Genomic DNA, 111635 nt, shown 5'->3' on the forward strand with positions numbered 1-111635 from the left:
TGCCCCACCTGCAGTGCACATGGTTTTGCCCATTTTGCAAACAAATTTATACTGCAATCAGATCTGAATAAAGGCCTTTCTGTACAAGCAATTATCTTTATGTATCGTGGATCTTTCTATTGCTGCTTGATGCATTTAATGCACCATGAAGAGCCCTTTCTCATCCTCTGTTCTCAAAGTTTCAGAGTGCTCTGGCTTGTAAAACTGGAAAAATACAACATACTATCATACCTCCCAACTTTTTAAAAGATAGAATAGGGACACTCGCCCAAAAGGGGGTGTGGTGTATGCAAATGAGGGTACATCATATGCAAATTAGGGCCGCCTCCCCGTTTTCGGCCACTGCACTGCTGAATAGTCGCATGCGCACAGTGTCTATTCTGTCAGATTGGGGGGGACTTCCAACTGCCCCCCCCCCCCCCCCGCAGCGGGACACTGCCGGCCACGAGGAGGGACACGGGATTGTCCCCAAAAAACGGGACGTTCCCGCGTTTAGCGGGACAGTTGGGAGGTATGTGCTATTTAGAAAGCCAGCAACATCTTAATTCTAAAAGTATCAAAGATTTAATTTATTGGGTCACCAACAGCATCTCATGAAGGCCCCTGGCATTTTTCAAAAATTTTGCTCCACCAGATTCATTGTGTGAGCAAAACATGTGACTGTCTAGAATTTGCCCAGATGTAATGCTTGCGCAATATTGGTACCATTGTGCGAAGAGGTTCTCAGCGGTGTGCCTCTTATTGAAACCACTGATACACAGTGTAGGAATGAGTTGGTTTTTGTGAGATGATGATGCTGTTGTTGCTGCGGAAGGCAATACATCTTCCCAGTGGGCTGGCACAGTTATGTATCTCTAAAGGCCCATACACACTTGACGATTTTCACCTAAAAATCGGTCAAAACAGGCGTTTTGACCGTTTTTCAGCTGAAAATCGATTAGTGTGTATGGGACAGCGACCCTCGACTAGCGATGATGCGCGCTCCCGCATCACCGCTAGGAAGGTCTTTCATCTGCTGGTTTTACCAGCAGATCCAGCGATGATGGATGGTTTTCCATCAATCATCGCAGTGTGTGTACGCTGCAGGGCTGAAAGTGATTAACCACTTTCAGCCCGGCGGTACGCCCCGCCGCCCTCCCCCCGCCCCCTCGCCTGTCATATACTCACCCTCCTGGACTTGCCCTCGCTGCCCCACTCACTCGTCCGTCCGGCTGGCTGCTGCGGCGGCGGCTGGCTGGCTGGTGAAAAGCCCTGCTCCCCCGCCTGTCTCACCCTGCCTGCTGCTGCGCTGGTCCGCCCCGCTCCACTCCACTGTCCACACAGTCTGCCTATGCTCGGCCGCCCGGTACCGGCATGCAGCTGATGCACCCCCCACCTCCCTGCATCCTGCTCCACACGGAGCAGCACTGGCCACCAATGTTTTCTCTTTTAAGCCAATAATATATACATTGCTGGCATGTGCCAGCAATGTATATGTTAGGCACCACTGGGCACCAATGACATTTATAAGCCATTTATAAGCCAGTAATATATAGATTGCTGGCACATGCCAGCAATCTATATATTACTGTCACCGCTGGGCACCAATGACAATTGTAAGCCAGTAATATATAGATTGCTGGCACATGCCAGCAATCTATATATTACTGGCACAGCTGGGCACCAATGACAATTGTAAGCCAGTAATATATAGATTGCTGGCACATGCCAGCAATCTATATATTACTGGCACCGCTGGACACCAATGACAATTGTAAGCCAGTAATATATAGATTGCTGGCACATGCCAGCAATCTATATTACTGGCACCGCTGGGCACCAATGACAATTGTAAGCCAGTAATATAGATTGCTGGCACATGCCAGCAATGTATATATTACTGGCATTACTGCCCACTATGAGTTAAATTGAGCCAGAACGGGGCAGAACTGCGTTCCATCAGTCCATTTTGGAGGCGGAATGTCCGCTCACTTTGCCCCACTGTCTGTCCCTGCCTGCATCGTTAAAGGAGACAGCCGGCAGAGTGGTGGTAAACCCGGCTATCTCAGAGCAGGTCCAACCACCCGCTGTGAGGCTATTTAGAATGACACGCCTGCTTGCAACTCGCGAGCCACCGTCGCCTGATTGGCTGCGAGTCGCGGACAGATGGACCTGCTCTGAGACAGTCGGATTTCCCCACCGCTCTGCCCAGCGGTCTCCTTTACTAATGCAGGCAGGGACAGACAGCGAGGCAAGGTGAGCGTAAGGATTCAGTGCACATAGCATGTTACCCCTGGCACCGTGCATGTTACCCCTGGCACCGTGCATGAAAACCCTAGCAATGAGCATGTAGGTAAATGACACTTATGTAGCATTATATGTAATGGGCATTATGGTGTGTGGCATATGTGTAATGGGCTTTACGGTGTGTGGCATAATGTGTAATGGGCATTATGGTATGTGGTATATGTGTAATGGGCATTATGGAGTGCATAGTTCCCTGTCCCACAAAGCCATGCCTTACATTTTTTGCAGGCCAGCAATGTATATTTTACCGCCGCCACTGCCCCCCAATGTATATTTTGAATGGATTTCTCCCTACGTGCACAGCTGCAAATGAAATTTTGCCTTGCACATGGGTGGCATTTTGCCCGGTCAGGGCGGAGCAGGTGTAGTTTACCTGATCGCTGGGCTCCGAATATATGCAGCCCAGCAATCAGTTCTGAATCATGCACCAAGAACAGGAATGCACTGAATAAAATGGCAGCTGCTCCCATCCTTGAATTTCAAACCCCGCCCATTATGTAAATCGCCTTTTATATGAAAGATGTTCAGCAAAGACTTTCGCCTCCTGAAAATCTCTTGCTCTTTGGGGAAAATAGCTCAGTGTGTACGCACTATTTTGGTAAAATATATATCTTTCAGAGATTTTGGCAAAGTCTTTTGAAATGAAATTCTTCTAGTGTGTATGGGCCTTAAGTTAGTACGATAGCATGTTTGAAGACCCAAAGGACACTTTTTTAAAATGTGTTTGTATAGTCTGGGAATTGCTTGCCTAGTAAAGTGTCATCTAGACTGGATTTGGTACTGGGGAAACAGCATGTCCATCAACTGTCTAATAACTGGAATAACATCCATAACTGCACCAATGGTGGATACTGGATGCACGTCTAACTGCAGCATATTTGTTATGGCCTCAGTAATCCACTTTGCAACAGGGTGACTTCTGTCATACTTCATCTTCCTCCTCACCGACAGCTACACCAATCTCCTCCTCATCCTGGTGTACTTCTGCAGTGGGGATGCAGTCAAAATCCCAACGGTCAAAATACCGACATCCATTGACCTAGGTCAAAATCCCGACAAGGTCAAAATCCTGACATTTAAAATCCTGACATGGTCAAAATCCCGACAAGGTCAAAATACTGACATTTAAAATCCCGACAAGGTCAAAATACCGACATATAGAATGTAGACAGGTGAAAAAGTCAACATGACTTTCGGTTGACAGGTCGTGAGGTCGACATGGGTTTTTCACTGTTTTTTGACCCGATATGTGCTGACAGGCGGTATTTCATGCCCTGGAGGGAAGAATAAAATAGGGCGTGGTGGGAGAATAAAATAGTGTGCCGAGCGCAGCGAGTCACCGTGCCCTAAGCATTGCGAGTGATGCGGAGCGAAGCTGCGGTTGACTCCCAACTGTGTCCATGTCGACATTCGGGTCAAAACAAAAACCAGTGAAAAAACCCATATCGACCTCGCGACCTGTCGACCGAAAGTCATGTTGACTTTTTCACCTGTCTACATTCTATATTTCAATATTTTGACCTTGTTGGGATTTTAAATGTCGGTATTTTGACCAGGTCGGGATTTTGACCATGTCGGGATTTTGACAGTCGGTCAATAGCTGTCGGTATTTTGACCGGTGGTATTTCATACTGAATCCCTGCAGTGACTTCCTCAATCCCAAAGTCAGCAACTGGAGTGGTAGTGCTCCTACCATCACGTGTAGAGGATGCACAAATGGTGGAAGGAGTATCCTCTTCCTGTATAGTGTTGGAAAGGTGAGGCCTAGACATTGCAATCCTTGGGGATTTATGATATCTATCTCTGAACGCACACTTGTTTCCTGTGCTTTAACAAGCTTTATTTTTTTTTTTTTTTCAAGGATGAGGGCTTCCATCTTCATGAGAAGCTGAACCACCAGTGTCACAAACCGCTGTGCGCAACCCTGTTTGCGGCCATGCCCCTTACCAGTGGGGTTAATCCCACAATTCAAAACATACTGGTAGTTTAATTGACTCCCGACAAAAATTATGCGCGCTGCATCGCAGGCCCATTGCTGTGTCATCCCAGGCGCAGCTCATGGTGTGATGTCCCCTGTGCTCCCTGCGTCCCCTTGGTCCTTGCATGGAGTCCCTTGCCGGTTCCACGCTGGGTCCATGCTGCATGGGTGCCGCCATGATACCTGGGATCAGCTGACAGTATGGGCCAATCGTACTGTCTGCTAGTCTGAACTCTGACCTGGATACCTGTGTCAGAACCAAGGTAATTCCAAGCACTTCCTGGTTCTGATTGATGCTGCAGCTTGCAGCCAATCAGAGACAGGCAGGGGGGTAAAAGTCAAGGTTCTGGCCCAGCCTCCTTGACTTGAACAATTGCTCAATCTGTCCCTTGAGTTCCTGCTCCTGAGTCAGAGAGTTCCTAGGCTCCTAGCTACCCAGTGCTTCTAGTGATACCATCTCCAGTGTCCTGCTGCTGCTATCTGGCTATCTCTCCACCTGCTAGTCACTCTTGAGGACGCTGCTGGTTCTGGCTAGCTATCCCTACTAGCTCCCAGGCCAATCTTTTGTTATTGTGACAGTGTTCTGACTGTCGACACCCCAGGTCGACCATCAACTGCAGTATTGCTCCAGAGACTATTACCATTAGTGTCCTGACTGTCGACACCCCGGGTCCTTCCAGCTGCTGTACTTCTCCAGAGATCATTATCACCTGTCTCCTGACTGTCAACACCCTGAATCGACCACCAGCTGTTGTGTTCGCCAGAGACTGTTACCATCCCTGTCCTGGCTGTCGACTTCTCCAGGCCACTGACAACTCTCCAGGTCCCAGGCCATCAACAGTTATCTCTGGCTGACAACTCCTACCGGCTCCCAGGCCATCCATAGTTATCGGCTTCAAGGCACCAACTGTCATCCCCGGCTACCTGAGTATCTCTACTTACTTTCGGCTCCCAGGCTGACAGTTCAAGTCATCTCAAGATTCCAATACATCCACTTCTGCTTTCCATCATGTATCCTCTGTACCAGCCAGCTTGTACCAGAGGAACAGGGCATGGGGCAGCGACCTGCTCGCCGGGCGCAGCTAAACCCAAACCCTCTTGCAGGGTTCCCTGGTGAAAACCACCGGCGAGTTAGACTCTGTGCCCCTGTTCCTGGTCTCTGCAAACACTCTGGTACAGCTGTCCCCTGGTATCCCAGTTTATGACCTCACCATCCATCAAACCTCCATCCTTCCGGTTCCCAGAGCCCTCCACTGGTCCACCACAGTCACAGCCGGCAACACAGCAAACTCTGGTGCTGACAACCAGTCACGAACATAGCCCATGTCCTTACCCTTTTCTTTCCACTTTGTGTTGTGAATGGCAATTTTAAATAATATAAAATCATTATTTCTTGTTTATTATAGTAAAATGTAGCTTTTTTTTTTTTTCATTTAAGTGCCATTTATGACATTGAGCATCGGCCTTAGAAGACAACGTTGATCGACTTGCATCATCATGACTGGTGGCAGCAGCTTCAGCATTAGTAGTAGGAAGTGGTTCTTGATCTTTAAATTGTGTGTCCTCCATTTCTATCAACACGCAGCACTGCTGGACTTATGCAGCACACCGGTCAGCCTGCCTGGATTCATAGAGCACACAGGTCACGCTGCCAGGACTGATAGAGCACACAGGTCACCCTGTCCGGACTGATAGAGCACACAGGTCATCCTGCCTGGGCAGCTAGAGCAGCACCCACCCCATGCCACCCCAGACACACTACCCATTCCAATGTCTGAGTGAAGATGTTCCAGATCAGTGGAAACTTATATAGAATCTAAAACCTGTGAGAATGCGACAGTGGGATGATGACATTTTGCCTCGATCTGGGATCCGAGTCTGGCAGAAAACCCTGATCTCAGGGATTTGAACCCACTTATACTTATTTAAATCCCCATGAATATTGCATTGGTCCTGGGTTTGGATGTGGAAGAGAAGGTGCTCATACGTAACAGGATGGTGCACTACGATGTGATTCACTACAAATCGCGTTATACCCCACCACTCCCCGGCTGTGGCAGCATTATGTGCAGCTGTCCAGGCTGACCGAGATTCTTGCCCATTTTTCAGGGGGACCGGGAGCGCCACACGATTTTCAGGAGCTTCCCAGCCATTCAAGAGCAGTAGGCAAGTATGTATAGGAGTTCATTGACATCAAATATATCACTGTCCTTTACAATGTTTAAAGCAGCCTGTCAGTTTCATTACCAAATACCATTAAATAAATTCCAACAAAAAGCTGTCATATAAATGCAGTTATATAAGTTTTATTTAAGGTTACAGATGACTATCTTCCGTATTTTGATGTATTTTCTTTCCAACTCTTCTTAAAGAATTCAGAGAGCTTATCTTGCTGTTTGCACTCTTGTCGTTTCTTGCTGACTTCAGCATAAGCCTTGTACAGAGGAGGAGTTAGTTAAGAACATTTATGTGATAACATACGTGATTAAATAGATTTCTGAGAAATCCATTTTCATTAATTTCACTCAAACAGGACAAGCATCTGGCTTATTGCTGAACTTTTACTTATAATACCAGGCAGTAAGGCACTGGTACTGTTTTAGTAAACACTGATGGATTAATGTATCAAATATTAAAAATAAAAATCATTTATACGAGACCCTCCGTAAAAGTAAAGATGTCAACATAACCTTTGAAGGATAGTTGCATTTAATTAACATTGTGTTCTAAAAGCATTACTGCTGAATTAATACTGTGTTAATTTGGATTACCATCTCATTACATTTGTTTACCTAAAATACTATTTGTTGGTGCAAAAGAGGACCTGTGACGAGAAGGATTTATTAGTATAAAGGAATAATTCAAAACGAATAATCGGGCGCTCAGACAGGGGCTGGAGTTCTAGGTAAGCAGCTGCTCAAAGGGGAGTAGTCAATCCCCACCAAAAAACGAAAATACACACAGTCACGCACAAGGCATGTAAGCAGCGCTAATGCAAAAATAATATATAATCTCACAAGTGTTTAAAAAGTAATACATTTTACTTATGTATATAACCACATAAAATAAAACAGAATAAAGGGCAATATAACATCACATAGAAAACATGTTAAAAAAAATATTTAAATATCACTTTCACGTCTCAGGAGGGAGCGTGGGTATTAGCCCAAGTGGATAATCGGGAGTGTGGGTAATGGCCCAAGTGGAATTGAGTCACAGGGGTAATGCTGTGTACACACTTGTACAATCTGCATGAGATCCAGATGAGATTTTGACTATATAGTCAAAATCTCATCTGGATCTCATGCAGATTGTATGGGTTTTATCCCAAGCGATCCAGATGCGTTCAAGATGCGCGCTCCAATATCTCAGCCAGAAAGTCTTGGCTGCCCTGTCTATATAGTGCAGATCTGCACTATATAGTCTAAATTGTATGCAGATAGTCTAAATTGTATGCAGATAGTCTAAATTGTAATCGCATTTGGATCTCATGCAGATTGTACAAGTGTGTACACACCTCAAGTGCACTTTACCAGTTCTTGTGTATCAAGTTGCAATTTCAATATATTCCAATCCTCATGTGATGGTAATCCTCATTATTGTCAAGGAGCTGCAAGCTACCGTTGAAGATAGATATTTAGGCTTCCGCACACAGGACAATATTTATTAGTATATAGCTTTTTTTTTTTTTATAATTGGAGCTTTGCTAACTGGACTGATCTTTACCTTGCCATTGCTTCCCTCATGCACATCACAACTCTGAAAAGAATGGAACGTGATTACACAATTCACAACAAAATGGGTCATTTTAGCCCCTCTCATCTCACTTGCTGTAAAAAGGACACATTTTGGGGCTTCATGTATTGGTGCAAAGGACTAAAATGACCCATTTGACTGTTAATTATGTCATCTGGCACTCATTCAGACAATTCAATAGAGAAGTCGACAGGACCTTGTAAGGCAGGCCACTGCCTCAGGAATTTTGGAAAAGTCAATGACAGTAAGTTTCCTGGGCACTCCAATTCCAATGTAAACACATAAAAGGAAGAAAACCGGAGAAGAAAAGGATACAGGTAGTAAGCCGATATGAAATCAAAACATCAAGAATATTTGTTTGATGAAAACAGGGCAGAAGCCCATCTATAAGTATAATGGAAAGGATATGGTATTGGTTCCTGCTTTTGAATCTCAGTTCTCTGCACTAGGATGTTCAGTCCAGTTTGTGGCTCAAGGTTTCGTTTCTGCAGGTAATACTGAATCAGAGGGCTGTGTCCCTGCAGGTTGAAAAGCCTGCGTGTGGCAGGTGGTCCGCAGTGTGCTGGATATAGCTGCAAGCAATGGTAAGAAGAAACATGAATTTAAACCAAGTCATGGCCTTCTCAACATTTTAACATAGTGTCAGTATTGGTATCTTTGAAGTCCTGTCAATATCAATCTACTGTTGTGCAAAATAAATAACCCACTTTCTTGGTTTTATTTTAACAGAATTTCGCAGCTGAAAAGCACCAATTCTAATTGCTACAGATGTGGCCTCTCATGGTCTCGGTTAGTAAATTTACAGGTTGAATTTAATAAATATTTTATATTTTGAGTATACATGAAATTAAAGATTAGTGTTTATTATAGCCCAAGCAGGGGTGCCGAGAGAGGGGGGGAGCAGGTACAATTTACCCGGGCCTGTCAGGGGGGCCCTGTTCTGGACACACAGGGTTTTTTTTATTTGGTGGCAAGTACCCCCAACATGACCCATTCCATTAGGTACAAAATGCTCTGTTCCTGGACTTCCCTGCCAGTGGTAGTTACAGAGGTTGGACTCCAGCACAGTTCAAAATTCAAAGAGGGGCAGTCACATCAACTGCCAGTGAGTCCAGGACAGTGATGCTTGGGGTGGCAGTATATATGACCCCCCTGTGATATCACATTACATGGTCCAATTTGCCTTTGTGCTAAGCAGCGCTACCTTGCAGTAATCTACCATTCCCTCTATTGTATAACCAACAGTGGTACACAATTCCTCTGGTAGGAGGCGGCAGCTTACCCAAAGGATCTAGATTAATTAAAGTAAATGTAAACCCGTTTTACAAAAATATATTTGATTATTTTCTATATAGACCAGCGCTTGTGGGTGACCTTAGGGTCCAATTTTTTTTCAATATTATTTTAAATCCAGATAATTGATTGACCCGTTAGCTGTTTCTAAATCCTGTCAGAGATGCAGCCACACTAAACATTTTACTAGATAGATAGATAGATAAATTTTTCTTGTATAATGAATAATGTGTTTGACAGTCTCTCAGTATCTTATATCGTAATGCTTTAAAAATAAGTGTTAATTGTTTATTTTTATCAAAATGCAAAGTGAATGAACAGAATTGACCAATAATACCAAGCTGGTCATAATGATGATTATTTTCATCTGTAGGTTGAAACACAGTCATTAATTGAAACAGAAACAGCTGTATAGGAGGCTTAAACTGGATACATCCAGGCACTCCCAACCTTTTTGTTATATAAAGAAAACCAACCATAACTTCAGAATAGCCTGCGTTGAGACCAAGTTTGAAAAGTAAAGATTGGGGGGGGGGGGGGCGGCTAATTTTTTGGATGCTTGGGAAAGTTATATCACAATGTTGTCTCTTCCAATACATAGGGGTAATTTACGTATAACTTTATAACTTGCAATTGAACTTATGGGACTTATGCGTATTGGAAGGTGATTCCCCCCACTGTTTTATAAATTATTTTATAATATCTTTATTTTTAGCTGGGCAGTGGGTGTTACATAATCTATTTTAAGCACTTGACTGTTCTGTATGTGAGATAGCAGTAAAGCACTGGGAACTGGAGCTCCTGTGGCTGTTAGTATATATTTAGATGGATACAGCAGCAGATGAAATAGCTTCAGTCCAAGAGTGTTGATAAAAGTGAGAGATAAAGTTCACCCAATGGCATATATAACGGGATGCAGTTAAGATCCCGGCGGTCGGGATCCCGGCGTTCAGAATCCCGACGCCGGAATCCCGACCGCCGAAATGCCGACACTTTCTCCCTCCTGGGGTGTCCACGACACCCCTGGAGGGAGAATAAAATAGCGTGCCGAGCGTAGCGAGGCACCGGGCCCGCTGCGTGGCGAGCGCAGCGAGCCCGCAAGGGGGGGCGATCCACGTCCCCCCCTTGTCGGCATTTCGGCTGTCGGGATTCCGGCGTCGGGATTCTGAACGCCGGGATCCCGACCGCCGGGATTCAATACTGAATCCTATATAACAGTTATAGCAGTTGTAAATAGCAGAGTATTCCAATTCAAAAGTCTAAAGATACCCAGCAGTGCCAACAACCATAGTGGAACATGATGGAGGTACCATGCAAGTTTGGAGCTGCATTTCTGTAAATGGAGTTGTGGAATTGGTCAGGATTAATGGTGTCCTTAGTGCTGAGAAATACAAGCAGGTACTTATCCATCATTCAATACCATCAGGGAGGTTGCGGCCGAGTAGGTCCTGGGTTATGGAAAAATCATTCAATGGAGTTGCGAATGGATTTGCCGCTATTTGCCGATTTTCGATTATTTTGCCTTTCACAGCCTTGCACATGGTGGGATTTCATTTTGCCAGGGTGGCAGCTATCTGATCACAGGGCTCTTCAAATTAGCAGAGAAGTGATCAGGTCTGAATAACCCCCATGGTGTGAAAGAACTTGACTGGCCCACGCATATATTTTCAAATTTTCATTTGTTTTGGATATGCAATAGCTTCAACATCCACACAATCATTGCTAAATCTTTAGTGGCACTCGTGCGCTTGCCCCGTAACCTCAGTTAACATATGAAATGATTTGTTGGGCATTTGGTTCTAAGCAACTAAAACTTTCAAGCTAACACATTGCCCTGCATTAGAACTAAGCATTTTACAATGCACAGTAAAAACACAACTTCGAAGATGGTGTGACAGCAAACTATCTGTGCAAGGGGGGTAAAACTTGCAAAACCATTTAGGGATGGTCGACGGTAATGTCCCCCCACTTCCTTTTAACTCACACAATATGTTGTATTTTTTTTTTTACAAGCAGTCTTGTTATTTAATAGACACACATCGTACATCCCATCACTACATCTCTTTAACATGGAACATTTTAAGTAGCACCATAGAAGAATATGTTCTTCATTTAAACCTTCCCAGAACTAGTTTAAGAAGTCATAGAAACATAGAATTTGATGGCAGATAAGAACCATTTGGCCCATCTAGTCTGCCCCTTTTTTATCCTTCAGGTAATCTCAACCCTTTTTGATCCTTATTTCTTTGTAAGGATATTCATATGCCTATCCCAAGCATGTTTAAATTGTTCTGCTGTCTTAGTCTCTACCACCTCTGATGGGAGGCTATTCCACTTATCCACTACCCTTTCTGTGAAGTAATTTTTTCTAACATTTCCCCTGAACCTACCTCCCTCCAGTTTCAGTGCATTTCCTTGTGTTCTTTTACTTTTCCTTTGAAGACCCCCCTCCCCCCCCCTGTACTATGTTAAAGCCATTGATATATTTGAAGATTTCTATCATGTCCCCCTTTTCCCTTCTCTGCTCCAAACTATACATGTTAAGATCTTTTAGTCTTTCCAGGTAAGTTTTGTGATGTAGGCCATGCACCATTTTGGTTGCCCTTCTTTGTACTGTCTCTGTATGTATTTATATCCTTCTGAAGATATGTTCTGCAGAACTGGACACAGTATTCCAGATAAGACCATACCAATGACCTATAAAGTGACATTTTTACTTATTTTTTTCTGCTACTGATTCCTCTCCCTATGCAACCAAGCATCTGACTAGCCTTACTCATTGCTTTGCTACATTGCTTTCCTGCCTTTAAGTCACTTGAAATAGTGACTGCTCGATCCCTTTCTCCTCAGTAGTTTCCATTATAGTACTCTTGATACTATATTGAGCTTTTGGGTTTTTGAGTCCCAAGTGCATAATTTTGCATTTTTTAGCATTAAACTGTAGTTGACCAATTCTCAAGTTTATCTAGGTCATTTGATTTACTGCTCTAGGTGTGTCTACTCTGTTGCATATCTTTGTGTCATCTGCAAAAAGGCATACTTTCCCTTCATTACCATTTGCAATGTCACTAACAAAGATATTAAAGAGCACTGGTCTAAGTACAGATACCTGGGGTACTCCACTGGTAACAAGTCCCTCCATAGAATGCACTCCATTTACAACTGTCCTTTTCCTATCCTGCAACCAGGTTCTTATCCATTTAATTGTTTTATAATCCAACCCCACACTTTCAAGTTTATTTAGCAGTCTGCGATGTTTGACAGTGTCAAATGCCTTACTAAAGTCTAGATATGCCACATCTACGGCCCCCCTTCATCTATTATTTTGGTTATGGACTCAAAAAAGTCAATAAGATTTGTTTGGCATGATCTCCCTGCAGTAAAACCATACTGCTTTGGATCCTGTAAGTTGTTTAATTTAAGATAGTCCACTATTCTTTCTTTTAATAGTGTTTTCATTAATTTCCCTACTACTGATGTAAGTCTCGCTGGTCTGTAGTTACTTGCTTTTTCTTTGCTTCCGCTTTTGTGCAGTGGAACTGCATTTGCTATTTTCCAGTCCTCTGGAACTGCACCTGTATCTAGTGACTGGTTGAATAAATCTGTTAATGACACTACCAGCACATCTTTTAGTTCTTTTAGTATCATTGGAAGCATTCTGTCTGGCCCCATTGATTAATCCACTTTCAGTCTTGAGAGTTCTGTTAGGACTTTCAACTTAGTAAATGTACTTCCATCTACCTTATTTTTATGAATGTCCTTGCAACTTAACTGTGGTACCTTCTGAAGGGTTAATCAGCCATCTTGTCTTAATGTACTTCTAAGTTTCGTTTCTCCTGTACATTCTTAATGTGTTTCTGAGTTTCGTTTCTCCTGCACATTCTGTAAGTTTCTTTTCCTGCATGTCACGTGTTGCTACTTCCCCATTCTGTTTCAGTTTACTCTGTGTGGTGCACTTTCCAGATAACTGTATGTTTTGTGATTTGTTCGAAACTGCTGTATGCTACACAATGTCCCTATATGGTAACTTGTACTCCCCCCCTAGACACTGTACTTTCCCCACCTACCTAAATGCCAGCCTATTAGCTTGTCGAGCCTACATTCTATGTATTGTTATAAATATGTTGCACGCCCCCATTAAAGCCAGAGCTGTACCCTGCATTACTTGGTCTCCGATTATTGATCATCTCTATACAGGGTCCCTCTCTCACGGAATTCTAAGGAGTCATCACATTGAGGTCTATCAGGTAAAGGAGAGATAATAAATCATCTCCCAACAGCTGGGGGCTCGTCCGGGATTCAGAGTCTGTCCCCAGACTGACAGACGAGTAATCTCTCTGTCTTTGTGGGATTGCAGACAGTCTGAATCTGAACCCGTGTATCTCTGTTCCGGGAACAGAAGAACACTTTTACGAAGTCTGGGACTTCTGAAGTCAGGGACTTCACTTCAATGTGCGCACACAGATCTGGGATCTGAACATTGACATTTGTGTCTGGGACACATAGACAGGACCTGGGGTCCGATTTAGTGACCTCAATTTGATCACTCGTCTCTATATGGCCATTCTTCTCTGTCTCTCATCTGTTACATGTTTAAAATTGTTTGTCTAAGTGAATATCCTTTGTGTGGTTGGTAAGTGAACACACAATTGATATCTGTATAACCATTGTAAGTGCGGTTGGTAAGTTCACGCACAATAACATCAGGAAAATATTGTTTACTGTATGCCAACAGACTAGCGGTCTTATGTTTCCTTATTCTTAAGGATAACGCTACGTGAGGCTTCATATACAGTATTCACATAACAACAAGACTCTGTCCACTGTCACATAGACAGTCTGTTGTTTTACTAATATTCTGTATTTAAGTATAATAAATGGGATGTACTTAGAAGGAACACAGTTCATATAATATTCAGATAAAGACCAACCCTCACAGTCTGCTGCCACAGGTTCCGACCTGCCTGACTGAGACGGCGCCCCTGATCTGAGTATTAAGAACTTTCCACGCTCCCATTCATAATTGTAAATACTGAAACACATTTGTACCAAAACATGGGTTCCAACAATAGTAAAAAGGTTACAACATATCCACCTCCATTACCTAATGAGACATGTAAGGAATATGTAGCCCGTAACTCACCCACAAATTACTTCTTAATAAACCCATGGGTAGATAATTTAGCGGGATGGACTGAGGCTGTTGGTAGTCCAAACCCCTTTCCCAGAGATGGTGCCAATTATCCATTTTACATGGACATAGTCAAAGGTCTTTGTCTGGGAGACAAGGAAGCCTGGCCATGGTACACAGGCGATCCATCATGGGACATGAAATATATGTCTGCCGGAGGAGAGCAATGGCTCACTATTGCTCCTTTCTGGCACGACACAAATTTATCAAAGAAACAAAGAAAGATAAAAAGTGTCACCACTAGGTTACACTCAATAGAGGAAATAAGAAGTAATAAGTCAGTCAAACAATTGTCACCCCCACCCTATAGCCCAGTCTATCCCTCACTAACTGACACCGATCTCCTTGCCATCGCAAGCCATGTTGTCAGCCCAACTGCACCAAAACCACCCAAAAAGGAAAAAACACCAGTCCACAGTAGGGACAGTTCACCCAGTCGTAGGAAAAAAGATGAAGAGGAGGATATACCCCTTTTAGAAGGCTCCGACTTAACGGCAGAAGAAATAGAAGAACAAAATATACTTGCCCGAGCAAGAGAAAAGTCTAAAAGAATCCATGCAGACAAATCATTAGTTACCACAGAAGTCGGCCCGTTAACAATGAGATCAGGTGCAACATATGAGGGAGTCCAAACCAGCCTCCCCTTTATGACAATAGGAGATCAATTGCTCACAAAACCAATTGAAATAGAAGATTTAAATAGAATCATTAAACACTGCCCGAAACCCACTGTCACCCCGACAGGATGCATTGCCTATCTTAAAAAAGCATGCAAAGGCAGGAATTATACCCAAGAGGATATGAGACTAATCATTGATAACGTTATTGACCATTACCATGGTTGGAACTGGACCCTAATTCCCAGTATAGACAAACAGCCCAAAGAGATAGGAACTATCCAATACCCCCTAAACACAGAAAAAGGAATAACGCAAATGTGGACTGAAATAGAAAACCACATGATTACTGTTTTCAAAAGTCGATCCTCCCTACCCGTAGCAGTGGCCTGCAAACAGAAACCCACTGAATCAGTCACAGAATTCTGGAAAAGATTTAAAAAATGTTGGACTGAGGAAGCAGGACTTCACCCACAGTTGGAGACCCTACTCATATCCACATTTATTAACAACTTACTCAGTTCAATTGCCACACCGGTAAAACAAAGTGTCTCTAGTTGGACGTCGGACAAATTAGACGACTTTAAAACTCACCTTTATGAAAAAGAAGCTGCAGGTTGTTTTGATGTTAAAAAGGTCCTGCCCAGTACCCATAACTATCAAAATGTTAACCCAAAGAATCAAGGTAGACCCCAGAGGTTTAATCGCAATACCCAGGGCCACCCACATCGCCCACCACAACAACCACAGCCTTATAGGGCCCCTCCCTATAACAACAATCAAGTCCCAGTTAAGCGAGAAACCTCTTGTTATAATTGTGGCCAAAACACACATTGGGCCAGGGAATGCCCATTCCCACCACAAAGACCCCAACAACCATCTTTCACACAAGGGCCACCCAGAGCAGCCCGTGGCCCCACACCCGTCCAGGACCATGTGCGTTTTAGGGTTGACTGGTCCGACCCCACCCTGTGACGGGGCCCGGAGGAGGGTATCCCATCTTTTGTCCAATTCACCACCCACTGGGAAGATGCACCCCTTGTCACATTATATGTGAATGGGAAGAAACTACCCTTTTTGGTAGACAGCGGTGCCACAACCAGTGTCCTGTGTTCCTTACACTATGATGGTGAATTACAAAAGACTACTCCTTCAATGGGAATCAACGGGATACCCACTGACACTTACCTGACTGACGAACTGACCATACAATCTGAAAACGGACGTTATTTAGGTGAACATCAATTCAGGGTCATCGCAGAATGCCCTGTCAACTTATTGGGAAGGGACCTTTTCAATAAATTCCGCATCTCCATCACACCTTCACCCAAGGGAAGTGGACTTCACGTCACTTCACCACACTTCTTAATGTCCCAAGACTCACTTAACACTTCAATTGACAAAATCAACGCAGGAATCTGGGCCAACGGTCCCTATGACACAGGCTTCATACCCTGTACGCCATACAAAGCGAAACTCAAACCAAATTCAAGTCACGTGTACAGTAAACAGTACCCATTATCACCAGAGAAGATTGAAGGTCTTAGACCAATGATACAGGAGTTTTTAGAACAAGGCATACTGAGATATGTGATCTCACCATACTGCACACCCATCAACCTGGTCGCTAAGGCTGATGGAAGCATTAGATTCGTACAGGACTTGAGGAAAGTAAATGACCTCATAGTACCAATTGCACCAATAGTGCCAGACATTAACACACTCATTTCAGCCATCCCTGCAGATGCAGCCTTTTTCTCCGTTGTGGATTTGAAAAACGCATTTTTTAGCATTCCGATCGATGCAGAGACCCAATTACTTTTTGCTTTTTCTTTTGAAGGTAAACAACTCACCTGGTGTCGTTTACCACAAGGCTATATTGACTCACCTGTAGTCTATAGCATAGTCCTCCAAGCCACATTGGCTCCATGGCACCCCCCCCCATAGTTCTGTCCTGCTACAGTATGCAGACGATCTGCTACTCTGTAGTCCAACGGAGGAGGCCAGCCGGGAGGATGGTATATCACTGTTAAACTGGTTATGTGAATGTGGACACAAGGTGTCCAAAACAAAAATGCAATGGTGTCAAAAGCATGTCAATTACTTGGGTTTTGTGCTCTCTGAGGGAGAAAGGAAAATCAGCCCACAACGCATACAGTCTGTACTGGGCCTGGTCACCCCAGCTACCCAGAAAGATATGCTGTCTTTCTTGGGTATGGTAAATTACTGCAGACAGTGGATTTCTGATTGTTCCTATTACGATAATATCTTGAGACAATGCACACTCAAAGACAAACCCAAAGTCATACAATGGTCAAATGAAATGTTTTCTGCATATGAAAAGCTCAAAGCAATGTTAGTTAAAAGCCCCGCGCTTGGTCTCCCCAACTATGTTTTGCCATTTCACCTGTTTGCAAGGGACACCTGTAAAACTATGGCGGGTGTACTCACCCAAGTTCATGGAGGCAAAATGCGACCCGTCGCATTCTTTTCAAAGGTAATGCCGGTCACTGTACAAGGAATGCCTGCTTGTCTTCGAGCACTGGCTGCCTGTGCAATGGTTGTTGAAATGGCTGCCGCACTCACTTTAGGACACAGTACCGTTCTTCATACTACACATAACGTACTGTCCATCCTCAAAGGCTTACATACACAACACATGTCAGCCCAAAGACTCAGTGGTTACGAGGTACTCCTACTAGGTAACCCATCACTCATTATCAAGTACGCAACAAATTCAGAGGGACCGGTGCCCATACTCAATGCCCTTTTAGGCTTAAAAGGACCTGACGACGAGGCACCTCCTCCACATGACTGTTCTCTGACAATTGACTCAGAAACTTCACCCAGAAGTGACATGTCGACTGTGCCCATACCTGACGCCGACATAATTTTTGTTGATGGATCTTGCAGTCGACCAAATGACAACACGTACCAGGCAGGCTACGCAGTAGTTAAACTTCCTCAAACTGTTCTTGAAGCAAAAGCAGTTCCTCTACAATCAGCACAAGCTGCTGAACTAATTGCTCTCACAAGAGCATGCCACCTATACACTGCAAAGCCTGTCACTATTTACACAGACTCCAAATATGCCTATGGCGTTGTCCACGACCATGGTATGATTTGGCAGCGCCGAGGCTTCACAGGCGCTGATGGAAAAGGCATATCACATGCCCAATTAATCACTGATCTCCTACATGCAATCACACTGCCTTCACACATTGCCATCCTCCACTGCAAAGCACACACCGGAGGAAAGGACGATATCTCGCGGGGCAATGCCCTTGCTGACACTGCTGCAAAACAGGCTGCTACCACATCCACATACAATCTCACACTGGCCGTAATCTCGCCACCGTCATTAGATGACACATACTTACTTACGGAATTACAGGCGGCTGCCTCTAACTCTGATTTATCAGATTGGACATATCCAATTCTGCAGAAGAATCCACGGACTGGATTAATCTGCAAAGAGGGGAAACCGTGTATCCCCCAAACAAGTGCTTCACTGTTCATAGCACACTACCACGGAGTAGGTCACCACAGTAAAGTCACGACAACACTGCTCCTCACCAATGATTTTTACATCACAAATGCAAAAGAACTTGTAAACCAATATGTTAGCAGATGTATTGTGTGTCTTAGAAACAACCCAAACAACCCCAACAAAGCAAGACACCAGCATCTTGAATACCCAACCACCCCGTTTACTCACCTGCAAATAGATTTTACCCATATACCAGGTACAGGAAAACAAGAATACGCTTTGGTCATAGTTGATATGTTCTCGCGATGGCCAGAAGCATTTCCAACAAAGTCCGAGGATGCAAAAACAGTTGCCCGCATTCTCACGCAGGAGATCATTCCGCGATGGGGATGCCCACTACAAATCAATAGTGATAAAGGATCAGCCTTTACTGCAAAAGTCACCGAAGCTCTAGTTAAAGCCTTGCAAATCCAATGGAAATTCCACATTCCCTATCATCCCCAGAGCTCAGGTATCGTGGAACGAATGAATAGGACTTTAAAGGATAAATTGAGAAAAGCAACAGGCGGCACCTTCAGCAAATGGAAGACAGTCCTTCCTATCATACTGGCTGAAATTAGAATGACGCCACAAAAGACTCTAGGTTATTCCCCCTTCGAAGTGCTAATGGGCAGACCCTTCCCCACGCCCTGGGCGAAGAAACCATTAGTCATAGCGGAAGGGGACTTAGAAGTAATAAGAGAAGAATACATAAGATCCCTAATACAGAAACTAGATGAGATTGAACAAAATGTTATCTTTAAAAATCCTTCTCATCCACAGATACCCACTCACCCATTCAGGGTTGGAGACAAGGTCGTTGTGAAGATCCTGCCAAGGAACAAGAACCCCGGAGACTTCGCATACGGACCAGAGACAGAAGTGGTCGCTGTCACAAGAACGGCTGTTCTCACAGACGAGGGACCAACGTGGATCCACGCATCCAGAGTAAAGAAAATCCCAACTTCAGCTGCTATCGACACAGAGGTCGACACCGATCCAGAGATTGACACAGGCCGGACCAGCGAGGTACTAACGAGGGTAGACAACCCTGACCTCCACCCTGGAGAAGAACTGCCGGTTGGAGACACCGAGGACGAGGATTTACAAACTCCTGAAGCCGAGGGGGACTTTGAAAGAAATGATTCCCCCCACTTTAGCCCTAGTGACTTTGCTAGGTCTTGCAGTATATATACCCCTTAAAGCTGAAGTAGATATAACTCGAGATGACGAACTGTTAACCCTATGGTATAATTCATCTAATACCCATGTTGCCACATTTGTGCTTGACTATTTCCAATTCCCAAAACTAGCTAAAAAGAGAGAAAAAATCGATCTAGCCATGCGATTCGATCAAGTACCAAAGTCCAACTTAAGGCCCGAAGTTATTTATATCTGTGTAACAAGTGATTACTGGGGACACAACTGCGATTATTGGGGGGCGGCAGCTTGGAATTCAGGGAACAAGTGGAATTACCGCCCCACCGAGGCCCTGAACAGGAAAGACAAACATAACAGGGCCCTCATAGACAGAATGACTATCTCTAGGCCCACCACCAGCTGCACCTCCTCTAACGCAGACCGACCCCGCGGGTACTGGAAACCTAAGACCCTCAAGCCCTGCCAGTTTACGATAAATATAGAAAACCCCAGCCCCCAAGACAGCGGCCTGTACGTATTTGGACTTCACTTCCCCCGAGGCCTAGTCCCTAGCCCCCGGCAAACCTTCTACCTAAAGGATATGTATAATGATAAAAACTATGTCCCCAGTGCACAGAGGGGAAGGGATGACACAGGTAAGCCTCTTATGCCACACATAGTTAAGTTCAAAGACATGTTAGCTATCAACAACCCCACTTATGAAGATACTATAGCTATGGAAACTGGATTCTCAGATGTTAATTTTTGGTTAGAATGGATGAAATATAATGCCCATAAAAGTAATAATACTGATTGTTATGTATGTGCTAAATCCAGACCTCATCTAGGTACTGTCCCCCTGAATATACCAGAATCAGAGGATAAATGCTTTTTTACCTTGTACACTGATAATAAGACATTAGATAATGAATGTGAGTCATGGAAAAGGAATTATCCCATTTTGTCTAAACACACCAACCCAGGTAACGCTATCACCATCTACCCAGGTAATTACACTTGTTATTACTCAAATATCACCAATGGAGCTGATTTGAAAGTATTTCCTGAAGGATTCTGTGCCACTCGCAGATTCTTTGCCCTACCCATTATGAAAAAGTCCCTTGGTGATATTTATTTTATCTGTGGTGATATGAAAATTAGAACCAGACTCGAAAACACATGGAAAGGAGAATGTGCCCTGGCTAAAGTCATTATGCCTATCCACATTCTACCCTCCAGCATTGAAATACCCACACCTGCACCCACAACAAAACCACTAGACATTATTAGAAGTAAAAGAGAAACACCTAAGGAAAGTTTTGATCCTCATGTATACATAGATACTATTGGTGTCCCAAGAGGGGTCCCAGATGAGTTCAAAGCACGAAACGAAGTTGCTGCCGGCTTTGAATCACTGATACCCATTGTGACAATCAATAAAAATGTAGCATGGATAAATTATATGTATTATAATCAGCAGAGATTTGTTAATGATACCCGAGATGCTTTGAAAGGTATAGCTGAACAATTAGAGGCCACCTCCCAGATGACAATCCAAAATCGAATGGCCTTAGATATGATTCTTGCTGAGAAAGGAGGAACTTGTGTGTATATTAATAAAGTAACAGGATGCTGTACGTACATACCTGACAACACAGGTCCCAACGGTAAAATCACTTTAGCTATTAAAAAGTTAGAAGATCTATCCATCGAACTCAAGAAGAACTCAGGTGTCACCGACCCCTGGAGTGCTTGGTTTGGATGGATGAACAATTGGAAACATGCCTTAGCTCAGCTAGGCATTTTCCTACTTGTAGTACTGATATTATTTATGATTATTGCTTATTGTGTTTTCCCCCTGTGCAAGAAGATTGGGGCAAAGTACCTAGACAATGCTACACCTGTTATGTATGCTGATTTGTCTGCCAAGACCCCTTCCCCAGAAGATTACGCTGCTTATGTCACACAGCAACGCCAGAAGAGGGAAGCCGTTTATAAGAATCAGATAGTCTGAGAGACTATGATTCTAAGAGGGGATTGAAGGGTTAATCAGCCATCTTGTCTTAATGTACTTCTAAGTTTCGTTTCTCCTGTACATTCTTAATGTGTTTCTGAGTTTCGTTTCTCCTGCACATTCTGTAAGTTTCTTTTCCTGCATGTCACGTGTTGCTACTTCCCCATTCTGTTTCAGTTTACTCTGTGTGGTGCACTTTCCAGATAACTGTATGTTTTGTGATTTGTTCGAAACTGCTGTATGCTACACAATGTCCCTATATGGTAACTTGTACTCCCCCCCTAGACACTGTACTTTCCCCACCTACCTAAATGCCAGCCTATTAGCTTGTCGAGCCTACATTCTATGTATTGTTATAAATATGTTGCACGCCCCCATTAAAGCCAGAGCTGTACCCTGCATTACTTGGTCTCCGATTATTGATCATCTCTATACAGGGTCCCTCTCTCACGGAATTCTAAGGAGTCATCACATTGAGGTCTATCAGGTAAAGGAGAGATAATAAATCATCTCCCAACACCTTCCCTGCTCCTTCTATAGTGAATATGGTGCAAAAATAAATATTTAGATGATCTGCAATTGCCTTGTCTCCCTCCACCAAATTCTCAGTGTCTGTCCATTTGATTTTCTCCTTTCACTTATATACTTTAAAAAAAGTTGTGCTTCCTTTATCTACTGACTGAGCCATTCTCTCCTCAGCTTGTGCCTTGGCATGCCTGATCATTTTCTTAGCCTCCTTGCATCTGGCAAGATACACTTCTTTGTCGTTAATTTTTTTGAGTCTGCTTTTATGTCCTAAAGGCCACTGTGATAGCACAAAGAGTTGTACAAGAAAGATGTTACGCTGTTTGAGTGCACACAAATTTTTATTATTTTATTGTGATATTAATTGTATTTGCTGTATTGTAATGATGAATTCAATAAAATTTAGCTTTTAATAAACTTGCTTTTAAAAAGATTTCCCCTTTGTTTTTATTATTTTATTTTCTTTGGAACAAAAGAGGATTAGTTTTTTCTAGGTGAAATAAAGAATTAAAATCATATACATTTAGACATGGTGCTCATACAAAGAAATGTATTAAAACAAAATATGTATTATAACAAAAAAAGAAATGTATTAAAACAAAAGAATGTCAGAGCCCGTTGTCTGCTGCACTGTATTTGATTTTTTAGGGAGTATTTCTTGGGTCTATTGTGTCTATGCACTATTGCCTTTAATTGGCCTTAGCCCAGTTTCCTCCTTTAGTGTATTTTATGCAGGGGTGTATGCTGGTTATTGCTGTTGCCAATTTATTGGCATCTAATTCAGCGTATTCCCCTTTCAGAGAGAGGTGTGTGTTGGGTTTAGTTTGATTTTTAGCTCCCTCAGAGCTTGGGGTTATATTACCCCGGTTAGTGGTAGTTGTGTCACGGTTTTTGCACAGCAATTCTGGCGTTTTTTATTTCTGTGTATGTGCAAGTAAAAACTATACACAGAAATAAAAAACGCCAGAATTGCTGTGCAAAAACCCTGACACAACTACCACTAACCGGGGTAATATAACCCCAAGCTCTGAGGGAGCGCAGTGAGCCCGCGAAGGGCGGCAGTACGCGTCCTCCGACCTTTTCATACCCCCACTATCCACATCGGCGTGGAGTTGATCTTATATAGTGTGGCGAGCACAGCGAGCCACCGAGCCCGAAGTGTGGCAAGCGGACGAGGAATACCAGCCCGAAGCGTGGCGAGCGCAGTGAGCCCCGCGAGGGGAAGTGAAATACATGTTAAGTAATCCGCATCCCCTCGCGGGGCTCGCTGCACTCGCCACGCTTCAGGCTTGTATTCCGCCTCCCCTCGCCACGCTTCGGGCTCGGTGGCTCGCTGCGCCAGCCACACTATATAAAATCGACTCCACGCCGAGGTGGATAGTGGGGGTATGAAAAGGTCGGAGGACGCGTACCGCCGCCCCTCGCGGGCTCGCTACGCTTCGGGTTGGCGTTGATGGTGGGGTGGCGTTAATAATGAGGGGGCATACACCTAATGGGGGGGCCTGGGGGGCATTTAACATTGCCCCTAATGTGAAATGGGGTGTCAGGAAACATTTGGAACCATTTAACATTGATTCCTATGGAAAAATTGCGTAGATCGCATCACATGCGCGATTTGGTCGCATGCGATGCGATCAACGCGATTTTTCCGACCCGATGGAAAAATCGGGCGCCGTGAAATTACATAAGTACTTGCCATCTTTTTTGCTTTTACACTAGATGATACCTCTTTTGTAAACCACACTGGCTTCCTTTTCCTTGTGCTTTTCTTAACCCTTTTGATACAAAGGTCCGTTGCCTTTAGTATTGCACTTTTTAATTTTTCCACCTCTCCTGCACTCCTTTCAAGTTCCTTCAATCCGCGAATGAATCGCTTAAACATCTTTTTTTTAAATTTTTGCAAAGTCAGCCTTCCTAAAATCCAACACCTTAGTTTTTGTGTGATTGGAGTTGGATCCTGCCTTGATACTAAACCATACAGCTTGATGATCACTGGATCCTAGGTTCTCATGTGGTACCCCGGAAAGGTCGGCCAGTAACCCCTTTACCTTGCACTCTGACTCTCTTCTTCGTCTCTTCTTGCCGGACACGGGACAAGAACCAGACCACAGAAACGGTGCAACGGAATTTATTTTAAGATTAAATCAGATACTTGAGGTCGGGTAGCAGGCAGGGCTACCTACGGCATAGATGGCACTAAAAGGGGTGCACCGTAATATAACACAGCAGATTTACAATAACAAAATAAGGCACATCTGGATGTCTGAGTACCGACTTACTCTACAGCAGAATATAATCACATTTTAGCCTAAACAATTCTAATATCAATTCAATCAAGCACGGTTATCACTTTGCAACAATGTAAGATAATTAACCATCACATTAACTTATACGTTACTGTGAACTATACTACACTACTGGGTACCCAGTTCCTATGATCACCTACTGTCTCTAAGACAGACCTGTGCACCAGAGTTCAGAGTTCGTTGGAGGCCTCTCCTTGGTCACTGGGCAGCAAATATGACCCGAGGGATAACAGTCCTCCTCAGTTGGCCGAAAGGGGAAGAGTCCCAAATATTACTGAAAGGGGCTGCAATGTCCTTTATAGAACAGATAGGGCGAGAGCACTTCCTACTCTTCGTCACCAGATGGCGCTGTTGGCTTGCTGGTCTCTAAGGCTGACAACTTAATCACATCCTTATATTCCACACGCAGGGGCAGTGACATCAGGGATTATGAGGCAAGTAGCTGTGGTGTCAGTCTGTGACTATTGGGGATACAGTCCGGGACCCAGTTGCTGGCCGTCAGTGCCTAGACTGGTACACTCTAATGGGCCCTGTGAATGGGGCAGCATGACGCCAAGGGTCTGCTAATGCGGGATCAGGACTGCTGTGCAGCACTTACTCTGTCTGGTGCGGCACCTGCCGTCAGGGGCCCACCGCTGGGCTCACTTGGCTGCTGGGCACTTGTCTGTTGGCTTTGGCCTCCTTCAGCCATGCGCTGTCCCTCTCTGGTACTGTGCGGCGCTGGGGTTGCAGGCTGCCGTCGGAGAGTGTGCGCCTTAGACTTGCGCTGCTCGCCTCTGCTCCCTCTCCGCAGCGCTTAGACACTGCCGCACTGCTGGGCCGAAACGCTGCTACTGAGGCCCAGTCCTCTCTTCTCCTGTTTCCCGGCGTCCGGTCAGCTGCAGGGAGTCGCGGCCGCCGTCACTCTCTGCGCGCCGGGTTGAGCTGTCAATCCCGCTGTACCGGAGCTCTGGTGTCGGGCGCTGGACACTGCTGCCGCTCGCGCTGACTCTGCCCGGGACTTGCCTCTGCTGCTGCTGCTGCACACGCTGCCTTCTCCTGTGCGTGCGGGCTCCAGTCTTTAGGCTGAGCTCCCGCCGGCTTCGCCTGGTCCCGCTGACGTCGCGCAGCTGGCGTGCTGTCGGGGCTGGGCACCGCAGTTCCCCGGCGCCTCTCTCCCTCTTCCGTCTCTGAATGTTCAATCACGCGGCTGGATACGGCTGCCTGTCACTTGCGCCGGGCTCTTCCTCCAACCTCTCCCTGGACTTACACCAGCCCAGGCTTCCTCGCTCACCTAGCCAGGTCAGTCCCGCCTCTCCTTCTTCGCGCTCTCCCCCTCTTCTCCCAATCCCAAGGGAGTTCTCATAATGAAGGTGTTGCTGCAGGTCACGCAGGGGGCACCTGCTCAGCGCCACCAATCACAGGCCCTCTTTCTCTGCTGTGCCTCGGGATGCCCGGCAAGGTGGTTGCCTGGCAACCCTTGTGTCCGAGTCACTGGGGCAATATAGGGAGTTGTCCAAAGGGGTACCCCCAGGCTGTAAAAAAGGGGCGTCCTCAATTCTGGGGTGTCACATGTCCCCCTGCTCGAATGATGCCAGTCCTCGGGCATCAAGTTAAGGGTTGGCAAAAGTCCTGAATAAGAGTCCCGAACCTGAAGGTAAGGCCCTAATTGTCCTTACAGAAATGGGCCATATACAGCATCACATATTTACAAGTCTTAACACGGTACACAAATTTACATACATACAAATGGTGGAGAATTTGCATTCAAATATTATTTACATTCTATACCAGACTGGTAACACCTCTTTTGTGCATCGCTCAGACCTCCTAACTTTTGAAGCGGCCCTTCGACTGCACCTTAGATCACAGCATGCGGTCGGCAATGGGTACGTGGTGCCCCCTTTCCACTCTTTCTGGACCTGTTGATGGCCTGTTGTATCATGCACACGAATTCTTCTCCTGTAATTGTTGTGTACTCCTGGTCTGTACCAGTTTTCTCTTCCATGGGATGGGTTTCGGCCTTTTCAGCTGTGTTGGTGATTTCCGTAGTGACCTTTGCTTTGGGCGGTGGCACAGTTGCCTTTGGGCTTCCAGGTTCCAATGGCTCCATTTTCTTTGCCATGGTCATGTGGGCCACAACTTCGAGGCATCTCTTCCGTTCGGCAGTACTGGTACCTGTCTGCTGTAGAGCTGCTGTCCGATCACCCGTATCTACCATTCTTGCGGTGTACTTGTGTTCGCTTCCTGACCTCACTTCTTTCGGCTGGGCTTTGGCCTTTTCCGCTTCTTTTGGGGTCTCCACAGGAAAGTAAGGTTGAGGCGGTGGCCTAATGGGTTCTGGTGATTGTGGCATCTGGTCAGGCCGGGGATGATTACTGATGGGCCGGTCAATCTCGCCACAAACATCCTGCGACCTTCTCCTCTTCAGGTGGTGCTGACCATATGGCTGGTGCATGAAGTGTCGATGTTGACTGTGGATAGTTGCATATCTGTTGCCTCTTACTGCAGCACCACCGGGGCCTGTTACGTTAGTTGCCTTGATACCTCTCCTTCCATTGGTCACTTCGAATTCGACCCATTCTCCTTTTTCCAGGGTTCGGAAGTATTTGTTCCTAGGGGTCTTCTGGATACCAGTGTAGTGCACGTATACGGTCTTCCTGTTATCTCCCCTTATGAAGCCATAGCCACGTGCTACACTGAACCACGATACCTGGCCGGTCACTCTTCTTGTTCTGACTCGTCGATCCTCCGTGTCACGTGGTCTTTTCGCCGTGGTCTGACTTTGCACGAGCTCTGGCGGACTGATCAATGGATCTTGTATGGAGCGGGGCCACCAGTTTTGTTTCTGCGGACCTAATAGTGGGTCTCTTCCCGAGGGTCGGTCCTCCTCCTCGGGGCCTCCTCGTTTAAAGTATTCTGATGACAATTTCTTTTGATATGTCCACTCTGCTGACATCTTCGGCATATCGGCCTACCCTCTTCATCGAACCAATCGATTGGGCCTCTTCCCGATTCTCTGGGTGTGCTCCACCGCGGTCCACTTCCTCTCTCTCTTTGCGGGCGCCACTCATTTTGTCTGGCTTCGTTCTGCTCCAGCCTTTGTCCCATTCTGGCGACGTTTAGAGCCAGTTCCGTGAGCTTGCTATTGATGGCGGACAATGGATCTGGGCCTGCCGGCGACTGCGCCTCTTGAAGTACTGTTCTCTTCTTCGCGCCACCAGGTCCCTGGCGTCTGGCTTCCCAGTGATCCTCCGTCTCTTCTTCCTCCGCCGTAGCTCCTTCTTCCGGATCTTCATTCTGGACTTTTTCCAACACCTGTAGTGCTGATTCCTTAAGTTCCTCAAATGTGCCGCCTTGTTCTTGCCGCTTTATCATTCGGAGCTGGGCGCGGGTGGTTTCTTCTCTTGCCCCTTCTACGAAGAGATCTATCAACATTTCATCCGCTAGTTGTACTTCTCTTGGGTCTGCGGCTTGTACTGCCTTCATGGCCTCATGTAATGCCAGTGCGAAATCACGCAGTGATTCTCCCTGCTTCTGCTTCCTGGCGTATAACCTGCTCTTCAGCATTGGCACGGTTTTGGCATCGAAGATCTTCGCCAGTTTTTTTAGTATCTTGTCCGCTGTCTCCTTGTCGCCTTCTGACCATGATTTTACTTCTCTCAGGGCGGACCCTCTCAGTTGTGCCAACAGTATTTCTTTGCTTTGCTCTTCGTTCAGTTGGTATAGGGTGAACGTCGAATTCATGCGGTCCTTGAATGCCTTAAAAGTGCTTGTGCCTTTCGTCCGCGTGTCTCCCGAGAATGTGAGTAGCCACGTGGCCCCGAAGTAGTAGGGCATCGTGATCTGTGCCGCCGCTGCCTTCGGTGGTTCTTTGTCCTCTGGTAGTAGTGGAAGACGTCTGCGGGGTGATGGTGGTGGAGTACCGGCTTCCGACATTTTCCGGTCCTGTTCGTGGACGCCAAACTTAGATGTGGTACCCCGGAAAGGTCGGCCAGTAACCCCTTTACCTTGCACTCTGACTCTCTTCTTCGTCTCTTCTTGCCGGACACGGGACAAGAACCAGACCACAGAAACGGTGCAACGGAATTTATTTTAAGATTAAATCAGATACTTGAGGTCGGGTAGCAGGCAGGGCTACCTACGGCATAGATGGCACTAAAAGGGGTGCACCGTAATATAACACAGCAGATTTACAATAATAAAATAAGGCACATCTGGATGTCTGAGTACCGACTTACTCTACAGCAGAATATAATCACATTTTAGCCTAAACAATTCTAATATCAATTCAATCAAGCACGGTTATCACTTTGCAACAATGTAAGATAATTAACCATCACATTAACTTATACGTTACTGTGAACTATACTACACTACTGGGTACCCAGTTCCTATGATCACCTACTGTCTCTAAGACAGACCTGTGCACCAGAGTTCAGAGTTCGTTGGAGGCCTCTCCTTGGTCACTGGGCAGCAAATATGACCCGAGGGATAACAGTCCTCCTCAGTTGGCCGAAAGGGGAAGAGTCCCAAATATTACTGAAAGGGGCTGCAATGTCCTTTATAGAACAGATAGGGCGAGAGCACTTCCTACTCTTCGTCACCAGATGGCGCTGTTGGCTTGCTGGTCTCTAAGGCTGACAACTTAATCACATCCTTATATTCCACACGCAGGGGCAGTGACATCAGGGATTATGAGGCAAGTAGCTGTGGTGTCAGTCTGTGACTATTGGGGATACAGTCCGGGACCCAGTTGCTGGCCGTCAGTGCCTAGACTGGTACACTCTAATGGGCCCTGTGAATGGGGCAGCATGACGCCAAGGGTCTGCTAATGCGGGATCAGGACTGCTGTGCAGCACTTACTCTGTCTGGTGCGGCACCTGCCGTCAGGGGCCCACCGCTGGGCTCACTTGGCTGCTGGGCACTTGTCTGTTGGCTTTGGCCTCCTTCAGCCATGCGCTGTCCCTCTCTGGTACTGTGCGGCGCTGGGGTTGCAGGCTGCCGTCGGAGAGTGTGCGCCTTAGACTTGCGCTGCTCGCCTCTGCTCCCTCTCCGCAGCGCTTAGACACTGCCGCACTGCTGGGCCGAAACGCTGCTACTGAGGCCCAGTCCTCTCTTCTCCTGTTTCCCGGCGTCCGGTCAGCTGCAGGGAGTCGCGGCCGCCGTCACTCTCTGCGCGCCGGGTTGAGCTGTCAATCCCGCTGTACCGGAGCTCTGGTGTCGGGCGCTGGACACTGCTGCCGCTCGCGCTGACTCTGCCCGGGACTTGCCTCTGCTGCTGCTGCTGCACACGCTGCCTTCTCCTGTGCGTGCGGGCTCCAGTCTTTAGGCTGAGCTCCCGCCGGCTTCGCCTGGTCCCGCTGACGTCGCGCAGCTGGCGTGCTGTCGGGGCTGGGCACCGCAGTTCCCCGGCGCCTCTCTCCCTCTTCCGTCTCTGAATGTTCAATCACGCGGCTGGATACGGCTGCCTGTCACTTGCGCCGGGCTCTTCCTCCAACCTCTCCCTGGACTTACACCAGCCCAGGCTTCCTCGCTCACCTAGCCAGGTCAGTCCCGCCTCTCCTTCTTCGCGCTCTCCCCCTCTTCTCCCAATCCCAAGGGAGTTCTCATAATGAAGGTGTTGCTGCAGGTCACGCAGGGGGCACCTGCTCAGCGCCACCAATCACAGGCCCTCTTTCTCTGCTGTGCCTCGGGATGCCCGGCAAGGTGGTTGCCTGGCAACCCTTGTGTCCGAGTCACTGGGGCAATATAGGGAGTTGTCCAAAGGGGTACCCAAGGCTGTAAAAAAGGGGCGTCCTCAATTCTGGGGTGTCACACTCACCCACATATATGTCTGATATCCTGTCACCATTTGTGAGTATTAAATCTAATATTGAGTCTTTGTGAGTAGGCTTCCTCACCAATTGCTTGAGAGATGCTCCCTGTAGGGAATTTAGATATTTGCCACTTGTAGTTGATCTTGCAAAAGACTTCTCCCAATTCACATCAGGTAGATTAAAGTCTCCCATGATTATGACCTCTCCCTTTAAAGCCATTTTAGTGACATCAAGCAATAGGCTCCTGTCCAAATTCTGCCCCTGGCCTGGATTATCCCAGTGCGAATAGTGTCCTTTTCCTCCATTTCTATGGTCACCCAAAGGGCCTCAGTTTTTTCTTCAATGTTTTGTATTAAAGTAGCATTTATGCTTTTCTTTACATACATTGCTACCCCTCCTCCGATTCTTCCCACGCCAGAGTTAAATTAACTTTAACTGAGAATCCTATTCCTCTCAGATCAATTTTTTATGCTGTTTATTAAAAAAAAAATACAGGAAAGCTACACAGCAGAGCCACTGATCTGCCTCTGTCACCCTTAGGGCCGGATTCAGTTACAAATGGTAATCTATTGTGCTAGGAAAAGGGTGGTAGCCTCAGCCTTTAATTTTGGTGGCTATTCAATTACAGCCCCCTTTCCTTACACTACTTTGTGTTAATTCACATAATCCGTCTCGTATCACAGCCATGTGATAAATTGAAGAATGGTAAAAAGTAGCAATGTCAAAGATAATATTATGATATCAAATAGTAATAGGCATTTAGAAGTAATATAGTAAGTTTGTCTTCTTTACCTTTTTGACTGTTGATCCAGTACAGGATGAGAATTGTCTTACAACATCTCCCTTTAGGTTCTTTCCACCTTTTTTTGTTGAACCTAAATTATTTGTAAAAGAAAAAAAATATGATTCTCATTATGATCACTGGTTACAAAATTAGGGAAAACTTAAACTATGGAGTGTATTAAAAGTCTTGTTGTGAAGGTGCAACCACATATGGACAGACCACAGTTCCACCTCAAACTGAAAAAAAAACAAAAACAGAATTCGTTATATTTCCACCAACAAATTGTAGGTATAAACCTGATATCTGTCACTGTTGAGAACACAACTATCAATCCTACCCACCAAGCTCGCTGCCTAGGTGTCATCCCTGTTGCCCTGTTCCCCACATTCAATCTGTCTCAAAATCATGCTACATGCTTCGGTACTTATGTATTATCTGGGCTCCCATGTTAAATGCACCCCATTTTTTCATATCCCTACTATCCAACTACGCATGGAGTTGATTTTATATAGTGTGGCGAGCGCAGCGAGCCACCGTGCCCGAAGCGTGGCGAGGGGATGCAGTCTCATAAGAAAAACGGGAGCCCAGATATTACATAAGTACCCATGCTTCTAAAAACATATCTGAAATACAACTAAAGCTATGTAAACATGCTTTGATTTGCTTTAAGATATGTACACACGCTTTGAATTGCTTTTGATTCAATGTTATATTTGATTTTCTATTAGATCTGGCATTAGATCTTCCCATTCAATTTGGCATTAGATCTGTACTTTTGCATTAGATATTGAATTCGATTTACATTCATGGTACATTGTACACATTTGATTTACTGGATTGAATTCGATATTTCCTTGGCTGCACAGTAGAATTTTCTGTTCGATTTTGAGAAAACGGGAGCGCGCATCGAATCGAATGCAGATCAAGTGTCCTAAAACCATTCGATGTGGATTTGATTTTACTTCTATAAGCAAAATCAAATCAAAAATAGCCAAAAATCGATGCATGTGTACACAGCTACAGATTCGATGTTAGATTCAGTTTTATATTAGATCTGGCATTAGGTCTTTCCAGTAGATCTGGCATTAGATCTGTACTTTTACATTTGATTCGATATCAATTTCACAGTATACACATTCAATTTAAGGGATTGTATATGATGTTTCCTTGGCTGCACAGTCTATTTTTCTTTTCGATATAGAGAAAACGGGAGCGCACATTAAATTGAATGCCAGTCGAAAGTGTCCTAAAAACCATTCGATGTGGATTTGATTTTACTTCTATAAGCAAAATCAAATCAAAAATAGCCCAAAATCGATGCATGTGTACACAGCTACAGATTCGATGTTAGATTCAGTTTTATATTAGATCTGGCATTAGGTCTTTCCAGTAGATCTGGCATTAGATCTGTACTTTTACATTTGATTCGAAATCAATTTTACAGTGTACACATTCAGTTTAAGGGATTGTATATGATATTTCCTTGGCTGCACAGTCTATTTTTCTTTTCGATATAGAGAAATCGGGAGCGCACATTAAATTGAATACCAGTCGAAAGTGTCCTAAAAACCATTCAATTTCGATAAGATTTTGCTTCTATAGGCAAAATCGAATAGAAAACAGGGACACTGCAAAAACTCTAATTGATGCTCTCATCATCTCCCGCATTGATTATTGCAATAGTCTCCTTACTGGTCATCCTCATTAAAGACGGTCACCACTACAATCCATCATGAATGGCTACAAGGCTTACCTTCCTCAATAGGCAAAACCGCTCTGTTAGTCCTTCTATTGGTTACCTGTATTCTATCGTAGTCAATATAAAATACTTTTACTTACACACAAGATCATAAACCAAACTACACCAACATACATCTCTTCTCATATCTTAAAATATCTCCCAACCTGACCTCTTCCTTCTTCACAAGATCTTCATTATTCGCTGCCATTCACGAATGAAGGACGTTCTTCGGGCAGCACCCACTCTGTGGAATGCCCTACCACACACAATAAGACTCTCCTCTAGTCTCCAAATCTAAAAACATTCCCGAAAACTCACTTCTTCAGGTAAGCCTATCAAATTCCAGAACTGCCCACATAACCTTCATTAACGTTTCCTATACAATTACATCCCCAATGTACCCCAAGTCCACACATATCCTCACTTATTTTCTTTTTCTCACTTTTCTATCCTTCTGACCCCAGGCCAACATTGCTGGGTCACCTTGCCATACAGCCCACCAAGAACCTTTGCAATTTGGTGGACCATTATGATACCTATCCTTGTGTATCAATGCCTATTTCCCTTTAGATTGTAAGCTTGCGAGCAGGGCTTTCCTATTTTTTTTTTATATGACTGCGCAGTTTGTTTTAATCACTGTTTCTAATTGTAAATTGCAATGGAAGAAACTGTTAATACATAAATAAATAAATGTGGGGGCACAAACACAGAGCACTGAGATTCTTGAACTTAAAGCCATGTACACACGGCTGCGATAAGGGCTGAAATCGCTGGGAATATTGTCGCTGGCGACCATATTGCCAGTGATGGGAGTGTGCCCCGGCGTTAAATCGCTGGATGCGCGCTCCCGTTTTCAGCCCCGTTCTAATCGCTCCTGCTCTGTGGCACCGCCGGAAGAGGTTCCATTTCCATCTCTGGTCGCTGATGAAAAGGAGACAGCGAGCAATATATTGCTCAGCAATATATTGCTAGCAATATATTGCTGAGCAATATATCTCCCCTGTGTGTACGCATCTTTAGGGGGGTATTCAATGTCAGGGGCACGGCTGTCGAGCTAGCGCGACAGCCGTGCCCCTGTCCCGTTCTCGGTGAGCTCGCCTGGAGCTCGGCAGTCGGGATTCAATGTCCCGGCCGCCGAGCGGCGAGAAGGGGGCGTGGCCGCGAGTTGCGGCCGGGAAGTGACGAGCTGCATCCGGCAGCTCGTCACTTCCCGGCTGTTCTCGGCAGAACGAGCCCGACAGCTAGAGATGTCGGGCTCGTTCTGACAGGAAACCCTGTTCAATGCTGTCGGGGAAGACAGCATTGAATAGGGCCCGTCGAGCATCTCCCCCACGGGAGATGCTCGACGGCGATTGAATCTCCCCCTTAGTCTGAAAATGGGCATTTCTCAGCAAATTTGTGCAAGTAATCAATTTATAAAGGAACAGTATAACAAATAGCAAGAATTATGCAACATGGATCATCACCACCATACAGTATATATACATGTTATATTCTTATTTTATATAATGACCCTTATTTTATAAAACTGCTAAACTGTAGGCAGTTTGTTTTATTCTGCCTGGTTATGCATGTAAGCACATAATAACTTATCTATATATCAGTGATTGAAAGTGTGCAAGAGTATGAAGCTGTTTCTGCAGGAAACAGGAGGGGCTTTTTACCCGCAAACAACTTACTTTTTAAATATCTTTGGAAATGGCAGAGATGAGGTACCAGTCTCAGTCATTTCAATGGGTTGCTTTTTGTTTTTGCCCTTAGTACTTGATCTTAGAAGATATGTAATTAGACATTTTGGTGGCATGCGCCAGAAAGAGCAAATATATATATATATATATATATATATATATATATATATATATATATATATATATGGTAATGTAAGATCTCAGATTGTGCTAAGAGGTGGGGGTGATAGTAAGGTGTATGCAGTACCTCTAATAAATCCTTCTAGTTAGTGAGCGATAGAAATATAAGAATTATCGGAGGACGCATTAGAAAAGTGGGATACCACCCGAGTGCTTCAGTAGTGTTTAGATATGTGCTTTACAATCAATTTAATGATAACAATAAAGTACAATTAAATATTTTTATTTTTATTTTTTTGGGAGAAAATTTGTTTATTTGCATTTCGAAACGTCAATATAGATACAGTTCAGAAAAATAGATACAATACTAGATAAAAAGATAAGACATGTATAGTATAGCATTCACAAATGCGCAAAAGAAACAGGATCACAGCTATACAAAGAAAGTCAATAAAACTGTAAAGACAGTAAAATAGTTGACATGTAAACATAGAATCGTTAAGGGGCTCACGGAGCGATGTGCTCATTGCTAAGAAATCTGACTAGATTGCTTAGAAAGTAAGCACAGATCTCTCCGTGTGTATGCCCCCAAGCGATGGTGCGCCTGCTAGTTAAGTCAGTGCATACAGTCAAAATCTATTCAAATTGCTTAGCAAGTTACTGCAAATCTCTCCGTGTGTATAAAATGAGCTATAGTGATCGAGATCTCTCATTCTGAACCACTACCCGGCCTTTTTTTTTTTTTTTGCTTAAGCAAAATTGCTTAGCACAAATCTGTGCATGTGTATGTGCTCCCCATGGGCGATCTGGACACAGGGAAATCCCCTACCCTAAATAGCTTAGCAAAATTGCTTAGCACACATCTCTACATGTGTATGCCCCTTAATAAGAGGAGAAAAAGAGAGAAATAAAATAAAAACAGTAACAAAGGCCAAATTATTAGAAGCATGGGTGAAATAATAGGGAAATAAGAGTGAGAGAAAGGGGGGAAGGAGAAGTTAGGTTAGAGTAAAAAAGGCAAGAGAGGATACGTAGTGGAGTGGTCGACGGCTGTCAGAGTAATAAAAAGGAGACATAGATATTATGAGATAGTCAACGGAGCCCCAGCTTGGAAATGGTCAGTCCATGGCGACCAAATCTTAATAAATTTGGAGGGAGTGTCATGAAGAATAGAGGTGATTTTTTAGTAGCACAGATACCATTGATCGTTTCGGTTATATTTGATTTTGCAGGGGTGTCTTGGGGCGGAAGGCTTGGGGCAGAACCCTTAATTGGGGGGGGGGGGTCCCACTATCCAGGGGCCCTGATCAGGGCTGACCAGTCACTGGGTAATGTGACTGCGAGGGGAGCATGCTATTGCAGGTTAGTGCAATCACAAATGTAGCCAGGAGGTTCTATGCACCTCCTCCTGCATTTGCATTGCATTGCTAAAGATCACAGACAATGAGCTGCTGCAAGCAGCTTATCATCTGCGATCCTTAATGAATCAGGCCCATAGTCATGTACAGCTTATATACAATAGAGTCTCTACTGATCATAACATCTTTAAGTAGCTCACCTTTCTTTTGCATTTCTTTACCATGTATCATGTCATCAGTTGGCTCCAGAGCTACATAGTTCCAAGTATTATAGATGCCAGGAGTAGGACAAATACCTAAAAACGGTAATAAAGAGAAACATAATGAACAACACTTTTCATGGTTTGGGTTTTGGGATAACATGGAATAGCTCATTTGCTTCTGTATTCTGACAAGAGCAGCTGAGTATGACATTTCTCTTTGCATGGTTTTACTTTGGACTTTTCCCAGTGTTCTATGTCCAGGTTATTCTCAAGCACATTGGAATTAGTACATTTTGTGTGGCTTGTGCCTGAGGCTAACATTGCAGGTTACCTCTTTTCTGTGATGTAATATCCCCTATTCTTCCACATAGCCCAGCCCTACAGATAACACAGCCTTTTCCGCGAAGGAGAGAATTGACCGCATGCTTCTACCTGGACAACTCTATCCAAATCACTAACCATTACATTCAAAATGTGTTTCCCATTTTCTGTGCACATCTCCCAGTGAATAATGGTAAACTTGCATGAGTTTAAAAAGTACAATTTGGACAAGCAAGATGTCATCTTTAGGAGAGTGTCACAAAAACCCCCACAAAAATGGGTTAAATGAAGTGGGACATTTTTTCTACTATAATAAAATCATTTGATGATTTTTAGGAACCTCCAGTACTTTGCTTATGGAAAAGGAAAGCCTGCTATATTGTCCTGCTATCTTAGTTAATACATTTTTTGAGGCAAGATGATTTCCACAATATTTATTGCAACGATTCCTGTCACTCTCATAAAATGAATGCACAAGATTGTCAGGATGCCAGCAAACTGGCCTTTTAAAATTGAATTTCAAATTTCTCAGGAAGGTGTATTGTAAAAATAAGACACAATGTGCATGATTGCTAAGCTCCTAATTTAATTGTCCTCTAGAGTGGCAATTCAATTCTAGCTGATCTTAAATTACCATGCTTTCACATCACCCAGACTTCACCTCACATCCTCTTATGCAGGGCTGGGCAATTGCGGCCCTCCAGATGTTGATGAACTACACATCCCAGGATGCTTTGCATTAGTTTTGCTATGTGGCCATGCTGAAACTGATGCAAGGCATGCTGGGATGTGTAGTTCATCAACATCTGTAGGGCCGCAATTGCCCAGCCCTGCTCTTATGGGTAGAGATGAGCGGGTTCGGATCCTAGAGATCCGAACCCCCACAAACTTACCTGATCCGAGGCCGGATCCAGGGAGTTCGATGGTCGCCGCCATTTTTCAAATGCAAGTTCAAAACGCGCTCGGACGTCATCTTCTTGCTGTCGGATTCTCGCGAGACCTGGGGATATATAGTTCCCGGCGGTCAGCGCTATTTTCAAACAGGCTGGTGATTTCAGACAGCACGGATGTGTCCGTGGTGTCTGCTGAGCTGAGCTGCTGGGGAAACATGCTGGGGGGATGAAATGTTGGGGGGGGATGATTTATGCGTAGGGGGCTGCTGCTAGTGCTACAGAGGGGGCTACATTATTTTAATTAAGCAAAACAAAAACAATTTTTTTTTAAATGACTGCTGCCAGTGCACAGTATAAGTCCAGGGTGCCCGCATGTGTGCTGCATCAGTCCAGGGTGCCCACTTTTGTACTGTATCCCTCCAGGGGTGCCCACATGTGTGCTGTATTTGTCCAGGGGTGCCCACATTTGTGCTGTATCAGTCGGGGGTGCCCGCATATGTACTGTATTCATCCAGGGGTGCCCACATGTGTGCTGTATTTGTCCAGGGGTGCCCACATGTGTGCTGTATCAGTCCAGGGGTGCCCGCATGTGTACTGTATCCATACAGGGGTGCCCACATGTGTGCTGTATTTGTCCAGGGGTGCCCCCTTGTGTCCTGTATCAGTCCAGGGGTGCCCGCATGTGTGCCATATAATTTCATGGGTGCCCCCATGTGTCCTGTATCAGTCCTGGGGTGCCCGCATGTGTGCCGTATAATTCCAGGGGTGCCCCATGTGTCCCATATCAGACCAGGGGAGCTGCCCTTTTTTTTAATGAAAATAAAAATAAGGTGTTTTTTTTTTTTACTGCAAGGGCTGTTAAATAGTCCAGGGGTGAGCCAAGAGTGCTGTATAATTCATGGGGTGTTTCTAAGTAAGGTGTGCTGCTCTTTTTTATAATTAAAAGAATACACATTTTTATTTTTACTGCAGGAATTTGTCTGCCGTATAATTCCATGCCTGCCGCCATGTGTGCCGTATCAGTCCAGGGGTGCCGCCATCTGTGCCCTTTAATTCCATGTGTGCTGTATCAGGTCAGGGGTGCCACCATCTGTGCCGTATAATTCCTGGGGTAAGCCAAGTCTGCCGTATAATTCATGGGGTGCTGCCAAGTGTGCTGTATTAGTCCAGGGGTGATGTTAAGTGTGCCGTATCAGTCCAGGGGTGATGCTAAGTGTGCCATATCAGTCCAGGGGTGAGCCAAGTCTGCCAAATAATTCCTGGGGTGAGCCAAGTCTGCCATATAATTCATGGGGTGCTGCCAAGTGTGCTGTATTAGTCCAGGGGTGATGCTAAGCGTGCCATATCAGTCCAGGGGTGATGCTAGGTGTGCCGTATCAGACTAGGGGGGATGCTAAGTGTGCAATATCAGTCCAGGGGTGATGCTAAATGTGCCGTATCAGTCCAGGTGTGATGCTACCTGTGCCATATCAGTCCAGGGGTAATTCTAGGTGTGCAGTATCAGCCTAGAGGGGATGCTAAGTGTGCCATACCAGTCTAGTGTTTGTGCCGCACACTTGTGTGGCTTATAATAGTTATCCAGCTACCTTGGTGCAACCTTTTGCCCTAAAAACAATATTGTAAGGTGTGAGCTGTTCAGAATAGACTGGAAATGAGTGGAAATGAATGTTATTGAGGTTTAATATAGCGTAGGAGCAAAAAATAAAAAACAAAATTCTGCGATTTTAGCAGTTTTTATGCTTTTTTAACAAAAGATCAGAACCCAAAACCCAAAAAAATCCAAACACAAAACACTTAGGAGGTGTTTTGCCAAAACCCATTAGAACCCAAAACCTCAAGGTAATCAGAACCCAAAACCCGAAAAGTGGCCGGTGCACATCCCTACTTATGGGGCCTACACACGGGGCGATTTCAGGACATTTCCTAAGTGATCTCACTAGAAATCTTAAGATAAATCTTAATAACAGATAAAGCAAAGATAGAATGAATTGTCTAATAATACCTAATTAAAGTGTTGTTCTGTCACTGACATGCATGGAGTCGAAACAGAGCTAGCTCCGGAGAAGAGGGAGGACCCACCAATCTGTTGAGAACGTGGTAAGTATAGGGGCAGGACATAGCAAGTGGGGTACTGGGAGAAGAGGCAGCACAGCGCAGCAGGTCATTATCAGGCTACCAGAAGCTACCTCTGGCGTTACCCTCCACAGCGGAGGATTACAAAGTGCAGAGTTTTTACTAAAACCTCCTTTAAAATTTTTGCTATGGGGCCCACAAAGTTCTGTTATGCCCCTGTGTCCGATGGACCAACAGCTTAGTCATCTTTGATTTAAAAAAAGTGATTAGGAGAAATGTTCTGGGCATACAAGTTGATAAATATTTGCGGACTCCTATAACCACCACATCCACAAGCAAAAAGAGTCCCTTGGTGTCTGCTAACATGTCATGTATCAAATATCATAGATCCCTCTGAAATAATATAGCCAAAGCCCCCCACCACCCCTGCCACCACCAGACATAAGTTTAATAGAAATATAGGATTTAAGGCAAAGCATACAATCGGAAAAAGAGGGCAAACAGAAAACAGGAATGTATAAGGAGCAAGAAAGTTACTAAATATATGTTTCTTTTTTTCATTGGGCGCAATTTAGTATTCGTATCATTCATATAATTGTTAGACTCAGACATTTATAATAATGTTGCATATTTTCCTTCTCTACAGGAAATTGCGGGCTTAATGATGTCACAGCCTGGCTCCACCCCCACCAAGATTTTTTACACAAGACAATTTATTCTGGTTAGCTGACAATGATTGTAACCCAAGATAGAAATATCTATCCCAGGGGTCTTCAACCCATGGCCCGCGGGCCACGAGTGGCCCACGGAGCTGATCTCAGTGGCCCTCTGCCCACCGGCCAGCCATGCACAGGATTTTTTTTTTTTTTTAAGTAAAAGAAAACGCTGCCGAGGGAGGCAGGGTAATGGAGTCCCCCCGGGTGCCGCCTACCTGATTTTTCATTGGCTGCAGGCAGGGCAGAGGAGTGGATCCAGCGCGGCTGAGGGAGGAGGAGGCACGTCTGGTGGGAGCTGGGGAGTTGGGACCCGGCGAAGCTGCGGGAGGAGGCGACGCAGCTGGCGGGAGCAGGGGACCTGGTGCAGGAACTGCAGGAGGAGGAGGCACAGCTGGCGGAGGGGACCCGGCGAAACTGCAGGAGGAGGCATGGATGGTGACTCGGAAAAGCTGCAGGATGAGGAGGTACAGCTGGCTGGAGCAGGGGACCTGGCAAAGCTGCAGGCATTACTGGGGGCATTGTGTGTGGGGCATTACTAGGGGCATTGTGTGTGAGGGGCACTGCTGGGGCATTGTGTGTGAGGGGCACTGCTGGGGCACTGTGTGGGGGCACTGCTGGGGCATTGGGTGAGGGGCACTTCTGGGGCATCATATGTAAAAGCAGGTGTACTGCTGGCATTATGGTCTGTGGCATAATGGGCATCAGTGTGGGGCATAATGTGCAATGGGCATAATTTTGTGTGGATTAATGTGTAATGGGCATCACGGTGTGCGGCATAATGTGTAATGGGCATTACGGTGTATGACATAATGTACAACAGGTATTACGGTGTGTGGCATAATGTCTAATGGGCACTATGGTGTGATGCACAATGTGTAACAGTTTATATTGATTTAAGTAGCCTTTCATTGTTTGGGCTTGATCTGTGAGGCATACTAGTTCACTGTGTTGGGCCTTCATGCTTATACGTCACTGTGCAGCCTTCAGTCAACTTAAGCGTGTGAGGACAAAGACCATTCCTGCGGTAACCAATGTCTGGTCATGCAGGTTGCAAAAGAGGTGTCAGGTAATTGTTTTCCTGCTAGTTCACACTCTTTAAAATTAGACCACGCCCTTATAATTAGGCCACACCCCTTTTTGGAGTGCGCCTACGGCGCGTGCAATTTATTCAATATCAAATTATATATGGGGGCCACATATTTCACTGTTTGCACTGGATCCCAAATTGGCTGCTGATGACTATTGGGTTGTGTGTGTGTGTGTGTGGGGGGGGGGTTTGTGCTGAGTATAGGCGGCTGTGCCAACTATCTATGAAGGACTGTGCTGATGTTATAGGGGAGCTGTGATTCTATGGGGCTGTCCGAAATACCGCAGTAGAGTTTAGTGGCCCTCGGGCTTCACTGGATTTTTTTAGGTGGCCCACGTTGTCTTAAAGGTTGAAGACCCCTGATCTATCCTATCCTATGAAAGGCTTGATTCCCCTGAAGATGCATTAGTTAATCATATGCATCCTTCAAATTCTTATTCAAAAATAGATGAAAATTCCATAACACCAGAGCCCATAAACCTCACCACCAATCCACTGCCACAGCAGATTACACAGCTGAGCCTTGAAGTCATCTGATTGGAACTGGTTCAAGGACTGCGGAAAGGAGAAGCAGAAACTGCTGTATACTGCCTGACTCAGTACAGAAGGGAACACCTGTTAAGAAAAAGTTTAAAAAAAAGTTTCTTTAATAGCGTGTGTGACCAATAAAATACATATAGCGCATGTGACCAATAAAATTTAATATTGTAATAGTGCATGTGACCGCAATATTTTAATAACGCAAAAAGGCTATCTTAATAGCACATATAATAGCGCATGTGACCAATAAAATACATGGTTTCATACAGTGTTACTTGTAAACCATTAGGTATGCCTCCAAACCGTAGGAAAACAAGTAAAATCTCTTTAGGCGCTTATTGGGTATATATTATCTTTTTTGCTAAGATTTCCACATATGTATAGAATTAAGCTGCAGAAAAATTATGATTGAGTTTGCATACAAAGGTGTCATCATAAAAAATAAAAACCAACCAATCTAACACCATTTGAACATATACTTTGATCTCCATTTTTATTTTGTACTTTTTCATTCTTTAAAATTATTTGTAGATCCACCTCTATAAACTAACTAAATGGTGTGTGTGTGTGTGTGTATATGTATGTATATATATATATTAGGTGATTCATCGCGCCCTATGGGCGCTCTTCACACCGGCGTAAAGGAAAGGGGCTGCGCCCCCTTAATTTGTGAACGTTTGTATTGTGAGAAATATGGTTAGAATTGTATGAAAGATGCCCTGTATTGCAACTTGAGTTATAGGTGAAATGTGTTAAATAGAGAGCATATGATTTGGAAGGGGGTGTGTATTGTTTTGTTTAATTAAAAAGCAGTTACAGAGTAAGATGTACATTGATAGTGTAGAGGGTACAGTAACATTTGTGGGTGTGGGGGGTGTGCGTGCGTGTTGTTTAGGTGTGTGTGCAATAGTATAGTAGGGTGTTTTTGAGTCAGCGGCTCCCCACTGGTGGAGGTCACGACACAGGAAAACAGGAGGCTGGGTGGGCATAAGGGGGACTAAAGAGGAGGGTGGGGGACACTGTGTAGCTTCTGCCAGTGGGTGAGGGTCCAGTGTGGCAGCACAGGAGTACAGGACAGTGGCCCTGAGTCAGTGTCTCCTCCTACTGGGTGGGAGTTAGGGTGCATGAGAGCAGGAGGCTGGGCTATGAGGCGTGACAGGGGTATGTGGGCAACACAGCGTCAGCGACTCCCCAGTGGTGGAAGTTAGAGTTCAGGAGAGCAGGAAGCTGGGTAGTGATAGGGGTGTGTGGGCATACGGGGGACTAAAGAGGAGAGTGGGGGACACTGTGCAGCTTCTGCCAGTGGGTGAGGGTCCAGTGTGGCAGCACAGGAGTACAGGATGGTGGCCCTGAGTCAGTGTCTCCTCCTACTGGGTGGGAGTTAGGGTGCATGAGAGCAGGAGGCTGGGCGGTAAAGCATGATAGGGGAATGTGGGCAACACGGGGTGAGCGGGTCCTCACTGGCGGAAGTTACAGGGCAGGAGAACAGGAGGCAGGGCAGTGATAGGGTGGTGTGGGCATGAGGGGTAGTAAAGGTTTTTGGCTGTTGCAGAGTAGGGATGGCCATTGGTGCAGACGCCATCGATGGTTGGCATTGATGGCGATTTTGCACCCTGGCATCGATAGTAGTAAAATATTACTTGGATAACCATCGATTGTTGTAGCTATTGATGGTCATCCATTATATCTGACTGAATAGGCCGTAGGTCAATCAGAACTCGGTGGCGGGACTTCCGGGTGTGTGTGGGGGGGGCGGAGCTATGCTCCGTGTCCCGGCACCTTAAAAAAAATTGAAACTTGATCGGTTCTCCTTTGCCTTCGATGTAGGGAAACCATCTGGTCCTCCCACATTGATGGCAAAAGTATTCAACGTCGGCCATTTAAAATCATTGATGGTCGATGGGCTTCCCTAGAACTGGAGGATGGGGGACAGTATGAAGCTCGCGGCAGTGGGTGGGCATCTCCTCCCACTGGGAGGGAGTGAGGGTGCATGAGATCAGGAGGCTGTATAATAGTGGTATGTGGGCAAGACATTGATAAAAGTTGTGGCACTGGTGCAGAGGACCGTGGGGACACTTCTGGGTTCTGGCAGTGGGGGAAACTGCAGCGCGGCAGCCAGGGCCAGTGGGGGGGCGTGAATCGTGGGAGGGGGGGTCAGCAGATTGCGGGAGTGGGGGTTGTGGGGGTCCGTGAATCGTGAGACGGGGGGGGGGGTCGCAGGGCCCGTGAATAGCGGGAGGGGGTGCCGTGAATCACGGGAAGAGGGGGGGCGCGTGATTCAAGGAAGGGGGGCTCGGAGGGGCGTGAATTGCGGGAGGGGGGTTGTGGGGGTCCGTGAATCGCGAGAGGGCGCAAAGCGTGGGGGGTGCTGGGAATCGCGGGGGGTGTGTGTGTGGTGGTGTTATGGGTGAATCGCGCGGGGGGCATGAATCGCAGGAAGGGGGGGTCACGGGGGGCCGAGAATTGCGGGAGGGGGTGGTTGTGGGGGTCCGTGAATTGCGGGAGCGGGGCCGTGAATCACGGGAGGGTTGGGGGGTGCCGTGAATCGCGGGAGCGGCCATGAATCGCAGGAGGGGGGGTGGCGGGGGTTCGCGTAACACGGGAGGGGGGCTGCCCTGAATCGCGGCAGGGGGGGTGCCACTCACCTACACCATGGTGGGCGTGTCATGTAGCCCTGGCTGGGCAGGGGGAGGTGATGTAAAGGGGGTGGTGGTGTGTATAACACTGGTCTTGTGCCTAGGGGGGGCGGGTTTGTGTATAACGCTGGGCGCGAACGTTATACACACAGGGGATGAGTGACAGATCTGGCTAAATATATAAGATATATATATATATGTATATATTTGTTTATGTGTATTTTTAGAGTATTATATATCATTAAATGTAAATTTTTAATACATTCATATATTATCTATTATGTGAACTATAAGTATAATGTATTTTGGTTAACAGCTTTTTCATCATTTCTATCTGCACATATTGGTTCTGCTTCACGTTAATTAGGGCAGAAACATCCTATAATCATACTTCCATACTGTCCTGATTTTTATGAGACAGTCCTGTGTTTTTGGTGATGTCTGATACCAACATTGTATGTGGCATGCATTGTCATATCTGATTTCTTGTAATGACTGTATAATTTCTGTATGACAGAATGGCAAATAACAGCCAAACATAACAATGGTGGCCTGATCCTGGGTCACATGAACCTAACAACTCTGTGAAGTCCGGCTTGTGCCTAGGGGTGGCATACCTGGATGCTTGTGTTGGTACTGTCTGGTCGGAAATGTCCCAGTCACTGCAAGATATTTCCACTGTACTGTACCACATGCCATCTTGAACGGAGTGTAATTGGGTAGGACATGCTCGTACTGCCCCTGTAAAATGTCCTATTTAGTAAATATGTATACATATTTACAAATTAGAACAAATGACAAAGTGGCTTTTTTATTATTCTATTAAATTAGCTATCATCAAATGAGGGACCAATCAATGAACATACTAAATTAGACATGGGCGCAGCCTCGACCCTAAATCCGCCCCTGCCTCTGTCACCTTGTATATGGCTCTCATCTTGTATATGATATACTGTATCATATACACGGTATATGATAACCCTGTGTACATGTGCTGCTGTCATCTTGTTAATGCCCCATGTATATGCATGACTGTCACCCTAAACAACAAAAAAGAGGGTTTGGCTCATGGGGACGGAATATCCTGCAAGGCCACGCCCTTGCAGTGAGACCATTCCCCTTTTCTGAGAGCATGATGCACACCTTCGCCATAGGCAAAAATACCTACAGTAGTGCCACTAACCCCCCCCCCCCCATGCCCTTTCATTGTGCCTCCCAATCATTTGCTTCTGGATCCATTCCTGGACCCTGGACATATACTGTATTAGTGAGTCAGATCATATGGCATATGTGGGTGTAGTAAAGGGCAGTATTCCACGGTCACTCATCAGAGGCAATAAATAACAGTAAGAAGCAGTACTCACATTGAGGAATGCATCCCCGTGGTATGAGCCTTGACACAATCTAAGAAGCTTTACGTAATTCTCTGCAATACGGCCGAAAATCTTCCTCTGGCACTCTCCATCTGGCTACAAGACAAAGTCTAATAATAATAACATAATCATTTTTATTTTTATAGTGCTCTTTCCCCAACAGGACTTAAGTTGCTTATATGCATTATAAAAAATGCACATAGTACAGAAGATTTAAGTAAAACCGCAATAGAAAAGCCACACAGAATGCATAAAAATTAAACCTAGTGTGCACAGAGAAAGCATAATGCTGGAATAGTGCAGGCCTTTTGGGTAATGGTACACTAATGTCCAATGGAAATGTCCCTGCGGAGTCTGATCCTGGTGCTCTCCCCTAATACTGTAGCTACCTTCTCACCTCGAGGGCAGGGGCGTAGCTAAGGGTTCATGGGCCCTGGTGCGAAAGATCAGCTTGGGGCCCCCCTACATACAACAAAATTAAAATCTCGGTCTGTTTATATTTTAATACATCAAGTATATTATGTCTACAGCGCGCCAAATACATATGCCCCCCAGTGCCAGATACATATGCCCCACAGTGCCAGATACATATATGCCCCAGTGCCAGATATATCCCACAGTGCCAGATATATATGTCCCATAGTGCCAGATACATACAGTATGCCCCACAGTGCCAGTTACATATGCTCCACAGTGCCAGCTACATATGCCCCACAGTGCCAGATACATATTATTCCCAACAGTGCCAGATACATATGCCCCACAGTGCCAGATACATATATACCCCAGTGCCAGATATATATATGTCCCACAGTGCCAGATATATCCCACAGTGCCAGATACATATATACCCCAGTGCCAGATATATATATGTCCCACAGTGCCAGATATATCCCACAGTGCCAGATATATATATGTCCCACAGTGCCAGATACATACAGTATGCCCCACAGTGCCAGGTACATATGCCCCACAGTGCCAGGTACATATGCCCTCCAGCGCCAGATACATATACATGAGGGTATGGGGCAGGAGGCAGGACAAGGCAGGAAGCAGGCCACTCACTTGCACAGTAGGCAGGCTAGGACGGATCCCACCAGGTGATGATCTGCCAGGCTCTCCCGTCACCTCAGCTCCCCCCACTATTAGCGCTACTCACACTGACTGGAAGGATGTGGGCGCCGGAGGCTCAAGCACTGTCGCGTCATGACGTCAATAAACAATAGACGTGCTGCGCCGCATAGCGGCGCTCACTATGTTCAAATCATGCTGCACAAAATCGGCCCACTAGGCCATCGGCCCTTCTGGCATTTGCCAGAAGTGCCAGATGGCCAGTCCGGCCCTGGTGGCGGGGGTTGGGCCCCCCTGGCTCAGGGGCCCGGTCGCACCTGCGACCGCTGCGACCCCTGTAGCTACGCCACTGCTCGAGGGGTAGGCCTTATGTAATCAAATAGAAGTCACTGCAATTATATTGTAAAGAGCAAAACAATACCTATAAGATAAATTATGAAATATCAATGATTTCTGTGAACAAAATAGTAAATTCTACATTTGATAGTAGTAAATGTATTTTAAAGGATGAAAATGAGCTCTGTGGGACAGGTAGTTTGACTACAGTCCAGGAAAGGATAGGATTTTTCAGATACATCCTTAATTAATATCCATTATTCGTCTAAAATGCTCATTGGAACCCCATTTGTTTATACATGAGGGTGGTTTAATAAGTCAGGTAACAAGACCCCTCACATGTGTAATGTTCCCTAGTTCATTCTAATTTCCTGCCAGGCCAGAGCAAGTAGACTGCTGCTTCCCCTCATGCGCATCATATCACTCATACTATCCCAATAACAGTTGTAAGATGAGGGGACTGACAGAGACCTGGTCCAACATTAAGGTGCGTACTGTAATCAGAAGGGCGTATCAGCAGCTGAAATTCTTGGCCAACTTGTTGAAGTGTACGGTGATGACATCAGACTACAGAAACAGGTTTGGTGCACGGCCTTTAATAACGGCAGGACAGACATTGAAGATGAGCAGCAATTCATTGGGAGGCATCATAGAAATATGTCACTCATGAAAGTGATCCTTTGGCTATTCATTTATAGACTAGCTGATGTGCCTGTCTTAAACCAGTTAAAGGTCTCCTGGGCAGAATATTTTACCCCTATTCTATGAGTCGAATTTCCGAAAGTCCCTGCTTAATAGGTGGCTGCAAATAACTGTCACAGTTTCCAGATCACCCAGAGGTCGCATGTTCCAGGTCACCCAGCAAGTGAACAGTGAGACAGTCACAAATTTCCAGAGCACAGTGTTGATGCATTGTAAATGACAGGCAGATATTTTGCCACATAACTACGAAACAAAGCAACCAATTTCAATGCCAATATTTTTCTGAAGATCTATAGGCCAAGATCTTTAATTTGGTATATTATGTATATGATACCTGGTCAGACCATAGCATAATAGAAATATGTCACTCATAATTATGAATATATATAGATTCCAATCCAAACTTACTTTATATCTGTTAAGAAAGATCCACCAAAAGCAGTCAAGTAGAATCTCCTGGGTCACGGAGTTGCTAAGAATTCGGCGTAATTCCCTTGAGGGGCAAATCTGATGAGATGCAGACAAATTCATTTTTTTTGTAAAGTTTTAAATAGTTATATGAAATCAACAATTAGCCTCTCCACTAGCCTCCAAACTTTCAAGTGTTCCATGAAAACTCACCTCTTCAGGCAAGCCTATCATATTTAAGTTCCATATGCATAACCCTCTGAGGCACTTATGTATTATATAGCTTCCCTTCTGGACCTACAAGCTTCCCTCCTATGTCCCTATAGATTGAAAGCTTGCTGCAGGGCCCTCTTACCTCCAAGTCTGTCTGTTACCCAGTTTGTTTTATCTCTGTTTACAATTGTGAAGCGCAACGGAATCTGGTGCGCTATATAAGAAACTGTAAATAAATAATAAATAAACAATATCTGTTCTGTGCTGTGTTCTCAGTTCAGTCTTAAGGTGCCCATACACGCTCCGATCCCGGCGGTGCGATGTGTGCTTTGAGGTGCGCGCTCCCGCGGCACCTCATCGCACAGTACAAAAAGTATGTGCTGCACATACTTTTTGTACTTGCTTTTCATCGCATCGCATTGCATGCACAAGGCATCGGAGCGTGTATGGGCACCTTTACTCTTTGCTCACACTCCAATTGATCTCTATATAACAGATTATTTAAAATGTACTGATATAGTAGAGAACTATTTGTTATATAACAATACTTATGCTTAATTTATGTCAAAGTTTTCATAACATTTTATGGGGAGTAGTCAATGTTTCCCTTCCATGGGAAAACAGCAAAATAGTGGCAGTTTTCCACAAAGATCAGATGAAATTTGGGTACTTGTTTCCTAACACGGCCACAACGATCATGATCGCGGTCATCGGGGGTAAAATCGGGGCCATCGCGGGCATTGCATGCACTAAAAAATCGGATGGGCCAGACGCGATGGCCGCGATTTCCCCATAGAGAACAATGTTAAATGCCTCAATTTACCCGCGATGACCACGATTTACCATAGGAAACAATGTGAAATGGATCAATTTACCCAAATTATCATAGGGAACAATGGTAAATGTCCCAAAAACACCCCTGAACATTAAAATGTCCCCCCACAAGTACTATACGCCACCCCGCGATCAACGTGAACCCGAAGCGCGGCGAGCGCAGCGAGCCCGCGAGGGGCGGCGGTACGCGTCCTCCAACCTTTTCATACCCCCACTATCCACGTCGGCGTGGAGTTGAGAATAGAATAGTGTGGCGAGCGCAGCCCCGTCGCGGGCTTCCCAGGTGTCCATGGCGACGCGGACACCTGTGAAGGCCGCGAAGGGACGCGTTTACCTGTGAATCCATCCGCGTCCGCTCGCAACGCTTCGGGCTCGGTGGCTCGCTGCGCTCGCCACACTATTCTATTCTCAACTCCACGCCGACGTGGATAGTGGGGGTATGAAAAGGTCGGAGGACGCGTACCGCCGCCCCTCGCGGGCTCGCTGCGCTCGCCACGCTTCGGGTTCACGTTGATCGCGGGGTGGCGTAAACTACTTTTGGGGGGACATTTCACTGGTCAGGGTTTTTTTTGGGGGTTTCTGGCCCATTTACCATTCTTCCCTATGATGATTTGGGTAAATTGACCCATTTAACATTGTTTCCTATGGGAAATCGCGGTCATCGCGGGTAAAGTTACCCATTTAACATTGTTCCCTATGGGGAAATCGCGGCCATCGCGTGTGGACCATTTAAGCATTTTTAGCCGCACACGACGCGACCGACCCGATTTTCACTGTTTTCAATGCATTTCAATGGAAAAATCGGGGGCATCGCGTCGGTCACGTCGCAGGCCCCTAAAAATTACCCCCGATGGCCGCGATTGTGGCCGTGCTAGGAAACAAGTACTGAAATTTGCATTCAATCTATTCAATGTTTTTCCTTTTTCTGACCATCGGAAAACACGTAACACCCGCTAATTCAAAAATGTATAGGCCATTTCCACAAATGCCGATTCTGCCTTTCTGCAGGCGCTAATCCTGTTCATTTCCTAGCAAAAACAGCCAGGATTGAATAGTCAAATACTATTAAATAAAAAAAACACCGGTACTTGTTTCCTAGCACGGACACAATCTTATGGATCGTGTACCTTTAAGTTAAGGTACACGATCCATAAGATGGACCCGATTTCCTTTTAAATCAGGTCCATTTTGCCGGCTAGGACACAATATCGGGGGCATCGCGTCGGTCGGGACCATTAACATTGGTCCCGACGCGACCGACGCGATGCCCCCGATATTTCCATAGGCTTCAATGTTAAAAAATATTTTAACATTGAAATCGTGTCGGGAAAGGTAAAATATCAGGGGCATCGCGTCGGTCGGGACCATTAACATTGGTCCCGACGCGATGCCCCCGATTTTTCCATAGGCTTCAATGTTAAAATATTTTTTAACATTGAAATCGTGAAAAAATGTGAAAAATGTGAAATGGGCCAATATGACCCATTTCACATTATAGATGTCCCCGTCGTCACCCCACGATAGACGCCAACCCGAAGCGTGGCGAGGGCAGCGAGCCCGCAAGGGGCGGCGGTGCGCGTCCTCCGACCTTTTCATTCCCCTACTATCCACGTCGGCGTGGAGTTGAGAATAGAATAGTGTGGCGAGCGCAGCGAGCCACCGAGCCCGAAGCGAGGCGAGCGGACGCGTATAACTTCACAGGTATACGCGTCCCCTCGCGGGGCTCGCTGCGCTCGACACGCTTCGGGCTCGGTGGCTCGCTGCGCTCGCCACACTATTCTATTCTCAACTCCACGCCGACGTGGATAGTAGGGGAATGAAAAGGTCGGAGGACGCGCACCGCCGCCCCTCGCGGGCTCGCTGCTCTCGCCACGCTTCGGGTTGGCGTCTATCGTGGGGTGGGGTGTACGACGTTAAATTTGGGGGGGTTGGGAATATTTTACATTGAATCCAATGTAAAATCGGGTCCCAGGGACCCAATTTACATTTCATTCAATGAAAAAATCGGGTCGAAAATCGGTCGGTCGCGTCGGTCGCATCGCATGCGACCAAATCGCATGCGATGCGATCGACCCGATTTTTCCGACACGACCACCCCGATGTAAATCGGTGTGGCCGTGCTAGGAAACAAGTACCAAAACACCAAAATCCCTCCTATGTGTCATTAAGGGGTATCATCACCATCATCCTGACCAAATCAAATGACAGTGACAATGGCTAGCTGCCATGATCTAATCAAATAGCTGCTACGATATAATTTACTAATATTTGTAATATTATGCAAAAGTAGAATATAATACAATAATAGAAAGATATACTAACTAAATTGGCAGGACATATGTAATAGGATCGGCCGGCACCCTCCCCTGCGGCAAAATCGGACCCTATTACATATGTCCTGTTGTGTTAGTGATCTCTTGATTTACAGCAGTAATCAATATACATTTCAAAGCAATTCCGATTCATGAAATGAGAGTGCTGTGCTGTATAGAAGAGACTGAACCCTTGTATACATTTATAATGTGCATTATTTTATGGGATATTACAAACAAATCAGTGCCTAATGTTTATCATTGAGGAGTGTCCCGTTGTCTTACCTTGCCACCTGTGCTCTTATGTGCTGATACTACATTTCCAGTGATGGTGCTCATAGCTGTTGCATATGGAAGTGGTGTTGGACAATGATCTGAAAATCCAGGGAACTGATATAATTCCACTAGTTTTGGTTTTGTCTTCATTTGCTGGTGAGTAGTACACAGATTATTATAAAACTTACATTTTGGCATAGTAGTTTAACGAATGAGATGCTTTGTGTTTTCAGTTATTGTTTTTAAAATGTTATATTCACAAGAGAACAAAAGTATTCAGGCAATTCTACTGTATCGGTATGCTTTAGATTCAATGACATAACCAGCACCTTGGTCTATGAAATGCTGGATCACTCTGCAGTAGATACAATGGTATGTTGCTACAAGCTTTCTGTGTTATTCTTTATTCCCAATGAAGTTTCCCATTTATAAAATACATTTGATTGTCGTAAACACACGACTACTGCTTTAACTTAATGCCAAAAAGACATACAACCGATTACACTCGGGCAGCTCCTGTGCAACAGCTGCTCTCCAATAAATGTGGTTTTCAGGGTATGATTGTGGCTCTCTATGTAGGCCCTTCAGTGAGAATTTTTAGTAATAGATTTCTCTTATCCCCTTTCGCCATTTCAAATGGTACTGGGCAGGGGTGTTCCCTGTTCCCTTTCATTTTTGTGTTGGCTATTGAACCTCTTGCCCAAATAATTAGTTTATCCTCTGCATTTCAAGGGTTATCAATCCAGGATAACCAGGGCTTAAAGTGGTCATGCAGATATGGGGTAACTCATTTCTCTATGCCACCTAATTACCCCCTCTCTCCTACCCCCATTAGGCGTAGACAGGGCCAGTGGTAGGATTTTTGGCACCCCCCTGCAAACTAGAATGCTTTTCTGTGAGAATTACTGTGCAGGGCCAATGTGGAGGTTAAAATGTTCCACCTCACCATTAGAGGTGGTGGAATCCAGTTCCACCCGTTCCCCCTCACTTTCACCCCTGACGATGACTCTCAAAAGCTTTGTCATTTCTGCGAATGATTAGCAAACATTCAACAATGACTTTTGTTCCAAGTTAGTTGATAACAAACTGGTTTGCCAATACAAAGATTTACTGATTTACACAGATAATCAGATTGTGGCAAGAGTCCCTTGTAACCACTGTCATTCACCTTAACTGGCACATACATGAACACACACGGAAACAACTCTTCTCTGATCATACAAATGCATGGCTTATAAGAGAAGCAATGTATAAAGGAAATGTTGCAAAAGAGCAGAGGATGCCAATAAATGAATGCTACCTTTTCTTCCACCCGCCTATAGCATAACATACAATATGAGGCTAGAAGCACTAGTCCCTATCATATTACCAAACATCAGAGTCAGGGCAGAAAACACCTACTGTAAACTTTACATCTCAAAGCACATGTGTAAATTATTCTAGGTGTTTATATTAACCCTTTGAGTAATAATTACAGTTTTCTAAATAGGTGTGAAAATTGGCAAGCACGTATTTTTATTCATCACGGTGACCTGTAATGTTTACCTTATATAGGAAATACAATCTTTTTCACACAATATTTTTTATTTGAATTTATATAACAAATATGAGTGACGCTTGCATCTATAGCAGATATTTTGCACATCTCTCAGATGTTGGCACTTAAAGGGTTAAATTAGTTATTCATTAATAATATATGTATTTACTGTATCTCGCAGTATTTAGACTTTATTCTTACTTTAGTGGCATTTCTCTGAATTTCATAGTCTGTACTGGTCACAGAAAGCTGGTAGCTGGGAGTAAATCTCTGTAGCTCTGTCTTGTCATTCTCTGGTTACCAAAAGATAAAAACATGGCACAAAGTGGTCATTTTAGTGTTTCATTCCTTGCCATTAGCGTTCTTCACCAAATCCTTCACAATTGCACCAAATCATGTTGTGTTGCCCCCAAAGCGCCCTTTTTCTGTTACATAATAGACACCTATATGGAGGTTTTTTGGTTTGTTTGTTTGATTTGAGTTTTTCTTAGATTCTGTTTGGCAGGTGTAAAACAAAAGAAAGATCCTTGAAATTCAGCTGAAATGTCACACAGAACAACCATATTGTTTTGCTAATAATGAAAAGCGAGCACATTCTCACAGTTAACCTGACAATGGGCCTGATTCAGATTTGGTAGCAATGCTGATGCAACAGAGAGTGATCCTTTTCACTGACATACTACAAGGCATCCCAAGTGTAGCAGCCGTCCACAAGTTAACAAAGATGTACACCAAAGCCATAACAACAAGCTCAGCAATTGCACACTCTGTCATAACAGCAACACAGATACAAGGAACATTGGGCCACATTAAGTCTTATCGCAGGACAAATTTGTTCTCAAAATGGGCCAAACCATGTGTACTGCAGGTGAAACAAATGTAACATGTCAAGAAAGAGATAGATTCGGGTGGGGTGTGTTCCAATTGAAATCTAAATTACAGTAAAAAAAACAAAACGGTACTTGTTTTCTAGCACGGCCACCACGATGTACCTGATTTCTCCATAGGCTTCAATGTTAAAATAATTTAACATTGAAGCCTATGGAGAAATCGGGTCTCCATAGGCTTCAATGTTAAATTATTTTAACATTGAAACTGAGTACATTTAACATAGAAAAAAAAGGTAAATGGCCCAATATGGGCCATTTCTCATTGGCTATGGCCCCGGCATGTGTGTAAATAATAATGGCCCCCCATTGTGGCCGCCACCCCCACGATTGACGCGAACCCGAAGCGTGGCGAGCGCAGCGAGCCCGTGAGGGGCGGCGATGCGCGTCCTCCGACCTTTTCATTCCCCTACTATCCACGTCGGCGTGGAGTTGAGAATATATAGTGTGGCGAGCGTAGCGAGCCACCGAGCCCGAAGCGTGACGAGCACACGTGGATACCTGTCAAGCCCGCGAGGGACGCCCCTCGTGGGCTTGACAGGTATCCGCGTCCCCTCGCGGGGCACACTACGCTCGCCACACTATACATTCTCAACTCCACGCCGACGTGGATAGTAGGGGAATGAAAAGGTCGGAGGACGCGCACCGCCGCCGCTAGCCACGCTTCGGGTTCGCGTCAATCGTGGGGGTGGCAGTCACAATGGGGAGCCATTATTTTTTACACACATATGCCGGGGCCATACCCAATGGGCCATTTCACATTTTTTAATATGTTAAATGCACTAATTTTCAATGCTAAAATATTTTAACATTGAAGCCTATGGAGAAATCGAGGGCATCGCGTCGGACGCGCATAGGCTTCAATGTTAAAATATTTTAACATTGAAGCCTATGGGGAAATCGCGGGCATCGCGAGCATCGTGTGCCTTAAAGTTAAGGCACACAATGCCCGTGATTGTGGCCGTGCTAGGAAACAAGTACCAAAAAAAACAGCCAGTATTTACTTTGCAAAGAAACAAAATGACCCTCCCAAATCTAACTCTCTCTACATGTGTGACATCTACCCCACCTGCATTGCATATGGTTTTGCCCAACTGAGAACAAAGTTGTCCTGCGATCAGGTCTGAATTAGGCCCATTGACTCCACCATGGCTGCACAAAATGGCCAAAGGATATGTGATGCCTGTACCATGTTGTATGCATTCTCAATCACTGTTGCACACCGCGACACACCCCGAAACCGGTCACGACTCTTCTGTGTTTTTGCAGACACTCCCCGATACCTCATTTAAACAAAATATTCCTGTCAATCACCGTGCAACTGATTCCTCACTGTGAATGGCATTGTAAAGTTGCCTTGGTGTGTATGCGCACTGTGGCCACACACATCTGCAATCTACTGATAATTGCTAATTTGCTACACCATCAAAGTTGTGATTGCATCTGAATCAGACCCAATCTACCCAATCAAAGTCACCCCAATAACAGAAGAATCTGGGACTCTGCAGAAATGTAAATCTATTACGTAAGCTGTTATATAAGACCTAAACTAAAATCACACCATGCCAAAAAGCAATACCTATCGCAGCAGCACTTAATTATTTATTAAGCATATTAAATTGGTACCCGGGGCAGATTGGGATAGAAAACCAGCCAAGGAAATTTCTGGAAGCAGCCTATATGGAGGCTCAGGTCTCTTAAGGGCAGTGGCGTAACTATAGCACCGCAGCCCCCGCGACCGCGCGGGGGGCGCTGTGCATGTGCGGGCGCCGGGGGCTGCAGTGCTATAGTTACACCCTGCCGGCATCCCCCGCAGTCTTTACCTGTCTTCAGTACGCGTCGCTGGTCCCGGCTCCCTTCTTCTGCTATGAGGACCACCAAAAAATGTCCACCCCCATTTAGCAGACAGTTCTCTGAAACTGTCTGCTGTACGGGGGCGGACATTTTGTGGTAGTCCTCATAGCAGAAGAAGGGAGCCGGGACTAGCGCTGCGTACTGAATGTAGGTAAGACTACGGGGGATGGTGGGGTTGATGCGGCGGGGTGAGCGGGCGGGCGCCCTCCCTTTAATGGCGGGGGTCCGCCCAAAATGTAGTTACGCCCCTGCTTAAGGGGGTGGGGTCTGTTGAAAGGGCGGGACCTATAGGGCCTTATTCTGAATTGGGCACAGTTGCAGTCATCCTTGTGTCTTTTCCTGCAGTCGTGTCTGGCACTTAATGCTAATTCCACTACAGAGCCGGCCCTAGCCTAAATGATGCCCTAGGCAAGATTTTGACTGTTGCCCCCTAGCACCGCCACTAGTTCCATCTCTGACCCTGCTCCCCTTTCCCAGCACCATCAACCCTCATCATAGCAGTCATCATTTTGGTGTCCCTACCCGCAATATTTTAAATAGAACCAGCGCACCCATTCGGTGCCTTTTTAGCTGAAAATTCATCTTATTTGCAATGTTATGACCAGCACACACAAGGAGCTTCTGATGAGTAAAATGATATGCAGCATGCCTATATTCTGTGTGCGACTGTGGCTGTACCTGCATACGGAATGCTATGTTACAGTAATTTCCATGAATACACTATTTCATATGCAGATACAGCCTCACTCACACACAGAATATAGGCATGCTGCATATCATTTTAATCAGCAGAAGCTGCTGATGCCCCTAGGCATTCCAAATGCCCTAGGCAATTGCCTAGTTGGCCTATGCCTAAGGCCGGCTCTGTTCCACTACAAAGCCTTTCTTTGATGTCATGTATAATAACTTCCATGTGTTGTGCAGATGAGGCAGCCATTTTAAATGACCTACGTAGCAGTATCCTGGGTGCAATATGTAATGCCTAGATGAGATGGATGGTTGCAGCATCCTAACGCTAGGTGTAGGGTCCTAACATAACCATTGTTATACATGTATCTCTGAATGTGAATCCATCCAGGCTGGCAGGCAGGTAAATAATGCATGGTGCATGACTGCTCTGATTGTAACCAAGTCCCAGCATGGTTATAATATTTGCAATTAGGGTGTGCATTCCAAGCCCTTCTCCTCCCCATATGCTCAGAGCGACTGGCAGCCTCCCAGAACAAGACACCCAAGTCCTGAGGAACTTTTACTATACTAATTAAGACTGTAGGGGTCATTCTGGTTGATCCGCAAACCAGATCATCTAAACACCACCCGCCCACTACACGCACGCAGATTGTACCCATACGCATGCAAATGGATGTTTTGCATAAATATCCATTTGCAGCTTGCGGGGGTGAAATCATTTGATGGTTGCCGACCATCGAATGATTTCTACAGGGCTTTCAGATCTAAGACACCTCTCTGGTGTCTTAGATCTGCAGGCTCTGTGTATGGGAAGAGGGCGGTCAGCTGACATCTGCTGACGTCAGCTGCCCGGCCCCCCGCCACCTGCTTCATTGGCGAATTTCCATGGGAACGCCCATGAAATGCTGAGTGTTCCCATGGGCCCAACCACGGTCCATTGAGCGGCCAGTAAATAATGAATTTGCCGTGGCAGCTCGCACATGCGCATAAATGTTTATGCGCATGCGCAATTGCCAAACATTGCTCCCCTGTGCGCATGAGGCCCTTTTTGTATACATTTGAGCAGAAATTAACAGCACACAATTTGACTCAATTTGCTGTTACAAACCGTTACTTCAGAAGGGATTTGAAGAAGCACAACTTGAAAGCTATGAGACCTGGTCCACATCTTCTTTATATTCATATGCACTCTGATTTGTTCCATGCATACATACATGTATTACTCAAGTTGTGTGTATAACTCATATGCATGTGACCTGAGCATTGAGCCTTAATAAAGGACACTACAAATGCACCATTGTACACTCCAGAAAATGTAAGACGCATTCACCTAATCATCAGGTGAGCGCAAGTACCACCACCATTGAAACCACATAATACTAACCCAAGTCTGGACAACTCGTTGGATACTGGCTGCTCCTAAATCAGGAGACAAGTACTCATAGCGGCGCTGATAACTCCACCCCCCTCTCAATAACTCAATAACACAATGGATACCTTTAGTCTGTGCACTTTTTTCCTGTGTCTTTGCATACTTTGCTTCATATTCTGGTTGAAAATGGCCAACGGTGGATAATAATGTGCATAATTCTTGAGATTCAATCACCTGAATCAAGAAAAACAATATAATTTAATTCTAGCAATATCGAGCAATTGAATCTTCTTTTTTATGTTAAATTTCTCATTTGCCTAAAATGGATCAAAGAGAAATAAGGGCTGAGGAGACAGATATAGTGAAACAGAGATAATGAGACAGGCAAGGCTGGTGGGGGATGATGGGACCGCCGGCTGGAGATATTCACTAAGGATTATAGGTTAACAATGCCTTTGGTCTTCCAATTCTGTAAGGCAGGCATTCCCAACCACGGTCCTCAATCCACACCAATAGTGCAGGTTTTAGTGATATCCAGGCTTGAGCACAAGTGACTTAATTAGTACCTTAGTGATTCTGATTAAACCATCTGTGCTGAAGCCTGGATATCACTAAAACCTGCACTGTTGGTGTGCCTTGAGGACCGTGGTTGGGAATGCCTGCTGTAAGGGATAAAAAGCCATTCTAATAAGGATTCAGGGACTTGTAACAGAGGCAGAAACAAAGACTGTTGGCTTCTATGGCCCAGTTTCTTGTGAATGGCTTTCCACATAATCCAGAAGGGCACAAGAAAAGGGTTATCTAGTAAAGTGGTTCCCAACCCTGATCCTCAAGTACCCCCAACAGTGCAAATTTTCCAAGTCTCCACACAGAATCACAGGCAAAATAATTAGCTCCACCTTTGGATCTTTTAAAATGTGGCTGAATAATGAGTGCACCTGCTGGGTGACCTGGAAAACGTGCACTGTTGGGGGTACTTGATGACCAGGGTTGGGAACCACTGATCTAGTATGTCATGGGGCATATCCTCTTTTTGTAAATATGTAGGAAGGAAATGTGGTTTAAATCATGGATGATTGATTAGTTCTTAGATGGTTGATGTGTAGACAAGTGGAGCCAAATTCTAATCACTCGAAGAACAGTAGCAATTATGTAAAAGTTTAAATTAAACAATCAGTATGAGGTAGTTAGAGAATAAGAAGGATGATTTAGGGATGACCAGAGTCCCAAATGAAGGGGTGAAATTAGCTATTAAGCAGTTGTGCATCTTTTTTAGAGATAACTAGAACTTAGGAATACTGGTCACTTTGAGGAAAGAGTGCAGCCAAGGTATTAGAGAGGGAGGTTTTGCCAATTCCGAAGTTCATAAGTACTGATTGGATGAGTTTCTTCATATTCATAGATTAGAGACACTCATGCACTTGGGAAGTTGGGTGCCTAGATACGAAAGAAACTTTGATGAGATTGTAGGGATATTTCAGGGAGGTTTTGTGGTTAGGCCTAGAAATAGATCCATCGATTTTGACCGTGACTGTAATGCCCGAAAGCTGGCTAATATTCCTAACGTTATCTAATCATGTGGAGAAGGGAGTTTTCAGGGTTCAAGATGTGTATCAAAAGTTCACCAGCAGAGGCAGTGACCTTAGTGACAATTTCCCCTGAGAAGATCCCTTTAAGTCTAGGCATAGACTGGAAAACATAGAGCAGAGGATCATGGACCAGGTTAAAGAGGAGAGGGCATCTTTGGTGGGTCCCCATACATATTGTAACCTGGCCATTCAGGGATGCACTGTTATTAAATGTAGTAATGGGAGTTGTGTAGAAAAATCACAAGTCTGGAAAAATTCTCTCACCAAGAAAATACTGTTAAAAAAAAAACAGTGTTGAAAGCTTTTGCAGCACCTACTATACCCTCAAAGTATTGCTGAGGGTGAAATTGCTAGAGGGGGTTGAGAAGCAGCTAAAACTGGGGAAGATGTACAAAGCCCCAGACAGTGATAAAAGAGGAGAGTAATAAAGTACAAACCAATCAGCTTCTGTCAATTTTCAAACCTAGCTTGTAACATGGCAGTTAGGAGCGGAGTGTCTGGTGCATTATATCTCACCACTTTGTCACGCTTCAGGGTTTAGCACATCTCCAAATGCAAAGTGGCCATGTGTGAAGCCCAATTGGTGAGCTCAAGACTGGAGTCACAGACATTTCCTGTGAATTTATAATCTAGGATGAGAAGGTTGATGGGTCAATGAGGTGATGAATTAGGCACATTTGTGTGGCTTCAGGAAAAAAGATTGCGTGGGTCTCATTAAATGTGTAATTGCTGGAAAAGGGAAGTGATGAAAAGAGTAATATGAGGATGCAAGGATTTATAAACCTGCACTGAATCCATTAGTGTCTACCTGGTGACTTGAAGGGAACAAATGACTACACCAACCTCCCTTTCGGTAATCTCAGCATTGAAAAGCTCTGCCTGTGCAGAAGGGGTAAGGAATCACGATGGTCACAATCCCGACTGGCGGTGCTCCGACAGGGGGGTGAGCATAAAGAAGCCCCTTGCTGGCTCGGTGGCTTGCTTCGCTCACTACAGGTTCTATTCTCCCTCTGTGGGGGTCGTGGACCCCACAAGGGAGAATAGCCCTGGTCAGTTGGGATCCCCCTGTCAGGCAGTCGGGATTCCAACGTTGGGATACTGACCGCCAGGATCCCCCCTGTCAGGCAGTCATCCGGCACCCGTGCAGAAGAGTGTTTGACCTTGTTGGGCAGGGCACTATTGGAAAACCAGGTAGATCAGCATATAGCTTCTCATAGAAAGTCTGACCCTCTGGTGCAACATTGGCAGTGGGTGTGCCAGTGGTACCTGAGGAATGGCATTTGAGTGTCAAAATTAGCCTTTATTTGGAACAGGAATTTTTTAGTAATCATTTTTTTCTGCGCAGGAGGTGGAATCTCTCAAGGAGCTGCCCAACAGATGTATATGTTTGGAGATTTGTATTGGAGGGGGTGGCAACATAGGTGGCAAATGCAGAGGACAAATATATTTTTTATGCACTTGGTCTGGTAGGAGATACCAGCATCTTGCATGACTGTTGTCTCCAAGAACAATATGAGGTCATGCCAATTGGCCAGGTTATTTATGAATTCAAGCTAGTAGGACTACGAAAAAAAATGACAAAAGTTGTTCAATTTCTAGATATGAGGGGAACTTGTAGGATGAGGGATCCATACAGGGTATACATAGATTGAATATGACAGAAATAGAAACATGGTGAGAAGCAAGAGGCATTTCCCAAGGCATAGGGAATAAGCCATTGTCCAAGAACATTTTGTAAATTCTGAAGAATTAGCAGTGTACAGATGATAAAAATGTATAAGAGCATTCTGAGGTAATAGAGATTATCAGGGTCAATAAGTTGTGCCTTTTTAGGAGGTGAATGCTTTACTATTTAGAGAAAGCCTGAGACAAAAAGGGGAGGTACCACTCAGTACTCATCTGAAAGCTAAAAATTGTCCCGCAGGGTCCAACCACTGGTTGTGAAGAGTGTATTGTAATCTCTTCAGAAAGAGAATGGCAACACTTTTTTTTTTAAAGGGTACAGAAATGCACTTATATCCAGGAGCCACATGTTCTGGGAGAGATACCACAGCTTCCTGAAGAAATACAATATCAGGACCGAAATATTTCAGATCAACAGCAGCTCTTCTGCTTAAAAAGTAGTTGAGACAAATGTTCCATGAAACCATGTGGAAGTCAGGGAATGATGTGGTCACCAATGAAAGGTGCAACTGATCTGAAAGGCACTCAGCCTATACCCACTTGAGGAAGGAGCAGGGAGGAGGAAAACTTCCCTGTCCCAGCAAATAGTGGGAAAGTACAAAAGAAACAGGTGAAGTCACACACCCTCCCTTAAACCGCCTGGGCACACCTGCAATTTTTATGACATTGCAAGAAAACGGCAGGATACCAACGCCCAAACGCACAAACCCCCACATTAGTTGAATGGTTTCTTTGTTTGGCTAAAAGTATTCAATCTGGCTTCTGCAGCTGCCTGCAACTACAGGAATTTTGCATGTTACTCAGAATCAGTCTCATTATGGGTCAGATTTAGAAGTGGACGCAATGGCAATAATGCGAGCGAGAGGCCAACGTTTTTCTGAAGTATGTGTATGTTTTGCACTATGCATTCAACCTAATGGTTACTGCTCAAAGATGTAGAAGAGTATTGCACACATTGAGAGTAAATGTCAGCAGACATTCCTGGGAGGTATCAGGGGGGTTGCCAGCCACATACAGACATGTGTCTGATGGCGGCTAAAGACAGAACTGCTCACACAGGATGCCGTGTTCACATGTTGAAACTGCAACTCCCACAGTTGTTGCAAGTTTCAGTTGGAGCAGTGACATTGGCACCATGTTTTCTGCATGCGTGATCGCAGCTTTTTCAAGAAACATGACCCGAATACTTCCATGACCTCCCATCACTCCTCAATGCCTCCCCTTAATTGTCCCTTCCGGTCAAGTACTGTGTTATTAAATCCTCACTGCGTGCGGTAACTTGGTGTGTACACAGTGCGATTGCTGCCCATGTGCAGTCCGATAATAATTGCATCAACATCAGCTCTGTGTACAAATCTGAATCAGCCGTACAAAATACGTACAAAAGGCAGTAATATGTTTAACATAAACTCAAATATTTTGTAATGGGGATAACACAGCATAACATACTGTTAATGTAGCATTTGGATATGCCTGTAAAATATGACTCAAAGGGTGAAAACTATTTATTAAGATGGTATAAGCTAAACGACAGTATACATTATATATGTATACTACATACTCTGGGTTGTGTAAGGGTGAAGTATACCAACTGAAAACATGGCACATATGCTACTATTGCAGTAAGGATACAACTTGTTGGACATCAATACACGATTTTTGCACTGGCGCTTACATTACACTCATTTTGCCACCAAATCTGCATCAGTGACATTGACGTATCTATATATGGACGCATTGCACATGGGCCCCTGGATCCAGGGGGGCCCACATACAACACACCTTGAACCCATATAATTAAACTTAACACTCTGCAGCTGCCGAATTCAATGGGAAAATAATAGTAGCGGGTATTTTCTCTGTGATTCTCTTGGGCAGTAGAGATGTTCTGTACCTTCTTTCTGGAGACTTGTACACGAGCATTAGACTCTGGCTCAGTGCCTGAGTCTCCAGGGAAGAGGAGACCCGATTTGAAGTCTGCACACCGGCCCTCACCTGTCTTAAACCGTCTCTGGTCAGCGAAACTGTGTCTTGCCAGAATGTCTACATAAAGCCTAACAAACTATTACTGATGACAAGAAACCGCCTCTTAAAGATACCCAGAAATTAAAAATTTGAGCAAAACAATACAAACACTATGATACACTACAGTAAAAAAACAAAAACAAATAACACTACAACTCTCAAAACAACTACTGAGTTAAGCTGGTTAGCAAAAGAAAAAAGTAGTGAGAGGAGGACTCTGCTCAAAAGAGCTTACAATCAATCACCGAAGTGGGAGACAAAGAGATAAAACTATAAGTGGAGGGCAGGATACAAGAGTGGAAGAGATGTTGGAGGTAGCAGTGTGAGGTTATCTAGTAGGTGACATAGGTAAGACGTGGACTGGTATGCTTTTATGGACATTTGGGTTTTCAGTGCCCATTTTAAGCTATGCAGGCTGGGGGATAGTGTTATAGAAAGAGGGAGAACATTCCATGGGCGGTGGGATTTGGGAGTGAGATGTGGCAGCCAGGTTGGAGGAATCGCCAAGTCCTCCAACCTCATCCTAACCATAACTCCTAGCCCTAATACCATACTAGCTAAACAAACCCTAATATTCTACCTAATACCTTAACCCTAATGGGCAGGCTAGACTGCCCGTGTGATTCTTATCTGACATTAAATTCTATGTAGACCAATCTTGAACAGTGGGGCATTTTTCCCCCATATCTTGTGGAGTTGTCCCAAAATAGACAACTATAGAAATATATACACCAGCTCATTGTAGCACTTACATAAATATATGGGATGCCCTCTTAGATGGAATAGAACATATTTTACCTTCTGCTTTACATCATTTGAGTAAATACCTCCTCTGTGAAGTTGTGAAATAACTCTTAAAACCCAGGTAGGTCAATACAAGAGAGAAAAGAAGGAAGAATGAAGAATTTAGCAGTGGTGCAACTAAAGTTATTTGAGTAATAATCCCATTAAAACAACTTACTCGATGCTTACCAAATCATCTGCACCAAAACACTTGAAGTCCTGCTCCAGATTTGCAATATTCTGGCTTACGGTTTCCATCGACCCAATAAGAAATGCTAACAGTTAGGTTAAGGTATATATTAAGATGTAAAGATTAATTCAAAAAATATCTAGAACTCAGTGGAAAGATGGATTACAGTAATCTAGAACTGTTTACATTTTACTGAAGGTCTAATAAATCAGGACTATTGGGTTTTTGAAATTGGAAAGCTATATAAAAAAAAAAAATTGGAGCTTTGCTTATAGCACTTTCCATCAAAATCCCAGGTCCGACCAGGTTTCAGGGCCCGGTTTCAGCCCAAGTCAGACCTAGGTTAAACCTAATTTATAATGCATCTTGAACCAAGGTTATTCCCGGGTCATCCCTGTTTACAATGAACTCGTGCCTGCCCTGCATAGCATTTGCAGACACTCTCTCGAGGCAGATGTCTACATACACAGCCAATCAGTAGCTCTTAAACATAACTCGTCCATAGAAACGCTGGGCTGGCCCCTCAGAACGCATATATGCCCCTGCCTGCTTGGGGCGGGCAGCTGACGTTATATGACCAATTCGGTGGAAAGCGGCCATCTAAAAAGTTAGTATAGACTTACATTTCATACCGAAGGGTGGAAAAAATCATTCGATGGTGAGTGACCATCAAATGATTTTTCCCTCGTGCGCCCGTCCGTAAGTGTACACATTTGCTTGAATGGTAGCGATGGGATTTGCTCGGCATGGGTGGGCGTGCATTCGGCAGTGCGGCATTTACCTGGCATCAGGTCGGAATCGGGTCCAAAATATCCTTTGACAGATGACTCTTATTGTTTCAGAGGATGTATAATAAAGTATGCTGTTGCAGTTGACTATTTTCTTTCTTGTCTTTATTATGATCAACCCTTTAAGTGCTCTGTGAGAGATGTTCAGAACATCTGCTAAAAATGATAGCGTCACTCACATTTGTTATATAAATTCAAATGTTTTGTAAAAAAAGATCATATTTTCTTTAAAAGATACATAATACAGGTCATTATGAGGAATAAAAATGCTTACTTGGCAATGTTTTACACCTATTTTGTCAAATTCATGTGGCACTCAAAGGGTTAACAAAGATATACTCTGCCACAGGCTCCCCTCGCTACCAGCAATGCTTGTATTACCAGCAGACAAGATACAGTAATTCAGCTTCTTTGCTGAGTTTTCAGAGACACAAACAATTTTGCTGCAGCCACTGCTATTGTGGTCAATCTGTCTGGTGCTGTATGTAATAAGTCATTGGTACTAGGATCTCCTGATGACAGGCAATATCTGTTATCAGCAGACTGAATTTATAATCACAGTATCAGATAACTGCAACAGGATACTGTGTCTTTTACTGCGCTTGACAGGTATATCATCCGCAGTGGGCTTCCTCAACTGCAGATAATGGGCCAGATATACTAAGCTTGAAAAGTGATAAAATGGAGAGTGATCAATTGCCAACCAATCAGCTCCTAACTCATACTTGCCTACCCTCCCAGAAAGGTTGTGAGGCTCCCGAAAATCGGGCCCCCGATGGACTTCCTCGCCCAGCATCACACCAGCCTGACGATTAAATTCTGGAATTCACAGGTGTACGCGGAGGGGGTGGGGCAAAATATGCAAATCATGTCATTTTAGTCCCATCCCCTCCATGTACTGTACACCCACAAATTGCGCCATTTCTGAGGATAAGGTCAGGGCTTGATGATTGCAGGCTCTTGCTCCGCCCCCAAAAGCACTTCTGCAGAGAGGAGAAAACAAAAGTTGGTAAGTACAGTATGTCCTAACCATGTCACAGGTTGTGTTTTAAAAATGACAGGTTGGAGCTGATTGGCTGGTGGCTTTTCACTCTCTATTTTATCACATCTCATGCTTAGTACATCTGGTCTATGATCTGTATTTTATGGGCCCTACACATGCAGCGACCTGCTGAGCATTACATGCATAACATTTTCACAACTTTGCAGCATATCCTATTACAGCCAACTGCTGGCTAAATTAGTCTTTTTGTAATGGACAAAAGTGCTAGTACATCAATCAGCTGTAGATCAGATTAGGAATATTTACATAAGGTAATGTCTCAAACTAAAATATATATTGTGGCAGACTTATTCAACAACATACACATATTTATTTTATACAGAAAACAAAGAGAACGGATACGCAGCCAGCACAGACAGTTTCACAGCCTTAGCAGCTTTTTCAAGGCTAATGTGAGAAACATGCAGGGCAGACCAGGGTTCAGTTTAAACATGGCTGACCCAGGAATAACCAATCTGAGACCTCCCTTACACTGAACCTGGGTCAGTCGTGGAGTTTTGCGTCTATTTAAATGGGACACTTTCATGTATATTAATAAGCATTTGATATTTGTTAATGGCAAATCTGTGATTTTATTTCCTATTTAAATAGAATTTGCATTAAATCTGTACTACTATGTTTCTTTTTATTACTAATGTGCTCCCACTCATATTCCGTCTCCCACACCCAACTATTAGCCAGTATTACCATTCCTCAGTTTCAGATCTGCCTTCTCATGTGTGAACTTCATGTCCTGCAAGTGTACAGTAATTGCAAAGTCTGCCTGTAATAGTATTATATTATAGACATTACCCCAGGGGTTCCCAATCTTTTTTGAATCACGGCACCCCTAGAGTATCAGAATTTTTTTCACGGCACCCCTAGGCCAAAGAAAACAAAGCAGAATAAATATAGCATTAAGTAGATTGGGTTTATATTCCATCCTTCTGGTCTGTTATGTGGTAAAGGGCAGGATTTGCTTCTGTTTGTACACATTTTATGATTGGCAGCCACCAGCACTGGTTTTTCCCATCAAAAATTAACCATAAATAATTTGAATTGGTCCTGGACCACCAACCTGGGGCACCCCTGCAAGTGTCCCGAGGCACCCCAGGGAGCCACGGCACACAGTTTGGGAACCACTGCATTACCCCATACTTGCCTACTTTTGAAAACTAGTTTCAGGGAGATTATAGTTGGCAGTAGAATTTTGCACAGTGCCCCATTGAGGGGGTGTGTCATGTTCCACCCAAAGGAAGTGTTTAATTCCATATATGGAGAGATAGTGAAAAGAGATAGTGGAACGTGGCACCTAGAAGCATGGGTGTGCACTGCTACATGTTAGAGGAATCTTGTAAAATCCATATGTAGATGAGCCCCAAAGCAGTTAGTAAGAGCTACTATACTTGGTAAAGTGCTGGGAAATGGTGCAGATGATTCAGTGTAAATGTATCATCTCTTATTTAGGGATGGCCATCGACTATCGATGTTCCCAAAACATCGATGGTCGGGACCTAGTGCTCGATGTTTTGGGCATCGTTAGGCAAAGGGTCGAATAGTTTTATGCCATCGAAGGATGCCATCCGATGGCGAATTTGTTTGTTTTTTTCCCCCTGCTGGCTGCTGGCCAGCTGCCCGGCTATACTACCCTGTCCGAGTCCTAGACTGTGACTCTTTCTGAATTGATGAATGATGTCATCAATGCATCATGTTATGCGGCGTAGCGGCACTGGGAGTCGGAGCAGGAGCTAGGAGCCAGCCGGTCGATGGTTTTCACCATCATCTACTTGCGCATGCGCAGGGGAAGAACTCATCAGGAGGTGTGCGCATGCGCGCTACAACTTCTTCTGCGCATGCGCGCGCAGAAGAAACCTTATTATCCAGCGCCTCAGGTATAGTTCTATCGTGCATGCGCGCAACCGCCCCGTTCTTCCTCTGCGCATGCGCAAGTAGACAATGGTGGGAACCATCGATGGCTGCCAATAGAATGGATTACAGCCATCAACGGTTCCGGGATAAACTGCCATCGATGGAAGATGCGTTGATGGCCATCCCTACTCTTATTCCTTTTTTTCCACAAAAATGGAACAGTGGAGTCTCATGCAATGCAGGACTGTAGGTAAGTATGCATTAGCAGAACAGCCAATCAGACATCTTTCTTCCAACACAGGTCTAAAACTCCAAGTTGGATGCGTTTACACTAGAGACAACCCAAGTTGCATCTGTGAAAAACCCTGATTCAGAGCAGGGTCATGGACCTGGGACTTCTTTCTGTTCACACATAGCAAAAACTCAGGTCGATGCTCTTCACGGGTGAAAACACAGGTTTTGTTGTATGTCCAAAAAGGGTAAAAGATACAAGCTGAAGATTCTCGCACAGATTTTTGTGTGGTATCCTTTCTTCTTTGCTGCTCTAAATTATCCTCTATTAAGTCTTCCAGACATAGGACCATTTGGGAACTGAAACGATTAATTGAATCCATTCTTTACCTAATATCAAAAATATCATGTAAAAAAGAAAAAATATGTTATACTCTTTTGAAAGTACAAAATGCAAACAAGAGTTCAGAGCAACACTTTACTTGACTATAGTGTTTAGATGGGATGTAGTCTGGATTCTAACGGTGACCATCCGGACTGTCACAATACCGGCTCTGAAATCCCAACGGTTAAAATAATGATGGCTCCCAACAATATTAAGGTTAGGTTTTGGGTTAGGCACTAGGGAGGAGTGCTAGGTTAGGCTGCTGGGTTGGGATGGTTACGGTGTCCACACACTAGTGCAATTTGGGCACTTTTCATCCGATTCAAACAGATCGGTTCGATAAATCACATCAAAAGTGTAAAAATGCATGTGCTGCATTTCAGATCCAGTGCATGGCCCTGTGCGCATTAGATAGGAGGAGGAGATCCCTAGGGCTGCACTAAGTATTTGTTAGATCTCGCAACCTCAGCTGGGATTGCATGCTATAGAACATATGCAAAAAGACCACATAAGATATATTACATGCGAGACTGCCCCCCAGGTAGCTGCCAGGTGGTATAAGGGGGATCTTATGCAGGCTTGCCTACCCTCCCGGAATTAACGGGAGACTCCCGAAAATCGGATCCCCCTTCCGCCCCCCCCCCCCCCCCGGGAAGGTCGGCAATCCTCCCGCAATTGGCAGGCAGCTCCCGCACCCCCTTCCGTGCTGCACTAATTACCTGGGTTTTTGCGGGTCCGTGGCAAGGGGCGGGACTAAAATTACGCAAATCGCATCATTTTGCGTCATTTTAGCCCTGTCCCCTACTCGGGGACCCACGTATCGCGGCGTTTGCATGGATTCGAGGCGGGGCTTACAGTCATCAGCCCCGTCCCCGGGGTCCTGACCTGGAGTTCCGGCTGTCCTCTCCGGGCTTCTCCCAGCTATTCATAATACCCCAAATTACTAGTAATATGGACAAATATATGGGATCAGCCCCACTATTATACAGTTATATTCTTGTTGCCAAAACACCTCTATGGGGCAACTCTTCCTTGGGTGTGTTTTTTAGGTGGCTTTGTAAATCTGGTGGTTTGTCCTTTTCTGTGTCTGCCCTGAATTTTACTTTCACTGTATTTTTGCCACAGGTTCAGGAAAGATGCTGCAATCATACTAAACTTTCAAACTGATGCTTAATTCATTTACTCCAAGATGCAAAACTAAGGGTCTGATTCAAAGGTGGGCACTATATTATGTCTTCATATGCAGAAGCTCTGCAAAACTATGCCTAAACTGCAGGAGGCATCCAAAGTATAATAATGTTCATTGACAACTTCTCAGATCCACTGCGTTTTATGTGGAACTACAAGCATCAGCATGGTAGCACCTTGCATTATGTCTAGAATTAGGGTAAACAGTCTCAGGCTCCCCCTTCCCCTCTACCACCACCATGTACCCCTCAGGTAACTCAGAGGGTCCAGACAAATCAAGCTTCCAGGGACAATAAATCTGCATCCAAGGACAGTCACTGGCTTCCACACGGGACAGAAAATGGGGCCAACATGTCACCATTACTGGAACACTTCCTTGTCACATCCCCAAATGCCTGCAGTATGTCGGTCAAGCTGTGACTTTTGGGGCACTGCCAATTACACAGTGTATCCGCAACTATCAATCAATTGCAAAAATAATCAAAATACCAACTCTGAAGCAGTCCCTTAATTATTATTATTATCATCATTGATTATTTATATGGCACCACAAGGGTTCCGCAGCGCCTAACAATACATAAATGAGCAAAAAACAAATAACGAATTACAGTACAAGACAATTTAGGATAAGTACATGGTAAATAGCTACGGGGAGAGATTAAGCAATTTGGGACTATTTACATTAGAAAAGAGACGTTTAAGGGGGGACATGCTCAACATGTACAAGTATATCAAGGGCCAATATAAGGAACTGTCACACACCCTCTTTTCTACTAGAAAGGAATCTAGGACGCGAGGGCATGAGTATAGATTAGAAGAAAAAAGATTTCATTCAGCTAGTAGAAAGAATTTCTTTACGGTCAGAACAGTCAAACTCTTGAACTCTCTTCCCAGAGAGGTGGTAACGGCTGGCTCATTAAATGCGTTCAAGGCAAAGTTGGACAAACATTACTGGAGAAAAACATCCATGGGTACAAATAAGAAATATAATTTGTCTGTAAAATACCAGAACCTACCAAATCAGCAATGTATATCTATATCAGGTTGAACTAGATGGACGCAAGTCTTTTTTCAGCCTTACCTACTATGTAACTATGTAATAAGAATAGTTACATCAGGAGACAGGACACTGAAGCAATTATCAGGGTGGCAGAGATGTATATATTCTAAGAAAAGTACATAAGGAGAAAGGGCCCTGCTCGTGAGAGCTTACATTGTAAAGGTTCAATTAAGTCAGAGCCGGAATATGGAAGGTGGGGTGTAGCAGACACTGTACTCTGGGACCCCCTCTTTCAAGGGGGACCAAGGCTGGAGCACACTGACATCACCCACTCTCCCTCTTGTGGTGCAGCAGAAGGAATAACAGCAGAGAGCTTCCCAACTAGAGGAGACATAAGAGGGGGAGATGGCTGTAAGTAACCCAGGGAACCCAGTTCTTCTCCCCCATACACAGTAAATGAGAGAGACAGAGTCCTACTGAGTCCGGTATGAAACCAGTACAGAGTAGGGATGCCAATCCAAGGGCATTTATTCAATTCGGGATTGAAAAATCAAAATCAAAAACCTGCCCCGCATATTTACTTACATGTGCGGTACAGCCGGGAAGAGGGCCAAATACAGGGATCCTGCAGAACCCGATCCCAGGATTGGCCACCCCAGTACATAGTCTTCTGCATCTCAATCCCCCCCCCCCCTCCCCCAGCATACTGTTGTACTCACATACCTCCCAACATGACCCTCTTCTGGAGGGACACAATGCTCTGTTCCTGGACTTCTCTCTTAATTTATGATTGCCATCACCTGTGGTGAAAAAAACGTACTTATCAATGAACCTGTTTAAAACAGGTGATGGCAAACATAAATTAAGAGGGAAATCCAGAAGCATGATGACAAGTGCGGGTGATGATGACCGGATGTGGAGGGCCGGAGGAGTAAGTGGTCCCCCTCTCTTAAGTTCCATCTATATTTCCAATGCAACACAAATGTACTCCAAAAAGTAACTTAATATCAATAAAAACTAAAGTACAATCTTGAAAAACAGTTGGGCTGGCTGAGCGCCACAAGTCCCTGGCAATAAAAGAGCTATACCTGAGTGCTAAATAGCTGCATGTTCTAATAACTAATGGCTGTTACTAGGGATTTATTGGAGTGCATCCATACAGCATGCACAATTCAAGCGTGTCCAATTACACCTGTACACAAGGTGAGGCACTTCAATGTGACGTCTTTTTAATATTACCAACCTGATATTATGTATTCTTGTGGCACCTAGAGTCACTGTGTGGGGTTCTGTGTGTGTTATCCATTTTCTATCATTACAGCTTTAAATGTATGTTAATAATTTGTGATCCTGTAACGTCTGTCTGATTCCAGATGAAAGTTTATGCCAGCTCAAAAACAAGCTTTTATCCTTATAAAAGGTGTCATTATTAACAGGTTACCCTTTGATCTTTATATTTGATTCCTCTTGGAAATGTGGACTTTTATCCATTGTATCCAATTGACAGCATTCAGAGAGCACACAGGATATTGTTCGCCTTTGATAGGTCATGTACATTGTGCAGGAGTTTCTCTTTATTTCTTTCCTTTGATTTTTAGATAAAAGATTTTAAGATGTTTGGAAGCATATATTTCTAAACAAATTTCCCCAGCGAGTTAGCATTTATGTCTAAAGCCCAAATGAATACTGGATAATATGCCATGTGTGAGGGTTTATTTCCTATTCATTTACGAGATTAGTTTAACCAGGGCTGAAGCTAGGATTTCCGGGGCAAGGCACTAATTTGTCTCGACTGTCTCTCCTCCTACTCCTGCATGCACATATGGGTATCACATCCAACAACTGGGGGATGCGTCCAGGGGCTGGCTGGCTGGCTGGCAACTTATAGCCTAGGGGGCAAGTCCAGAGCACTGGCCCATATGTAACAGCGTATCATTGATTCCTGGAGATCCACACACACACACACACCCCTCCGGGGAAAATAAAATATTGCCGCAAATGGGCGGAGAATAATTCAGTAAGAGGGCGGAGCGGTGATTGCGACCTGCAATTAGACAAAAAAAGCTTAAAACATGTGCTCCATCAGAGGTGAGGTGAGGCGGCGTGGGGGGGCCTGAGGGTTGGGAAAACTCCTGCTCCCCCTTTATAATAACAGCAGGACACCACAGGCTGCTCCTCCTGTATAATCAAAACAGGGCACCACACGCAGCTTCCCCTGTATAATAATATCAGGACACCACAGGCTGCTCCCCCTGTATAATAATATCAGGACACCACAGGCAGCTCCCCCTGAATAATAACCAGGACACCACAGGAAGATCCCCCTGCATAATAACCAGGACACCACAGGCTGTTCCCCCTGCATAATAACAAGGACACCACAGGCAGCTCCCCCTACATAATAACCAGGACACCACAGGCTGCTCCCCCTGCATAATAACCAGGACACCACAGGCTGTCCCCCTGCATAATAACCAGGACACCACAGGCTGCTCCCCCTGCATAATACTAGGACACCACAGGCTGCTCCCCCTGCGCACCACAGGCTGCTCCCCCTGCACAATAACAGGAATAGGCTGCAAACAGCAGAAATCATTTGTGATTTAGATGCTCACCGACACCTGTTTGTGCCTTTGAAGTTTCTCTGGGTCCGTGCTGCAGCTGCCCCTGCTTCCTTGCGCCAGGGCCACAGGCTCCGTCCTCAAATCCTCGTCCTCCACCCGTCAGATCCACTACATTAGAAGCATGGGTGGGCGGTGTCATCCCCATGAAGTGTTCTGCGTCCATCAATGCCAGGATTCAGGAGGAACAGGCGGTTATCCCTGGAGGCTGGACATGTCCTCATGCAGGAGGCCGGCGGCCATGTTACTGTAGCCGCAGTAATGTTTCCAACGCCGATGCTGCGGGCTACAGGAACTTGGATGCCCGCGGTGGAGGAGGAGGTAAGGCGGCCCACAACAGTATGAATAGAGGGGACTGGGGGGCACATGGTGCCCTGCCCCCTGGCCCAGCCCGCCCCTGCATGCGTCCACCCCCCCTTCAGTTGCATTCCTGGATAAACCAAGATACACCTTCTGTTAAAGACTGGTGTTGCCAAACCTTATTGCTGATTCTCATGTAGCGAGCAAAAAAAAAAAGGGGGGGGGGTTTCCAATCACACAGGACACAAAAATATTAATAATTAATTGCAGAAATGGACTTGACCTTCTATTATAGTGTGACAAAAAATGTTTGTCTATATTTCATGAAGGTGTGCGACCTCTGGACAAAAGTTTTTTTACAAGAGAAGAGATATGGTGCACCTAAATTTTTTATTAAAATTTAACTTTTATTAAGTATTTATAAAATAAGCTGCGAAATATAAAAAGAAAACACAAAATCAGCATCAAGTTATATAAAGACAAAGACCATAAAGTGTTTAAAATAAGGTGGCGAGCAGGTGGCACACTGTGACAAACACTTTTAATTCACAATGTATTTTGGCCTTTAAAAAAGCTACTCTGCGAAGCGTACGTCGGCTAGCGGTGTGCTTGCAGGGTGGTGCACTGTAACATATATGCCTGAATTGATGTGATAAATTGCATTATCTGTGACTAAGAATAATAGAGGAGATAGGCACATGATTTGGGTAGCGAACGATGCACTCAGTGTGAGCGTTTCACCACTGTGCCTGCAAACAGAGAGATAGACAGAGTGCGGGCAGTGTGTAAGAGCTGTGCTCCAGAAGCACAGCGTTTTGTACATACAGCTACTGACCAGGAAACCGTGTGGATTACCGCAGCTTACACTGACAGTCATTCGCCTTCAGCGAACTGAAGCCGACTGAACTGATTATATTGTACTGATTAGTCAGACACATTGTAACATATGACACACACACACAGGCAGATCTGCACAGATTAAAGTGCCATTTGCTGTGTGTCTGATAACTGTTTGGTTGCATAATTTAAAAATATTTATTTCTGAGCGGCTAACTACCATAATAGGGACTCATTACCAATAGGGATGCCCTCAAGTACTTTGATTTAAACCCGCGATACTCGGCAGCTCTGGTTGTAACAACACGGTTGGCTTGAGGACCCAATAATATCCACAGCACACACCAAGCGCCGCTATAATAGCTGTATTACACACAGTAGCAAATCAGTGGGTGAAGGTTAACCCTATGTGATCAAGTTAGCCCACTTCTCCCAAATTTAAGCAATAGTTAGAGATATAAATCTCTAAACTAACACTCCTGCAATCCAGCACCTCAAAAAGATTGTTACAAATCTCCTCTGTGATTGAATATGAAATAAAATGTCTCAAAATGTTGCAAACAAGTCCCAGGCTATGTAGCCTTTATTAAAGGGAACACGTTTGAACACGGTTAAATATACATCACAGTTAAGCAAATTCACAACCAACAAAATACTTTGTGAATTAAAAGTGTTTATCACAGTGTGCCACCTGCTCACCACCTTATTTTAAACACTTTATCGTCTTTGTATTTATATCACTTACTGTTGAATGTGTTTTCTTTTTATATTTCACAGCTTATTTTATAAATACTTAATAAAAGTTAAATTTTAATAAAAAATGTAGGTGCACCATATTAAGGACATACTTTTTCTCTCTTCTCTTGATTCTCATGTAGGTCTGTTTTGTTAACACTGTTCATTATCTATTGAAGAGAAGGTATAACTGTCCTGTCTATACCCTGGTTGGAGATCTGCAGGGTTTCTGCTTCCTTGTCTCCCTTGGGGAAGCCAAAGAGCTTTTGGCCAACTGGAGTGGAGCTGATGGAATGATGGTGGGAGGACTCACATGCTGTGGGTCTCCCCTCCATGGTTCTACAATCCTTGGCTGGTCAAGTCTAGTACTGTGAGTGGAAAATCAGGGATACTTCACTCTATTTGTCACCCTGCACTTTTCCACCTGTGGCTCCATCTTCTGGCTTAGGTAAGAGGCAACCCTAGTCCACCTACGCATTGATTTTATTCTTTCATCATTTGTTTTATATACATGTCATTCTTATATGTTTTAAATATTATCCTTTGTCTTTATTGTCCTTTTAAATAAACTTGTTTTTTTGATATTGGAAAGCACCTATTGTACCTAGGGTTACCACCCATCCGGGATTACTCCGGACAGTCCGATAATTAAGCCGGGTGTCCGGAGTCTGGACGGGTGACGTTCCTGGACTATACATTGTCCGGGAACAGAGCAGGGAGGGAGGGAGGGTCATGCAGCCGCACTTCCTCGCTGCGGTTGCCGGGGACCAAGCTCCGGCACTGGGAGCGGTGCAGATGGTGCAGTGGTGCACCGGGGCACAAGGAGTTCTTGGGGCCCACTGCCGTCTGCACCTCCGCATCCTGCTGTTTTCGTTTTTTTTTTTACTTTGGCAGGGAGGGTGGGAAACGCGGGGAGAATGTTGCGTGGCTGTGGCGGAGTGGAGGGTAGTTGCCGGATCGGAACAGATCCACGGCCCTGCTGCTGCTCCCAGTAACAGCCGTCTGAGCCGACGGCGCTGCACTAATATTCAGTGCAGCTGTGTCGGCTGCTTGACTGTGCAGCCTGCGCTGGGAGCAGGCGGTAGGTAGGAAGGAGATCAAAACCCGCCACCGCCTACACAGCCTACTCATCTCACCGGACTGGCTCCCCCGATGTGTTACCAGAAGTGGCAACTCTACAAGAAGGGTACCATGCAGCTTCAGTATGAAAGACATAAAGGTCACCACCTGGGTGTGGGATTCCGGGGGGGGGGGGGTGTTGGGATGTGTATGCTGGGTCAATGGGTGTGTACTGGGAGTAGAGGAACATGGAGCATATATGGGGAAAAAGTGGAGTAATAGGATGTATGTGGGTGAAGACCATTTTAGGGTGTATGTGGGTGAAATAGGGCTAGTGTGATTGGGGTTACAACCCGTCCAGGATTACTCCGGACAGTCCGGTAATTAAACCTGGTGTCTGGAGTCCGGACGGGTGGTGTTCCCGGACTATACATTGTCCGGGAACCACACGGCTACTTTGTGGGTGAGACGAGGAGATGCCTGCCGGTCAAACCTGGCATTTCATATCTTGCGCCAATCTTATTTAACGGTCCGGCATGTGTCGGGGGGGGGAATCAGCCACGCAACCACTGCTGCTCCTGATGCATGCAGCACCTGGTAAGGAGAGAGGGTCTGTACTGTTGCTGTCACCTGGGTGGGGGTGGGGAGGTTTGGGTTCTCTGCAGGTTGTGACATGTTGGGGAATTTTTGTAAGCTTTGCCCCTCTGTCACGCAGTATATATGTAAACCTATCCCTCTCTCTTACTGTCCCTTCATCTGTCACCCTGTGTGCCCCCCGTCACCCTGTATGTGCCCCCTGTCACCCTGTGTGTGCCCCCCGTCACCCTGTGTGTGCCCCCCGTCACCCTGTGTGTGCCCCCCGTCACCCTGTGTGTGCCCCCGTCACCCTGTGTGTGCCCCCGTCACCCTGTGTGTGCAGCTCTGTCACCCCATGTGTGTGTGGGCCTTACGGTGTGTCGCATAATGTGTAATGGGCATTACAGTGTGTGTTGTAATGGGCATCATGTGAGGTGTAACATGTATTGGGCATCACAGTGTGTGGTGTAATGTGCAATGGGCATTACAGTGTTTGGCATAACGTGTAATGGGCATTATGGTGTTTAATATAATGTGTAATGGACATTACGGTGTTTGGTATAATGTGTAATGGGCATTATGGTGTTTGGTATAACATGTAATGGGCATTACAGTGTGTGGCATAACATGTAATGGGCATTATGGCATGTGGTATACTATGTAAAGGGTGTGTGATGTGTAATCGGCATTACGGTGTCTGTGTTGTCCCTATTTTAGAAAAAATATAGTCCTGGCATAACAAGTAATAAGCATAATGTGTAATGGGCATCACGGTTTGTGGCATATCATGTAATGGGCATTATGGCATGTGGTATACTTTGGCATTTTGTATACTATGTAATGGGTGTGTGACGTGTAATCGGCATTATGTTGACATTTTTTTGGCGCGCGCTGGTGGCGCGCACTGTCCATATTGTCCCTCCTTTACAAAAAACTTTTTTAGTCCTGGCATAACGTGTAATGGGCATTGCGGTGTATGGCGTATCATGTAATGGGCATCACGGTGTGTGGCACAACATGTACTGGGCAGTACTGTGTGTGATGTAACATGTAACTGGCATTATGGTATGCAAAGTCAAGAATGAAATTGAAGCAAAGGTTAAAAAAAAAATCAACATAAGGCGGGTCAAAGGGCGGGACTGGACAGTGGGTGTGTCAAGGGGCGGGCCACTGTCCGGGAATCTCTCAACAAAAAGGTGGTAACCCTAGTTGAACCTACAACCCTTCTTTTTCGCTACATACCTTGAGTTGTCAGGGACACCTAGTAGGATACCGGGGCAGCCTACCTAAGTGGAGCGCTCAAGGGAGGTGACACCAGACATCTATTCATCTGAATCAGACCCTGTATGCTTTCCAAAAATGACCGTAAATGATTGGTTGGAATTTGATGCCTCTCCACTTTATCAGTACATCTGCCCCATTATATGAGACAACCAAAATAATATATTCAACATATAGACACACAAATTTATGCATAATATAAACATAACATAGATTATTATTTACCAGTATAGCGCTTGTGATCAAATATATTTGCCATTAATTAGTACCATAACAACATTTATATTTTTAGATAAGTTCATATATAATTGTATATTACATTTCACAACATAACACTTTTATACCTGTAACCAAGTCACAGATATGTGCTGGGCTGTGCATGAATGAACAACTCTGAGCGGGAAAAGTGTCTATCTGTCACCAAACCACCCATTCTTACCCACAACCCTCGGGATCAGAAGCCGCTACTGAATCATGCTTTGCCCGCTCAGCAGCGTCCCTGGTCACCAAGGAAACGGCATGGGCCATTTCATATTGCAGGTTAGCCTGAGAGAATCATACGCTGATTGCTTGCCTGATATGTATATATTGATTTAGTCTTGTAACATTACGGCAGCCATCAGGCGCTGAATTGTGCTATTTTGCAGCAAACGTTGTCCCCCCATCTTTCTCTCCCCCCCCCCGGTTTGGGCAATTGGATTAGTCCAAAACTTCCAGCGCTATAACAATTTGCGCCCAGCCGTTGTTATGGAAACACAAACTGTGGACTAATCCATCTGCGGGTAGGGGTGGTATTGTTACTGTGTTTTGGGGGAAGGTTTCTCGCCCATTGCTAGTATACCTTTGAGAGCATTAAATAAGGACTTTAGAGGCTTAGTAAATGTAACAGCAAGCAGTCACCCTTATGTTCCTGAGCCCGGATTGCCGCGGATTTGTATACGACCCCCCCCCCCCCCCTCTTTAGGATGATGTAGGGTATTTTGTTGCACATGCGCAGATTGTACCATTCGTAACAGAGAACAGACTGGCGAGAACGGATCTCTCCATCTACTACTTCTGGTGTAAGGACCGGTCAGGTAATCGCATACATTAAGGGACCGTATTATCGTGGCATGGCGGTGTACAAGGTGACAGCGCTGCTCTGTCCTCTGTGCATGTGCAGCACATATAACTGACGCGTCTTGTGCGCATTCCCTGCATTGGTAATACATTATGTTTCCAAAAAGTAGTATTACTGGTTTTTTTTATATTGTGTATGATTGTGTGCGTAAAAAGTTTGAAAGTGTGTGACACTGCATTTATTATTATTAGTTGTAGCAATTATTCTTATATTCCTAAGCACTTTTGGTTATTGCAGCTTCGCTCATTTCAGTAGTTCCCAAACGCGAACCACAAAGCCCTTCCAACAGTTCATTTTATAGGTATATCCCTGTTTGCAGTATAATCTAACTGACTGACACTAATTAAGTCATCTGTGTGGATATCCTTAAAACCTGGACCGTTGGGGGGTCATAGGTGCCGATTCTGTGGGTGCTCAAGGGCCCAAGCACCCACGGAAATTGATGAGAACCCACGGGCTCGAGTCCTGCCGCTGGGCCGCCATAATAACTTGCTAATTTGCGGCTGCAGCACCCACATCGCTGGACCTGCCACCTGGGAAACAGTATGCTGGGAAGAGTGTATTCTGTCCGCAGAGTACCTGCACTGTGGGGGCATTTATGTATGTGGAACTCTGTTGCCATAATTTGAATATTGGAGACAACTGTGCTCCGTAATATAAATTGGTATTATTTTGTGGCCACACCCCTTCCCCATGAAGCCACTCCTCTATATTTTTGGCTTGAGCACCCGCCAGCAAAAACATAAATCGGCACCTATGGTTGGGGTGCCTTAAGGACTGTGTTTGGGAATCACTGTTTGATAGACAATTCACCACCATGATATATCACTCATTGTAAATGTACACTAAGTTAAAGCTAGGTGCACAGTAGGGTTATTTGGATTCCACAGTATCTGCAATGGGATGCGGAATTACCGCAAATGGTTCCTGCGACAAAGTACAGAGTCCAGCATCAGACTGTTGGTGATTGACAGCCGCTTGCCATTTTGGGAGAGGGAGGCAACGTCCTCGATTTCTCCAAATATTCCCATTGCCACCGTTGAGGAGGAGGGAAGAGGCCAGGGATCTCTTGAACCAGTCTGAGTGATACAATGCAGCGTCCTATGATGTAAATCAGATCACTACTGCAGCAGGAGGCATCTGTTTGCAGTAGACGTCTCCTGCTGCCTTAGCATACAGTGATATCACTGCTACTTCCAATGAAAGCAGTGATAGCAATTCCAACCACGTTTGAATCAGGCCCTCAGTACAATAATGGAGCAGCTGATTTTTAGATGCTCTGTCTCATTATTGCACAGTGTGTGCATGTATGTATGGTAGAGGATATAGACTAGTTCTACTGGGGCCTGAACTGTTGTTAATGGCGCTGCGGAATATAAATAACTCATAATAAACTGTGTGTACACTGTAAATGTTAACAAGGATGTAGCTACCATAGGTGCAGCTAATATGGGACCAGGAGCTAAGAGTGGCCCACCATCCCTGTCAAAGTAATATACATATTATCCATCTTTCACCATTGGGTGATAGGGGTCCTTACAAACTTTTCCCTTATGGCCATTACTGTACAAAGTCATGCCCCTTAGCTTGCTCATTGTAGTGTGGTATAAGATGAACTGAAGGCATTATGATGTTACATAATATGAAATGGAAAACTGTAATGTGGCATAATATGAAGTGGAGGCACTATAGTGTTGCATAACATGTACTGGGGACATATGTGTGCATAGTCAAAATTTACCATAGTTGAAATCGCACCCTGAAACTTAAACAGTAATTTTATTTATTTATTCGCAGTTTCTTATATAGCGCAGCAGATTCCGTTGCGCTTTGTTTAATTGTATTTTTTTTAATTATAATTTAATTATACTTGTAATAATTGTATTTTTTGTTTGTGATCGAAGGAGCCTTCAGTTGAAAGGAGAGTTAAACATCAGCACTGGAGTCCACTTGGCTACTTGGCAAGATGCCTCTGTTTGGCAACACCTTCAGCCCAAAGAAAACGCCACCTAGAAAATCTGCATCACTTTCCAACTTGCATGCAGTATGTGCTACACATGGCTCTGGTTCCTTACTTTGTAAATGTGCTTGAAAAACTGTTGTACAATCTTGTTTGTCTAGTCTTTGTTTTCATATTTTTTAATTTACTTATTTCTAGCTGGATCGGACAGTGAAAGAAGTGGAGTTGGGTCTAGATTATGGTGTACCAAATATTAACCTTGGAGGACAAAGTCTAAAGTTTGAAAATGGACAGTGGATAGCTGGTAAGCAATTGGCCCTCATTCAGGTTCACTCACAACGGGTGAATTCATTATGTTCATGCGCCAAGTAGTTCTTACCTTTAGTGAAATTCTATGTTTGAATAATGTTGTACTATGTTGTAATGTGAATAAGGAACATTTAATATTAATGTAGTGTTTTGTGGTGTAATATGAACAAGAGCACTACGTGTGGTATAATTTCAATATGACTGTGCTACTGTATGGCTTAATTTGAAATGTGGGTACAGTTGTGTGACCAGACCCGTTTTTGTGATGTTCACTGTTCCTTTGTAAAATATGGGAGGGTGCAGATTTATGGTTTGCAGGGGGCCACCAAGTGAACAGGTGAAGCCATTCTACACAGTAATTTCTTCAGTGTGAAAGGGTCAACCCGGGTCATAAATCCTGGGTAGCCGACCTTGCTCTTTCCCAGTGTCGGCGACACGAGATTTACGACCAAGGTTGACTTTTTTCACTGAAGAATTACCTGTGTAATTCAGCAAATTAATGGGTTGACATTTTTAACCCTGTATTTTGCTGCGTGAAAGGCCAGGTAATTGCCGCGTTGCTTGTCTGAAAGTGGTATAAATAGCTTTTTGTGACTTTAGTAAATCCTAAAATTTGAGAATTCATATATTTGCTTAAATTCTTAAACATATAACTGACCTAAACATATAACGGTCATTTACTGTTCCTAAGAAGATGTTGTTTTAAAATATTACGAATCATTATACTCTGCGCCTCTGACCACGCTGACAAGGGATCAGTGATGTAGCGTGTTCCCACAGTGCCCGGAGCATGTGTGTGCTACGACGCCCCCTCCAATCCAAGGGCAGTATTGCCATACAATTAAGCCATTCAAAATGAGACAAATTTCACTTTATGCCACATATAATTAGACAAAATTCACACAGAAGGAGACAAAATTCACAGGGAATGAATAAAAATCACATTATGCTGCACGGAATGAGCCAAATTACACACTGGTTGAGCCAAAATTCACGCCATGCCACACGGAATGAGCCAATATTCAAGCCCTGCCACACAGAATGAGCCAAAATACAGGGAGAGACAGCGGAGGATGTGGGTACAGGTACAGTGGGGGTTGCGGGCACAGGGACAGTGGCAGAGGGGAATGTGGGCACAGGGACAGTGGGGAGAGTGAAAGGCAGCAGGGAATGCGGGACAGGTACAGCGGGGACATGGGGACAGTGACAGAAGGGACAGTGGGCTGGAGCAAAACTACTCACTTTTCAATAATAGAGGGCTGCAGCGGCGGAAGGAGGAGGGAATGCAGGCTTCCCAGAAGGGTCCGGGTATACACCCGCAGCATTAAGAAAGCTGGGATGGCAGTACTGGATATTTATTACTGCTAGGACAGCAGTGCAGGACCCTCTAGAGATAATATATATATATATATATATATAATGTTTTAATTATACATACACACACCTTTATTGACACTGTTTAAAACAAGGGATGCAAACAGTTAAACTGTCTGCTCCGGACACATTCTCCGTGCAGCAGCAGCAGCAGGAAGAGGGGAGGGAGGGCTTGGTAAATTGAGTGGACTGCAGGGAGAAGTTCTTTGCCTCTTGAAGTTGTAAGGAACAGAAAACGGACTCCGGAGTGCACGGACTCCGGAGTTTAAGGCTGTCCTGTCAGTGAGTGAGCAGGCATGCTGCCTGAATGCACTGCTCGGAAGGAGGGAGGGACGGAACTTTATCTTCAGGCTGCCGGCGCTGTGCTGCTCAGAGTGTGACAGGTACAGCGGCAGCAGAAGCAGCGCACAGCCACAGTAGTGGGGATACAGAGCAGAGAGCTCATCCCTGCACTGCATTCAGTGAATGCCCGGCGCCAACATCAGAGCAGGCGCCTGGAGCATGAGCTCCACCAGAACCACCCTAGCTACGCCTCTGCAACGGATTGGATTTTATACAAACAGCAGGCATGACTGAGTATAATGACTCTGATAGAGAAGCTTTACTGGCACCTGTAACAGAGGAAGAATTCAACAGAATAATAACATCTCTACCTACAGGAAAGACGCAGGGCTCAGATGGTCTTATAGCCTCATATTACAAGATACTCAAGCCACACATTATCTCAAGTCTTGCCTCCTTGTACAACTCAATTTTGGTGGGTGGACAGGCCCCCATGGGATTTAACCAATCATGTGTGATAGTTTTGCCTAACCCCGGAAAAGATCCTACTCTGGTCTCGTCATATAGGCCTATATCAATACTAAATCTATACAGAATGGTTAGTTTCTGTAGATTGTTATACGTTACTCAAATGTTACCTCTTCTTCCTTCAGATAATTATATGAAGCTTTTAAGACCAGTACTAAAAGTATTTATTTGGGCAGAAAAATGCCTGAGGATATCTTTTTAAAGCCTGAAATAGGCGGAGTAATTCTGCCTAGTCTGTACAGATGTATATTAGCTTCTAATTAGAGAAACTTATTAGATTGGATGAGCGGAAAATATGTATACTCTAAATCAGGGGTGTCCAAACTTTTTGCGACGAAGGCCAGATTTGTTGAAGTGTAAATGTGTGGGGGCCGACCATTCAGCCTGACATTCTTTGAATCATATCACATCACATCAGAATGTTCCCCCACTCTGCCTCCATTCACTCTGTCCCCCAGCCTGCCCCTTCACTGTATTTCCCCCAGCCTGCCCCCATTCACTGTATGTCCCCCAGCCTGCCCCTCCTTCACTGTATGTCCCCCCATTCACTGTATGTTCCCCACTCTGCACCCATTCACTCTGCCCTCCAGCCTGCCCCCTTCTCTTAATGTCCATCAGTGCCTCCATTCATTGTATGTCCCCAAGCCTGACTCTCCTTCACTGTATGACTCCCATTCACTATATGACTTCCATTCACTTTGTACCTCACTCTGCCCCCATTCACTGTATATCCCCCAACCTGCCCCTGCTCCTTCTTCTCTGAATGACCAACACTGCCTCCATTCACTGTATGTCCCCCAGCCTGCCCCCATTCACTGTATGTCCCCCAGCCTGCCCCTGCTTCCCCTTCTCTTAATGGACATCACTGCCTCCATTCACTGTATGTCCCCCAGCCTGACCCTCCTTCACTGTATGACCCCCATTCACTATGTACCCCACTCTGCCCCCCTTCACTGTATGTCCCCCAGCCTGCCCCTGCTCCCTCTTCTCTGAATGGCCATCACTGCCTCCATTCACTGTATGTCCCCAGCCTGACCCTCCTTCACTGTATGTCCCCCACTCTGCCCCCTCCCTTCTCTATATGTTTCCCAGCCCCTTGTGTGAGCCAGAGGACGGAGAGGCAAAGCAGGCACTGCAAGGATAGGAGATGCTTGGGTTCCTGCTGCTGCCCTCCTCTGCTCTGCATGTTACAGGAGCAAGCTTCCCCGTTGCTGCCCCCCTCCCCAAACACTGCTGTCACTGTGATTGTGGAGTAGGGTGATATACAATTGCAGAAGCAGGGGTAGGACGCCAAACACATCTGACTGTGGCAGTCGGCACCTATTCACTGCAGCAGACAGCAAGGTAAAAGCGTGCTCGCCGGGGCCCCATCTTTAGTGTCCTGTGCTGTGCTTCCCACATCTGATGCTCTGTCCGCTTCCAGCTGGAGGCTGCGGGCCACTTGAAATGACAGCACGGGCCGCAATTGGCCCCCGGGCCTGACTTTGGACATGCTTGCTCTAAATCAACCGTCGAACAATCATTTATTGACAGACAACACCTAGCTTTTTACCCTCTCCGAAGGTCTCAATATTACCAGCAATGAAAGATAATCCTTTATTATATACGACTTGGATCACATGTCAAAAGATTCATAAATACCTCAAAGTGGCATATACACCTACTGTATTTCTACCTCTTTGGGGTAATCCATTCTTTAAACCAGGAAGGACTTCTGCCCAATTTTTCTTTTGGTATACGACTGGCCTTAGGTTTACATATCAATTCCTATTTCCTCATACTCACTGTCTTCTTACACTCTCAGAGCTGAGAGAAATATTTTCCTGGGTGCAGTATATTAATATATTAATTTATTCCCATATCTTCAAGTCTCCAGCCATATCCATTCGGTACTTAGGATCATACCATTAGCAATTTTTTAATGTAAATTGTATAATTTGGTTAGAAGGGAAGCGTTATCATGTTTGAATACCTCTCTTATTTACACCTTTGCTCATCCTATGTTGGATTTAGTGAACTGAAACGACAGGAATGGGAAAGTGGCAAAATTATTTTCCTGGTGTCCTCTTGTTTAAAGCTGAATAAAACCTTAATATCTATCTATGTCATATGCCGAAATGGGGTGTGGTACAGGGGTCAGTCATTAGCCCGACGTCGGAATCCCGACTGTCCGGACTCAGACAGCATGGTGAGCGCAACTAAGCCCCTTGTGGGCACGGTAGCATGCTACGCTCGCCACCTATTCTATTCACCCTCTATGGGGGTCATGGACCCCCACAAGGGAAAATAGCAGGTGGCCGTCGGGAACCCGGCTGTCGGTGTTTTGACAGTCGGGATCCTGACGTCAGGTAAATGCCTGTCAGGATCCCGACTGTCGGAAACTCGTCCGGCACCCGCCGAAATGCACTTCAAAATTTTACATAATAGAACTTACTTTACCCCAAAACTAAAAGTTTTGATAGGTGAAGCCACAAATGCTAACTGTTACAAAGGTAATGAACCTAATGCCGGCCTACATCATGGTTTATGGTCATGCCCTATGGTATTGATGGACCGCATTACAGGAATATATCACTACTACTTTGAATATTCCGTTTACTGTTTTAAAAATATGGGCTTTCCGGAATATACATACAAATCTTGATAATAACGCAGCAGCCACAAAAAAGCAATTTTCGTCGCAATGGATTGCCCCAACATCTTCACCATTACCACTAGTGCTCCCTGGAGTTCTTCTTGGTATAATCTTGAGGTAATGGTGCACCATTCTAACATGAGTCTCTGTCATAAAGTTTCTATTTCATAATCTACAGTATCTATCCTTAAATTAATTTTGTTATTTTTTTTTATAATAAGTATTCAAAGGTTTTATTGGATTTTTCTTAATATGTTTTTCTTAATATAATAATGTACGGTACTTGTGTACTTTCACGGCTCCCATCGCATGCCATCGCATGCCTAATGTAGTGGCATGCGATGCGATGCGATTTTCCTGTGGATTTGTGCATTTTTGGTAAAAATGGCATTCGATCTGATGCGATGCAATGTCATTTTTCACAGAAATTATGGACATGAGTTGAAATCATGTAAAATGCACCCCAAATGTCATTTTTCACACTACCACCCCCACTATCAACGCCAACCCGAAGCGTGGCGAGCAGCGGTGGTACGCGTCCTACGACCTTTTCATACCCCCACTATCCACGTCGGCGTGGAGTTGAGAATAGAAAGTGTGGCGAGGGGACACAGATACCTTCACAGGTATCCGTGTCCCCTCGCGGGCTTCACAGGTATCCGTGTCCCCTCGCGGGGCTCGCTGCGCTCGCCACGCTTCGGGCTCGCCACACTTTCTGTTCTCAACTCCACGCCGACGTGGATAGTGGGGGTATGAAAAGGTCGTACGACGCGTATCGCCGCCCCTCACGGGCTCGCTGCGCTCGCCACGCTTCGGGTTGCCATTGATAGTGGGGGTGGTACAGTGTGAAAAATGACATTTGGGGTGCATTTTACATGATTTCAACTCATGTCCATAATTTCTATGAAAAATGACATCGCATCGCATCAGATCGCATGCGATGCGATTTTTCCCTGTACGATGCACATCGTGGGAGCCGTGAATGTACACAAGTACCTAATGTACTTTATCAAAACACTTTATCATCTGTATGTTGTTATTTCATTATGTCTGATTGTTGCAGTTGGTATTTTTGTACAAGATGTACTGTTTTTTCCCCCTTTATTTTAATAATGCTACAATAAAAAAAAAATAGAAAGGTAACATTGGAAAGTAAAAGATATAAAGTATATAATAGTATTGACCAGTTTAATTGGTAAGTGATTGTCATTCATTATAGTTCTGTATTGTACTCATTCTGCAGAGTCAGGTGGCGCTGGATCGCACAAGGAGCTTCAGCGTCTTCGAAAGAGGAACATGCAGTTGGAAGAAGAGAATAACTTGCTGCGTCTGAAAGTAGAACTCCTGTTAGACATGGTGAGAGAGTATTTTAACTATTACAAGTGGAGGGAAAATCTCTTTTGTTATTGGCTAAGAAGCCATCTTATGAAGTGAACGAACAAAATGGTTAAGCGGTATTTTCGCTTAAGATCTTACAATTCTTGTTCTTTCTTAACTTTTCCAGAATTTTAAAATTATGGGCGGGATGTACTACCCACGGGGAGTACATTCCGCCAAACATCACCTATATACTTATCGCATATGTACTACCCTATACTATTAGTAAAGGGTGGCTCTTTTTGAAAGCCTTCTGGACTTTGGCATCGGGAATTCCACTGTGCAAGCTCAGTGCCAATCGATTTGGACCCCTGTAAGGAAGAAAGCAGAAAGAAGTCCATAGGCTTCTATAGGGTATGCTGGAAGGGATCCGTGTGGGATTCCTCTCAGGAAGATGTGAAAATAAGCTTCCAGGGCTTAGTACATATAGAAACTGTGGCCAAAGTCCAAAAAAGGTGTTTTGCCAAAAAATTTCTTTCAGTATGTCCATCTCCATGTCATGAAAGTAATTGAGAATATTAAATGTTCCCTCACATTAGATGAGAGGAATGGTGTGGTCAGTATTTTACCACACTTTCTCTGTTCCCACCGACAGCATATATAAACCTACTTGCGCCTGTAAATAAACAGTACTAAACTTATACCCCTTTTAAACCGAGGCAAAAACCCGGGGTGGACCCGGGTCAGTATGAGTGTAAAAGGGCTACTGAAAAAAAAAAAAAAAAACTGGTCCATTTCCCTGCGAATCCTACCCTGATCGTGACCAGGGTGGAATATGGGGAGGACCCGGGTGGGGACAGTGTAAACAGGTATGCTGGGTCATCCGACCTGACTCCCGTTTACAGCGTCCTGTGGTTCGTATAGGGATTGGGTGGGGGGCGCACACAGCCTCCCCTGCTGTCTGCTGTACTGTGCAGACAGCAGCGGAGCCAGGGAGAAGGTGAATGGATGCCTGTGCACGGTTTTGCCTTCTAAATGACTGCCTCAGAGTTCTGCGGCCGTGCGGGCTAGTACATTTGGCCGTAAGTGTCCGTGTGTGTGTGTGTGTGTGTGTGTGTGTGAATGTAAAATTAGGTATTTTACTGTCTATGGGATGGCAATCAAGTGCGAGTGGACAGCCTGTCTTTAAAAAAAACACAGGGATCTTTTAAAGTATTATCTTCACAACACGTTTGCAGAAGAGCATCATGCCACAGACAAAGGAAGTTTCTGAGAACCTCAGCAAAAGAGTTGGAAAAAGTTATAAAACCATCTCTTATGAGTTTGGACTCCTCCAATGAACAGTCAGGCAGATTATGTACAAATGGAAGAATTCCAGACTGTTATTACCCTCTTCTGGACTGCTTGACCAACAAAGATCACACCAAGAGCAGTGTCTTATGTGGGGTACACACCAGGACGATTTGGCCCAAAATGAGCCATTTTAGATACAATCTTGACCGATTTTATGTAAATTGGCCATGTTTTGGGCCATTTCACTGCCGTTCTGATCCGATGCACGGCTCCGCGGGTTGTTAGGTCTTTTCGGAGATCCTACGTGCAGCAGGTAGGATCTGAGAAACGACCATTGAAGTGGGTGCGGGTCGCAATCAGATCGCAATCATCAGGTGCATTTTCAGAGCGGGTTGTAGGCTCCGTCAGCTCGTGAGCGGGTCGTACGTTCCTGTAACGACCCGCTCACAAGCTGCATCGTGCTGTGTGTACCCAGGATAATATTTTGCAAGGTCACAAGGTAACCTCTAAGCAAATGAAGGCCTTTCTCATATTCGCTAATGTTTGAGTCCACCATCAGGAGGACACTTCATGGAGGGATTGCAAGGAGAAAGCTGCTACTGACAAGCCAGTAAGCTACTGGAACAATGTTTTGAGGATTCCAACATAAAAACCTCATACCGTCTGTGAAACATGATGCTGGTGATATCATGGTTTGGGTCTGTTTTACTGCATCTGGCTCTGATGGGACCATGACTGATGAATTCTACCAGAATATACTAAAGGAAAGGACATCTGTCCATGAGCTGCACCCCCATACATGATATACTGCCTCCAAACATTATGCCAGGTATAGCCCCTACATATTTACCAGGCATATGCACATAACTGCACACACAGCATATTTGCCCTGTATATCCACAAAATATGCCAACTTACTGTACCAGTCGTTGCCCCTACACACTGTATAAACCCTATCTTCATAACCTTAAAACTGTCTGTACACAACTAGCAGTAGGTTATTGTAAAAGCCTGTGCTCCCATACACTGCACTGATCATGTGACCATACACAGAGAGGGATCATATGCCAGTCTTAACCGTAAGGCACTGTCTGCTCACACTAATACAGAAACTGGTTCCTGGGGTATATACCACCAATCTACATTGGGTATAGGAAATTATTCTGGATGGAAAGCCGTATAAATTAATGAACAGTGTCTTTAGTATTCACTGAGGGGCAGATTTATTAATCAGCTCCTAATTGTCAAATGACAGTTAGGGACTGAATGGCTGTTGCGTTATCCCCAGCGACTTTCAGTTCACCAGGCTTAATAAATCTTCCCCTGAGTTCTTCATTGTCTCTGGGACTAACGTTTAGAGGCCTGGTACCACGCTCCTAGTGACTTCTGTTGAATGTCCAAATCCATCTGTTGAATATTCATTTGTGCATAATTCTGACTGATGGAGACCAAAGTTAGAAAAAATGTATGGTTTTGTGTGTTGCGCAATTAGCAGCAGCTGGCACAGGGGTAGTCACTCCCCAATATAAGGCTAAAGGGAAAAAAGTATGTATTGTGCCAGCGCAGGCTGAATACATTTGCAAGACGGTTATAAAATGATATCAATTTTTAATAACTACACATTAAAGTTCCCACTGGATGTGAATGAATATGACCAATTATTGGTCATATTCATTCACATCCAGTGGGAACTTTAATGTGCTTGTTCTTATCTGATTAAGACATCAGTCAGTTTTAAAAATTGCAATATTCTAGATCAATCATTTTATGCACACTGTGGCATTTTTTAGATAAATGTGTTTTTTTTGTCATGTAGTTATTAAAAATTTTGTAATAGTCGTTACAAAACTATATGACTTCACTAGGAAAATATTCTTTCTTGATGATATTTCTCATTTTAAGGAACAGGGTTGGATGGGACAGTATATATTATATTTATTTATGTATTTAATACATTATTATTATTTTTTTTTTGTGTTGGGTGTATTTATATATATTTTTTTATTTTTTTTACAGTAACATTGTTCATTGTTATGATAACATTGAATTATCCATAAGATAACTATTCTTGATGTTTTTGTTTATTATTCCTTTTTGAAATGTAAATGCCTTTCTTTAAAATAATAAAATTACTCTATAAAAAAAAAAAAAATTGATATATAATTTTATTACCGTCTTTCAAATTTATTCAGCAGGAGACCAAAGTTAGCACTGTTTGTAACCATTTCTGATGTTTCATAAAGCTATTGCTGATATCAAAGTGTTTTCTTTACATTATAGAGCTAAAATATTTGACAGGGAAGCTTTTTTGGTTTACTGATCGGTGCAATTAGATATGTGTGGAATTATGTTTGTGCCTGAATTGTTTCTTTTAAAGATTTATTTTTTACTCTATGAACATACAATGCTTTAAATCCATAAGAGAATAATACATATAAAAAGGGTAACCATGGGCCTAGATTGTTGATTTTGGTTTGTATGCAATCACTTACTATGTATGAAATGCTAGACATTGGGTCTTGAGGGATGAATCTATGTAGACACAGGCTGTATGTTCTCAGAAACCTTATTCTGACCCCAACACCTTTGTAACCACAGCTCTCGGAAACAACAGCAGAGTCCCACCTGATTGAGGAAGAGTTAAAAAGCCTGAGTGGGCGAAGGAAATAAATGGATTATTTGAAGCAGAGAAGAAGCTAGAAGCAGCCTCATCCATTGATAATTTATACATTATATGGGGGTGTGATAGATGAACAAGGACACTGTATCTGCTCTAGGAGCTGTTTGGGGCTCAGATGGAACTACCCACTGTGAAAAACAATACACTAAAGGTTGTGATGACTCCTGCGCTCCACTTTTGTGTCCCCACGTTAATTCTAACAGTCAGGTTGTTGCCTGCATTTATTAGCAGTTATACAATGTTGTCGGTTTCGTTCCTAGACTATTGTTATAACATTGTAATGAAAAATCTATTTACTGCAAATATACTTTTATTCCAACTTCAATGAAGTCATGCCCAGACTAAAAAAACATCCAAAATATATCGATACAGATTTGAAAAATATTACTTTTCAAAGAGTAAACTGTAGGACAAATTGTGTCCGATAGCCGGTACTTTTTTTTTTGGTACTCTTTACCTAGAACGGCGCCCATCGCGGTGATCGCGACATCGCGGGCAGTACATAAACGGCCGCGACGCGATGCCCGCGATCACCGCGATTTTCCCATAGGGAACAATGTTAAAAAGCCTGATTGACCGCGATTTTGCATTCAATGCCTCAATGCCCGCGATTTTCACATAGGAATCAATGTTAAATGGGCTACAGAGCCCAAATAGGCAGAATTAACCCTTAAATGTCCCCCCAATTTTTGTACGCCACCCCACGATCCACGCCAACCCGAAGCGTGGCGAGCCCGCGAGGGGCGGCGGTACGCGTCCTCCGACCTTTTCATGCCCTACTATCCACGTCGGCGTGGAGTTGAGAATAGAATAGTGTAGCGAGCCACCGAGCCCGAAGCGTGGCGAGCGCACGCGGATACCTTCACAGGTAAACGCGTCCCCTCGCGGGCTTCACAGGTGTCCGCTTTTCGCCACGGATACCTGTGAAGCCCGCGAGGGGACGCGTATAACTGTGAAGGTATCCGCGTCCGCTCGCCACGCTTCGGGCTCGGTGGCTCGCTGCGCTCGCCACACTATTCTATTCTCAACTCCACGCCGACGTGGATAGTAGGGCATGAAAAGGTCGGAGGACGCGTACCGCCGCCCCTCGCGGGCTCGCTGCGCTCGCCACGCTTCGGGTTGGCGTGGATCGTGGGGTGGCGTACAAAAATTGGGGTGACATTTAAGGGTTAATTGTGACTATTTGGGCTCTGTAGCCCATTTAACATTGATTCCTATGTGAAAATCGCAGCCATTGAGGCATTTTAAAGTAAAATCGCGGTCAATCAGGCTTTTTAACATTGTTCCCTATGGGAAAATCGCGGTGATCGCGGGTACACGATTTTTATGTACCCGCGATTTACCCGCGATGCCCGCGATGACCGCGATTTTTTTACCCCCGACGCCCGCGATTCTAATCGCGGGCGCCGTTCTAGGTAAAGAGTACCTTTTTTTTTTTTATTCACCTGCCCAGGACCGGAAAAATAAAAATCGCTGATAAGGCAAGTGTTCTTCATGGCTACATTTTACAAAACAAAAACAAAATTAACCCTAAAGAAAATTGTGGCAAAGTCCTGTTTTTTCGGGTACAATTGAATTCCCCCTATGGAGTTCTTTCTTTAATATTTTAGACCTCTATAGTAAGAGATAACCATTGACAGAGAGTAGACAATTCAGATGTCAGCCAGGGGCCGATCACCTGGAACATGTATGTCCTAATCTGGTTTTATTCATGAGTGCATCTGTATGGTGTAAGTGCATAATTACAGCTGGTACAACTAACTACAAAGCAATATTCTGCATAAAAAAAATGTTGTTTATTTACACCCAAAAGAAAAATTTTAAGAGCAGATAAAAATAAGGCTTGGCTTTATATGTTTTATAGATTGCTAATTGTCATTATCTAGTTCTAATAAGAGTGAGTGAGAGACTCTGTCAACAGTAGAAGATTGTAACTGCACAAAGCATATGTCAAAAGAAAGCCTTGTGTTACAGATAAAATACTGATTGTACACCGTTTGTTTTAATAATTTTGTTATTAAATATGATTGTTTTAAATTGAGAGCTCCTTCTTTTATTCACATGGCACACTTATTATGATTAACCAAGTTAACTCTATCCTTTTTTGTTATTCTTAAATGTTACCCCTTATTTAAAATACTACACCTAGTAGTTGCCTCTCTTCCACGTTCACACATAATATTGTGTAGGTTGCCTTCATGCAGCCAAAACAGCTCTGACCTGTAGCACCATGGAATCGACAAAGTCTGTGAGCGTATCCTGCTGTGTCTGGTGCCAAAACCATAGCAGCAGATTATTTTCCGGTGACTTGCGGGATTTGGCCTCCATGGCTCGGACTTGTGTTTTCCAGCTCCATCCCATGCTGTGAGAGATCCTCAAAATATCCGCTAAAAATGCCGGCGCCGCTCACATCGACAGGTACAATATTTAACTAAACTTCAATTAATTGGCTTGGTTGTATTTGTATTTATTTACACTAAAAGAGCAGTCACTGTGAGCAAGGCCAGAATTTTTAACAGACATTTTGAGGATCTATCACAGCAACTTTGGCACTCAAAAGGTTAATAAAGTTTTCGTAATTAATTATATATGAATTGCAGGTGGCCACCTTACTTACAAAATCAACAAAATATATACATAAAAATGACTAATGTCATACATTTTATATTCCTGTGTGTCTTCACATATAAAAATGTTACTACTGTAATCAAAAATCTATTGACCCAATACAAGGTGAATTAGACCGCACTTTTATATTAATTGTAATTAATTCATACAGTAATATGTCCCAGATGGTGGACAGATAATATTCCTTAGCTAGTGTATAGGAGAATTTTATCTACACTTAGGTGTTGGTCCTATTAGGCGCGGATGATTCACACTCGCGAATCATCACGGCACTGGCCGCACTTTACGGTGGACTGAATTCGCTTAAAAGTGCTTGCACCTCCATAGGGCTGTGAGCAATTGTAAGCAAATTGGGCCCAGTGAAGGCTGCAAGATTGGCTTAATTCGGAAGCCATTTTCAGCATTTAAAAGGCACCAGAACAGCAACTCTCGCCATTCGGAACAAATAGGATCGACCCTTTAGTAAGCAGATCAATTGTAATTGTCGGGAGGGGAGGGGGGGGGGGGGGGGAAGATACAGCACAGCTACCCCCGTCAAAGTGCAGCTACAGTATCCCTTTGGAAACAAGGGGAGTAACTACTAACATTGTACAATTATAACTGTGTCAATTGATCTGCTTACGAAGTGTGGATAAAATTCTCCTATACACTAACTAAGGAATATTATGAGTCCACCATTTCATCTGGGACATATTCAAATATGAATTAATTACAATTAGTATAAAATGCGTCTAATTCACCTTGTTTTGGATCCATAGATTTTTTAACAAAATTTTTTGGTACTTGTTTCCTAGCACGGCGCCACCGATTATAATTGTATTGATCGGGGCCGCAAAAATCGCGTCGATCGGATGGCATGCCATGCGATCGACGCGATTTTTACATTGGAATCAATGTGAAATGGTCCCTGAGACCCAACTTTACATTGATTTCAATGTAAAAAGCCCCAAAACCCCCCATTTTGATAGCAACCCCCCCTGATGGGTGAAATGGCCCTCCATTGTTAACGCTACCCCACTATTGCCGCCAACCCGAAGCGTGGCGAGCGGCGGCGGTACGCGTCCTACAACCTTTTCATACCCCCACTATCCACATTGGCGTGGAGTTGATTTTATATAGTGTGGCGAGCGCAGCGAGCCACCGCGCCCGAAGCGTGGCGAGGGACGCGCATAACTTCACAGGTATACGCGTGCGCTCGCCACGCTTCGGGCTCGGTGGCTCACTGCGCTCGCCACACTATATAAAATCAACTCCACGCCGACATGGATAGTGGGGGTATGAAAAGGTCGGAGGACACGTACCGCCGCCCCTCGCGGGCTGGCTGCGCTCGCCACGCTTCGGGTTGGCGGCAATAGTGCGGTGGCGTTAACAATGGGGGGCCATTAACCATACTTAATACCCATGAGGGGTCATATATAATGAGAAATTGGCCATATTGGCCCTTTTTCCATTGTTCCCTATGTAAAATCGCGTCGATCGCATTGGATGCCATTATAATAGCATCCGACCGACGCGATCAACGTGATTTTAACTTTAAAACTAATTTAACATTGTTCTCTATGGGAAAATCGTGTCGGTGGTATCGCGGCCCATTATAATGGGCCGCGATGGACGCGATCAATGCGATTTTGTCTTTACCGGCATTTAAAGCTGGTAATTGACAGAAAATCGCGTCGATCGCATGCCTTAAGTACCTTAAGTACCCATTTTTTTTATTACAGTATTAACATGTTTTTTGATGTGAAGACACACAGGAATATAAGGGGGGTATTCAATATCACGTTTTTACTCGAATAGTCGCGTTTTTCTTAAAACTCGTTTTGCTCGACTGCAAAGTGGTTGCTCGACAATTCGAGAGGTCGCCTATTCAAAGTGTCAATCACGAGAAACCCATCCTGTCGACATCAGTGCAATGTATCGAGTTTTTAGATCCCATGATCTCGCCTTCCCGCCTTGCCTGACCCTATATAAGGTCCTTTTTTGCGCGTGTGTGCGCCATTCACGTGGTTTGCAGCGTTGCCGGCCACTTCTTGGCATTTCTCTATGGCCTGTATTGCTAACGATTGGTAAGTATGCTTTTTAAATTACATGTAGTAGAGCTTTTATGTATGGAGAATTTGTTGTTTTTAGTTTAATCTCTTGGGTTTTTTGTTTTTTTTTTTCATTTCCATACTTGCGCACTGAATATATTTATTATATGTGAATGCATACGGTATTACTTATATTTCTTGTTTTTTTGGAGTGGATGCGGTTTGGCCGGTTGCCTTTCAATGGACTTGCAGTTTATTGCTGGTGCTGTACTTTCAGTAGTGCAGGCTGTCGTTATTATGTTACTAATCTTCCCCATAAACAGCATGGTAGTCCATTGAAGGGAAGTGATAACTCCAGATAGCTATCGACCTTCGATGATGTGTAATCATCGATGGTTCATGGCCAGCGTCGAAAACTTTTGCCATCTATACAGGGTAACCCGATGGCTTACCTCAAGCAATGAAACATGAAAATTATGTTTTGCTTGAAAATATTTTAAATAAAGTGCCGGGACAAGGAACATAGCTCCGCCCCATGACACCCCTAAAGCCCAGACCGAGTGTTATGATGGGTCAACAGGCCAATATATCCACCACAAGGGATAACTATCGATAAATAAAAAGATCGATAGCTTAGGCAAGCAGTATCAATGGCCATATATGGAATTGCCTGCGATGCTAAGGACAAAGATTGCAATCCCTAAGGATAACTAACTACACAGACATTACTATAAACCATTACTGTGAAAAGTAATGTACTTTATAATTGGCTAGGCCCCCTTTCCGGCAGCAAACTTGTACAGTATCGATAAATCAAAAATGCAGCTTGTATTTGCCTCAGGCCCCTCTCCTAAACCAACACGGAATGCATATATCATAGTTGACTTAAAACAACAGGCAGGAAAAAACATTGCATTTATAACCAGCCCATTAACACGACACGAGCAAAAGGCGAGGGAGCAAATGAGAAAACTTGCCTTCGCGCCGTCGAGCACACTGAAAAAACAAACATTGAATTGGTCTAGGAGAACTTGGTGGAAAATGTGTCCGGGAAAAGCTCAACATTTCGAGCATACAACTCCTCGACAAGCGAGCAAAACGAAAACGTGAAGGAGGCGAGATCACCTTGGAGACGAGATTAAAAAAAACAAGTATTCCGGGCGATTATGCAAAAAAACTCGAACAAAACGCAAGCTCGACAAGGATTGAATACCCCCCTAAATGTATGACATTCGTCATTTTTATGTATATATTTTGTTGATTTAGTAAGTAAGATGGCCACCTGCAATTCATACATAATTAATTTAGAAAACTTTATTAAAGAGTTAATTATACAACATTGTTTTGGATGGTAATTCAGTCTTATATGTACCCAAAAAATGTAAGCCCAGTCTTTATTTGTTTTTTTTTATGCTATTTCTAATTGGTGACTCGTTCTATGCTGATTTCATCAATTAATTAGGTGTAATTGCACAGTAACATCGTAAGTCTGCAGCTATTATTTAATTAAAATGTAAATTCAAAAGTGCAACTTAAATGGCAACTTTATCAATATGGTATGAGCAGAAAACTTGACAGTGAGTCATGTCTTTCTTTTAAGTGGGGATAGAAGGATCAACCAATTCTTTAGCAAGAGCAATAATCTGTTGCCAAAAGGGAGTAATTAATGGGCATTACTACCAAATATGAATCAAAGATCCCGTTTCTTTTTGCATCTCCAGCAGAGAGGGGACACTGAAGCTATGTACTTATGTAGGACAGAGAGAACAGAGAAGGACTCTCTCTTTTTTGGGGGGGGGCACAACTTGTCTATGATATGATTTTTGGTTTAAAAATTCACTTTTATTATTTTCGGTTAAAATATTTGAGCCAACTATTAACACACAAACAATTTCACAAACAAAACATACAACATGCAAGGTCTTGCCTGGGTAAGTACGTCTCCCTAGGCAGAGCAAAATAAGATTTAATGTTTTTTTATATATAAAAAAGGAGCAAAAGAATGTTTGACACCCTTCTACCTCCACAATTTGTCTTGGGCAGATGGGCTTGCTCTTTGTGATGAAGGTACAGCAAAATATCTCCTTATATATCTTATGGTGCTCCTCTGAAAATTGGTTTCTAGGGAGTCTCACACTAGAGAGCCAATGATTGGGTTTTACAATTAAAGATAACTCAATCTACAGTATCTATTTGTGACCACTCATAATAGATGATACTTATGTAGGACATCAGGGCAACTATACTATCTCGTTAGGACTTTATACTGCGTCTCCTGCACTTCAAGGCTGGAAGAATAGACACTAATAATTTGGAACACCCTTTTTCACTACTCTATCACCGTTGGTTTGTAAAGCTGCATTTCATGATGAGACAAAGGGTCAGACTTATATAAATCTTGTATGATCATTTTGTGAATGGCGATGGGAACATTGATTTTAATCTCCAATAGCATACATTTGCAGACATTTCCCAGGATTTTAGTTTTTGCTAACAAATAATTTACAGAGTTCAGCTCATTGAGCAGCACAATATCTCTGGCTATTCTTTCAAGGAAGCCAATGAACCATATTTTGAAGAGCAACTAACTTATTCTGTTTTTTTTTTTTGTAACAGAGTGATAGATTTCCTGTAAAACTTCTACAGCCCTTACTAGAAACAGCCACGCCAAAGAAGATTAATGCATACTAAGTCCAATACTGTCAAGTCAGCCCTGGTGATAACACCTCATCGGTAGTGTAAAACAGACTGGTCTCTTAGGAGTCTAATCCCAGCTCATGCTTCTTATTAGTGGGAGAACCCTCTAATGCCTAATTCTGCTTCACAATGATAGAAAATGACATATCCACAAGTAATTACCCACCACAAGTCAGAACAATAGCTTCAGATGTGTATTGTATATCTGGTTAACAGTCATCATATAAATATGAGCATCTCTGCAACTATGTTGTTTTAACATTGGCCTATCACAAACCATGGTACTCTTTACCTAGAAGTGCGCCCACGATTTTGATCGTGGGCATCGTAAGGAAAAAAAAATCGCGTCGGTCGCATCGCATGACCGACACGATGACCGCGATTTCCCATAGGGAACAATGTTAAATGTCCCAATTGACCCGATTTTCCATAGGGAACAATGTTAAATGGCCCACAGAGGCCAAATAGGCACCCTGAAGTGTGAAATGGCCCCCCCAATTGTTAACGCCACCCCACGATCAACGTCAACCCGAAACGTGGCGAGTGGCGGCGGTCCGCGTCCTACGACCTTTCCATACCCCCACTATCCACGTCGGCGTGGAGTTGAGAATAGAAAGTGTGGCGAGCGCAGCGAGCCACCGAGCCCGAAGCGTGGCGAGCGCAGGGAGCCCCGCGGACACCTGTGAAGCCCGCGAGGGGACGCGTATACCTGTGAAGGTGTCCGCGTCCCCTCGCGGGGTTTGCTGCGCTCGCCACTCTTCGGGCTCGGTGGCTCGCTGCGCTCGCCACACTTTCTATTCTCAACTTCACGCCGACGTGGATAGTGGGGTTATGAAAAGGTCGGAGGACGCGTACCGCCGCCGCTCGCCACGCTTCGGGTTGACGTTGATCGTGGGGTGGCGTTAATAATTGGGGGGGCCATTTCACACTTCAGGGTGCCTATTTGGCCTCTGTGGGCCATTTAACATTGTTCCCTATGGAAAATCGGGTCAATTGGGACATTTAACATTGTTCCCTATGGGAAATCGCGGTCATCGCGTCGGTCGCATCGCATGCGATGTTTTAGTACATGTGATGGCCGCGATGGGCGCCCTTCTAGGTAAAGAGTACCCAAACCATAACTGCACCCCTATTGCTAATCCTCCTGGAAACAGTTTGTCAACCTTGATATTTTGCAGGTGTTGACATTAATGATGTCAACATATTAACTGTGCCGATACTGAATAGTTCTTTCCAGATTGGGTCAAAAATATGATTGGCCAAGTTTCCATTCATTATTTTTATGACATTACTACCATTAATTAAAAAAAAAAAGAAATACATTGGTGTTTTTTTTACTAAATTATCTATATCAATGGCAAGCATTTCAGACATCACTAATTCAGTCTTAAGAAGAATATGATGATGAATATTAATGTGCATTTGCCTTGGTTGCATTATTTCCTAATCAATGTATTAATATTGTCATAGGTTCAAATGTCTCTCTTTTTTATTGTATTCAGTAGAGTGTATCAAAGCTTTCCTTTGATATAGGCTGTTGGATTTAAAAGGGAAGCCTTTGGGTGTCTTGAATATAAAATTAGTCTTTTAAATAATGTGGCCAGAACTGATGTTTTCAAAAGCTACAACTTTCTAAATATACCCCTGTGTCTGGAATAGTGCTATACAGCATGCAAGATGGTTTTGTTTTGCCACTCGTTGCAGTATTAATTGAAAGCTGGACATTTATAGTGTCCATAGTAATACAAGGTCTAAATCCTGCCTCGGATGAACTCACATGTTAAAGATCAATAATCAGATTTCTTTGCTATTCGTTTCTAAACAGCTCAATGGTTGGACGAATCTACCTCTATCACTATTTGGCAGATCAGCGGTAATGAAGAGTGTAGCCTACCTCAAAATCACTTACCTCCTTCAGATGCTGCCGATAACACTGTCTAAGTCAGATGGCAGACTCCTTAACTCCATGTTCTCATCTTTCTTATGGGCGGGGAAAAAAGCTAGGATTTAATTTGTGAAACTACAGTTGCCCAGAGATGAAGGAGGTTTAAACTTGCCTAATGTAGATATATTTAGTAAAGCAGTGGGCTTTCGGTACAGAAATTATTGGTTCTGGAGGCATTCCATGTTTACTAATTATGATCTAGAGGCTGCTTATTTCCACCCCTTTTCCCCAGGTGCTCTTCTCCATTCCCCTAAAAACAAGATTCCACAGAAATCTTTGAGAGCATTTTATTCAAAGACACTAACAAAACTTGGGTAATCACAAATAGAAAACTGCTTAGGCATTCCCAGACGTCAAACTTCACAAAGTTCTGGGGAAATCCTTTATTTTCTCAAGGCCTACAGTAGATAACAAAACTTTTCTGAGTTGGCGAGAGAAAGGTATCTCAGCAATCAAAGATGTCTAAGGTGGCAATTTTCTCTCATTCTCAGCTCTGAAAGAAAAATTTCAGTTGTTACATTCACTTTTACATGTACCTGCAAGTGAGACATTTTATACAGACACAACCTTCAGCAATGAAAGTGAAGACAACCTCGGACCTCATTCAAATTCTTTTCACGATCAAACGTACTTCCACATACAGACTCATACCCCTTTTCCACTTGCAAAAATATCCCGTTTTTTTTGCACGTGAACGCGCATCATCCCGGGATTTAGTGCAGTGTGAAAGGGTCTTCCCGTGTTCAGCATTCCGGGATCTCTACCCAGGTCCTGACCTGGGTAGGACCCGGAATCGACACGGGATGCCGTCCGTGTGAATGGTCCCGATCGGCTACACGGGACTTTACGCTACCGCTATCGGGGAAGCCGCTTCCAGCAAGAAGCTACCGACCTGCTGCAGGCTCCCCCGAGCACCCGCAGCCCTGCCCCGCGTACCCGCTGCACCCCGGCCAGGAGGCCAGGAGCAGGTTCCCCGGGGACTACTCGCTGGAGCCGCTCGCCTACCACCCCTACCCGGCGGATGGCTCACAGAAGGCGGCCTCCGCCTCTTCCTCCCCCGGGGGGGGACGAGAGCAAAACTTCCCCGAGATCGCACAGAAGTGACGGGAGAGTTCTCCCCCCACTCCCACTCCCACTACAGCGACTCGGACGAGCCCCCGGTGTCTATTGGATCCACTTGCACTCCCGGGTCATACCCGGGAATGTGTGAATGGGGCTGTCCCGGGTCGATCCCGGGTCTGAATGCAATGTGAAAGGATACATTCCCGGGTAGTGTCCCGGGAAGCATCCTGGAACACATTCCCGGGTATAACCCGGGACTGCAAGTGGAAAAGGGGTATTAGATGATACTATGCTCATTTATGTAATACCGAGAAGGATAGGAAATGGAAGAATTTGATACTTAAATGGCAACAAGATATCCTTAGCGTTCGGGAGGTTAATGATAGGGGAGGTCACAGGGGATAGGGGAGGTTGATGGGAGGTCACATTCCCTTTCAATATATAAATATTTGTTTTCGGCCTCTCTACAAGAGGTGCATATAAAGATATTATAGAGAGCATACATCTCACAGGCTCAGAGAGCTCACATGCTACCAGATGTCTCAGACAGATGTGTGAAGTGCAGTAGACTGAAGGCGAACCTGTTTCATAACTTATGGGAGTGTGGCAGAGTAGCAGACTTCTGGAATAGGTTGGTAAACTTTATTAATTCAGTGTTTCAGATTACACTTTTCAAATCACCAATAGCATGCTTACTGTTGAATTTTAAGGAATGGGATCTGAGTAACAATAAGAAATTGATTATTCCTATTCTATCGGTTGTTCTGTGGGGTGCCGGACGGGTTCCCGACAGTCCGGATCCCGACAGTCATTTACCTGACGTCGGGATCCCGACTGTCAAAACGCCGACAGCCGGGTGCCCAACGGCCACCCGCTATTTTACCTTGTGGGGGTCCACGACCCCATAGAGGGAGAATAGAATAGGTGGGTCGCGTAGCGAGCCACTGTGCCCGCAAGGGGCTTTTTTGCACTCACCATGCTGTCTGACTCCGGGGCAGTCGGGATCCCGACATTGGGATAATGACTGTCGGGATCCCAACTGTCGGAGTCCCATACCACACCCGTTCTGTGTGCTGCTAGTAGATTGATAATGAATCATTGGATCAAATGATATGCTCCATTAATTACGGAACTTAAAAGTGTATTACTTAAACTTATATATATGGAGCGGAGAGCGACACTACCAGATGTGGAACATGGTATTACTCGCTTTTATAAGAAATGGGGCTGCACATAGAGCAACTAGATGAGCATACCAGAGATCATATTTTGAAGCTGTTCTAGAATACTACATGGTGTCTGTATAGAAAAATCTCTGCTACTGCTAACCAATGAATGTCCATAATGTGAATCTTCTTTCCTAAGGCCTGTGCACCTTACGCACAATTCGTGAGCCTCCTAAACTTGGGTGTATAAAGTATAAGATAACATGCCAATTCCATGTGTAAGGACAGATCTGGGATATGTCCCTCCCCTCCTTCCCCTCCTCAATGTGTGCGTCTTTCGTGTTTGTTTATATGTATATGTATGTTTGTATATTAGCCTATATAGGATTATAGATTAATGAGTACAGATTTATGTAAATGGCTGTATTTGTGTAAGGTTATCTGTTGCTAATATCCTGTGCATTTTTGAGGGAAATCGGAATAGCTATGTGAAATCGGTTAAAACGGTACCCCTGTAACATGTGATCTATTGCCTTTGGTGATCCAATCCAATTTTGCACTTTATTCACTGAAATGTACGAAAACAGACTTGTAAGACTGTTCTTCTATATGGCAAAACTCAATAAAATACTTTTGAAAAAAAAAAAGCCAATAACACAGGGCTACTTTAGAAGAGCAGCGGTCACATTTGGATCCCACTGTTAACCACGCAGGTGCCCCTTCAGGGCTTGAAACCTGGAGGCAGGTAACTCCATTGCCTCTGGGCTAAGGGGTTTCAAAAGACGCCTCTTCCTGCAATATGTAAGAAGAGAAACTATTACAAAATCTATCACTGCTTCTGGAGCTAGGACTGTTCTGCACATGCACACTCTGCCACCCATACATGTGTGGGGGCCAGAACAGCCATCTCCCAGTATTGGCTATAGCATCTCATGCCCTCTTTAGCATGTTAAAACACGCCAAGGCAAACTATGGGCCTAATGCAGGTCCCTCAGACCAATAAAAAAAATCCTACAAATGTTTGGTACTCAGTGCATGTGTTGCCACAGTATCTTTGGTGCTAGCAATTGACAGACTGGGGTTTATTTACTAAGAGTTCTATTAAAGATGGGATGTTCCTATAGACAACCAATCAGATTTTATCTATTATCTTCTAGAAGGTGCTAAATACATTAGAAGTAGATTCTGATTGGTTGCTTAGTAAATGAACCCCACTGAGAGCGGTTTTGGCCCAGTTTAATTGCTGACTATTGTTGGACCCTTAAAAGGGATGCTACTGAGGCAAAACACAGCAGAAAATACGGTACTTATGTAATATCTGGGCTCCCGTTTTTCTTATGAGACCGCGTCCCCTCGCGGGGTACGCTTCGGGCACGGTGGCTCGCTGCACTCGCCACACTATATAAAATCAATTCCATGCGTAGTTGGATAGTAGGGGTATGAAAAAATGGGGTGCATTTAACATGGGAGCCCAGATAATACATAAGTACCGAAAATACTATACTTAGTTTATTTATTAGTTTACAATGCATGTATTGTTAAAAACATAATATCGTAAATATTAATTGGGCTCACTCAAAATCCTTAGACAATGGAGACATTTTAATTTAAACCAATGTTTGAATTCAGAATAGAAAATTAACCTTTATTCACTCTTGTGACAAAAAGTAAGAAAAATGTTGCAAACCAGTGTAATTACCTACTTCAGGATCATCAAAACAGCCTCATCGAACAAGATTGACCCTTATCCCAATCAGTAATGAATGCCCAAAACAATTGATTCCATTCATAATCATTACTTCCATCAGTATAATAAAAAAAAACTGATATTAGTGGACCTCAATGTAAGAATTAACCCCTTCATCTTCGCCAATAACCTTCATCCTCATAATAAAATCCACTTATAATAACATTACTCAAACCTATTTATTGTCACTGTCACGACCACCATCTCAGCTACCCTGGCTCCCTGTGCTGTCCCGGTCCTACAGACCTCTGACATGCTACCCTCTGTCTTGGTGCTCACCTCCGCTGCTGATACCCTTGCTGGCTGTCTGCGTTCTGACACTCTGTCACCGCCAGGTGACAGCTGTGGTGTGCAGTCTCCTGCTGTGAGTGGTGTGAGGCATGAGCCGCCATGATGGTGTCCGTGTCATGTTAGGCCTATGGCTCGGAAGCGCCGGCTGCAGCACGGAGGCTCCGCGTATATTTTCCGGCGGCTGGTTTCTGTCGCCGCATCTGGTGGTTACCATCTTCTTGGTTGCTACAGCCTATGCTGCGCAGCTCCAAAGGGTGAGGTCACACGCGCAGCCAATCACCGCTCAGCTCTTTTATCCAATTGCTTCACTCCAATCTGTCATTCATGCAACAGCCCTACATTAAAGCACCCAGCCTCCGTTACACTCCAGCTGATGCTTCACGAAACGTGACAGTCACCCAGTCCCAGGCACCCAAGCTCCAATCACCTAGGTCTGTTCTATCAATTCTCTACTGTTCCCTCTGCATCCTCATGTGTCATGCATTCATCTGTACACTTCCCTCTGCATGCTCATGTGTCATGCATTCACCCGTACTGTTCCCTCTGCATGCTCATGTGTCATGCATTCACCTGTACTGTTCCCTCTGCATGCTCATGTGTCATGCATTCACCCGTACTGTTCCCTCTGCATGCTCATGTGTCATGCATTCACCTGTACTGTTCCCTCTGCATGCTCATGTGTCATGTATTCACCCGTACTGTTCCCTCTGCATGCTCATCATAGGCGAATCTAGGGGGTGGTCCGGGGGTGCACAGGACCACCCATTATCCCATTTTGTAGCTGAGGGATGGGGCTTTCCAACGAGCCCAGCCCCGTGACTCTAGCCCCCTGGGAACCGGAGATACTGCCAGGCAAAGCTGGAACGTTTTCCCTATAGGATAACATGGGACCCGCTAATTCCGACCCCCACCCAGTTCAACGGCTGCCAGTTCCCCCTACATCATCACAGAAACTCGAGGTTGATCTCAGTCGAACCCAAATCGCTGGGCCTTAATCTGATACCAGGCTGGATCCATATGGGTTAATTGGTTCCAGGGATGTTGAGGTTAAACCATTTTTTTCATTTCTCAAAAGTTCTTCAATATGATATCTCATGTAAATAGGTCAGCTGGTTCCAAAGATATAGCTGGTTGGTTAAAGGGGGGTAGGGAGAGGGGAGTGGTTGTCTCTCCCCCTCACACCAGAAAATGCAGGGACTAGGCTGGTGTATAAGGGGTCAGCCTGGGAATGTCCATGCATGATCCTGGGACCATATTCCCGGGTAAATCCCTGCATTTTCTGTTGTGATAGGGGTATTATTTAAAACAGCCGTGACCTGCAGTGCTCTGAATACAGCCGGGCAGCCCCCTGCTCTCTGCCCAGCTGTCAATGACTGTCACCCCTGCAGCTTCTGCTCCAATTCTCCCCACTTTTACCTCAGCCCACCCCCCCTTTAATCATGTGGTGCCGGCGCCCGGCGTGCTCCCCCCGACGTCGCGCACAATATTTCAAATGTCCACTCGGCTAGAGGGGACACCAGGAGGGGAGTGGGAGCGTGCTTTTTGCTGCGCTCTGCTCCTCTCCCCATAGAAGCAGCTGTGCCGCTCTCCATCTCTCCCTGCAGCGGCAGTGAAGGCTCATATAAAAATTTACAGTAAGTGGCACTTTTGGGGGCATTGCTTAAAGGACGCTACAAGTGGCGGTATGTGGGGGCATTATGCATAATGTGTGGCTTAATGTGTAAGGGGCAGCAGCATGTGCAGCATCATGTGTAAGCGGCATTATGTGTGCAGCATCATGTGTAAGAGGCATTATGTGTGCAGCATCATGTGTAATGGGTACTATGGTGTGCGGCATCATGTGTAATGGGTACTATGGTGCGCGGCATCATGTGTAATGGGTACTATGGTGTGCGGCATCATGTGTAATGGATACTTTGGTGTGCGGCATCATGTGTAATGGGTACTATGGTGTGTGGCATCATGTGTAATGGGTACTTTGGTGCCATCAAGCAAGAACCCCCTAGCAATGAGCACGTAGGTAAGCAGCACTTATGTGGCAAATATGTAATGGGCATTACGGTTTGTTATATAGTATGTAATGGGCATCATGATGTGGCACAATGTGTAATGGGCATTATGGTGTGTGGCCTTATGTGTAATTGGCATTACGGCGTGTGGCTTTATGTGTAATGGGTATTATGGAGTTTGCTAAAATGTGTAATGGGCATTACTGCATATGGTCTAAAGTGTAATAGCACACCCCTTTTTGTGATGCCACGCCTCCTTCCCATGAGGCCACGCCCCCTTTTTTCCGCACGGCTACGCCGCGCAAAGGTCCCCCTGCTGTTGTGTCTAGATCTGGGACCACCCATTACCATTATTCTAGATTCGCCTATGATGCTCATGTGTCATGTATTCACCCGTACTGTTCGCTCTGCATGCTCATGTGTCATGTATTCACCTGTACTGTTTCCTCCGCATGATCACGTGTCATGCATTCATCTGTTCTGTACCCTCTGCATGCTCATGTGTCATGCATTCACCCGTACTGTTCCCTCTGCATGCTCATGTGTCATGCATTCACCCGTACTGTTCCCTCTGCATGCTCATGTGTTATGCATTCACCTACACTGTTGCCTCTGCATGCTCATGTGTCATGCATTCATCTGTACTGGTCCCTCTGCATGCTCATGTGTCATGTATTCACCCGTACTGTTCCCTCTGCATGCTCATGTGTTATGCATTCACCTACACTGTTCCCTCTGCATGCTCATGTGTCATGCATTCACCCGTACTGGTCCCTCTGCATGCTCATGTGTCATGCATGTGCAAGTGCACCACCATTCACATTTGCTTACTAACTACGGCGTTTGGCGAGAGGGAGTACAGATCAAATGCGGATGTTCTTGCATGCGGTACGTGTATGCGATCATTACGACAAAATAAATTGACACCCATGTGCAAGGAGTTCGGCTTCAAGTATGTTCCAAAACCCACTCATCTGTAACTGCTCCACGGTGGAAGAGCGTCTCATTTGTCCGCGTCTTCCCTTTATACAAAAACAGCCTCTAGCTTTGCCCACTTGAAACGCCTACTATGCTTGGCAATACCTCGATTTTTCTCACATTTACATGCAATTTGGACATACAAGCTCTTCAATATGTATCCTACTTTACTTATCACCGGCCAATTGTACATAGGCTAGCTATTTCTGACAAATAAACAAATCATATATCAAACTATGTAATTCAAGACAGACATGTAATCCATGTTCGGTAGGTGCCTCGAATGGCAATTTACCAAGGGACCTTTTCTTTTTTTTATAAATGTAACAACATTTTGAGACAGATTGAATTGGTTAATTATATACTAAAAATTCAAATGATCAAACTGTATTTTTGGGGGCCTTCTTAAGCAGGGGCTGGCTGGCAACTTTTAGCCTGGGGGGCAAGTCCAGAGCACTGGCCCATAAGTAACAGTCACAGACCGACGTCAGCTCCGGCCCCATTCCGGTTTCTATTGCAGCACCGGAGTAAGTCCTGGGCTACACAGAGACTGCACACACTAGGAAAATTATTTAATGGTAAATGATTGCAAATGGATTTGCAGATAATTGCAGGCCTGTGAAATTTTGAAAACTTTTTACTCTGGCAGTACACCGTAATGCCCATTACACATTATGCCACACACCGTGATGCCCATTACACATTATGCCACACACCGTGATGCCCATTACACATTATGACACACACCGTGATGCCCATTACACATTATGCCACACACCGTGATGCCCATTACACGCTATGCCACACACTGTGATGCCCATTACATGTTATGCTACATACTGTGATGCGCATTACATGTTACGCCACACACTGTAATGCCCATTACAGGCTAAGCCAGGCACTGCGATGATCATTAGACATTATGCCAGGACTCAACAAATTTTATGTTAATGTAGGAGCCAGGATAAAAGTGTAAACCAAAAACAGGAAGAGTGCGTGCCAAAAATTTACACTATTACACATCACACACCCATTACATATTACACCACGTGCCATAATGGCCATTACACATACCAAACCCTGTAATGCCCATTACACATTATACCAAACACCATAATGCCCAATACACATTGTATCACACTGTAATGCCCATTACACACTGGGGGGAATTTATTAAGATGTGTATTCTACTTCACATGTGATGTTGCTATGGGCAACCAATCAGATCCTGTCTACTATCTTCTAAGGTGCTAAATAAATAAGTAGTTTCTGATTGGTTGCCCATAGCAACATCACATTTGAAGTACACAGCTTAGGAAATTTCCCCCATTATGTCACACTGTAATGCTCATTACATATGATACCACATGCCATAATGCCTATTACATTTTTATGAAACATAAGTGCTGCTTACTTACATGCTCGTTGTTACAGGTTTCTTGTTTGATGCCAAGGGTTGCATGCTCGATGCCAGGGGTTACATAATGGAACGCCACCAAGTCTCAGTTGCTGCGCTGCCTGCTCCAGGGGCCTGACTTTGACTGTCTACTTTCACTGAGTTGCTGCCTTGCTCTACCACTTGGAGTCTGGTAACCTGGGCGCCGCCTTGCCAGGGTCCTCAGTGGGGGGTATGGGACTGCCATTTTCTGATCTGCACCCCGTTCTCATCTGGCGGCAACCCACACACAGGACCCCCCTTTTCAAGCAGTGGCAACCCACACCCGGAACACAACCCCCCCCCTCCCCCATTCTCACCTGGCAGCAACCCACCTATGTGCTCCTGCCCTGCGTGTGTCCTCCGAAGGGATAGCAGCGATGGCAGGCATCTCTGGTAGCCATCACTGACTTGGTGCAGGCAGGAGCTGTGGGCTGCTGTGTGGGGACACGCAGCTGTGGTTGCTCCTCTGCGCCTGCAGTACCCGGCACCCGACAAGCTGTCCGCTATTGACAGCCAAGCTCCTGAGGGGCAGGACCATGTAGGTAAGCGCCAGCGGCACTGGAGCAGGAGGAGCTGAGAGAAAGGAACATTTGACGTACACTGTCCCTCCTCTTCCTCCCAGTGCGCGCTGCGGCGGAGCGCCGGCCCTGAACATAGACGAGTAACTGAACAATGGCAGCCGGGCTGCGGGCGGCAGAAGCTGCGGCTGCCACCCTAAATACACTGGACCACCAGGGCCCTTTTCAATATTTAGCCGGCCCGACACACTAATTGATAAAGCGGCCTGGGGGACACATGGCACCCTGCCCCCCTGCCCAGCCCACCCCTGTTCTTCATGCATAATTCATCTACTTTACATGTGCGATCATAAAATGGTAACTGTGTGTGCCTCTTTCTCTCTTTTTCTATAGTCATACTATCAGAGTAAATGTTGCACAGTAACTATTGGCAGCCATGGGGATGTTGGTGTTTGCAGTTTAACAAGCCTGCACAATGAAATAAAGGCTTCCGGGGCTAAATGGGACATGACTATGCACAATACCTGTCACCAGTGAGGTGGCCTAATATAATGTTGACAGCCAGCCTGGTGTTAGATACTGCTAGTTATCCCTCTTCTTTGGTGATAACCAGCCCCAGGCTATAGTATTAATATTGGCTGTTCTTTGGAGTAGTTCTGAGACCGAACTACTGGAGGTACGCCCGGTGCATTGCACTGGGATCCGCCACAAGGTTTTATTGCTAATTAAGAAAAAAACATAGCATACCATTAGGTCTGAATCAATACTCATCCATGCCCTGTATGCCCACCAAATAAATTAGAACCTCCAAAAATGGATCTTGAAAACTAGGGGGCTTCTTTTTCAATGAGTTTTAGCTATTTAAGACTGTATGATAAATAGTGCTCCAGCCAATCAGCTCCTGTCATGTGTTTGAAAAAGAACAGTTGGGAGCTGATTGGCTGGAACACCATTTACCATACGCAACAAGTCTTAAATAGCTAAAACT

General features: G+C 44.7%; 2 protein-coding genes across 6 annotated transcripts; one reads left to right on the forward strand and one right to left on the reverse strand.

Annotated features, from left to right (window-relative positions):
• Positions 1 to 6355: 6355 nt before the first annotated feature.
• On the reverse strand, positions 6356 to 79309 carry FAM227A (family with sequence similarity 227 member A). Of its 3 annotated transcripts, none has more exons than XM_083156533.1 (13): positions 79080 to 79309; positions 68918 to 69048; positions 64728 to 64813; positions 58584 to 58692; positions 53857 to 53948; positions 52128 to 52271; positions 48484 to 48582; positions 45958 to 46062; positions 41903 to 42032; positions 36325 to 36420; positions 31226 to 31308; positions 8428 to 8592; positions 6356 to 6700 (listed from the first exon to the last, which is right to left on the reverse strand). In XM_083156533.1, the coding sequence occupies exons 2-13, from the start codon at positions 69039 to 69041 to the stop codon at positions 6581 to 6583; spliced, it is 1353 nt and encodes a 450-aa protein (XP_083012659.1). In that variant the 5' UTR covers positions 69042 to 69048; positions 79080 to 79309; the 3' UTR covers positions 6356 to 6580. The 3 variants fall into 3 exon arrangements, with proteins under 3 accessions (XP_083012659.1, XP_083012661.1, XP_083012660.1); XM_083156535.1 differs by having other exon boundaries at positions 6356 to 6698; positions 8336 to 8592; XM_083156534.1 differs by lacking the exon at positions 79080 to 79309 and adding an exon at positions 78985 to 79063.
• Positions 79310 to 79577: 268 nt separating this feature from the next.
• Positions 79578 to 92714, forward strand: CBY1 (chibby 1, beta catenin antagonist). Of its 3 annotated transcripts, none has more exons than XM_083156537.1 (5): positions 79578 to 79716; positions 81665 to 81804; positions 81919 to 82024; positions 88092 to 88204; positions 92057 to 92713. In XM_083156537.1, exons 2-5 carry the CDS (start codon positions 81727 to 81729, stop codon positions 92126 to 92128), a joined length of 369 nt encoding a protein of 122 aa, XP_083012663.1. In that variant the 5' UTR covers positions 79578 to 79716; positions 81665 to 81726; the 3' UTR covers positions 92129 to 92713. The 3 variants fall into 3 exon arrangements, with proteins under 3 accessions (XP_083012663.1, XP_083012665.1, XP_083012664.1); XM_083156539.1 differs by having other exon boundaries at positions 79609 to 79701; positions 92057 to 92714; XM_083156538.1 differs by having other exon boundaries at positions 79706 to 79842; positions 92057 to 92714.
• The last annotated feature ends 18921 nt before the right edge of the window (positions 92715 to 111635 follow it).

The sequence above is a fragment of the Crinia signifera genome, chromosome 8 (genome assembly GCF_055691185.1).
Source record: "Crinia signifera chromosome 8, ASM5569118v1, whole genome shotgun sequence".
NCBI lineage: Eukaryota > Metazoa > Chordata > Amphibia > Anura > Myobatrachidae > Crinia > Crinia signifera.

Coding starts and splice junctions, on each gene's coding strand:
- FAM227A (XM_083156533.1), bottom strand. CDS start 69,041: ATGGATTCAATTAATCGTTTCAGTTCCCAAATGGTCCTATGTCTGGAA. Junction 42,033..45,957: donor ACGGGGATGCATTCCTCAAT/GTGAGTACTGCT, acceptor TTTTCTTAACAG/GTGTTCCCTTCTGTACTGAG. Junction 8,593..31,225: donor CTGGATCAACAGTCAAAAAG/GTAAAGAAGACA, acceptor CATTGCTTGCAG/CTATATCCAGCACACTGCGG.
- CBY1 (XM_083156537.1), top strand. CDS start 81,727: ATGCCTCTGTTTGGCAACACCTTCAGCCCAAAGAAAACGCCACCTAGA. Junction 81,805..81,918: donor CACTTTCCAACTTGCATGCA/GTATGTGCTACA, acceptor ACTTATTTCTAG/CTGGATCGGACAGTGAAAGA. Junction 82,025..88,091: donor AAATGGACAGTGGATAGCTG/GTAAGCAATTGG, acceptor CTCATTCTGCAG/AGTCAGGTGGCGCTGGATCG.